This window comes from Amblyomma maculatum, chromosome 7 (genome assembly GCF_055883805.1).
Source record: "Amblyomma maculatum isolate TAMU_Amacu chromosome 7, ASM5588380v1, whole genome shotgun sequence".
Classification (NCBI taxonomy): Eukaryota; Metazoa; Arthropoda; class Arachnida; order Ixodida; family Ixodidae; genus Amblyomma; species Amblyomma maculatum.
In genome coordinates, this window is record NC_139350.1 from 118,360,616 (window position 1) to 118,504,794 (window position 144,179).

Sequence of the window (144,179 nt, forward strand, 5' to 3'; positions counted from 1 at the left end):
CCTAAGGGTTTTTGTTTCTCGACCGTGTAGTGAGGACTCTTCAGTAAATCTGAAAGTCCTAGATGTTGGAGAAGACAGGAAGAAAAATCTTACCTTCGACCATTTGGTGCACTGGAAATGAATTATCGGCCACTCATGTCCACTTCAGAAGCTAGCCCGTTCAGCATTAACAAAGGGGTTTCATCAAAACAAGGGTGATACCCAGTTATCAACAACTCGAAAGAAAGAAGGTTTTTGTCGGATTTCCTTTGCACCATCTGCTACTGCAAGTTGTTTTGATCGCTGCTAACAGTTTTTTTTTTGTTCTATGGAAAAACAATTTGCAAATCTATTACAGCAATCTTGCAGGCTACTTGTGGTCAGCTTTCGGAAATGTCATACTTCTAATTCAGCAGTCGTTCTAGGGCACAGCTGTCGAACTCATATTATATTGTAGGCCGCATTAGGGAAGTTTCATTTCTTGCAGGCCAGAAGGCGAAACTATCATACCGAAACAAAAGAAACAATATTAACAAATAACGAAAACACAATATAATAAGAAATTAAATCTGTTCATCTCCAGGCCACACCTTCTTATCCTCTCAAAAAAAAAAAAAGGGGCGCGTCCTTCGTACTACCGACATACCAGCCGGTCACCACTTAAAGATGGCTCAGAGAGAGTGACTAAAAAGGGTGCAGCTGTTAATGGCATTGTCACTCATTATGACACAAGATGATAGTTATGGCTAAATCTGGGGATGCCTCGCTCTTGAAGGCGCCGACATCAGTCTCATGTTAACACAAATATGAGGCCAGTGCCCTTTTTCATTTCCAGAAATATGGGGCCATTACCTTTTAGTTTATTTAGTTGAAAAATGATTGTTGCGGTTAGGCTGACTCATGAAACTGGCTACTCCTCTAGGAACAAAGGCGGAAATTTTCGGAGCTAGACAATCAAAGCACAAAACTACGCGGGATGGATGCGGCCCGCTGTCTCTGTGTTTATTACCCCTGTTCTGCAAGACATGAGCAAAATTAGAGATCTGAGTACGGCTAATAGGCATCATTGGAAATGGCATAACTGGCTGCTTCTATGGTGAAAAGAGAGTGGGGTATTCATTTGCATGTCGAAAATAAACTGATGCCTAATAACGGTGCATCAGTGCTTAACCAATGATATATTAGACTACAACACCTGCACTCGCTTCCTACAATATCCAACCAGCTACTGAAAAATAAACTACAAATAAGGGCATCATCTGTGGAAAGTGTCTCGGGACAACAGCAAATGCAATCGGCTTTGTAACTGAAAACCTTGGGGACGCTGAGCGTTCCTAAGACTTCATGTGATATCATTGCCATATGTATTAATTGTCGCGAAATAATGGGCATACAAGAGGTGCTAATTACTAATCCTATGTAATCCTCAGCGATCCTAATTAGTAATCTTAGGCAATAAGCTTCATTGATAAATCCAAAGCGAAATTTGAGTGATGCAGTTTTGTTGAACTCGCACAAATTTGAAACCCTTAAACTTGAAGGCTAGTGGGAAAGACGCCGTACTGATAAAGATCGAAAAGGTGACGAATACAACTTCCACAGATAACCTTAAGCGTCCAAGAACCGCGTGATTTAAGAGGAGCTCAACACGCCCAAGTAAATTGGCAGCCCACAAAGCAGCATGGCTCGCAGGCCAAGCTAATACGTTAAAAGGAACACCAAACAGTATTTGCTACGATATCTTCCGGGTCATTTACTGCTGCGTGTGCGGAACCTCCCAGTAGCTTCGATCTGCTGTCAAAGAACGCTTCACGGTGCACAGGAATTCTAGCGAACACTTCCTGTCACCATGTGGTGGTGTTAATGCACAGCGCTACCGAAGGACACGTAGACTAGCTGCGGCGCATGCTATACAAAGGCGCGAGGGCGGCCGATCTCGAACAAGTGTCTAGCATGCGCTCACGAGAGTAACGGAAGAAAATAAAAAAAAGACGCCTGAGCATGATACACAGACGTGGGTGGTGAGAATCATTGTAAACTTCGAGTCACACCTGCGCCACCCGTGCATATTAAGTTTCATCCTTGGTAAATGATTACGGAAGTTGTTTTGCAGACTTATGCTCGAGTAGGGCGGACAATAGCTCTCTACTCCTAGCATAGCAATCCTGTAATTGCTGAAAAAAAAATAGAAATTTTTAATGAACTCGTATCATTTCGACCGAAGTGAATAAACTTCGGCGAATTCAAATGGCCGATGGTTTACAACATTAACACTTCTTTTTGGGCGAGTTGGTACATTTTACAGTTGGCGCTTGTGTCTCGTCTCTTGTCCTTAGTGGTCGTGTGTGTTTGCGCTCTTTCAAAGTTTTCCAAAGATGGTTTATAAGTTGCCACACTGCACTACGCGGACCGCTAATTTTTTAATCAATCTTACTTCCCACGAATAAACTTCATCCTGCTCTCACGTCTCTCTTCCGGTCGCCGTGACGCCAGCAGGTGTGGCAGGATATTAAGGCATCAGCCTTTGATGCCTCATCGTTGTCGACCGAACGTTGTCAGCAGATGTGTCACGCTTTCAAGAGCGCGAGTTAAAATGAATAAATCTTGTCTCCACCGGGAGTCGAACCTCTATCTCTTGGATCCCCAGCCGAGCGCTTTAGCACTGCGCCACGCTCCGGAATTCTTTATTTATTGCCGGGCTTTGGCACACGACATAACACAAAAGCAAACTTCAATAAAAACATGACAAAAGTCACAGAAGGCAATTTACATGAATGAATGTCATGATCAGCCCGTTTTAGACTGGCCTTGTCGTTTTAAAACTCCCGCAGCTACAACAGAGGCTCTACCCTTGAGAGCCAATCGGGAGGTTCTGCAGCCGCTTTTTGAATGGCAGTATACCACTCCATACTCTCTCGAAAATAAATTCGAGCAGCTCTGGCATCCCTGGCACAGTGATAGCCTGCCATTCTGGAGCGCCATATACAGTGGAGGCCCATAAGCATAACTACATCTAATGGAACCCCCAACCTCATCTCTATTCTTAAACATCGAATGCTGCGCGAGTCTAGTGGAAAATCTTTCTTTGTGGTTCGTTGTAATACATCCCAAAAATACACCCCTTTCCAACAATGTAAAAAAAACATAGTCTATTATTTCCGGCTGCTTACAGATTAAATAATGTGCACACCACGGTGAAAAAACCCTTTCCTCCAAAAACTTCTTTACTGGTAATATTCCGGTATGTAATTAAAAAAAAAATGGTCTTAGCTCCTGGCGGCATAAGCTTTTTATTTACTCTCTTTAATACATCTGTGCTAGGATCTCCACAGTATGACGTCACAGCTGACGTCAGTATGCAGCCGACGCCATCTTTGCGTCGTGTTTTGACTAGTGCTAGTACGGGGCGGCGGTTAGGTTAGCTGTTCGTGTGCGTCCGTTTGCTCTGTCACTCTGCCTCATGCCAGCACCGTTGTTATGAAAACTCAATCGGTATCATGAGTGACAGTTCGATTTATCAGCAAAGTGGGCGCGATGCGGACAGAGACCTGTACGAAATAAAACTTTGGTGCCAACCCGTGTGCAGTCGATATGCGCAACTGCACGGTAAGCGTCGGCCTGTGCCCACGCATAAATATGCGCGACATTCATGAATTCCTTGTCCTACGGACGAGCTTCATCACAAGAAACCAATCGCAAGCCTACTGACCAATCGAAGAACGCAACTACGTTACAAGCGGCTGGGTTAAGAGCTGCGGTTGAAGCAGACGAACTCGCTCTTTGTGCAATTACGTGCGTGCCGTTCAATGTTTATACCACCTAAACCGCTGAGTTTTTGTAGCTGATATTCTGCATAGAAATGGCGTTTAGTAGTCAGTACCTTTTATACAAAACATGTTTGGTGTACTTGCCCCAATCGATCAGAAGAAGTCGGATGTTTGCATCGTCTGTGGCGGTAAGGAAGCAAAAGAAACCGCTGCCACACGCCACAGCGATGATACCGGTATGCCACCTCGTTGCCTTGCGGGCTCGAAATAACTTTTTGCAACAAAACTTTTGCAACACAGCGCAGTTTTGGCCAAGCTAAACTTGATGTGTTATTATGGATAAATTTGTTTCTAAAGTTCTTCAAACCTCCTGCAAAACAACTCTGCCCGCCTACGTTCCTTCGGCGAATCTGCATACAGTTTGCTTTGATTAGCAGCCGACGCAGACGATGCGAACATCCGACTTCTTCTGATCAAATAAGGCAAGTACGGCAACAGAAAGTTTAGCGAGTCTTCTTTGAAGGATTTCATTGCAACAAAACACGACGAGGACGTGTTGGCGGCGCGCTGAACGCATGCGCATGACTTCAAGCGATACATTGCCGCGCTGCTCTTTTACCGCGTGTCTTCCAAGTGCGTGAAGAACAGTCGTGCATGGATAGTGACAAGAGCTGGCTCCTAGGATACATCCGGAAGATTCCAGTCCAGCCATTTTGACATACATTTCTCATATTCCATGACAATAGTGCGATTGTGCCGTGCCAGCCATACGCGGCGTCGAATCTCGCGGAAGTGTCTCATTCGAGTGGAGTTGTTCGTGTGTACTTCCGGAACCTTAAAATGCCGAGGTCTTTCGCGCAGCTCTTCAGCTTCCGTTGTTTACACTGTGCACGCGTCTATTACAGTCCACGATAGCTCAATAAACAACATATAGACGCGGATGCCACTTCTTGTAGAACCGCACGACAGCACTTGATACGTACGTTCGCCCTGTTCGTTCCGTGGACACAAAAATGGCCGACTGCGCCTCAATTACCCACAATGCACCACGCACAGCGCATCAGTGAATACCCCCTATACAAGGGTTCTGGGAAGACAACATCACACACATCGCAGTACAACTTTTTCCTCTTTACACCAAACAAATATTCCAGAGAGAAACGCGCTTAAGTAATCTAAGACTTTCGCGGACCTCCCTGTAATATCCATATCGCACACGCTACTTCTTCGCTGGAGACAACAAATTCAGGCAACAGGCGCCGCAGCCTAACTTGGCAGACGGTGCGCAAGAATGGGTCGTAAACGTCGCGAAAAAACAAAAATCGATTGATCATCTGGCGTAAGAAGAGATGCCCGAGCCCGAAACCGCCACCTTTAACCCGCTGGAACAGATTCGTCCCACTGCAGCGTTCCCTTTCTACCGCCCAAATGAAAACGGCGAAAATCCTGTGAAGCTTTTGTAAGTTTACCCGCGAACAATCCAATATTTGCAGCCCGTACCATAGCTTGCTGATGAGAAAAAAAGATTACATACTGTAGCTCTGGCGAAAATGAATATGTTGGCGCCTTTCCACTTCTCTGCTTTCTCCTGCAGTTCTTGCGCCTTCCTTTTTCAATATTGCTCGCTTTGGCGGTAACTATTAAGCTCAAAACCCAAGTACTTGGTTGGGGTCTTCGCCCACGTCACATTGACAAAGCGGTCAGGCTTCGATGGCCACTGCCCACGTCATAGCCCAAGGCACTTGGCCCAGTTCACCCCACTACTGGTAACATGGGAAAACTCACGGACAGATTTAACAGCCTCAAGTACGCTTTTCTGGTCAACCGTGAAAACAGCAACATCGCCCGCGTACACCAACATCATCATCTCGGCTGCTTGCAACTTAAACTGCTTAAACCCATTAATGATGTAGTTTTTCATTATTTTCATATAAAAGGTCTTAATGTAAATACAAAATAAAAGAGGGCTAAGGGGGCAACCCTGTCGCACCGAACGCTGCACGCTTATGGGGGCTCCCAGACTCTTGTTTACGATCAATCTTGTCGTGCAGCTTTGGTATGCCAGGACCACGCCCTTGAAGATAATTTAACTAATGTTCACACGATCCAAAATGGACAACAAAATTTTGTGAGCAACACTGTCAAATGCGTTCTCGAAGTTGATCTGCATCATGCCTACGCGACCATTCCAGTAATCATAACACTCAAGAACACTTCGCGCCTTATGAATGTTGGAAAGAATTGAGCGTCCTTTTATATCACACGCCTGATGGGGACTAACTACGTAGCAGTTGCAAACCGCCACGCCTCGGATCGCAAAACGCTTTTCGTAATTCCTCTTGTCTATTGTGAGGATGACAGCGGGATTTCGCGAGTGACAGATATTGAGTCTTTCCTTTCCTGTGAACGAATTATAGTACGCCGGGGCGCACGATGCACCGTCAGGACAGGTCATGACGTCACCAGGCGATTCATGCATATACGAAGCTGTCCCTGCCAGGCATTCGAATCAGGCGATCGAACATCACACAGCACACAGGTGCAGACCCAGATGTCAAGGAGGAGTTAGTACAGCAGGCCTCTGAGGTGTCTGAAATTGATTTACAGGTTAGAAAGGCGCACTGTATGTCACAATTCTAAACGGACACATGTACCACGCCGTTAAAGGAAGGGAGGAATTTGGAAATGAAAAAAAGGGAGATAGAGGTGCTTTAGTGGAGGGCTACGATCCACCGCGCTTTAATGGCTTTCGCCTTATCGCACTTTAGTGGTCCAAAGCGCCCTCTAAAATTTTATTGAATGAATAAATAAGTAATAGATATGTCACGCCGGACACGTGAGAAACGTATCTTACATCCTTGTTTAGTGTTTCTGACGTCTTTATGTCAAATGACAATGTAGTTGGTGATAATGACGAGGATAATAGTAGCGATGAAATAGACGTTGCCTTTAGTCATAATGATAGTGATGGTAAGCGATGACAATGACGGTGCATTTTGTTATGATGAAAGAATAGGGATGAAAACGACGATGCAGTCAGTGAAAACAGTTCTGCAAAGTGGTTTTCGCCATATCAGCTGTTGTGTAAAATTGAGTGCATTCTTGTAATTTTGCTATTTCCATGTCCCACCTCTCTGACCAAGAAGTGTTTTGAAAAATGTTGTATGGAGACTGGGACATTCCGTTCTTTTTGGGCTCAAATGGGGATGCCCGTTTCTTGTGAGGTAATCCTTTTCCCGCTGCGATGGCTCAATGGTTAAGGCAACCGAATACTGAACCTAAGGACGCGGGATCAAATCCTCGCCGCGGCGGTCGTTTTTTGATGCATGCGAAAAGGGGCCCATTTGTGTACGGTGCCATATCAGTGAACGTTAAGGAACTCGGTGGGCTCATATAATTTCTAGGTTCTCCTTCTAGGTGTCCTGCATAACCTCAAGCAAGGGGCACACGTGCTCAATCTTGACCGGCAAGCCGCATCGATCAATTGCCGCTTGAGAACTGCCGGTCCAGCGTGATAGGAGACGCAGCGATCAGCAACCACTAGTGAGAGAATTTTCTTAAGCCCCGTCCGCTGCCAAGATACATGTACTATGGTAGCGAAGGCTCCATAGACGCCGATACGTACAAAACATGGCGGCTCATGTGCTCCAGCGACTAATGAAAATTGGGGGGCCATGACGTCAAATGAAGTCACGCATCCGTTCACTTTGGCGGGAATTATAAACAAATTAAAAATAAAAAGTCGCCGTGTTGCATTGACGAGCCTGCGTCTTTTGAAGGTTGCTGCCTTTCAGCGCGCGCCAACCCTTGCCATCTAAAACAACTCGAGTTTCTGTTGTTTATGCCCTTGCTTACAAGCAGTTCTCCAGCACAATGAAATAGGTTAGCAAAGGTGGCGCTATAGAAAGGCAGCAACACATCCAAACATATACCAAGCATGAAAATTCATAATGCAAATACTGATGCAAGTCATGAAAGTACTTTGGCCATGTACTTTGTCCATAAAGACTGGTGTAACCGGGCAGTCGTGCCCAGTTCGCAACATAGTGTGCCAAGTGAACAATTATGGTTTTCATATTGTTACCGGGAAACGCGGGACCAAAGTGATGTGCTCACTGACAAAGACGACGATCGAGGAACGCGGGAACGACGAAGCGTTGAGAAAGAGGACGACGCTGAGAGAGTGGATTCTGCACGGCTACTGAAGTCTTAGCGTTGAGTTCAGCCCATCGCAGTGCCGTCACATTAAGGACATCCCCGTAACATCTTGGTGGAGGTGCGAGGTATCGATCCCCGTACTTCTCGCAATCGGCATCGCTTCAATCGGCTCCCCAACACTGCCCCTAGCTCCACGTGCGAGGATCTGCCGACCCTAAGGCAGCCTACCAACACTGAAAATGTGACCCGCATCGTGCGTCGTGAACTGGAAGCGCTCACTCCTGCTGCATCCAACCCGCCCTCCTCCGACAGCAACCTAGCGACGATATCCCTCATTCAAGCCGTCGTTCGTCAAGAGGTTGCTAACTTGGGCGTCCCCTATAGCCACACCGTGGAACCCCACAGTTCGAGCCCCATCCCTCCCATGGTCGCCACCGCTACGCCCCGCAACACCTACACGCCACGCTACCGATACCGCAATCCTGATGACTGGCGCACCTCTGACGACAGGCTGATCTGTTTCATGTGCTCGCGTATTGGCCACATCTCTCGCCACTGCTGCAGCCGCTGGACATCACCACCTCGACGTTTTCCTTACGTTGACCGCTACTCCGATTACGGTCACCGCCGTTTCATGCCTCGTTATGAGCCGCGCCGCACCGATACCACTCGGCCTCCTCCTGTGTCCAGTCGCTCTCCTTCCCGCCAGCCCGCCGTTCCCGTTCACCTCTTCCTAGCCGCAGTTCCTCGCCGTCCTCTGCCGGCCGCTTCACGGGAAACTAGCCAATGCAGCTCCCGGAGGTGACGCTGCATTGGTACCCCGACCTGGAAATCCTCTACCGCCCATTTCTTCGCCCTGTAACCTCCTCTCCCTGCTCGTGGATGGTGTTCCCGTCTCTGCCCTCATTGACACTGGTGCCAAAGTCTTGATCATGAGCTCATCGTTTTGCCGCGGCCTCAATAAAGTACAGACCCCCGCCGCTTCGCCCACCGTTTGTGTTGCCGATGGCAGTACTGCTGCTGTCACTGGGCTGTGCACTGCCCGAGTCACCCTTGCCGGTCATCACATCCCTGTTTTGTTCACCGTCCTCAACCAGTGCCCTCACAATGTAATCCTCGGCCTTGACTTTTTAACGGCCGACTCCGCCCTTATCGACTGCTCCAGCGGCCTTCTTCGTTTGGACCTACATGTCTGCTCAGAACATCCTCCATCTACACCCCTCCTTCGCTCCACCGAGTTCGCTCGCCTGCTCCCTGAATCTGCTGTTTACCTACCTTTGTCACCTTTCCCGTCTGTGCCTGACGGTGACTATCTTGCTTGCCCTATCACCGAGGTCTTTCTTGACCGCAACGTCGTTCTTCCTCATCTCATCGTACGCGTTACACAGAACAGCACCTACCTTCCTATCCTGAACTTCAGTTTGTCACCCCAAGTTCTCCCCGAAGGAATATTCCTTGCTACCTTGTCCCCTCTCACAGACTGCACCATTTGTGCACTCACTCCTGGCCCACATTCAAGCGTCCTTCCAACACCCGTACTCCCCACCACAATTACCGACCCTATTTCCGCAACGATTGCCTCTGGCCTCAGCCCCGAACACGCCTAGTACTTGCACAACCTTTTGTTATCCTTCTCCGACATTTTTGATTTTGCTGCCGGTTCTCTGGGCCAAACATCAGTTATGACTCACCGCATTGACACCGGCGATGCAAAACCTGTATATCGGAGGCCTTATCGTGTGTCCATTTCTGAGCGCCAAGTAATCCAGCAGGAGGTCGACAAGATGTTGGCCAACGATATCATCGAACCTTCGAACAGCCCCTGGGCATCTCCTGTCGTGCTCGTTAGAAAAAACGACAACAGTTGGCGCTTTGCGTCGACTATCGACATCTGAACAGGATTACAAGGAAAGATGTTTAACCGCTGCCGCGAATAGACGATGCCTTCCGCTACTTTTCCTCCATCGACCTTCGTAGCGGCTACTGGCAGAATTCTGTTGACGAACAAGACCGCGAGAAGACAGCTTTTGTCACACCCGATGGACTTTATAAATTTAAGGTTATGCCTTTTGAACTTTGCAACGCCCCTGCTACGTTTGAACGAATGATGGACTCCTTACTCCGCGGCTTCAAATGGACGACTTGTCTATGTTACTTGGATGACGTGATTGTCTTCTCGCCCTCGTTCGAAAGCCATCTTCGTCGCCTTTCTTCCATCTTCACACTTTTCCACCATGCCGGACTTCAACTGAACTCAAAGAAGTGCAGTTTTGGTCGCCGCGAACTTAAAGTGCTTGGCCATTTAGTGAATGCCACCGGCGTGCAACCCGATCCCGACAAAGTTCGCGCTGTCAGTGCTTTTCCATCTCCCCGTTCACACCGTGATGTCCGCAGCTTTATAGGACTGTGCTCTTATTTTCGCTGGTTCGTCCCAAACTTTGCCGCTGTTGCTCGTCCTCTCACCAATCTCCTGAAGAAAGGCATTCCTTTCTCATGGGGACCAGAGCAGGCTAACGCATTCTCCACCCTCATCGCTGTTCTCACCAATCCTCCAGTGTTGGCCCATTTCAACCCGTCTGCCCCGACGGAACTTCGCACCGATGCCAGTGGCCACGGGATTGGTGCCATTCTTGGACAGCGACAACGCGTGCAACACTGCGTGATTGCCTACGCCAGTCGTCTCCTGTCATCAGCGGAACAGAACTATTCTATTACGGAACGGGAGTGACTGGCTGTCGTCTGGGCCGTTGGAAAATTCAGACACTACTTGTTTGGCCGACCATACTGTAATTACTGATCACCACGCCTTATGTTGGCTCTCTTCCCTCAAGGATCCTGCTGGCCGCCTCGGCCGCTGGGCACTGCGCTTGCAGAAGTATACCTTTTCCGTCGTATAGAAATCAGGTGGGCTCCACCAGGATGCAGTCTGTCTGTCCCGTTATCCCGTCGATCCCCCTTCCTCTACTCACCACGAGTCGGACCCCTGTGTCTTCTCTATATCGGACTTTTCCCACATAGCCGAAGAACAGCGCTTGGACCCAACCCTCACTTCTCTTATCGACCGCCTCCGCACACACAGCCGTGACTCTTCCCTCGCCCTGTTCTTCCTTCATGGGAATACGCTATACCGCCGCAACGTGCGACCTGATGGCGCTGAGCACATGCTGGTCGTTCCCCAACACCTACGCTCTGCCGTTCTAGAACAAATGCACGACGCCCCTACAGCTGGTCATCTTGGCCTCTCACGCACATACGACCGCGTGCGCCGGCGTTTCTTCTGGCCTGTACTCTACCGCTCTGTCCAACGTTATGTAGCCGCTTGCGACCTCTGTCAACGCCGGAAGAAACCCCCTGTGCTACCACCTGGACACCTGCAGCCTATTGCTATACCGACTGAGCCGTTTTCTCGTGTTGGCCTTGACTTCCTAGGGCCCTTCCCCGAGTCCTTGTCAGGAAACAAATCGATCGCTGTGGCCACCGATTATGCCACGCGGTACGTGATCACTCGCGCCATTCCAACCAGCTGCGCCACAGACGTTGCTGACTTCCTTTTGTACGACGTCATACTTTACCATGGTGCTCCCCGTCAACTACTTACCGACCGTGGCCGCTGTTTCCTTTCCCGAGTGGTTGAGGAAATACTTCGTTCTTACTCCGTTCGGCACAAGTTCACCACTGCGTACCACTCTCAGACGAACGGCCTTACGGAGCGTATTAACCGCACACTCAACGACATGCTCGGAATTCACGTATCCGACAGTCATCGCGACTGGGATATTAGTTTGCCATTTGTCACCTTTGCATATAATTCTTCGCGTCATGACACTGCTGGGTACTCTCCATTCTATCTTCTCTTTGGAAGAGACCCCTTACTGCCCTTCGACACTTTGCTTCCCGCCGCTGGCCCCGTCACAACCTATGCCCGCGATACCATCGCCCGAGCCGACGCTGCTCGCCAGATTGCTCGTCACAATCTCACCGTCTCTCAAGAAGCTCAAAAACGCCGCTACGACGCTCACCACCGCGATGTGCACTACCCTCCCGGATCTCTGGTGTTGCTCTGGCTTCCGTGCCGTCGTGTGGGGTTGTGTCAAAAACTTCTGCCCCACTACACGGGTCCTTACCGTGTACTACGCCCAGTGACCGACGTGACCTATGAGATTGCACCGCTCCACCCAAAGTCACCGACTGCTACACCCACTTCCGAAATCGTACATGTCGCCCGCCTCAAGCCATATTACTCTCCTTCCACACCGCACGCCTAATACGCACCGGGACGTTGCCTTTTGCCGAAGGGGGTAGTGTTACCGGGAAACGCGGGGCCAAAGCGATGTGCTCACTGACAAAGACGACGATCGAGGAACGCGGGCACGACGAAGCGTTAATAAAGAGGACGACGCTTAGAGAGTGGATTCTGCACGGCTACTGAAGTCTTAGCGCCGAGTTCAGCCCATCGCAGTGCCGTCACATTAAGTACATCCCCGTAACAATATTCATGGTTTATTGCATCAACCAAGCAAATACAGCAATAAAGCACAACAATAAAAATGCATGTCGCAGACAGCACAAACATTAGCGCTGTGTAAGCGGGCTAATCATCCGAATGATCACAGCCGAAGCATGGAAAATGCTTCAAGAGCCTGCCACAAAACATCACCAGATAAGAAACATGAATGTACAGAAAACAAAGCTATGACTGCTGCAATTGAAACAGAAATGTCATGAAAGTAGGCGCACAGAGTACTGAGATTACTGTTCACATTAAACTCTTCGGCAGAAAGCATACAACAGTTTTCAAGGCAATTTGAAGGTTGCACCAGTCAAGACAGCTTTCGCATCAACAAACGTGCTTAACACAGGAGCATTAGAGCATACATTGAGTCTGTGTGCAACCTCTAGATCTGCTCACCGGTGAAAGTCAGCCGGGAAGCGGTATAATAAGACACCGACGGTTGAGTACACGCTGCCGCAATGTGCCACAAAGCATCGCTTCCTCACTTTGTGCGGGCTCATCTTGCGATAAAGCGCTAAGCGCAACACTATTGTCCGCACGTCTAGGGGACGAAACCAAAAAAAACCCGGCTGCAGGGGGATAATAAATCTCATCAAACGGCGACAGAGTAGCGACCAGCAAAGATGTCGAAATATTCGCAAAAGGAATACTTTGAGACTTGCGAAATAAATTTATACGCTTTCCCTGGCGCGCCAAATTCCGCACCTCAGCAGACGGCGATAAGAAGCCGTCTCGTGCTTCGTTAGTTTCGTTATCTCCGTTGCTTTGGTTACCTCTCGTTGCCTACTTCGCAAGCACCTAAGAAGGCCTGAAAAGTTTCGTCAAGACCGATGCAACATCAAGGGGGCGCGATAAGAGGGCTGCAAGATTTAGAAAAAATAAGTATGTTTTTATAAAATACCTTAGCTCATTCACAAGCAAAATTATCAAAATATCTATTCTTCTTATGTTGACTGATACTTTTTAATTTGTAGTAGTATAATTTCTTAATCTGAGTGATTCCCCCCCCCCCCCCCCCGAACTGTGGCTACGCTGCGGTACCACTAAACCGCTTTTAGGCCAGCCTTCGCCACCACTCTTATTCCGCCATGGGCCTTCGGGTGCTTCGTGCGCCCGGGTAAGCTTATAAATTTAGTTCGCAAGTCTGAAAATATTCCTTTTGCGAAGATTTCGACATCCTTGCTGATCGCTGCTCTGTCGCCATTTGTTGATATTTAATATCTCCGTGCAGGCGTGATTTTTTGGTTTCATCCCCTTCGACGTGCGGGCAGTGCGAAGTCCTTTTGCAGCATTGTATTGAGCTTGGCGCTTTATCGCAAGATAAGCCCGCACAAAGTGAGGAAGCGGTGCTGTGTGGCACATTGCGGCCGCGTGGACTCAACCTTCGATGTCTTATTACCCCGCTTCCCGGCTGACTTTCAGCGGTGAGCAGATGTGGAGGTTGCACATAGACTCAATGTATGCTCTAATGCTCCTGTGTTAAGCACGTCTGCTGATGCTAAAGCTGCCTGGACCGGTGCAATCATGAAATTGCCTTGAAAACTGCTGTATTCTTTCTACCGAAGTTATGCTCCACGTTTGTCTTGATGCACCTACTTTCATGACATTTTTATTTCAATTGCAGCAGTCATAGCTTTGTTTTCTGTACATGCATGTTTCTTATCTGGGGATGTTTTGTGGCAGGCTCATCAAGCATTTTCAATGCCTCGGCTGTGATCATTGAGATGATTAGCCCGCTTAAACAGCGCTACTGTTTGCTGTCTGCGACATGCATTTTTTATTGTTGTGCTTTATTGCTGTCTTTGCTTGGCTTATGGAATAAAACCATGAATATGAAAACCATAATTGTTCACGTGGTACACCTTTTTGCAAACTGGGCACGACTGCCCGGTTACACCAGGGTTTAGGGACAAAGTACATGGCCAAAGTACTTGCATGACTTGTAGCAGTATTTTCATTATGAATTTGCATGTTTGGTATATGTTTGGAAGTGTTGCTGCCTTTCTATGCCGCAACCTTTGCCAACTGCTTTTATTGTGCTGGAGCAACTGCTTATAAACAAGGGCGTAAATAACAGAAACTCGAGTTCTTTTAGATCACAAAGTTTGGCGCGCGCTGAAGGCAACAACCTTCAAAAGATGCAGGCTCGTCAATGCAATGCGGCGGTTATTTAAAAAAAAAAAATATTTCTTTCTAATTCGCGCCAAAATAAACGTATGCGTGACGTCATGGCCCCCCATTTTCATTGGTCGCTGGAGCCCATGTGCCGCCATGTTTAGTACGTATGGGCGTCTATGGAGCCTTTGCTACCATAGTATACAATACCTTGCCTGTTCTATGAGCAAGCGCGCCTTATATATCCCCCTTACAATTGCGCACGGCTGCGGCGAAAGATCAAACGGTGTCGAGGAGGAGAGGCGGTGGCGCACATGCGCATTAGTGCGTGGCGGCGGCGAAATGTCGGGCGGAGTCAGCGGCGGCAGCGGCGACGGCGGCCACCTGCACCGCCATGAATGACGTCACTTGGTTTCGCGAATGCGCGGAAGTGGCAAATCTTAGGCTCTGGCTCACGTGAAGTGTGGTGTTTACGAGCCTAGTGAAGCTTTTCGCTTCAAAAAGTGAGGGTCAGCTCCGCCTAGCCGAGCCGGCCGAAGGCAGGAAATCGTGACGCGAATCTGCACACTTCTTTGCTCCGCACGCCTTGTCACTGTCCCAACGTCACTGTCGCGATAATGATAATTACGATCAGATGGTGGCGCTGTACGAAGCGAGACTGCGGCCGTGTCTTCATGGCCCAGTTCCAGAGTTAGGTTAAGTTGGCGATGGCTGCAGCCCGCTCAGCCGGCTCGCTGCGTTCGCTGCAACATGCACCGTCACATGCGCCACCTGGCTCACGAGGGCGAAGAAGCCACCGCAGACATATCGACATATCGGCCTGTCGTTGCAAGCCACAGCCGCCGCTAATTTTGTTCTCTCAAGCCACCGTTTAGAGAAGGGCAATCGCGGTGCGCAAATTCGCTAGTCCCGTGAACGTTTTTGTAATTCGCCGGCTTTCTTTGGAGCTCAGAAAAAAGATACACGTACGACTTGCTGTTGGCGCAAATCAGTGGATTGGGGATTTGGGAAGGTGGCCTCAAACTTTGCAAGTCACATTTATTGTCTAAAGTCAATACTAAGTAAATTAGAAAAATTAACCTTATTAACTAAACAATTGTTTGTTAAACAAAACATCGCCCGTGGTGCGCAAGACAGCTGGCAGCTGTATGCAACTGGTTCACCTGGAATATCTCAAATATTTTATTAAGCCATGATCTAAGTTAGGTGGATATATATATATATATATATATATATATATATATATATATATATATATATATATATATATATATATATATATAGACATGGTTTGCTTGTTACTAATGGGCCAGAGTTAAATTCAAACAGGATGTCACGCAACTTTCCCGATTATCTACTTTATTCCAACAGTTTCGGACGGTGGACCGTCCTTCTTCAAGGTAGAATTGAGAATTCTACCTTGATATATATATATATATATATATATATATATATATATATATATATATATATATATATATACCAAAGAGAGCGGGGCATTGCTGACCTGCCTATTTTGTTTTCTGCAATTCTAGAAGGTTTCTTCCAAACCTCTGAGTGAAGGGTAAATCACTTCCGCAAACGCATTTTTATGAGATGTATACAGAGTATGAGGCTCTGGGTCGCGCATTCCTGACCAGCTCCAGTCTAATCAGTGAATGCCCAGCTGCAGGCGCTGAGACCATTGCAAGAATAAAAATCGTGGCCGTCTTACGCGAGGTTCAATTTTCCAAATTTGATTTAGTAACGATTTGCTTCTGTGACGTTGACCACTTGTTGGGCGACGAAGCCATGACGAAGCCGCGGATTTCAAAATGTTCGGGGGAAATGACTCGACCATTCACACACCACTGACAGCCCCTCAAAATTGGTTGCATGACGCAGCCAGCGGTATGGCCTGTGCGTGTGGCAAGATCCCATGAATATCGCCGACGGCAGGGCCCGCTATCTTGCTATTTCTGTGACTGGCAGCTTTCAACATTCACCTGATGTGATTGTGCTGACGTCTAGCCAAATAAAACGAAAAAAAAAACGGAAGCTATGGAATGCGGCTCCTGGTAACTGGCTACGTCAACCACAGACTTGCAGCTTGCCGTAGAGTATGGCGGATATACGAACTGTGACCAGCAACATCGTTCCAATCTGACACGTTAAAGGATTTGGCCGGTGCCCTTCCAGGAACGAGGCTGTCTAGGCGCGTTCATATGGGTGGGGATTCTTGCGATTAAATTGTGATTCAGTCGATACCGCAACAGCACGAAGACTCCTGAAGTGCGCGCTCATGAGCTCCATCTTTTCAGATAGAGTACCATTTCGATTCAGAAGTTCATTTCGAACAGACTGAGGCTTTGCACCAGTATTTCAGGGTACCCCAGAAGATAGGTGGCGGAAGATCATCCGTTTTTCTGTTCAAGAAATGTCACTTGGTTACATTATACTGCACACAAATTGTCAAGTTCAGATGAAAGATGAGATAAAAATTTGGGGAACCATTGGTTCATATTTGCGGGTACCCCCTTAAACTTCGAGAGCACTACTGATTTACCCATTTCCAAATCAGGTTGGACACTAAACTTGGTGAAGTTCGGATCCCTTCTAAATACATGGATCCCCATGTATTTAATAAAGTTTTACTCACTCACTCACTCGAACCATGTCAAAATTTGGGGCTACAGTTTGCACAATTTTCGGAGTAGCCACCTCATTTTGGGAGTCATCATTTTGTTGAAAACACTAATAACTGTTATGCCAAATAGTAGGCGTCAGTTGACTGATATATGCGGACACCTTCTGCGGGAATATCCTGTAGACAGGTGCCTTCCGACAAATGCATTAATGTCCAAGCATTACCATTACCTGAATTTGCGGCGGCAACTCGCGTGTTTCGAGTAAGTCGGCAGAGAAATACGAATGGCTCCCGGCGCAAACAAAAGTTCAAACACGTGGGCCATCTGCAGCGGAAATGCGGCTACCGCTTTCTTAACAAAGTGCCTGCACTTTAACGCCATAACTACGATGAGTCAAGGCAGCGGTACGCGCATCCGAAATGCCGGCTCGCTTTGAAGACCGCGACCATCCGACCATTATTATCATTATCGCGACAGTGACGCCGCACCAGTGACAAGGCATGCGGAGCAAAGGGAGGGTCACGCTGGCAGGTGGTGCGATGCACGTGGTGATTTTCTACTTTCGGCTGGCTCGTCTAGGTGGCGCTGACCTTTGTATTTGGCCTTCCTGGACATAAACGGGGCGTACGACAATGTAAACAGGGAACTCCTGTGGAACATATTAAAAGAAGAAGGTATCGGTTATGAGATAATAGAGTTCCTACAGGAAATATACCGGGATAACAAAGTAGAAATTACATGGGAAGGGATAAGAAGTACGGAAGATGTCAAAGTATGCAAAGGATTAAGACAAGGCTGTCCTCTATCACCGCTGCTGTTCATGCTTTATACGATAAATCGGAAACGGAGGATACAAGGCAGTAACTTAGGTGTTAACCTGTCATATAGATTAGGTGGAAAGGCGGTAGAGCAGCGCATCCGCAGTTTGATGTATGCAGACGATATTGTGCTGCTAGCTGAGAGTCTGGAAGAATTGCAAACTCTAGTTAAGTATTGCGGAGACGAAGGGGACGCTCTAGGCTTCAGTTTTAGCGCAGTTAAGTCAGGTCTGATGATTTTCAACGGCTCAACTGATCAGGATCTTAAAATACAAGGCCATGAAATACGCAGAGTAGCAGAATATAAATATCTGGGGGTATGAGTAAACGAAGGATTGGCATACATTGGAAAGCATGAGCAATCACTTAAGGTCAAAGGGCGAATAAATGCCGGGATAATGAAGCATAGGGCATTGTGGGGATACAACAGGTATGAGGTATTGAGGGGTATTTGGAAAGGAATTATGGTGCCCGGACTTACTTTCAGAAATGCGGTTTTGTGCATAAAATCAGAGGTACAGTCGACATTAGAAATAAATCAGAGAACCGCTGGACGACGCCTGAGGAAACTGGACAGTAACAGATGGGCAGCTAAAGTATTTAAATACCTGTGCTTAAAACGCGTTGACTCACAATGGAGGAAAAGAACTAGGAAACTAACTAGTAAGTATGCTAGTCGCAAGGACGGAGAAATAAAGAGCATTAAGCAACAGGTGAAAAACACAGAAGGTAATAATTGGATAAGTTCGATGGAAAAGAAATAGAGTGTGGAATTATACCAAAATTGGAAAATGCAGATCAGGAAGGAAACTTTCTTTGACAACTCCAGAGGCAGTGCCGTACTTTTTAAAGCCAGATCGGGGTGCCTTAGAACACGCAGCTACAAAAAGAAATTTGACTATGAAGATGGCACGTGTGCTGTATGTGGTAACTCCAGTGAAACAATTGACCATATTATACTGGAATGTAATAGTATCCATCCGGAAGTTGATGCAGGCGCAATCACTGTTCCTGAAGCTCTGGGGTTTAGAGATACCAGTGGCCGGGCGAATAAACCGGCGGTGGAAACTAGCAAAAAACGACTGGAAGATTGGTGGCTTAAAAGCAGAGAAGTGACATAATGTTAGTAATGTAGAAACAAAAATTTAATACATAAAATGGTGGTTTAGTTAACCAATTTAAATTAATAATTAAGATATTGGTTGAAAAATGAGCATGATAGCTACTGCTACCACCCCGTTTCAAAAGCGACGCTCCTATATTCCATCCATCCATCCATTCTTGGTCTGGGCGCTCTGTTTATTTTTTCCGCGCTTGTCATCATCATCCTCATCATCAGTCTAACTATGCCCGCTGCAGGGCGAAGGCCTCTCCCATATTCCTCCAATAAACCCGGTTCTGTGCTAGCTGCATCCACTTGACCCCTGCGAACTTCTTAACCTCATCTGCCCACCTAACTTTCTGCCGCCCCTGCTACACTTTCCTTCCCTTGATGGGATGAAGCGTATTTGGCAAGCACCGCCAGATGACCAGCAGCTTACCGGCATCGCTAAAAAGCAAAGTATACAACAGTTGCATCTTACCTGTACTCATCTATGGGGCTTGAACGTGGAGGCTAACCAAGAGGGTTTTACTTAAGTTGAGGACAAGGCAGAAGGCTGAGGAAAGAAAAATGGTAGGGATAACGTTAAGAGATAGGAAACGCGTAGAGTAAGCCAGAGAAATAACTCAAGTCACTGTCATTTTAGTGGAAATCAAGAAGAAGAAATGGGCGTGTGCAGGACATGTAGCGTGAAAAGAGAGGATAACCGATGGTCGGTTAGGGTCCGCCCCTGTACTTCTCGATAATTGAAGTCGTGCTTATGTGCTAGCAGAGCAATTCCTCCTAGAGGCTTCGCCACGCCGGGAGCCTTGAGCTCAATCAGTGTGTTGTAAAGCATAGAAATTGTCAAGCACTTCATATTGTCACTTGGTGATGGTTAAAATGCCCTAGGCGACAAATGAAGTGACAAGCGCTGCATGAAAGAACCTCTTTATTGGGTGCGACGTGAGAACGCAAAAGCATTAAGATACACTGCGGCGTTGATAACTGCAATCATCCTCGTCTGGTCGTGGAACTGAGAATGCCCTTTTCATTCAGCAGGGCTCAATTTAAAGCCGTTACGGAAGCATCTAGATAAGCACATAAAGGATGGCCAGAACAACAAGGCACATTGTTAATACGGCCGCGAGTCGACTGAATCGGTCGAGGTACATCTCGGGTTATCTTACGCGGCAAAGAAAACTATAAAGCAACGTCTCTGTAGCAATAAGCAAAAACAAGATCGTTCCCGGCGTTACAGCTACGGTGAGAAGGCCCCGTGATTTTGGCTGTTGAAAACATCAAATAAAGCTTTCGGTGTTTCGCGGCAATATGACAGCGCGAGGCGGTGACAGGTTGCTCAGAGAACAATTTGAGCCCGTGCCTGTAGGAATGCGGCCGGGTCTGGGAATGGGACAAGTTATTTTAGCCATCTGCGATGGGAGCCAGGTACCTTTACATTACGTCTGAAATATGAGAGGAGGCGCATAGCTATTTGAACTGTTCCTAGGTTTGAAATACCTTCTTTTTCCGACAAGGCGTTCGTAATCTTCAGGATTGCCTCGTACATGACATCCTTTTCAATTTCGTAGATGTCAATGGCCCGATCTGTTCAGTCAGTATCAGTGTTCTTGGGAGGTTTATTAAAATGAGGAGTCAATACAATGCATTTCTGAGGGCGACGGTGCCATGCAACCGCCAAAATGGTTGTTTTTTTCATTCACATTTTCAGTTCAGTCATTCAGTCGTGTCCGACTCTTCGTGACCCTATGGACCATGTCACGCCACGCTTTTGGGTCTCTCACTACCTTCCTAACATCACATAACTTTATCTGCAGCGCCTCAAGGATGCCATCTAACCATCGCGTTCGCTGCCTACCCCTTCCCCAGCGACCCTCAACCTTTCCCAACATCAAATCTTTCTCCAGCGACTCCTCTCTTCTCATCAGATGACCAAAGTAGCTGAGCTTTAACTTTAGAATTTGACGCTCGAATGAGCAGTCAGTGTTTATGGTCGACAATATCGACGGCTTTGATCTCTGGCAGTCCAAGGAACTCTCAAGAGTCTCCGCCAGCACCACAATTCAGACGCGTCAATTCTTCGGCGGTCAGCCTTCATCACAGTCCAACTCTCGCATCCACACATCATAACTGGAAATACCATAGCACGTGTTATACGGATCTTGGTTGGCAGACTAATGTCAGCTCTTTCATCATCATCATCATCAGCCTGATTATGCCCACTGCAGGGCGAAGGCCTCTCCCATATTTCTCCACTTAACCCGGCTCTGTGCTAGCTGCATCCACTTGACCCCTGCGAACTTCTTAATCTCATCCGCCCACCTAACTTTCTGCCGCCCCCTGCTACGCTTTCCTTCCCTTGGAATCCAGTTTGTTACTCTCAGCGACCATCGGTTATCCTCTCTTCGCAGTACATGTCCTGCCCATGTCCATTTCGTCTTCTTAATTTCTACTAGAATGTCAGCAACTTGAGTTATTTCTCTGACCCACTCTGCACGCTTTCTATCTCTTAATGTTACCACTACCATTTTTCGTTCCATAGCCCTCTGGGTTGTCCTCAATTTAAATAGAACTCTCTTGGTTAGCCTCCACGTTTCAGCCCCATAGGTGAGTACAGGCAAGGTGCAACTGTTGTATACTTTCCTCTTGAGCGATACCGGTAAGCTGCTAGTCATAATCTGCGAGTGCTTGCGAAATGCGCTCCATCCCAATCTTAGTCTTCTTGTTATTTCCTTTTCATGGTCCGGATCAGCTGTTACTACCTGTCCTAAGTAGACATATTCGCCTACTACTTCCAGTATTTCGCTACCTAATGTAAACTGCTGTTCCTTCCCGAGGCTGTTGAACATTACCTTAGTCTTCTGCATATTGATTTTCAAGCCTACCTTTCTATTCTTCCTGTTTAGGCCATCAATCATTATTTGCAGTTCATCCCCCGAGTTGCTTAGCAAGGCAATGTCATCAGCAAATCGCAGATTACTGAGGTCTTCTCCATCTACCCTTATCCCTAACTGCTCCCATTCCAAGTCTCTGAATACTTCCTCTGAACAAGCTGTGAATAGTACTGGGGAGATTGTGTCGCCTTGCCTAACACCTTTCTTTATGAAAATTTTGTTACTTTCTTTATGCAGAACTATGGTTGCTGTGCAGCCACTATATATATATATATATATTTTACTAGGTGACCAAGGTTAACCTTGGCTCTCTTGCCCAGAAGCAGGCGTCTCCTAAGTTCATGGCTGCAGTCTCCTTCCGGGGTAATTTTGGAGCCCAAGAAGAGAAAATCTGTCACAGCTTCCACGTCTTGTCCCTTGATGCTCCAGGACTTGATAGGGCAAGACACGATGATCTTTGTCTTTTTAATGTTCAGATTAAGCCCAAACTTCTCACTCTCTTCTTGTACGCGCATCAGAAGTCTCTTGAGTTCAACTTCCCTTTTTGCCATTAAAGTGGTATCATCCGCGTATCTAAGGTTGTTGATACGTTTTCCAGCAATCTTCACTCCATCTGAAGACTCGTCGAGACCGGCCTTCCTCATGATGCGCTCTGCATATAGGTTAAATAGGCAGGGCGACAGTATGCAGCATTGTCTCCCTCCTTTCTCAATAGGAAACCAATCAGTAAGACCATGCTCAGTTCTGACTGTGGCCTCTTGCCCTTCATACAGGCTCCGGAGGAGACAGATGAGGTGAATTGGAACTCCCATCTCTTGGAGAGCTTGTCACAATCTGCTGTGATCTACGCAGTCAAACGCTTTCGCATAATCAATAAAGCAGAAGTAGATGGGTTTCTGGAACTCTCTTCCTTTTTCCATGATTCAGCGAAGGTTGCCAATCTGGTCTCTAGTTCCTCTGCCCTTGCGAAACCCAGCTTGCACGTCAGGAAGGTCCCGATCCACATACTACTGCAGCCTACCTTGGAGGATTTTCAACATCACCTTGCTAGCATGCGAAATAAGCGCGATCGTGCGGTAGTTGGAACAATCTTTGGCACTGCCTTTCTTTGGAATGGGGATGTAAACTGACCTCCTCCAATCCTGTGGCCACTTATGAGTTGTCCAAATCTTCTGACATAATGTAGGCAGAATGGTAACAGCGTCATGGTTGAGATTTTGAAGCAACTCAGCTGGAATGCCATCAATTCCGCTAGTTTTGTTCTTAGCAAGGCTGGCTAAGGCCCATTCAACTTCACTGTTCAGGATGCCCGGCTCGAGATCAGTAATCACAATCGTCGTATGTTCGGTTTGTACATCCGGGTATTTCTTGTACAGTTCTTCTGTGTATTCCTGCCACCTCTTTATCTCTGAGGCTTCAGTGAGGTCCTTGCCTCCTTTGTCCTTTATCACGCCCAGCTTAGCACAGAAGCTTCCTTTGATATCTTTGATTGTCTTATACAGAGCTCTTGTGTTCCTTAATTGGCTGTTCTCAGCTGCTTGGCCGTGTATGTTCAGGAAAGCATTCTTATCTCTCCTTGCTATTTTCTGAAAATCCGCATTGAGAACCTTGTATCTTTCTTTTTCCCCCATAAATTTTGCCATCCTCCTTTCCTCAGCTATTTGCAAAGCCTCTTCAGATAACCAATTTGCTTTCTTGCATTTCTTTTGCTTTGGAACTACCTTAGTAGCAACTTCTTGTATTATATCATGAACATCAGTCCACATCTCTTCAGGCTCTCTGTCTTCTAGATCAACTTCTTGAAATCGATTCCTCTCTTCCACAGCATATTCAGATGAAATTTGATCCAGATCATACCTGAAAGGCCTTCTGGTTTTCTCCGTTTTCCTCAATCGAAGTTTAATTTTGGCAACAAGAAGCTGATGATCGATGCCACTTGTTTTTACTGCTTGTATAGCGCTTCTCCATGTTTGCCGACAAAGAATATAATCGATCTGATTCCTGTACAGACCGTCCGGTGAAGTCCATGTGTACAGGCTCCTTTTGTGCTTTTGAAATGAGTATTCGCTATGGTCAGGTTGTTTTCTTGACAAAACTCTACTAGCCTCTGCCCAGCTTCATTTGGCTCACCAAGACTGAACTTGCCTGTAATCCCGGATATTTCGTCCCTCCCGACCTTAGCATTCCAGTCTCCTATGAGAAAAACGACGTCTGATGATGTAGTGCGGTCTGAAAGGCATTGCAGGTCCGCCTAAAATCTCTCAACGTCAGCTTCTTCGGCAGTAGTGTTTGGTGCATAGACTTGGATAAGTGTTATGTCGAAAGGGTGACCTTGGATCCGAAGTAAAATCATTCGGTCGTTTTTGGGGTTGTACCTTAGCACTGCTTTGCCCATTCTTCTGTTTACTATGAGAGCGACCCCTTTCCTTCTCTTGGATTCGTGCCCACAATAAAAGACATAATGGTCGCCGGAGTTAAATTCTCTCATTCCGGTCCACTTGAGCTCGCTGATACTCAAGATATCAATGTTCAATCTGTCGATTTCTCGCCTGATGACATCCAGTTTACCTTGCGTCATAGATCTTGCATTCCATGTTGCTATGTGATATATCTCCTTGCAACATCGGTCTTTCCGGTCGCTCCCGACACATCCACAACTGAGCGTCCTTTTGGTTTAGCCCAGTCGCTTCATTCGTTCTGGACTACAGTACTAGGAATCGCCCTTTGTTCATCCCCAGTAACATATGGCACGCCTTCCAACCGGCGGTGCTCATCTTCCGGCGCCATATCATTATTGCTATTGTGACTGGCCATAGGGCTTTCTTGGCAGGCAATAATGGAGTGGGTTGCCATTACCTTCTCCAGTGAATCACATTTTGTCAGAACTCCCTGCCATTTTGTCAGAACTCCCTACACAGCAGAGCTCACGACTTCATCAAGTTACGCAAGCCCCTCCGCCACGACAAGGCAGTGATCCAGGAAGGGGATTCACATTTTAGTTTTATTCATAGCTGGGTTTGTTTATTCAAAGTGGTAAATAATTTTCGCAGGTCTGCCGGGCCACAAGAACGGCGCTGCGCTTTCAACTATATTTTATTACGAGGACAACCACAGAATATAAGATACAGTTGACGTTTTTTTTCTTCATATGCTACAATCTTCCAAGTGAATCAAGAAATGTGTATTTATTTTTGTGCAGCATCGGCGCAGCAGAACGCGTATCCGGACCCAGCTTTTTGCAATGTGACTAGATTCAAATTAGCTGTCGGGTGATCACATCATTGCAATTTTTTCAAGGGTTCTGTGATGTAAGGGAAGGTTGCAGTCAGTGCCAGTTCTTAAAGAGTTCTTGTGCTCCCGAAGCCTTTTTTTAGTCAGCGGGGCACATACATCCCAGTTTTCATTCTACAGAAAAACATTTCTGCGCGAATTCCCTTCGCAATCAGCTTAATGATCAAGTGCTGCCATCTGACCTAAGTCCTTATAAGCTTAAGAAAAATTGTTTTTCTGCTCTTTGGACAGATGACAGTAGTGCCATAATTCAGTTGAAATTTGCTTTGTTTTGTAAGTAGGCTCCCGGATTTCGGTCGTGCTTATTTGGAAGGAGCGGTCGCAAAAATGCCGGGTGAGTTTATATTTGTGTCGTTTTTTAGAGGCATCCTCATATCCCCGAATCATCTTGTGTTTTGATAAATTTGTACGCTAGCTCGGTCGATAAAGGTTTTGAGCCACACTCGTACGCAGAATCAACACGTGTTTAGCTAAGCCTATTTGTGGCTATGGGTGCATAGTATTTTATTTTGATTTCGTGCGCTTTGATGCATTGCAGGTAACTCGCTTAACTCGCTTACGTGCGAGGAGGCCTTGAAGTTATTCTTTAGCCTTCCTGGTGACTCGGAGTCCAGTGACGATGAGGCTGAAAGTAGTGAGTCTGACTTGGTGCCCGAGCTTGCGCCAACTGAGAGCAGCCAAGAAAGTGACGACAGGGATGCACAGCCAGCAACCAAGCGGAAACGGTTACTGACAAAAAAGACCTAAGAGACCAGCGGACACCTCGCAGCTGAGGGATGAAGATACCGGCAAGTCCGAAGACGAGGTAAGTGAGCCTAGTCAGTGGAGTACATCGGAACCTTTGAACATTGTCGGCAGCTCCAAAATATGGGATCCCCAATTTTCTTCAAAAGCACCTACAAATGCAGCTGAAGCATTTGCTCTTTATTTCACCGATGGCCTTCTCGGAGCCATATTAGAGCACACAAATCGCGAGGGTGCCCGAAAGTACGGACAGAAGTGGTGACTTCTGACCATAGAAGAACTAAAAGCGTACTTCGGCATGCTTCTGCTGGTGAGTTCGTCTCTAAGCCATCATCTCTACCACTACTGGAGCCGTGACGGTTTGTTCCATAACTCTCGAATATCGCGAGTGATAACGTTCAGGCGATTTCAGACAGTCATGAACAGCCTGCACATCAATGACAAAAGCAAGGAAAAAAACGAGGGGAAGAAGGCTTTGACAGGCTTGTCAAGATACGCCCGCTCATCGGCGCCCTCAACAAATCTTTTCAAGCTGAATATACACCTTCACCTTATCAAGACATTGATTAGTGCATAATACCCTTCAAAGGGAGATCCACCATGAAGCAATACTTGCCACTCAAGCCTATAAAAAGCGGCTACAAAGATTGGTTTAGGGCAGATTCCGAGACTGGTTACCTTGTGGAATTTCAAGTTTATGAAGGAAAAAACGCAAATCGGCAATTGGACTTGGGCCTGGGCGAACACGTAGTCATTTCGCTTTCCAACAATTTACCGCCTGGGAGCCAACTTTATTTTGATAACTATTTTGCGTTGTAGAAGTACGTCGAGGACGGCATCGAGGTCTGCAAGGAAGCTGGGCGATCAAGCCCAACACGGTCAGCGCGATGGTAGTTCCACAACTGCTTCCTCTTCGTCAGCGTCCAGCGAAGGGGTCCATCTTCTTCTTCACAATGCCCCCCAGGGAAAAAGGAGCCATCCTGGCGACTTAAGGGGACGAATACACAATGGGGTCGTAGAACGGCTTAAAGCGCTGTACATGAACAGTTTCACGGCCACGGCGTCGCAAATCGGAGGATGGCGTAAGCGGCTCAGCAACATAGTTCACTGGTGAAGTGCGCTCGACGATGTGGTAGGGCTCATGATACATGGAGATCAGTTTTGTTGATAGGCCGGGGCTACCGTATGGAACTCATAGCCACACGATGGACCCCTTCGCTGGACGCTGACGAAGGGGAAACAGTTGTGGAATGACCATTGCGCAGATCGTGTTGGGCTTGATCGCCCCGCTACCCCGCACCTCCTCCAATGTAGAAGTACGTCGAGTTTGGCAGGGAAGTGGGGCGATCAAGCCCAACACGATCTGCGCGATGGTCATTCCACTTTGCTTCCTCTTCGTCAGCGTCCAGCGAAGGGGCCTATCTTCTTCTTCACGTCTACGAAACTCATGAAGTCCCTTTCAAACAAGGGTATCCTTGCAGTAGGGACTGTGCGCGTAAACAGAAAAGATCTCCCAGAGGAAATTAAAAGGATAATAAGCTTAAGAAGGGCGAGTATATATGAAGGTCGAAAGGCGCAGTTTCAGCTTATCAGTGGCGTGACACAAAGAACGTCCATGTGCTGTCGAATTTTCCCGACCCGGAAGACACTGAGGAGGTATCACGCAAACTGCCCAATAGATCATCCATCGGTGTCACATGCCCAAATGGAATAGCTGATTACAACTGCTGGATGAATGCGGTCGACAAGTTTGAGCGAAAGAGAAATTCATACCGCACCAACAGACGCTCAAATAAATCTAGGTACAGAATTTTCTATTTTCGTTCTGATGCAGCAGTTGTGAATGCATTGATTCAGCTTGCAGCAAGGAATGATATTCCCTACATGTATTTCCGCCTCGTGTTCGGCCGTCGCATGATAAATGGAGAGATATTCAGAGAGAACAGCAGTACTCGACCCTATCGACAGCAAAAGAAAGGACACAAAAATGGGCAAAAATGGTTGGCGTATGCGATGAGATGAGATTTGCGGGAACAGAGCACAACCCTATGGCAGTTCCCAAAAGGCGAAGGTACAGGTGGCGTTATACAGTTGGGAATGGGGTGCGCACGAACTGTCTGTGCTCAACCTGTGAAGTGCCCCTCTGCGCCACGTGTTTTGGACCATTTCATGCCAGGAATACGGAGAAGCAATATTATGATGGTGCCTTCATGAGTCAGCGGGACAATGTTTTCTCACTTTTGTAAAGACATTTATGGGTCAGCGGGACATATGTGTCCCACGTTTTTGATTTCGATAAAGTTTGTTTTATACTATTTATTTTTTGTTTATAAGTATATACCGCAGCCGTTTTTTATAATATTGTGTGAAAAATATAGGTGAACCTTTAATTAGTATTTGTGCATATTTGGCCGATGTATACGTTCCGCGAGAGAGATGGACGCTATATAGACTATTCCTGTGGATGTTACAAACGGCTTACTTTTTTCCATTCTCCATTTTGCGACCGCAGAATTATTTTGCTATGGTGTTCTCACGAACCTTGCATTTTGTAACTACGTTCTTTAGGTTATGGGCGACACGGTGCGTGTATGGGGCCAGTACAACTTTGGTCCTTTGTGTAGAGCCATGCACTTGTCCCTTTATTGCTGCTTTCAATATTTGCACTATTTTTCAGAAACTGAGACAATATAGCAGTGGGAAACCAAGCAAATTTCAGTCTTATAATCGATCTGCCAAGCTGTCTTTTGCCATATGACAAAAGCAAAATATTCCTTTATCCATGCACTGCGGCGCATGCCCAGATTATACACGCGATAAGCTATTCCAGCCTTTCATTACGAGACTTTAAATACTGAAGAGGAGCCGTGACGTGGTGGCATGCGAGTCTGACCTAGGCGTTCTCTGCCAAAATGGAAGGGTGAAGATTGTGTAGCATTAAATGAAGGTAGAATTTTGAATGTGCATGTAGGTCACATGACGGTTTAAGTTTATAAAAGGTGCATGCTTTATCAAAAAAGATCTGTCGCGAATCTGCGCTTGTTGTGACCCTTCTCGAGCTGGTCTCTTTATGCTCAGTATCGTTTTACTTATCGAGATTTACCAACTCGTCCAGCAAAGCACTCTTCAAAGAAAAAAAAGAAAATTAAGTAAACTGTGTCCATGCTAGCACCTGAACCACCACCTTCCGTGCCCCCGCCGAGAGCGCTAAGCACTACTGTACGCGTTCATATATATATATATTTTTTCATTATTGCCTGCTTAGAGAGCATCGCGCAAATACAGATTTTTGTTGTACTCTGAGCCGACTCACTCAGCGCGAGTACGCAATTTTAGTCTAGCGGAAAGACTCCAGGGGGCTTTGAGGAAAAGGACAACTGTCGCGAAGGGGAGGAGGGGAAAATGTGAAAGGATGCAGCATGTTCGCAGCGCACTTGCCAGCCGTGTATGCGTCGTCGCTCGGGACCAGAGCTAATAGCAATAAATAAAACCGAAAAACAGTTTAAATTCAAACAAAAAGTATGAGCGGAAAACAAAGGTAAAAGTACAAAACTGCAGGTAAGAAAAATAATAAAATAAAGGAGGAGCGCGTGTAAAACGTACAGGAAGTATATAAAGTGATGAAAAAGTGAATTTGCATAGTTCATAAGCGCAACGAAATGCAGAGAAGATCATAATGCAACCAGGCGTGGAGCTCGCAATTGTTTCACATTTTTGCACGTAAGGAGACTTAGTTGCACACCTGTAATTCGTGGTTCCAGTCAAGAGACTGTCCCTTCACACGCCTTTGAGCGCTGACGGCTTCGGCTGAGAGTGGCGCCTGAACGCGAGCAAAGAGTCTGCTTTTGTACTTTTGTGTATTAGGATACGGAGCTTAACGACAGATTATACGTAATGTTCAACTTATATTGAAAGTCATAGGAGGTTTATGTTTTGCGGTGATCATATTTTTGCAACCTTTTTGCTCGCCCGGGAGTTCCGCATTAAATTTCGAAAAGTAAACCCTAGTTTTGTGTTTCAATAACTACTCAGGAATGCTCTGGTACATTTGCGTTCTCGGTTCTTTTGTAAAATATTGATTTACGATGTCGAGGTTGTATATAATTAGAAGCGAATGCTATTACAAAAAGGAGTCACTTTTTACCACAGTATTTATCAGAAAATATTCTCAATAGGCTCGGTTTTTGTAAGAGCGTCTTTTGTGAGAAAATATATGTTTTGCAATGAAGTACTCAGAGTTCTCTGTTTGTTCGTATTCTTATGTCGATATTACGGTGAACGGAATAAAATCATTCTTATTAAAGCAGACAAATTACTTTATATCTGGGCGTAGGTTGGCTTTATTCTTGTTTTCTGTTTGCTAGAAATGTATAGCAATTACTGATATATAGTTATTGTCATGTCACGGGTTTGCAGGAATATACCAGCTCGAGCTCTTGCACTGGCGCCACAGAACAATAAGGAGTTTTGTACTTTGACGGCATTTCCTCTATCTCCAACGTTTACTATTTGTGTCAAATACAAATCAACGTAACCGCAAATACCCAAGAAAAAAGACTGTCTTTCAGGTCGTCCAGAGCCGAACTATATACTGTACTGCTTGAATCTTGGGCATCCTGTTCAGCGCGACAGGGGAGGTGGGCGACGTCCTATCGCAGGATGTCGCCCGTACCTATCGGTGCCGCGAAACGTAACGCTATACGGCGCTGTCTCAGAAACGCCGATGCAGCCGCCACCTGATGCTTCCTGTCTTTGCTGCCTCTCTCGTATTCTTCCCTCTACCTGGCAGCCTCTACCTAGCATCTTACACTACGCGCGTCCGGTTGCTGACTGCCGTGTTCGACGTACAGGAACCGGGCGCGCATAGACGTCTAGGAATTCTTTCCGCGCCGGTGACGGGTTACAGACGCGACACCGTACACTGTGCCAGCGGAGCTATGTGAAATGGGAGGTGGTTTCAATGAATTCACAGGCAGCACAGAAAAGGCATTATCGGAAACAGTTTCAAGAACCCTAGCTGTTTTATGCAAAAAATATTGTTATCAATTCCAGAAATATTGTAATAATATATAATTGATTCACAGGAAGGGAAAGGGGCAGTATCTACTTTCAGAAATTTCTTACTGCGGTTTCTGGCAGCACTCAGGCGCAGTCATCATCTGCCAGAACTCATTTCTGGCGGAAGTCATTATCGGCTGTATTAGCAACAGGCAACCACCTTATCCTCCGTTATTTTGAGAAAGGAGCAAACTTCCAGTCACGCGTTCACGTATTTCTTGGTTTTGCTGCACGTCCGAAACCCATGCACATCTCTACCCCAGAAATAATCGAATTTGCTTCTGCTTTGAAGGCAGATGGAAGCATGATTCTGTTTTATAAACAATAGGGTCCTCCCAGCAGCGACACCTGGCTAAAAATAGCAGAAGTATTTTAAAACCAAAACGGGAGCAATTAAAACCCGCTGTTTTTGTCGCTTCTGCGGCGCAATGGATGAACGCTGCGTTTTGAAAGTCGGAATTGCGGTTCGAATCCGCATCTACATTTTTTTACTATTTTGCAATTCCAAAACATAAACTGAATTACCAACATACTACATGGGATGTGTTCCTATTAGGTTGCATTATGTGATGTCTTTGGTGGCAGTAGCCGTAAAACCAGACGTGAACAAACCGGGCGGAGACATGAAAAGCTGAGGTATGGCAGCGCACATAATATTTAATTACGTAATAATTTTCTTATTGTAGTCCCACCTTGAGTGAATGTGTGTTAACTTTAGGTTGGTCACAGTCATTTCTGCGCGACAAAAGCTGTTTAACTTGCGGACATACAACCAGTGAGAAAAAGAAGTTGCGGAACCCTACCGTTTAGATATTGAAGTTGCGCCACTTGGAGAGGGAGGACGTTTTGGAAAGTAGCCATGATCAAATATTACACTATTTAAAGGCTGGAAAATTTAAAAGAACAATGCTGCAGAGATGAAATCAGAGATATTCTCAATACAAACAACACATGTACTCTGCTTTGTGAAAAGCTGAATACAGGAACTAACATTGCTCACAGGAGGTTCGCAGATAGAAGGACAAGCGGAATACACACAGGAGGTATTAACTCCACTGTCTCCCCGATTGACGGTGAGGGTATCTTAGGCCGAATGAGAGAGAAGAGGCAAGTGCCGAATGATGACGAAGCCCCAGGTTGAAGCCTACTTCACTGCAGCCCGAAAACATAAGGAAAATAACAGATGCGGTGCAACAATATGGGGCGATAAATACAAAGAACATTTAGGATCTGCTGAAGCTGCTGCTGCGACTGCAGGGCAGCAGGCGAAAACTAGTTCCACATATGAACAGGCAACATATGTATATTTAAAATAAAACAAGGGTGAGTTTTATGTCTACGCTTTTCTCAACTCAGGTACAAATTTTGTCCCCTTTAAAAGTAGTTATTCCTGCCCACCTGCGCAGTACCCGTGTGTACCTGCGCCCCTGTGTTGCAGTTAAATGCAGTGCGCACCAACGTTGGTCGACTCTGTTGAGGTGTTCAAATTTCGCTCGTTCTCATGGCGGCACTGGCCAACGTATGCTGCTGATGAGGCCTTAACAAATGTATGATCACATTTCCTCTACCCATGCCGGCCTGTGAGAGGGGAGAGAGTGGCCCATTCCTTCTTTCGGTGCACTTCACAAGACAGAATCGACCATGGGTTCAGTTGCTGATCTTCACCCGGATAATGAGAGAAGCCAGTAATAAGCGCATGCTTCGGCGCTGAAATTTCTATGCCGCACAGCCATGCGAAGACATCTGACCATGCTCTGAGGCGACAAGCGGCCCTCCTACGCAGCTAGACTACCTGTGCGCACGCGGCCAGGGTGTTACGTGATCCTAGAAAAGACGGCAGTCTATACCTGCGCCGGCTGAGGGCGCAACGGACAATGGAATCGTAGGAAAATCCCCGCACAGCTTTTATTGGCTGCGTCTGAAAGGCCACGTGATCGCGCCTGAGGAACTGGTTGCTTAGGGAATATATACCCTCAGTCGGCACAACCGCGCTCGATAGCCAGGCGTACAGCTGCGCAGAGCAAGCCACTCCGTTCACAAGTACACACCCGGCGGTGCTCCCAAGCGGTAAGGTTTACTATTGTTATGTTTCTGCATGCTTTTAACTAGCACCGTTGGCTACCTAATTTGAACATGCTCTCTAAAAATAGTTGGCCATTGCTAAACATTACAGCACAGGGGCATTGAGCTTGTAGGCTATACAGATTATCTGATGTTGCGGCAGGATACTGTAAGCTTTCGATTGTCCATATCCAAGATAACACGAAAACTGACGGAAGTCAAGTGATATTGGCAATTTGTTTTGTGTCAGAAGGTGCTGTATTTCGGAGTTCTGGTAGCAAGGTTTGGTTACATATGCATACAAAATACTACAATGGGCTTCTGAATAGGGAAACTATTTATTGACGCTGCGAATAAATGTCAGGGTTCATGACGGGGCTTATGATATGATTTTCAGCCGATCACACACATATATGAAAATGGTGTCAGAGTGACGCAACGTCTCATTGAAGAGTACACCTAACGTGCCTAGCCTGTGCTTGTTTCCGTAAGACCTTTGAAAGTCACAAAGCTCCAGCATCTAATCCCATTTTCTTGAAGCGAAGCGTGACTTAATATCCGTCGTTATTTCTTAAATTACCTATCTCAATTTGCTAATAACTGCTGCAGCAGCATGAAGAAGGAAGAAGGAAAAGAAATTTATATTGCAAGCGTTATTATGGGCGCATATACAGTATTTAGCCTTCAGGCTAGGACTATAGCTTGGTTTTCGTCTTCATTGGTATCCGCAAGCCAGTTGGGCTAGGTGGAAATGATAATAGTTTTGAGAGGTGATGGCGACAGGGCAGGAGCAGTGGCAGGACAGGAGACAGTGTTCTGTGTCGGTCGGTGAGGTAGGACAGTGAAGGCGCTGCACAACGTTTTTGTCGGTAGAGCCTAGCTCTTCTCTTGCTAAGATTCATTTGAACCATACTCTGTGGTATACGCGCGGTTTGTGGGTAATAAATGTTTTGGAGTTCAATTGTGGTGTCTAATGGTACTCAATAACCTTCTACAGGTCCATGGTCCATGATCATAGAGTCACTGGCGCTTGGCGAGAAATTCTGCCGGCCACTTGATGGTCCAGCTTACTACCAGTCGATGAGCAAGAATCAAATGAATAATTAAAAGGCGCGGTTGCGATTGAGTGAATGTAAGGTTGTTCAGAGATTTAAAGTAAAGTTTCTTCAACAGAAAATATACTGGGTTTCCTGGGAATCCTCGAACGCTACGCTAGCACAGGATGAAGGAAGGGAACAAAAGAAAGACCGGATTGCATGTATAATAATGTGGAGCTTTTGTTGTAGGATATTCGGTTGTTCTAAATTTAGTCTAATAAACTATTAAAGCTAAGACGATTGGGGGATACGAGGGTGGTAGAGGATGGCTGCAGGCAGATCCCCCAACTTTTCTGTACCATGCGTCAATGTAGCCCACCGCTGATTTGCTTACTGGCGGAAGATGATTATATGCTCAAGCCACCCGACTGCCTTTATAGATGGTCGAGAACATGTTCTGCGGAATCCGGACGATGCGCAGGCCGGACACATGAGGGGAGGAGGGGATTTGCATGGGAATGTCGGTGGGTGTATGAGGAGTGTACATTCGTACCTACCTGCGTTGACGTGCGGTGGATATTCGAGGTGCCCGCTGATCTGTATGTAGATTTAGAAGTGCAATTTTAAAGAAATGAAGATGTCTCTCTCGAAGAGACATGGCAGAAGTGCTTGTGGATGCAAGCTTAGTGTTGATTTGTGCGGATTGTACACACCGGATCGAAGGTATCGGTATTGAGTTTTGTGTCTGATATGTAAAGAAAGCAGTAGAGGAGCGTACTCAGTGCAAGAGCTTCAGCGGATTGCGGGAAGGGATTTTCTTCGAGGTCCAAGTGTTGGAAAACCAGCCTGCGGACTATGCTCTCGCACAGGACTATCAAATAGCGCTCAGGCTCTCGTGAAACGTTAGACATCAGAGGAATGTTACTAAACATCTTAAATAATGCAATTGAAGAGTTTATCGCAGAGTGTCGCACAGGATTTAATTTTAATGAAAAGAACATGGGTACTGACGTGCAATTAGAGCCCAGTAATTTTTGTTTGCGAGCAAGGAACATTACTGACTGTCACTGAAGGCACACTTGCATTGTTGGGAGCAAGGGAGACTAGATGTGTATGTTGTCTGGTCTTTCACATAATGGGATGTTTTACGACTGTACGCTAATTAGTGTGCATGCGATTATAGTGAGCCACAATCAGCTATCACGACATATCGTTAACATGGAGCTTAAAGCTTTCACTTTTTTCCTTCGCAATACTCAGGTTTTATCACGGCGCAATTACATTCAACGTTTTCCACCAATCCATATATCGATGTAAACACAAACAACTACAACCGTTCGTCTTCATCAATCAATCAATCAATCAATCAATCAATCAATCAATAAATCAGTCAGTCAGTCAGTCAGTCCGTCCATTCATCCATGCAGCCATCCATCCATCGATCGTTCAATCAATCAATCAATCAATCAATCAATGAATCAATCAAATACTCAACCAATTAATCAATCAATCAATAAATCAAATCAATCCATCAATCAGTCAATCCGTCCGTCCGTCCGTTCATCCATCCATCCATCCATCCATCCATCCATCCATCCATCCATCCATCCATCCATCCATCCATCCATCCATCCATCCATCCATCCATCCATCCGTCCGTCCGTCCGTCCGTCCGTCCGTCCGTCCGTCCGTCCGTCCGTCCGTCCGTCCGTCCGTCCGTCCGTCCGTCCGTCCATCCATCCATCCATCCATCCATCCATCCATCCATCCATCCATCCATCCATCCATCCATCCATCCATCCATCCATCCATCCATCCATTAATCACTGATTTTCTCCTTTTCTTCTGTGCTCTTCCTTCTGTTCCCTCTTTGTTTCCTTTCTCTTTCCCATCCTCTCTTTCTTTTACGTTTTCAATTTCAAATTCTTTTTTTTTTGCTCATCCTATCCTTCAACTTTCGCCCCGTGACTTTTTTTACCGCATAACCTTTTTTTGTTTCCTTCTCAGTTCGTGTTCTTCCTCTTTGTGTTCATTCTTTTTCTTTCCTTCCCCTTCCGCTCGTATTTTTTTCCTGCATATTCCTCTCTATCCCTTTCCGTTTGGTATTGGCTCCGAATACATATGCCTTTCTGCTTCTTGCTCTCTTTCTCCTAGGTGTTCTTTTTCTCCCCTACATCATCCTCTCCATTTTTTTTCTTATGTTGTACTTCTTTCATTTTACATTGCCCTTCTTTTTTCTGTCCCCATATTTTCATTCATCCTGTTCTTTTCTTTTTCGTTGTCCTCTTCCATCAAATTTCTTTCTCCTTCTTTGTTATGCTCTCCCTCTTCCATCTCTTTTCCTTTTCTGTCCACTTTTATCCGTTCTGTTTCATTCCTTCCTATTGTTACTTCGTTTCCTATATTTATTTATACAAAACATTGTCAGACGCAATTATGTCGAGAAAACAGGATAGAAAGAATATTATCTCTGTCTGATGAGAGCCCAGTAACTCATACACTGCGCAACCAACCTAAATATGCGCAGTTTTAGAACGGATAGGCGTTTTTTGCATGAAGATAAAAAATAAGCATTCATTGCATTCATCATGCTACAACTTCCTGTTATTTTTGAATGTTCCAGGTGCTACGAGATAACAACCTACACTGCTACGAGATAACAGAAAAAAATTGGTATGCTCCGTAAGTATCTTCCTTCATTTGAATGCGCCAGTATTACTGGCCGCGATGAGCGGTTTGGGTTATATATACACTTGTGATTCCCGTTCCCTTGCGCATAGAAGCACAAGAAATTCCAGAAATAATTCCATGGCAGGTAACTTTAACTGAGGAGTTTCTCCCAGGAAGCGAGTGCGGCACTGTATTACTAGAAAAATAGCGGTGAACCTAGTTTGTGTATTTTGATGAGAGATAGGCTAAACATATTGACAGATACGGGTGTACAGATGATGACAGGATTTTAGGAGATAATGGGAAAGTATGACTTATATGATATATGTATTGTACGTTGTCCTGGAAAGGAACTATGCCTGACGAGACCCAGGCACGTTGCTACAAGTGAACAATAATGCGGCGGCAGTACCTCAGACTGAATAAAACAATCTAGGAGACACTTATGACTGCTTAGGTGCTGAAAGACGGCAATCTCGTATTTTTTATTAATTTCATTATAATTTATTTTAATTATTTATTCTTGTTATTTCTGTTTTCATATTTGTTATCTTGTTTTTTATTTTTGACATTTGTATTCATTATTTATTTTTTTAATAACCTTGCTTCTCTCTTTATTGTTACCTTTTGAACGCGTTATAGCTAATGCAGCTATGTCAATGCAGTATCAATAAGACATTATAGCCAAGCAATCATGACTGAATTCGGTATTTTTTCCTATTTTGGCTTGTTATGTGAATTGTGTTGGATTGGCTTTGTCTTTTGGTGATGCATTCCAGGGACGATCATTGTCTACGCACGCCACTAATGAGCCAAAAAAGGCGCTGGTCTTGAAAATAGTCTGTTTGCAGTTGACGGCAAAAAATGATTTTGCAGCAGAGTAAAGTTAGCCAATTAGTCGTTAGTGTGATCACGTTCTCCCTAACGAAATCAAGCCTTGTTCTTGCAAAGCACGCCATAATTCTTTTCATTCCTTTCCATTATCTCATGTTCATTTGTTTTCCCTTCATCACCATCCGCCTATCTTTCTCTTAATTTCCATTTCTCGAATTACTCTTCGTTGTTCGCTTTGCTTGTAGCGTGCTTGTGGCCTCTTTCGTTCTCTCTCTGCTCTGTTCTTTGCTCAGTGTTCTCAGCATTATCTTGTGCCTACTGTACCTGGAAGCGGATCTTTGTTTCCTAATTAAGTGCATGGATCTTCTGGGTTACACGTAGTGTCTTTGCACTCTGTTCAGTTGTTTTGTGGTAGCTAAGGGGTCGGTATAGATGTGGGCTTCTGTTATGGACTCTATTTTATTCATAGCCTTCATTGCATCGAGGATTGCATAAAAATACATCACAAGCGGGTCCGGATGTCCTCTTTCGTATTCATTAGGTACCTTTAACTCTTCGTGAGTCGAGCTGGTAGCTGCTTTTTGCGGCCATTTTCTACAATTCACACGTCCGTATATGCAATACCTGTCCCTGAGAGTACATCAACGCGAGGGCGAGACGCCCGCTTATTTTTTCAACCTAGCTTTGTTTTTTTTTTCGTCTAATAGTCGTGAAATCCCATGGAGGAGGGTCAGCCATTGTCGGTGTTTGCCTTGCCACCGCAATGGGTAAGCATGTCATGCGTATAAAGTATTTTTGTCTCATATTCCTCGTTGCTTCTCGTTGTTCAATGAGCTCTGTCAGTGCGTTGAGCTGCGCATGTTTCTGAAGAATAGAGATGGGGGTAAGTTTTGGTAAGGCAGTGATTGTACGCATTGCGTTCCTATTTATTGTTTTCAACTCTGGCCACTGTCACCTCGGGAGACTTTGGAACTGCGCCTGATAATATATCCTGAGCTGAAGCATCGATTGTATAAGGCGTCTTGCCATCTCCTTTCGGGATCCTCCTCCCCTTGACGAAATGTGTTTTATCAAGTGCAAGGAAGTCGCAGCTGCTTTTTTCATCCTATGAAGTCATTGTGTTCCTTTGCCGGATTTATGAATATCTGGCCCAAGAGTTCTCAGCTCGTCCACTTCTTGTAATGCCTAATTTGCAGTCTTTAGTGCAACTCTTTTTGTTGCCAATTGTTTTCGTCCATTCTTATTTGCAACATGAATGTAGCTGGACCTTTGGGATAACAGCTCCAGATCGGCATCGCGGACGTATTCATTTAATGTGTTTAGGGTCTCTTGTAAATAAAGATTTTGTGTCTCGAGGCGTTTATGAGTAGACCATATTGTGACATCGTCTGCATAAATAATGAACTGCACCTCTCTCTCACCTACTGAACTGTACCTTTTCGTTCATCTTAGTTTTTCATACTTCTGTTTCTCTCCCCTTCCCCTTATTTTTTCTTCTCTCTCTTCTTTCGCCTTCCTTTTGCGTCCACATTTTTTGTTCCGTGTATCATCCCCTGTTTTGCTTTGCCTTGCATTAAGTTCTTCCCTTTACCGCATTAACCGTATTAGCCTTTTTCGCAGAAGCCTCTTTCTGTCTTTGCGAAGCCTCCAATGTCCCTAGATCCTTGAAGTAAAGAGACTCGCAACCATTAAGATACTTTCCTAATTTGTCCAAGGATTTTATTCTTTCATCATCGGGTTTATTGCGCATAGTACACATTGCCTGCCAATGCGTACGTGGTACCGCGGCAGAGATGTGGCGTGATTCCGTTTCCTCAACGATAGGGTCCTCTTAGCAGCGTCACCTGCCAACAAATAGCAGAAATATTGTTAAAACGAAACAGAGCGCAATAAATGCTAGCGATCGTCTTTGATCACGCTAGCCAATGAAGAAAGAAAAGCTTCAGTGAAGCAATGGATTAACATTGCGTTTTGGAGCCGAAACACAAGTTCGAACCCACTTCTTGCGAAATTTTTTTTCGGCACTCCTTTTTAGTTCACAGCCATAAAATAAAGTATTAACATACTTTATGGGGCATGTTTCCTTTTAGGCTGCATTATGTGATGTTTTTGATTGCAAGTAACCGTAAAGTAACCGTTTACGTACAAGGACGCAACATCAAATAGTGTGTTATGGCAACACTGACGCTATTTAATTCCGTAATTAATTCGATAAATTTCTCCCGCCTTCAGTGGGTGTGTATTACCTTTACGTTGCGTTCAGAGCCACTTCTGCGCCGGAATCATCGTTTACTCCGCTGACATTGAAGAAGTGACCTGGAAGAAGTTCCTAGATCCTACCGTTGAGAGAAGGGAAATACCCAGGGTTTAAAATCTTGCACGTGTAGCGTTTATGCTGACGGTGGAAATGTCACAATAGGCGGTAGTGGTGAGTATCGCTGTTATTAACAAAGAAACGAGTGACACGCTATGAACGACTAAAATCATTGTGTGTTAGCTTCACTATTCAGCACACTGAAGCGTAGAAACAGAATACAAAACTGCAGAGAAATATTTCTCGTAATCAGCTTTAGTCATTCTCCGGAACGAGACAAAATGCATTAACTGAGGTTCTATGGTCACGTTTCAAACTTTCTGCACAAACGCGTATCGACGGTAAACTGACTTTTTTCATCATGACATTTGGTCAGTCTAAGAAAGAAAGGCGAACTTCGTTTCTTAATCGCGGTCCGCAAACCAACGCCAGTCCTAAGCGCCCACCATTGCTAACCAGGGGCAAAATAAAAAATAAGGCAATTTGTCTACAAAAAAGTATTTATATATAAAAGCTGCCAACAAGAAAGATCATTTCTATGCAGCTTCGGAGATGTTCGCCAGTCCAGCTTAAGACGCATTTGCTGTTCTCGACACTTCGTTTTCACCAACTGCCGTCTGGACCATCGGAACGAACGAAAGGCGAAATTGCCGTCATTCCCTACATTCATTCCCTTTCCCACATTCTTAAGAAAATTGGGAAGAAAGTGTATGCTCGCGTGTTTTTTCCAGCCCTTGAAAAACTTACTGCTCTATGCCAAAAAGCCTTGCCCAGCGAAAATCGTCCCTATAAGCTGCAATACTATACTAAGCGCCGAAAAAAGTTTGTCAAATGTACTGAGGGCATTGTTTACAACATCGCGTTAGTCAGTCCGGTCGTTGCTTGAATGAAAGCCTTCGCGAATACAAAAATAATATGAGTACATTAAGAGGCAGTAATCTGGCTCTACACTGCAAGGGGTGTGGTTTTGTACCGTTTTTGGACAAGTGCTTGTGGCTAAACACCGAGATCAATTGAGCCGTTAGATTATAGAGGCAGCAGAGATCTCTGCTTTGGACAATAAATGTGGCAGCAAACCGTCTGTTTCCCTGTCTAAACGTGGGCTGGCATTGCTTAGGAACGTTAATCACTGAGTGGTTTTTCGTTACTCTTATTTTTCTTTTCACCAGTTTTTGGTGCACGCATGCGCCTGTCAGTGTTTACGCGTCACGTTTCGCCTTGGTCGCCTTAGTTTCTTTCAGTCGGAAGTTAGCGCCTGTGTTGAGTACCTTTTTTGTCTTTCGTCCTTTTACGCTACACATTCATATCATGGATCACCGTTACCGACTAGACTATGTTTTCACCTTTGCGGTTATAGCGTTTTTCTGTCGCGGCGTTTCAGCCGGCGGAGTGACGAAGTACGCGAATGTGTTAGTTTGCGTAAAGGCGTTGCGATCTATGAACTGTTTATTGGCCGCCGCTGCGGCTTTGGAGCAACGACGAAAAGGTGTCGCTTGCTTGCTCCCGGGGGCCCAATGCTCGACAATTCGCCATTTTGTTCAAATGTGACGTACGCGTGACGTGTGCAGTAAGACGGTTCCAGGTTACGTAAGCACGCAATCGGGTTACGCATTCTGAAGAAAAAGAGAAATAAAGTGACAGAAAAAAGCGCGCTGTCGTCGGCTACTATATATTGGCGCCAAGTATGAAAACCTACGGTACTCCTGCAGGAACCGATATTCTGCGGTGCATTCCGTGATTCGGAAGCCTCGGGTTGCAGTAAGGCGAGTGAAGTATCTTGTGGCGTTGCGGTATTAGTGTGTCATGACATACTTGTGGTCGAACATTCGGCATCAGCTACGCACGGAAAGGCTGCGCGAGTTTCAGCTGAAGAGCAAGAACGGCAATGGAATATTCTTAGTGGGTTGGGGCAAAATGGGAGCGGAAAGTAGCATTGCTGTTCATAAGCGCCGATAACCTCTAGCATTCACTTATCAGCGGCTTTTAAATGCAGGAACTAAAGCGTTTAGGGACTTCGCCGTAAACAGAAGGAATCGAGAGATTTCCAAAGTAGCTCTAGCAGTGACGAAGAGGTGCCGGCGCAGCCGGTAATATCCATCTCTGAGGACAACGCTAGCAGTCTCAAAGTATCAATTACTGTTCGGTACTGGCTGTGCTATCTACCTTTCTCGAAAAGCCGCGTTATGGCCAGCTACTGTCAGGTCACTAAGTCTGCTTAAGTTTCTAACACATTGTGTTGGTTTGAGTTGTGTAGAGCATGGAAAGCAGTGCAGAGAGAGAGAGAGAGAGTTGGAGGGAGGGAGAGAGAGTCTTCACACACACACACACACACACACACACACACACACACACACACACACACACACACACACACACACACACACACACACACACACACACACACACACACACACACACACACACACACACACACACACACACACACACACACACACACACACACACACACACACACACACACACACACACACACACACACACACACACACACACACACACACACACACACACACACACACACACACACACACACACACACACACACACACACACACACACACACACACACACACACACACACACACACACACACACACACACACACACACACACACACACACACACACACACACACACACACACACACACACACACACACACACACACACACACACACACACACACACACACACACACACACACACACACACACACACACACACACACACACACACACACACACACACACACACACACACACACACACACACACACACACACACACACACACACACACACACACACACACACACACACACACACACACACACACACACACACACACACACACACACACACACACACACACACACACACACACACACACACACACACACACACACACACACACACACACACACACACACACACACACACACACACACACACACACACACACACACACACACACACACACACACACACACACACACACACACACACACACACACACACACACACACACACACACACACACACACACACACAAAGTGGAAGGCATACGCTGGGTCTTACACCTAGTCTGTTAAATTTTCATGCGCTGGCGTGCGAAAATCTATTGCCAAACGCAAAAGATCTCCGAGAAAGAGAACGAAACAGAGGAACAGACTAGCAGGGAAGATAGGCGATTCTCAGGCTACCGCACACGTGCAGAGGGGGATAAACGGACAATATGGAAAGAAAGCGAAAGATGACAGAGGAAATTATGGTATGAATCTAGGGCGGCGTCGCGCGCGTGTTCCGTACTGTCGAAACAGTAAAATGCAAATTAATAAAGGCAGATTAATTTTAGGTTGTATTAAAAAAGCAATCAACACAAAATGTCACTCAACTATATCATATGATTAGAGCTACCGTCATAAAGTGCGTAGTACTTATTTTGTGTTCTAAAAAATAAGCAAATGGTGAGCCCGAGTGCATATTCAATGAAAACTTCATATATGAAACACCATCACACGCGGCAAGCGAACATGTGCCATGTACACGGAACATACATTAAAATAGAAGCTGTGAGTATTTTTGCTTGCTTTGCCCATCGTGGAAATGCTGTTCAATTCATTAAAATTGCAGTGAGTCCATAGTGCAAGGCAAAACAAGCAGTGTTTAGGGCCGACGTTTAAGAAAGTGTTTGGTGATCCCTCGCTGCCTGTCGCGCGAAGTTTCTGCACAGCCATCGAATAGTATTATCCTTCAGGTTGTACTTACGAACCGATCAGACAGATAATTAAAAAGCATCGCGGTGCCTACTGAAATTCATGATTGCTTGGTGGGCGCTGTTTAACATAGAGACAAAGAGAAAAAAAAACACGGGACTGGCGCCTTTATTTCTCTTTGTTTTTGTGTTAAAGAGCGCCCACGAAACCATCATGAACAACCTACAACTCGCCCAACTTCCCTTTGTGTTGCTCTCTGAAATGCCTCGTCTCGCGCAGATCAACCGTTGAGTTAGCGGGCCGCATTGCTGCGTTTGGTAACGACGGCGCGGATCGACGGTTTCTCTATGAGAGCAAAGTATTTGCAACGGGAGGGTAGCTACGACCGTCGTGCGGCTGTAAATCTGCCTCTTTATTATTAATCCTCTAAAAGATGATGCAGCTGAAAAGTTGCCTTATGACATCGTTTTAGTGCTTTCTGCAATTACAAAGGTGTGTCAGCTTACTTCAACACCCACCAAACTCTCTACCAAACTGCGGTGAGCTAACAGCCGCCTGCACTGGACGTCGAATTCGCCATGTTTTATTCGCGGCCGCTTGGTTCAAAATGCGGCGCCCAACTTTGGTTATTTACAGAAATGCCAGAACATCCTTTGCGTAATGGGACGTCATTTTGACGTCATTTTGACGTCATCATTAAATGGTTATGCATGACGTATTTTCTGCCAATCACATTTCAGGAGTCGGCTCCTGACAGTGGGCGCTTCATTTCAGCCCATTCGTAATACAAGCGTAAGTGCTTCCCTTTCTGTCACATATACCTCTGTTTTCCCTCCACAGTTACTTATCTATACCCTCCATGCATCATGAATATCGCTGCTAAAAGTTCGTTTTCACGCTCACGTCATTTTTAAGTCACCGCAAAAAGCCTTTTCGACACGCCGAAATTTCGCGCCGTAAGACTGAAACACGTGACTGTTCTGAGAACCAATCAGATAAAAAAAATGGCGCCGAACGGCGGCCATGTGTGTCGAGAATAAGGCTCCCGTTTGAAGCCAAACTGCGACAGAGGTGATCACGCGCCATCTACCGGAAAGAGTTAGTGGCCTTTGATTTTACTGCCGAAGAGTGCGTACTTTTGAGAAATATTTCCGCGCCATGAACATATTCCCGTTCGAGAAGTTTGCAGTGAATGAAAAAGTTGTCTTTGAAAAGCTGCACAAACTGAAGCATTTAGTTTCGAAAATATTAAAAGACAGTACCACTTCCTCGGTCATCTCCAAAGTGACGCCATTTTTCATTCTTTCTGAAATGTCACCTACACTTTTTCACTCGGGTGAAAACCGATGCCGTCAGAGCGACTGTGCATGCTAAATGCTTTATTTGCGGAGAGAGAGAAGCAACTTTTAATGCCAAAGAGTAATAATTCAGCCATGTGGGCCTGGCGTGGCCCCCAGGTGGGGGCAACTCATCGTCAGCTTATATGTTGCGACTTGCCTAAATGCTTTTTGTAAAGCCAAGCATTGCACTATTTGCTCACGTACAAAATCAGCCGATACGCAGCTTTATCCCTTTACTACACCAGATGCAACGAGATTGATCTTGATGGTTTGAAGTCACGCCTCACGTCTTCCGCATGTTTTAGTTGCTTTTGGCATCTTGTCTTGATCCTTGCTAATTTTAATACGGGTGCGGCCAAGTTTTCCAGGTAATCTGTTTTACGGCAAGCGTGAGGCGCTGTGTTCCATTCCGCGCCTGTCTCTGACTGCACATTCCTCTGCAAGCACAAGTCAGCGCAGTAAAGTGTTTCATTTGAAAATCATTCACAATTTTTCTTACTTCTGAACTGCCGACTCTCATCACTGCGTGATTATGTGAATATATTTTTCATTTTGTAGAAGGAGAGCACCCTATTTATTTTATTTGTGGGAACCGCCGATGAAAGTGGAGGTTAGGTTGGCGAAATTAATTTGCCTTGCACGGTAAAGACTATGGTGTCGTCCTGCAATGCACATTACCGCAAATATCACTACTTAGAACTGCGTTTTTCTATCGTAGTCGGCAAAGTTAGCGACACAAAGCCGTAGCATTTTCACAAATAATCGAACCACGCGTGCTGGCGAAACGGTAAAACTGTACTGTCGCGATCACAATATTTAGGGCCGTCAGAGTGCATGCCAAAGCAACGTTCAGCGCCCTCTAAAGGCACCCGCCTACTCTGCACGCTATCGCAAAAATCTCTGTATCGTTACTCCTACTTTAGATGCGTTGTGGTAGATCGGAAACGGCGCCAAGTGTTGCTTCGATATATTAGGCTAGCCTGTGATACAGCCATTGTGGTGGGTAGAGCAGATTGCACGCGTCGTTTGCGGTTCCGTAACTCTGCGTGGCGGCCATGGTGCCAGCAGTTTTTTCTTTTATTCTTATTGACTTCGCACCCCTAGTGCTGGATTTGCAATGGGCGTACGCCGATAGAACATTTCTGCATTTTCCCGAATTTCATGATGACTAAATGCTCCGATAGGGAAGAAGCTCGGAATACCATTTCCTTTTCGAAACATTCAGTGACGCTAAACATAGTTGCAAAATACATTGCAATTTATTGTCACATGCAAGGCAAACTGAATATAAGAGTTCTTTCGCGTCATTTCTGTAAGATGTGTCTACATGCACACCATTTTGAAAGAGTAGTGTGCAACGTGCAGTCGGTGGCAATCTTCGGACAGGTTTGGCGTGAATCGGAGCTCTATACACATATCGGCCACAAATGGCCACTCTGGAACTTTTCGTAAGCAGCAGTGATAGTTCCCCATTCAGTGCAACGTTCATTGCTCTCGCTTATCTTACAATTTCAACTAGCAGCCGATTTTTTCGTACTGGGCATCTGTAGAGTAACGGCCGCGTATTGCAGTGATTAGTACAGTACATGCAGGTGTTCTGGAAGTAGAAACGGGGGGGGGGGGGGGGGGGGTGTCGACGCTTTTAGAGTATAACGGTGAAAGAAGAGGTATCCAGAAAAAACCAGCAACCTATCTAGCGGGGCAGACGCAGCACTTCTGGAAGGTTACGGTGGGTAACGAGTCGATATATGGAGGCGGCATCCTGTCTCTATAGAGGAATTTGGGGTCAATCTTCTGGGAATGGACAGTCGTTAGGACGGACGTATAGGGTACAGTACCGTATCTAGGCGAGGGGGAGCCGGGGTGACCTTTAGGGAAGGGACGGTGGGTGGAGTGGTAGGTGGAAGGGAATGCACCCCATGCACGGAGGGTGGCGGTTGTTGGAAGGTGGCGCTTCTGGAGGGGGCCGATGAGTGGGCAGGTGGGTAGAAGGAAATATACATAAACAAACTTACGTAAAGAGCGGACACTTCCGTAGGGCCATGCGGCTGAGCTGCTGCACTGTCGCCAGCGCCCCGAGCGGCTGTTCATACTACTAATTTCGTCCTCCCAGATTTTAGTAGCGCACTTTTGCTCTGTTTCAGTTTCGGTTTGGATAACAATGCTTTAGATTCTTGTTTACCTTTGGCTGTTAAAATATTCAACTACATCTCCTGCAGTGGCGCGCAAGTGCTTTAATAATGGCATGCATACAGACGTATTAAAGTCGCGTATTGCAACCATTTTATTGAAATTACCACCAAGCTTTTCGAAGAACCTAAGCACAGCTGATTTTGTTCATACAGGTTAGAATAATGCGGTTGGAGCCGCTTTTATTGTAATTTTCTGATCTCATTACCGCTTTTCTCAGTTGAGCATATAGGAGCCATGCGTTCCACACAAATAGTTTATTTCTCGTGTTTTCATTTTGAATTGGACAAAAAATTCTGAATTGCACAATTCTTAAAATGCGGCATATTACAGAGCAACAATAACGAAGGTATTATGAAGCACGCAGCACAGTGTCACGAAGAAAAAGTGCGCATACCCGCTTTGTGCTTTTGTTCTAAAGCATCACCCGTGAGAGCACCACAAAAGGAGTTGTGAACGGCTGGACAAAATTAAAAAGGAAAAAATGCAGACACAGCCCGTGCAAAATTTCTATAAATCAGCCTTCACCAATAGGCTATTAAGAAATATAAACACAACACACTGAACACCCGGCGGCACATGAGCGGCGGAGCCAAACGTGTATATGGAAAGATAAGGAAAGGGTACGCTTAGATGCAAACTGGTGCATGTATGATCTGTCTACCTTTGAAGTGATGTGGAAGCGAACATCGCTACGTCGCCTTGCGGGTTGTCAGACCGTTACTCGCTCGGCCGCGAAACGGCTCGAGTGTCCGCTGTTCGCCTAAGTATGTTTCTCTGTGCCATATATTTTGAGAAGCTGGGATGAGGCGGAGGGACGCTGTTGGAAGGCGAAGGTTTCATTCTCTGGGACGCATATGCAGGAGGGTGAAGCCTTGACGTGCCTCTGGTTTCGGCGAATGTCTCTCATAACACAAATGCAGTGAATCATAGAAAGCAATATTTCCGGCCACTCCCTTGATCCAGTCTCTACGCCGCCGGCACACAATGTGCTTCAAGCCTTCAGCCATCGCAGTGCCCGGGGCACAGATATAGGCGGCACTTCGTGCCGCTTTCGATCTCGTACGATGCGCGTAAAATAGCAGTGGCGATAAAGAGATGCTTACCATAGTCGATAGAGCTGGCTGGTGGCGTTAGGTGGCGCAAAAAGCAGTTATTCCACTCTCTCGGACGTCCCGCAATATTGCGATCACTACAGTAGCTTCCGAAATTCACAATAATTGACTAAAAAGAAGCAAAAATGAAAATGCTACCTGCTGTGTAGGCGTAGCAAGCAAGAAGGAATGCACTGTGCTTCGTCAATGGTGGTGGTTTGTGGGGTTTACGTCCCAAAGCGATTCAGGCTATGAGAGACACCGTAGTGGAGGACTCCGGAAATTTCGACTACCTGGGATTCTTTAACGTGCGCTGACATCGCACAGCACACTGGCGCCTTGCTTTTCGCCTCCATCGAAAAGCGGCCGCCGAGGCCGGAATTCGATCCTGCATCCTTGGGAACAGTAGTCGAGCCCCGTAACCACTGCGCCACCCAGGCGGGGCCGATGCTTCGGCAATGTCAGCGTCTGAATGCCGAGCACAGCAGCAACAAGCGCGAGATATCTGTGCGTTCGTTGGCTGCAGGTATCAGATACTTAGTCGTGCATTAAATCCTGCGCTGAAAGCCGACTGCGACTAGAGCTCGGCTGGCTGCAGCATGAAGTGACGTACTGATAAACAAGCGTTCATGTTGGACGACGACACGAGCAAGCCGGCAAGCGTAGTGAATCCAGTAAGCGTCATCTACTAGCAAAGCCTTCGCCTCATGCTTTGTGCTGCTGTGCAGTAAGTTGTATGCCGTAGGTTGACACATTTAGTTGACACATTGCTGACTGCGTTGCGCGCGCTGCAAGCGTTGCGAACACACCTTTAGTTGCAGTGCCATAGAGTACGCCGCAAGTGGTGTGCAAGGTGGCATCATCTATATAGTGACAATAATAACAAAGCCTATACGTACTGGTTTAAAAAGAAAACATCAGCAGCTGTATTACTGATGAGAAGAAAAGTCGTACTATCCATCTTTTTATTAGGAGAAAAACTACGCGAGGTGAACGCGCCGCCATGTTGTCAACGCATCTCGCAGCGCACGCAGCAACGGGCGTACGCCGGGATTTGAGGCGTGCGTGTGCCCGCAAGGCAGGCCGCGTTATGTACGGATCTGCGCATGCGCATCGTTACCCGCATCGTAGCTGTGTACCGATCCTAACTGCGTACGCCTGACTAAAAGTGTCCAGTGAGCACACCATATCTTTCAGCAATGTTTTCGTGTCTGAATAGTGGACCGAATAGGCCACTATTTTTGTGTATATATATATATATATATATATATATATATATATATATATATATATATATATATATATATATATATAATTAGGCTCCTTTTTTGCTCCTTTACGAGAAACCTACTTGACTTTTTACTTTTGCTTTGTTACTGTTTTGAAAGCTAATTGATTGAAATTCGTTTTACTAGTTTGCATGTTTAGAAAAATTCCTTCAGTTAGTTCTTTTATTGGCGACACCGAGTGTTGTATTACATTAAACTACCTGCTGTCTTGAAGGGGTCTCCTGGGCCGTAGTCAAGCTGCTTGAGCAGCTTTTAGCCCAAGAGACCATCTAGGGTTTCTGAACAAAAATAATAAAAAAAGTATGAAAACTTCCGCGCAGAAGCCAGACGATATCGCAGCTAAGGAGCCAGCTATGCCAAAACTCTGCTGCTGAGCTGGGCCCCAGTGCCAGTCGGCGTCTTGGTGGAGCAAGTCTCTGAGAGGCTTCATAAAGTCTGCTAGCTCTGGAAGAAATTTCGCTAGGTGGTTTGCGGAGCCAAACAAAGACCTGACTTCCGACACATCTCATGGTGGGTGGAGCTGGACTATGGCCCTGACTTTTTCTGGGTCGGCGCTGACTCCTGTTGAGTTTACGACGTGTCCTAAGAATGTTACTTCTGTTTGGCGAAAGGAGCACCTGTCGATGTTGAGGGTAACACCTGCATCTTCCAGCTTCCTCAGCACCAACAGTAGGTGTGTGTCGTGTTCCTCAGTTGTCTTCCTTGAGGCAATGATGTCATCTTGTAGACAACTCACACCATCTAGTCCTTCGAGCACACGGAGCATTTCTCATTGGTAGAACTCTGGCGCTGCGGAGATTCCGAAGGGAAGTCTCAGGAACTGGAACCTACCAACTGGTGTGATGAAGGTTGTGTATTCGCGAGAGTCCTTGGACAGTGGCACCTGCCAGTACCCTGCTCGTGCATCTAGGCAGCTGAAAACTGTTGCACCTGCTAATTTTGCAAGACACTCGTCCACCGCAGGCATGAACACACGTTCGCGTATTATTTGTTGGTTGAGTTGACCATAATCCACGCAGATGCGCAGCTCATTGTTTTTTTTTCGTGCGACAACCATTGGAAAACACCACTCGGTTGCTCGCTCGATCTTCTGGACGACTCCAAAGTCTTCCATCCTTTTTAGTTCTTTCTTCACAAGTGGAAGCAGTGGAAAAGGCACGCGCCTAGGATAACTGACTGCGTATGGCTCAGCATCCTTCTTGACTTTGATGCGGTACTCAGTCTTCATGACTCGAAGTCAAGACATTAGCTTTGGGTATGATGCCATTTGATTGTGCGAGGGTTTCGTCTAGCTCAAGAGGGCGCTGTAGAATTCCAAGTGATTCTATAGCTGGTCGACTGAGCAGCAGTTCTTTTGATCCTTTGATGATGAAGACTGCTTCTTGAACTTCAGTGTTGCGCCACGTGACTGTTTCATCGATGTAGCCAACAGTGGCTATCGCTTTCTGGACTGGGCCTATGAACAGTTGTTGCGTTGACTTGATGGGTCCCATGACGGTTCTGTCGTACTGGTCGAGTGCGATTGCAGTCACATCCGCGCCGGTGTCGACCTTGAAGGTAAAAGGCAAGTTGTTCACGGTAGCAGTAATCCTCCACGGCGTGTTCACTCCCACTTTGATTTAGCCTAGATATAGCTCTCCTAGATAGTTTGGTCGTTGTCGGATACTCGAGCTCTCGTCCTTCGGCTTAGACATGCGGACGAGGGCGTAGTGGCCTTTTTCCCACACTGGTTGCACGTCTTGTCTATCGCGGGACACTGTGTCTTCGTGTGGTCACGCACACCACCACACCACTTGCAGCGCTCGTCTCCCGTCTTGTGTGTACGTTGAGGGCGCGACTTGAAAGGCACCTTCGCTTCGTTCCGGCGAGTTTTGACATTTGTCTGGCCGCGAACTTCTCCCATGTCGAGAGCTGGCTGTTCGATGGAGCGAATTTCTTTGTGTTGAAGTTTCACGCTCTCTGAATTGCGGGCAGCTGTGATTGCTTTTTCGAGAGTGAGTTCTGCGTCAAGCTGCAGGCTCTCGCTGAGTTTTACGTCTCGCAAGCCGACCACGAGCCTGTCCAGAATCAGTTCGTCTTTGAGAGTTCCGTAATCGCATCTTTCGGCCATATTGAACAGTTCAGTCGCAAATGCGTCGACGTTTTCATGCTGCTCTTGTTTCCGAGAGTTAAATCGCGCTCTCTCATAGATGAAATTCGTTCGAGGTAGGAAATGCTTTTCAAAAGCACTCGCTACGGCGGAGTATGATGCCATCTGTTCGTCTGTCAGTTTCAAAGCAGCGAGCACGTCCTCCGCTTCTTCGCCGATGGCGTAGAGTAATGTGTTAATTTGCGTCGTCTCATCCTGTCCTGTCAGACCGGAGATGAGTCGGTAGCGTTCCCACCTACGGTGCCATCGTGTCCAAACTTCGGGCTTGCGGAAATCGAGCTTTGTCGGCAGTTCCACGGCGAACCGGTTGAACGTCATTCTCGGAGTGCCGCTCGCGCGCTTTTCGTTCGAGCCGCGCGTGTCTGGCATGACGCTGCGGCCGCTTATGTTGGGCTCGCTGTCCTTCTGGGTGTCACGCTGCGTTGGTTATCCCTGCGCAGGCCACCATGTAGTAGACGTAGCCAGTATAACAAGCAAAACTGTTTATTTATGCATCAGGTAATGGCGCCCGTTTTCGCTCGGCTTGGCGCGGTCGCCCATGCCGGGGTCTCCCGGCGGTCCTCCTGGTTAGCTTGCCGCTTGGGGCGCGGTCGTCAGTGGCGCCCAGAACGTTTTAGTTGTTAGCAGGTATCAGCCGCTTAACCCAATAATTTGTATTCATGAGTTGCGCACTCCCTGCGGTCGAAATTGAGCAAAATAAATATAAATGAGCAAACAGCACAGGTGCCAATGTTAAAAGTCCCAAATGTGGCGGCACATGCGGGAGTTGCCTTCTCCCTTCTGCGGACTTTCTGCAGCGTTCCGCAGTTCCTAGAAGAGAACTGCGGAACGCTGGTAACTTGAGGGCTACGTCAAAGCATGTCTTCATGTCCGGCATCAAAGTAGAGGGTAGAGAAACAATTAAACTGCTATGGATTGGGTCTAGCTGGAGATTAAGGTAACGCGCCGTGCTAAACGATTCTGTGGACAAGAACGGATACGTATTCTGCGTTTTGTCACCGCTCTTGTTCGTAAAACCTGAGCGTAAAAAGGTCAGCCCATGAGGAGGAGGGCTTTGTGTGATCAAAGTTGCTGAGAAGATACAGATTATATAACTAGGTTTAGGAAGGTGGGCTGTTTGTTACTATACCCTAGTGAAAAAAGCCATATGAGTCACAATAACCTCATACAAATTTCTCATACTAAACTCATACAAATGTCATACAATCTCATATATTTCTCATACGTTGAATGAAATTTGTATGATATGATATGAGATTTTTACGAGTTTAGTATGCGTTTAGTATGAAAATATTTATGAGGTTATTGGGACTCATAGAGGTTTTTTTCAGTAGGGTAGTACAACTATGAGACATTATTCCAGCGCACAAAAAACACACAGGGACGAAGTTAAAGGAGCCACCACGAACGCCGGACTTGAACGGAGGTTTATTGCACTACCAGGTATTTAAGTACAGAGGAAGCATGAGGGCGTAAAAGCATTTCGCGACCAGACAACGATAACAGAAACACACATAGCAGGCATGAGTACCAAACCGCTCACTTTCACCACATTGGCGCACCTTATATTGCCTACCTGACTGAACCAACACATTGGCCTTGAGAGAATTCATTTTTCCCGTAGCGCAAAAGAAGGGCCGCTGACGCACCTCTCGTTTTTAATAAATATACTGATAGATTTTAAGATTTCTCGGCACTTTTGAGCTTCAAGCTTGCGCATCACAGGTGGCGTTTTCATAAACGCCTTGCATGCTGGCATGTGTCAGCAACGGCGAATGTGGGCAGATAGGTGACCTCCACAAGGTAACGAGTGAGCTTTCCTGTGATACTCGAATAAGCGATCTTTAATGCCGCCTCCCGTCTATGTAATGTTCCATTTGCGAGGGCGAGGGAGACGCTGGGGGATTTATGGAGGTACTTCGGCCCCATAGAAAGACCTTCAACTGATCGGGTAACTCAACTACGAATTCATCCCCGACAGCGCGACAACATCCCAGCAGCGCCTTGCGTCACCTGCTGTTATGCGCGCTAAACGTCGAACAATTTTGTCTTAGGGATATGCTTTCCTAGCTGCTGCTCCCTGCGGGGCCTTTTTTTTTGTGGAAGGAATGTTTTGAGGTTCCGGATCTTCCAGGGGAATTTTTACCTCATTCGTGGTCACGGATTTCTTTAACGCCATTGTGCCCTTCTGGGCATAAATGCCTATTAGTGGACAAAACCTCTGTGCAAGTCCTGCGTTCGGGGTATCGCCTCTACTTTCGTCCGTGTGTACTTTTCATGCGGTATGCTAATGTATCATAATTGTACTAGAAACCAACTAGTCCAGCTTTCTACGCTTAGAGATATACATTCTACTACACTGGACCCTGTAATTACTTCTCTTATGCGTGCGAATATTTCTTCGACGCCCGTCAACCTTCTAGCCGTCATCACATGTCATGGAAGAGAACTCACCTTTGCTCTCGCCCACTACCTCGTCCTACCTATAAAGGCTATGCCCTCTTCACACTGTGCTTTACATCCGCGTGGCCTGCCACACGGACGATGAAGATCTTGTGCTCCGATCTGTGAAACAGAGTAGTCATTTGCAGAACCACGTGCGCAGCTTCACCGCATCGCCCACAAACGTGGACCGCTTTTCCGAACGCTTGTTCATGGGACCACAAGTACTACAGAATTACTGCTAAATGTATGTCTAGCAAATTTGTGCGCCATATTAAAGAAATCATAAGTGCGGCAGAAGGCTGCACATAACAAAGTCACCTACATCGGTGAGTGTACTTTGCCTAAAAAAGTCGAAGCAATGCTAAGTCAGGGCCCAAAGCTTTGCATTAAGCCTGAGGAAGAGGCCGTACGGTTCCTGTCCATTGTCAGAAATGTGGAGGCAGCAGTTAGGCCAGAGGACAAGGAAAGCTAAATTGCACGAGTAGATTGTTTGTGACATAGGGGCCCTTGCCTGCGCACAGGGTCTACGCTAGATCCACTCCCCATTACCTTTAAAGCAAAGATCATTTCCTTCTAGCTCTGAGCCAAGAGAATAGGTTTGTGATGCTAAAAACATTGTTTTGAGAAATATTTGATGAGGCAATGAGTAAAAAACTTCATTACTAGGACAGTGTCGCTATCTAAGGAGAAGATTAAAGCTATCGCATTGCTTGAGCAGCTCAACCTGTAACCGCTAAGAAAGAGCATTGCCGCGGATGATGAAAATTCACTGTGTGTTTTCTGCACGGTAAAACATACAAAGGATATGAGGCGTTTAGGGCTATGTGACAAAAAAAAAAAAAGGATCTCGCAAGGCACTTTGTACCGGTTCTTACAGACACACCTTAGAGCTGTTAAGCTTGAAGCTCCGTTTCTGGCTAGCGTTTCTAATGATGCTATTGAATATTTTCTCATTTCGTTGCTTCGTGTCAAGAAATTCTCGTGTTTTCGATTGATGTGAAAGATACTTTTTATTCTATACCTCATCCTGAGCTTTCTGTGCAGTAAGGAATTTCATTGAAGACTTGGGGCCGGTGGCCTTCAACAGCAAGAGAGGGTTATCAACCGACAACTTTTCAGAGCTTTCCAGGTTTTATCTGTCATCCACGTTTGTCATCTTTTATTAGCGCCATTTCATCCAAAAAGAAGGAAGTGGACTCCTGCTTAGGGCCCCACTTAAGTGATACACTTTTATCAATTATTTATAACCATTTTCTAACATCGCGGGCAAAATGATTTGAAGTTGCAGATGATTTTCTCGGGGTAGTGAATGTCACTGATGCTCAGAACAGGATAAAGGTGTTAATGTGAATAACATTCTTAAAATGTTGGCTGTTAAAGCGTTCGGCGTTAAGTTTATTCAGAAATTACCGGAAAAAGGTCGCATCCAGTTCCTTGATGTGTACTTTATACATGAAGAAAAGCGTGTATGCGGGCAGTTCAAGCCACAGTCGTAGAAGCGTATTCCTAACTAGTAATCGGCCCTTTCTAACCTTGTAAAAAGAGCAATAGCAAAAAAAGTGCGCGCGGTCTACTCTTTCCAAGTCGTGCGAGCATCAAGTGTTTGGCAGCCTCAATACCCAACAAAAGCGACTGGACAAGGTTGGGTTTCGAGAAGGAATTGTGGCCTCTGTTGTGGAGAGCCAGATCTGCAAAGTAAAATCTGGTGGCCGGCGCAAGCTAGAAGAAAACGCATCTTCGCTACAATGACATGTCCTTGTGCCATACTGGCATCAGGTGTCACAGCGTCTCCAGACGGCTCGCGGCAAGTGTTGCGTGCGTGTTGCATTTTTAGCCGCGGAAAAGCTGAGACTCTTGTTCCATCTGGTAAGTGATGTTCAAAAAGAGGTCTATGTGCAAAATTAGGCACACCGAACCTCTCGATAAATGTTAGGGTGGCGTGGTGTTCAACATCCCCCTCGCCTGTGCAAACGATGCATTGGACAGATGGGACGCTACATTAAAGGACGCTCGCTCGAGCATCGCAGGAAATCTAATTTGTTCACTGGTCGAGGTCACTTAGCTGTCCATATGGGCCGTTGCTCACGCAAGAATGCAAGATATTTTTAGAAAAAAGACACTGGCAATGCGCATGTTTAACACTTAAAAGAGCTATAAATGTTTGCTGCTTTGAGTGCATTTAATGAAATAGAGAACCATATCGGCGACCCTTCTATGGGGCTAAGGAAAAAATAAATTGTTGTTTCAAAGAAAATGTGTTTGGTAAGCCAGGTAGGCGATAGAAGGTGCGCTGATGTATTGAAAGTGAATGGTATGGTTCTCGTGCTTTCCCCGTGTGCTTCTGATTTTATCTGGCCGCGGGAAGCCCTTTCGCCCTTTTTGTACATAAATTACTTGCGTTGCAATTAACGCAAGTTGAAGCACGTCGTTCGCTGTGTCTCTACTACCTTTGTGCGTGTGTGTTTTTTTTTGCGCTAGAATAATGTATCACGATTGTAAGATGCAGTTTCGTCGCTTTCTTCACATAGACAGGCGTTATACACCTCTTATCCTGCTTATCAATTGTCGAAGTGTAAAGAATAAAAGTGATGAACTAGCTGCTTTAATATCTTCTTCGAACACGGATGTTGATATCGCCTGCGAGTCATGGTTAGATGAAACCATTTCCAGCGCTGAAGTGTTTCCTTCTGAATATTGATGCCAGCCCTATTCACAGAAGGCCTTATCGAGTCTTTCTTGCTGAGCGCCACGTGATACAGAAGGAGGTCGACAAGATGTTGACAAATAATATTATTGAGCCTTCCTGCAGTCCCTGGGCGTCTCCTGTCGTTTTAGTCAAAAAGAAAGATCAAACTTGGAGATTCTGTGTAGATTACCGCCACCTCAATCAGATCACTAAAAAAGACGTTTATCCGCTCCCGAGAATTGACGACGCCCTCGACTGCTTGCATGGTGCCAGCTATTTTTCCTCGATCGACATGCGTTCCGGCTACTGGCAAATAACTGTCGACGAACGGGATCGAGAGAAAACCGCATTTGTCACCCCTGACGGACTATACCAATTCAAGGTCATGCCATTTGGCCTCTGTAACGCTCCTGAAACCATTTCCAGCGCTAAAGGGTTTCCTTCTGAATACTGATGGAAGCCCTATTCACAGAAGGCCTTATCGAGCCTTTCTTGCTGAGCACCACGTGATACAGAAGGAGGTCGACAAGATGTTGACAAATAATATTATTGAGCCTTCCTGCAGTCCCTGGGCGTCTCCTGTCGTTTTAGTCAAAAAGAAAGATCAAACTTGGAGATTCTCTGTAGATTACCGCCACCTCAATCAGATCACTAAAAAAGACGTTTATCTGCTCCCGAGAGTTGACGACGCCCTCGACTGCTTGCATTGTGCCAGCTATATTTCCTCGATCGACATGCGTTCCGGCTACTGGCAAATAACTGTCGACAAACGGGATCGAGAGAAAACCGCATTTGTCACCCCTGACGGACTATACCAATTGAAGGTCATGCCATTTGGCCTCTGTAACGCTCCTGAAACCATTTCCAGCGCTAAAGTGTTTCCTTCTGAATACTGATGGAAGCCCTATTCACAGAAGGCCTTATCGAGCCTTTCTTGCTGAGCACCACGTGATACAGAAGGAGGTCGACAAGATGTTGACAAATAATATTATTGAGCCTTCCTGCAGTCCCTGGGCGTCTCCTGTCGTTTTAGTCAAAAAGAAAGATCAAACTTGGAGATTCTGTGTAGATTACCGCCACCTCAATCAGATCACTAAAAAAGACGTTTATCTGCTCCCGAGAGTTGACGACGCCCTCGACTGCTTGCATTGTGCCAGCTATATTTCCTCGATCGACATGCGTTCCGGCTACTGGCAACTGTCGACAAACGGGATCGAGAGAAAACCGCATTTGTCACCCCTGACGGACTATACCAATTCAAGGTCATGCCATTTGGCCTCTGTAACGCTCCTGAAACCATTTCCAGCGCTAAAGTGTTTCCTTCTGAATACTGATGGAAGCCCTATTCACAGAAGGCCTTATCGAGCCTTTCTTGCTGAGCACCACGTGATACAGAAGGAGGTCGACAAGATGTTGACAAATAATATTATTGAGCCTTCCTGCAGTCCCTGGGCGTCTCCTGTCGTTTTAGTCAAAAAGAAAGATCAAACTTGGAGATTCTGTGTAGATTACCGCCACCTCAATCAGATCACTAAAAAAGACGTTTATCTGCTCCCGAGAGTTGACGACGCCCTCGACTGCTTGCATTGTGCCAGCTATATTTCCTCGATTGACATGCGTTCCGGCTACTGGCAAATAACTGTCGACAAACGGGATCGAGAGAAAACCGCATTTGTCACCCCTGACGGACTATACTAATTCAAGGTCATGCCATTTGGCCTCTGTAACGCTCCTGCGACCTTCGAGCGCACGATGGACTCGCTTCTCCGTGGCTTCAAGTGGACAACGTGCTTATGCTACTTAGATGACGTTGTCGTTTTCTCTCCCACGTTCACAAGCCACCTTGAACGGCTTTCTACGATACTGGCAGTCTTTCGCCGCGCCGGTCTTCAACTCAACGCAAAAATTGCAGCTTCGGCCGCCGCCAGATCAAAATCCTGGGACATTTGGTTGACGAAAATGGTTTGCAGCCCGACCCTGATAAAGTTCGTGCAGTCTGCGAGTTCCCTACACCACGTAATACGAGTGATGTGCTAAGTTTTCTCGGGCTCTGCTCCTACTTCCGTCGCTTCATTGGGAACTTCGCTGACCTAGCACGTCCCCTTACCTCCCTTTTGCAGAAAAACGTGAATTTCTCGTGGAGCCGTGAACAAGCTCAGGCCTTCACAACGCTCATTTCCGCGCTCACCGCTCCTCCTCTACTGGCGCACTTCGACCCGTCTGCGCCTACAGAACTGCGCACCGACGCTAGCGGACATGGTATTGGCGCCATCCTTGCCCAGTACGAGCACGGCCACTCTCGTGTGATGCTTATGCCAGCCGCCTTCTATCTCAGTGCGAGCGCAATCATTCCATTACGGAGCGCGAATGCCTTGCACTTGTTTGGGCGTTGACCAAATTTCGCCCTTATTTGTTTGGGCGGCCCTTCAGCGTAGTGACGGACCATCATGCCTTGTGTTGGTTGTCATCACTTAAGGACCCTACTTGCCGCTTAGGTCGCTGGGCCTTGCGATTACAAGAATACACGTTTACTGTTGTGTACAAGCCAGGCCGCCTACATCAAGACGCCGACTGCTTGTCCCGCCACCCCGTTGACCCTCCTGAACTTCCTGACAATACTGCTGAAGACTGCGTTTTGTCCATTTCGAACTTTCTCCACATCGGCGTCGAACAGAGTCGTGATCCTTCCCTGCGCCCCATTATTGATCACCTGCGCAACGACAGCACCGATCCGCCCATCAGTATGTTTGTGCTGCTTAATAACACATTATACCGACGCAATATGCGCCCAGATGGTGTAGACCTTTTGCTTGTTGTCCCGACACATCTACGCTCTGCTGTTCTTGCCCACCTTCATGATGCTCCTACAGCAGGGCACCTAGGAGTGTCCCGCACATACGACAATGTTCGACGGCGATTCTACTGGCCTGGCCTCTACCGCTCTGTTCGTCGCTACGTCGCCGCCTGTGAGCTGTGCCAGCGCAGGAAGACCCCATCTCTTCACCCTAGTGGGCCCCTGCAACCACTCGCAGTTCCAACTGAGCCCTTTTCTCGAGTTGGTCTCGACCTACTTGGGCCATTTCCCACATCCACTTCAGGGAACAAATGGATTGCCGTAGCGACCGATTACGCCACCCGGTATGCCATAACCAGAGCTATCCCCACCAGCTGTGCCTCCGACGTTGCAGACTTTCTTTTGCATGACGTCATCTTGCTTCATGGTGCTCCTCGTCAACTACTCACCAATCGCGGTCGCTGCTTCCTTTCTAAAGTTGTTAATGACCTTTTGCGCTCATGCGCTACGCGCCACAACTTCACAACGGCCTACCATCCACAAACGAACGGTCTTACTGAGCGCCTTAATCGTACCCTGACCGATATGATGTCAATGTATGTTTCTGACCATCACCGGGACTGGGACATCTCTTTACCTTTCATAACATTCGCTTATAACTCCTCACGGCATGATACCGCCGGATACTCTCCCTTTTATCTACTCTTCGGCCGCGACCCTCTACTTCCCTTCGACACCTTACTGCCTCTTGACGATTCCTCCTGCAGTTACGCTTCTGATGCCATCGCCCGCGCTGATGCCGCCCGTCATATTGCTCGAGACCGGCTTCGTGCGTCCCAGCGTTCTCAAAAGCACCGTTACGATCTCCAGCACCGTGACGCCTACTACCCTCCTGGCTCCCTCGTACTCCTCTGGCTGCCTGCTCGACGTGTAGGCATGTGCGAGAAACTTCTGCCCCGCTACGTGGGCCCTTACCAGATCTTGCGGCAACTTACCGATGTGACGTACGAGATTATCCCTGTGAGCCGCCACTCTCCTGCAAACCATCATCCAGAAGTCGTGCATGTCGCTCGTCTCAAACTTTATATCTCGCGCTCACCTGTGTAATCTACGCACCGGGACTGTGCTTCTTCCCCAGGGGGGGGGGGGGGGGGGTATTGTTACGGTACGCAGTGAAAGAGACGATGACGAAGTGCTGGGCTAGTGGAGAAAGACGACGCTGCAGCTACGTCTGGTTCTCCTGTGAGTGTGTCCCTGACGGTGAACTGTTGCGGCTACGACGTACCATCGCCTCCTAACATCTCGACGAGCCTCGTAACAATATGTATCTTACCGGAAAGATAGAAAAACACACGGAGGAGGCGTGTTCTTGCTCGTAAGGCAAAATATAGCAAGCTTTGCGGTCACTACTGGTGATATCAAATGTGAATCGGTGTGGTGTAAACTGGTGCTTGAAAATCATTAATACCTTACTATCGTCCGCCTAATAACGACTTCCATTCCCTCGATGCCCTTTCGAATGTTTTGCTGAAAGTTAAAACTGATTATTTCCTGATCGGAGGAGACTAACATGCCTGATGTTCTGTGGCAGAATAAATTACCAGTGATCTCCTCCCACTCGTCTTTGTCCTACGCCTTTAATGATCTTATCTCAACACATGGTCTTTTTCAATTTGTGGCAACTCCGACCAGACGACAAAGAGGGACAAGTTCTATTTTTGACCTCTTGTTTTCAAACTCCCCTTCATTGCTCGATCCTCTCACCGTTGTGCCTAGAATAAGCGATCATGACGTTGCAGTAACCCACGTTGTAAGTCCAAAACTGATCATTCCTGTGTCGCGGCCTCGAAAAGTCTACAACTTTGAAAGAGGATATTATGATAGTATTATCTTTGCCCTACAATGTGAACTTGACAGCTTTGTTCAGATTAGCGCTAGCCGAAATGTAGATGAATTGTGGTCCGACTTCAAAGATAAGGTTCTGAGCTTAATTGATACTAATATAGGTACCTTACCAAATACTTTCGGTAAAACGCAGGTCTAAGCCATGGTTCACGAAAGAAATAAAGACACTTATTAACAAAAGAAATCGTATGTTTAGCCCTACAGAGACCAGACTAACTCTCCTGCTTTTCTGAGACATGAGCAGTTGAGTGAGGAAATAAAGTCTAAAATCAAAATAACAAAAAAAAAGAGTTCTTTGTTTCACTTGGACCGAAAATTGTAAGTAATCCAAAAAATATGTGGCATTTAGTTAAGGCCATTAACAAAGACGAGTTCGGAACCCATCCGATAACAGATGAAGGTAAGATTCTTACTACTGATGTAGATAAGGCAACCTGTTTTAACCAATATTTCACTTCTGTTTTTTCGGACTTAGCACCAAGGCTTATTCCAGTTAATACGAGTACCACTTCTGAGACCATACCTGACATTATGATTAGTAGGTCTGGTATTTTTAATCTTCTGCGAAAACTAAAACACAATTCTGCTCCTGGCCCTGATGGAATATCTAACTTTGTTCTTAAATCTTGTGCAGACATCATATCTTATTATTTATCCATATTGTTCACAAAATCTCTGGCCACAACTAAACTACCCCATGAATGGAAAATAGGGAATGTAGTTCCAATTCATAAGAAAGGACTGAGGGACTGCGTCTCAAATTACAGACGAATTTCTTTAACTAGCGTTTCCTGTCAGGCACTTGAACACATAATTTACACTAAGATTTGTTCCCATCTTGATAATAACAATTTTTTTTGTAGATTATCAGCATGGGTTTATATCAGCGAGGTTGTGTGTTACACAACTAACTGAATTTTCCGAAGACATATTTAGCTCATACGATAATGGTTTCCAAACTGACTGCATTCTTCTTGATTTTCAGAAAGCATTCGACCAAGTTGGTCACGCTCTTCTCTTTCACAAACTATCCGCTCTCGGTTTACCTCGACATATTCTTTTCTGGCTGCAAAATTGCCTTACTGACCGTTCGCAGAAAGTAATCGTAAATGGAGCTGAATTTGCTGCCGCTTCTGTGACATACGGGGTACCTCAGGGCTCTGTACTAGGGCCTCTTCTTTTTTTAATTTACGTTAATGACATTAGTACCGGAATAACGCCAAAAATCAGGCTCTACGCTGATGATTGTGTTTTATGCAGGGAAATTAAAAATGATTCAGACCGATTGGTTTTACAGCCCGACCTTCATAAAATATCCCATTGGTGTCAAAACTGGCTTATGTCTCTAAAAGTTTCCAAGTGCTGTTATATCCGTTTCACCAGAAAGCGTAACTTCATGCAGTAAAATTATTTCATTGATGGTCAGCCCTTCGCGATAGTTACCGAAGCTATAAATACCTAGGTGTCACATTTTCTTCAGACTTAACATGGAATCGTCACGTTCAATGTATAACCCAGAAGGCAGGCCGCGTTATGAACTTTATTGAAAGAAATTTCAAACAAGCCCCACAGAACGTTAGGGAAACACTTTGTTACCAATGTTCGGCCTATTCTTTAATATGCCTGTATTGTGTGGGACCCTCCCACACAGCATCTCATTAATGGTATAGAAGCCATTCAGAATCGTGTCGCCTGCTTTGTAACTAGTTGTTACCGATTTCCTAGCACCATCTCTGATATAAAACGTCAAAATTAACTGGGAGGACCTTTCCCTGCGCTGTGAACGATTTCGCTTTTTATTCTTGCGGGACGTACTGTACAACGAAACACCGTTAGTTAAAAGCACATACACAGACATATATTTACAGACACCGAGTTATGTATCTGAGCAGCGAGATCACAGCTGAAAGATTAAAGAAATTTTTGCCCGAACACCTGTTTATAAGAAGTTGTTTTTTCCGTACACTATCAGTAAATGGAACCGGCTGCGTCCTGACATATTGTTGAAACTGCTGATCGTGGAAAGTTTGTCGATGCACTTAGTCATTGCGCGTAGCTTTCGCCATTTTCCCCCTTTCGTGTCCACTGATTGATTACCCGTGTTTGTTGCGTCTGTTTATGTGTTACTTTGGAGCAATTATTGATTGCCCGCGTTTGTTTCGTGTATTTGTTATTACTCTGATGCTTTTAAATGGGTTTCTATCGTTCCACACTTCTGCAATGCCCATCAGGACCATGTATGTGATGCCTGTACTGTTTTCACTTTAGAACTCTGGCGCTGACAAGTGTTCCAGTTTTTTGCCTCGTCCGCCCTACTGTAATGCCCACCAGGGCGATATGTAGGTACTTGAATAAATAAATAAATAAATAAAGAAATAAATAAATATAGATAGATAGATAGATAGATAGATAGATAGATAGATAGATAGATAGATAGATAGATAGATAGATAGATAGATAGATAGATAGATAGATAGATAGATAGATAGATAGATAGATGGATAGATGGATAGATGGATAGATGGATAGATAGATAGATAGATAGATAGATAGATAGATAGATAGATAGATAGATAGATAGATAGATAGATAGATAGATAGATAGATAGATAGATAGATAGATAGATAGATAGATAGATAGATAGATAGATAGATAAATAAATATATAATCCTCGTCATTAGCCCGACTTCACCCACTGCAGCGTAAAGGCCTCTCCAACTTGCCTTCTAATCCGCTCTCACTTTAGCTGCAGACACCTAATGCTCGCAAGCTTCCTACTGTTGATGATCTGCAAGTACTTTGCAATGATTTCCTCCGCAGTCTTACTTTACTTGCTTCAGGGTAATGACCCGGGTCTGTACTTACCATCTGTCCTCAGTAGACGTTTTCTCTAAATACTTATGTATTTAGAGAAAATGTTTGCTCAGGACAGGTAGTGAGATTAGCCCGTTTCGTTACTTAAAATGCTGCTCCTATCAATGGTTGTTGAAATTTAGTTCCTTGCATATAATTATTTAGACCCGCTGCTATGCTTTGACGGTCTAGGTCATTTATGATCCTTTCCATTTCGTCCCGTAGTTACTACGCAAGCAAAGGTCACAATTGAATAGCATTGTATTGAGGTATATCCTCCGAACTCTTATCTCTTACTGTTCACAATCAGGTTTCGGATACTTCCGTAAAGACGCGGTGAATGACACTGCGAGGTCATGTCTTCACAGGAGTGGATGAATGAAACGCTGAGCACAAGCGTGATTTCGTCATTCCTGAGGTTGGTACTAACAATTCCCGCTTGTAGCCAGCTGTTTTCGTCTCACCTTTGTGCACACGTGCACTCTTCGAGATTGACGATTTATTTTCGTTCGAGGCTAGTGTTTGACATTTCCAGACACTGCTCTCCTTAGGTATTACCAGAAGTCTTTGACGCTGAGAGAAAGCTACTGCTCAGAAAACCATTTTGACTGCGGGTGTATTTAGGGCTCTGGCCTCAACGTTTTCTGTTAAGAGCTATCGAGCAAAAGGATATTCGGATTATCAAACTACCTGTAATGCATTATATCCAGTATCGCTGTTCAGGTGCTTGGGATTTCTGCGAGCCGTGATTTTAATATTTGTTTTTGCGCTTTATGAATTTTTGGCTGTCGAAAGAAACAAAATGCTTTGCAGCCAAAGGCCATGAACTATATCGATGTGTAGCTTACACCATCTATGAGTCGCCCGAAGGGCGCTACACCTTTTCTAAGCTGATTTCAATGAGTGGACCCACGTTTGACGAAGACATAGCAAGGAGTTCTTCATTCGGCAGTTGTGTAGCCCCGTGCGTAGCTTGTACATCACAATTAATCACATGGCGGTCATATCCTTGGCTCCGAGAGGCTAGACTACGTGGAGAACACAGAGGAGAGAACAAAAATATGAAATTTGAAAGCGACATCAGGTCTTTACATGCGACACACTTTCTTAGTTTATGCACCCTGAAGGACAGTTTTGCTCGCAGAGATCACTGGTAAGGTGTTACAGCCGAGAGATAACCGCAGGAGTGTTACATGTGCCCATGCTCGATGAAAATTAAAGTTGAGGAATATTGGAAGCGCATTTCTTTGCCTGCATCGTTCCTGAATCGCATATTCCTGAATCGTGTTCACATCTGATGTTATCCGTTTTGCAAGACGGTCGGTCGCGGCCGGTAGAAGGAGAGAACGTGGCTCATGAATGTGTTTTCAGTAGTGGCACTCTCATTGACTGCACTCCCAATTCACTTCCACCTGCCTTCTGCATTCTGCCTTTTTCTAGTGTCATACCTTGCGCACGCAGGTTGCTATGCCTTCATAACTAATTTGTTAATACACTATAGAATTGCTGACATTAACCTTAGAACTATGCCTACCATCTTTTATAAACAGGGGAACTTTATTCGCTACCTTTTTCTTCAGGTTTGTGAGGGCATTGCACAAATCAGGGAGCACTGTGTGGAACTTACTGTAATTACAGTATCAAAATGCAGTGATGCAGAATTTAGCGAAATTAATTGAAATTTCATACCTCTCTGCTGTCATTTCATTCTGGTATTCAAGCATACATATGTGTAATGCTTCATGTCCACCACTGGCAACGCCAGAGAAGTTATACACGTGAGCATGTCTTGTATCCTGGCTCGATTCTTGCGGATGGTAGTATGCGCTTATGCGAAAATGTTAATTTTTTATAATGATTTCACCTCTCCTCAGGTGTAGTTGCTGCGTAATGCATACCAGTTGCTGAGACCTGTGTGGCTATGGTGCGAGCCACAGCTCTTTGTGGTGCGCGGGATAATTGTTCTGTCGTTCTGAAAAATACAAAGAAGTCAGCCCCCAGATTCCGCGATGCTAGTAGGGATCTCAGCAGCAGCACCAGAGCAAGCGGCAAACTATAAAGCTGGAGCTGCGCACACCTTTGCATCTCGTAGAGCAGCTCAGGAATCATGTAAAAGCGTGGGCACATCATGGGGATCAACTACGGGACCATGTAAGAGTGTGGGCACATGCCCACGCTATTACGTGATCCCACAGTTAATCCCCCATGATCCATCCCTGCCCAGTTTCTCCAACAAACAAGTTGCACAAGGAAGGTACAGCAGCGCAGACAGAAGCTGACACGAAGGAGAAGAACACAGCGCAGTTGTCCGCGTATGTCTTCGCTACGATACCTTTCTAAATCGATTGTCAAACCGACAAACAAATATCAGGTTGCACAAGTTTATTACGGGTTATATTCGACAACAGTGAATACTGCGAGCACGAAGAATCAGCAGTAAAATATGACGTCAAGTAGGCTACAACACAGTGACTTACTGTCCACCTAGCGTAAACTTGCTGCCATTACTGTCTATGAAGAAATGAGTAAGCAGGTTTGTCATAGAACACAGCAGCCACGTCACATTGTGCGCATTATTGTTATCTGATGCAGCATAGACACTAATGAAAAACTCTCAGTCAAGCAGGACTGACACCTCAAAGCAATAATGCTAACTGTAAACAATATATATTTTATAAACTTCAGAAATTGCCGAAGTACTGTCGCCAGACCCTCCGTCTAGAGCTCTTAAACATCTCACTATCGTGCAAAAATGTAACAACGTTAGGCAGGTGCCCGATTTTAGAAATAATGATAGTGCTAGAAAGAAGGCACTTAGGCATACTGTATTACTATGGGTCGACGCATCGAAGATGAGACAGACGAAGGGTATGTGCGCTTGGCGCGTGCTCGGGGCCCGAATCCCTTGCAACGGTCTATGTTTTGACGTCCGGTACACACCGTGTTTGTGTCCCGTTCTGTGTGAGTGTAAAGTGAACATGGGGTGAACGCCTTCTGCCAGGTAACATCTTGGTGGGGGTGTGGACTTTTCCATCCTCCGCGTCCTGGCTTATTGCGCCACGGAGCTTCACAGCGGGTGCTACACCGGCACAGCCACCATGGCTCAACCCGGCGACTCGCGAAGCCCCACCCAGTCGAAAAAAAACTGCAGAAATTTTTCTGATGTTACGAAAGAATTTCTGTGCGGTTTTTGACGGGAAACCTGTTGTGACAACAGAACGTTCTGTAGTAACATCAGAAATTTCTGTAGTTACCACAGAAAAGTGCCACAGAACTACAGACAACAGAAATATACTGCAGAAAAACTACAGAACTACAGGAACGTACTAGAGAACTACAGAAAAGTCTGATGGTTACGACAGAACTACAGGATATTTTGTCGTGTTTTTGACAAAGTTCTGTAGTTTTTTTCGCCTGGGCACTGCCCCTACATTCATGATCATGGCTCGTACCCATAACGCCGACATCTTTTCCCGTGCCTCAGGTGATAATGCCGAGAAATGGCCCTAGATAAACGAATGTGACAGCACACATAACAGATGGGACCCCACCATAATGCTGGGAAACGTAATTTCTATTTGCCTGCCACAGGAGGGCAATGGTAAGACACCCAGGAGGACGAATTAGCGACTTGGTACATCTTCAAGGAAAATCTTCACGCTCTCTTCGGACCACCAGATGCTTTGAAGTTCGAAGCCACAAAGCACCTTGAGTCGCATGTGCAGTCTCCAACTGAAAGCTACTTCACCTACATTCAAGATGGCCTCGCCTTATATTACCAGGACGGCACCGCCATGACGGAATCTGCAAATGTGGGCCACATCTTGAAATGCATCGCGGACGACGTTTTGCATTTCCTCCACAGCAAGGGCTCTGATACCGTGGATGCCCTAATCAAGGAGGGCCGTCTCTTCGAGCAGGTAAAGAGCCAGCGCATATTTTCAGTTTTAACGACTTCCCCATACCGCCGCCACATCGTGTGTTGCGCAGCAGCCAGATTCTAATTCGCCCCTTACCATCATAAACGCCAGCACTCGGGTCATTCGCCTCGAAATGGAGGCCAGTGCACCTGCACCACCTCAACCCATTGTCCCTGGACACCCCTTGCCTGATGTCTCTCTTATTCAGGCCGTTGTGCGCGAAGAACTTGCGAACTTGAACCTCTTGCCTGCTGTTTGTTTCATCGCACAACCCAGCGTCCGGCCACCACGAACGAATATTTTCCGTCCCCGATCCCCGTATTTTTGTCGCTACCGAAACTCAGCAGAAGGCGGACACCTGGTAATTGCCCCCTATGCTTCAACTGTTTATGTATCGGCCACATTTCCCGGCATTGCCGCAACACCTGTTCTCCGACTCAGCGCACAGAGTTTTCCTATGGCTATGCCCCGACCACATTCTGACCAGTCAAATTCGGCCAACGATTTTGCCAGCTCTCGACCTCGTCGCTCTTCCCGCTTCCTTTCCCAACGAGCCCCCCCCCATTTTCGATCCCTGCAACCCCCTCGATCCTCGGCTGCTGCCTGATACGGTCTATCTGACTTGGAAAATTATATGATGCAGCTCTTGGAGGTGACGCTGCATCCACGACCAGGCCCTAAATTCTCTACAGAACTCCCGTTTGAACCAGCTAAACATTTATGTTGATGGTGCTCCCATGCGTGCGTTTGTAGACACTGGAGCGTATATATCAGGTATGAGTGCGAACTTTCGTCGTCGTTTACGTAAAGTTCTCATGCCGGCTCGGTCTCGGGTGCATGTCGCGGACGATGAACGTTTTGTGTTGACGGAATCTGCCGGTCGCGTTGGTGTTGCTGGTGATGAGCTTCCGGGGTAGTTCACTGTTTTGAACCCTTGTGGCCAATACCTAATCCTCGGCCTCGACTTCCTACAGAACACTCTCCCCTGATCGACTGCTCGCAAGACGTCCTGCGCATATATCTTCCAGTCATCGATCCTGTACCTTACATTTTTCTCCCGGCCTGTATTCGCCCTGCCAAGATTCTCTGCCCTCTCTAGCCACCTCATTCGTTACCTTGCGTCCTATCGCATCTGTCCCCTATGCTGACTACTTCGTTGCGCCTATTATCGATCTCTTGTTGCGCCACAGCGTTGCGCTTTCCCATACCGTCGTTAGTCAAGGGGAATACTGTGTCACTGCCGCTGATTAACATCAGCTATTTGGTCCAAGTACTTCCACCTGGCATGTGCTTGGCGGCATTCTCACCTCTTTGCTGCTGCCAAGTTTCCCCATTGGACACTGAGTAAGCCCCAGCTTTTGCAGACTATGCTTATGCTGCTACTCCGACTAATGTGATCATAGCATTGATGCCTTCCGATTTGCTCCCTGCCAAATCTTGTCAGCTGCGCGCGCTTTTCGAGTTCTTCGACCTTCATAACAGCAGCCTCGGCCAAGCTCTTACTGTCACGCACCGCATCGACACCGGCGGCGCTCATCATATCCGCCGCAGACCATACTGGGTCTCCCATACAGAACGACAGGTAATCCAGGCGGCAGTGACACAGATGTCGAAGAGAACAATACCTGGGCTTCGCCCGTTGTCCTGGTCAACAAAAGAGATGCCTCGTGGCGCTTCTGTGTAGATTACCGTCGCCTGATTAGGATCACTAAAAGATGTCTATCCTCTGCCTCGAATCGACGATGCCCTGGATTGCCTGTACGGAGCGAAATTCTTCTTCTCCATCGACCCACGATCTGGCTATTGACAAATTGCAGTGGATGACCAGTACCGTATTAAGACTGCGTTTGTCACTCCGGATGTTCTATATCAATTTAAGGTTATGTTTTTCGGTTTACGTAACGCCCCAGCCACATTCGAGCACATGATGGATTCCTTGCTGCAAGTATTTTATTGGCCCACTTGTCTGTGCTACTTAGACGACGTAATTGGGTTTTCACCCACCTTTTCATACCACATGGCCGATCTATCTAAAGTTCTGCCACACTTCCGCCGTTACGGGCTACACCTCAACTCTTCAAAATGACAATTCGCCTGTTGTCAGCTTGCTATACTAGGGCATGCCGTCGATGATACGGGGGCTCGTCCCGATGCAGACAAGATCCGAGCTGTGAGGGACTTCCCGGCGCCCTGTTCGGGCAATTATGTCCGCAGTTGTTTGGGATTTGTTCTCACTGCCGTAGGTTCACTCAAGATTCTGCGAACCTTCCCAAGTAGCACACATTACGTGGCCCACCTGGTGTCACCCGTTAATAATTATGGGGGTATTATTAACGATGCGCCCTTAACGGTGCGCACACTCCCAGACACCCTTTGAGTGAGTGGGGGTAGCTGTTCCGGTCGCAAAGGAGATGCCCTCGACCTGCGTGGCAAGTTCAGCCGGAATTAAACTACCTTGTAGTGACAGAAGGGGGTGGTCGTTTGGTGCCCAGTGGTCGCCGGTTCAAACCAGAGTAAGGATCGGAGTCAGAAGTAACAAACAAAACACAATTTATGCACAGCAAGAGACGATACAAAGGAATACACAAGGTCACTTGAAATACAACAGACGAGAGGTTTACAGAATACAAACGCTAAGCATGCAACTACAGAATGATTCAATAACACAGGCTTTACAACAGATCAAACACGAGAGAGTTACATAAACAAACACCAAATTGTTCACCGGGCACTGTTGCAGTCCGACGCCTCAAGAGTCACGATGTGGCCGCCATACGAGACGAGCGCCGCTCCCTTGAAAGTCCGTGGGCTTGCCAGCAGCGGGTGATCCCCGGGAGTCCAGCCGAAGCACAGGCGAGCACGCCGCAACCACTGACGAACTGACTGACTGACTAACTCACAAGCGGCGCGGTCGCTTTAAATAGGGCGCGCCGCGTCTGTTTGTTAACACGCGTCAAAGCTAGCGCACACACACACATAGCTTCGCTGGTTATAGCTTCCTCTTCTCCTCCCGTCGAGCCGCGCGTCGTCATTGGCTAGGTCCCATAGAAGATGCTGGAATTTTCTGGCTGATTCCAGTCCGATGAATCACCGTCCTCCCCAGGCAATGGGAAAGAGGGTGACGGCAACGCGTACAAAGCTACGCGCTCTCCCGCGCGGGGAAGGGGGCTTTTCTCTACATGCTTTCCACGTAACGCAAGCGCGGGCCTCGCGCCGTACCGGCTTGATGAAAATGTGCGCCGATTTCGTGACACTGCCCCTCCCTTTAAGAATATTGTCCCACAATATTCACAACAACCACGAACATCGCGCGCACATGCATGCGCTCACAAGTATATGGGGCAATTGATGTCCACATCACACACATTGCACAAATTTCACAAACTGTAATATCACATTACACAATTCATACATCAATGCCATGAAATTCACCAACGTGACAACACACTGCCGTCGAATACACAGGAATCAACAACAGAAGCACACAGTTATTCGAATGTGAAGAGCACAAACCTAGGGCATGCTTCCGCCTATATTTCCAAAAACGGCTTGTGGCTGTTCCTTCGAACAGGTGAGCCCCTCTTAAACTACCTAGCGCGCCAGTTCTTTTTCTTACGAAGCACTGGTACTTCTTTCTCACGCGTGTCCTGCTTTTCTTCCTCATTCGCGCTTTGATCTTCCTTATATTGTCTGTTTGCCGATCAGAAGTAGTTTGGCCCTTGTATCTGAGGCCCCCAACAGTACGCTCGCGGAGAGAAATGTTGCCTGCAGGCCTAATATTATTCCGTGCCGGCCGCCCAGTTTCTTCTCTGTTTGAGCTGTTCTCCTTGCGCTTCAAGTCCTTCAGTAAGTTCTTCCTTTTCTTTCTTCTTGACTTTTCCGGCTCCAATTCACCTGACTTGGCAGGTTTGAAGTTGTTTCTTTTCATTTTCACTTTTATTCGCACCTTTGGCCGAGAAACGTTTGATCCGGTTTTACCCGCATAATCAGAACATTGCTGTCTGAAAGGAGCGTCCTTTTGAGAACTTTGTTCTCCCTTAATCCTTTTCATTTTCTTTCTTTTCTTCACGACCTCCAGTCGTACTTTCTCAAAGCAGGACTCATTTTCAACTGGGAGTTCTTTCTCTTCACATTTTTTTACTTCTTGTTCCTCAAAATTTTCTTTGAATTCTTTCATCGCAGTGCAGTCTTCGCTTTCTTCCATTTCTGAATCCTCAAGGTTAGGATCTGCACTGTCACTCCCAACGGAGGAGACTATTTCGTCCTCCTGAATGAGTAAAGCCTCCTGGTGAGTCGAACCATTCCTGGAAACCGGTTCTTGCATTTCGGCAAGAATGCTGTCCTCAGCATCAGCTCCATCTAAGCTTTCGGCATCGCTGTTGTTCGACAGCTCTTCCTTTCCGTCAGTCATGCGACCAGACGTGGAGCTAGAATATTGCGCTTCCTCTTGAAGTGAAGAGTACATGCATGAGCCTTCTGGCTCGACAGCTGCCGTTGCAGCTTCTCTGCAACCTGTCGTCTCGGAGGGCACAATCTCATTTTTCTGAGAATTCTGAGCTCCAGTTAGGTCATCTGAAGTTTCTGTTGCATGAACACGCTGTTCCACAACCTCATTCTGGCTGTTGGAGCCAGTTTCTACAGTACCTGTGGCTGTCAATGTATCGCTTGGTTCGCTGAACTTTCTAATATAAGGAAAGGTAACCTCCGGAGGCTCGGTAATACCTTTCAAACGCCGAACTTCAGCCAGCTTTTTGAGAAGGATATCTCTCTCTTTTAAGAATTCTTTTTCTTTTTCTGCCTGCTTCCTCAGCCATTCTTTTTCTCTTTCGGCTCTCTTCCTGAGCCATTCTTTTCCTCGTTCTTCTCTTTGCCTCTCTCTTTCTTTCTCAGCTTCTTCTAGAACCTCCCTTTCTTTTCGGTCCACCCATTCTCACAGTTCAGCTCCTTTAAGACCTTCCTCTAGGCCCAACGCAATAATCTCTTTCAGATTCATCTTCGATCTGAACTGCTTAATGCTAATACATAGCACTATCAATGGACCTTACACAACCGCTTCAGCGCGGTACCTCACGCTATCGCTCTGCTGTTACACTGTTTACGACCTCTTCGTAAACTCTTCCAACTCGTTCACCGTCCTCTGAGCTTGAGTGCACCAAACGTCCTGTCGCGGACGCCAGAATAATTGTCGCCCGTTAATAATGATGAGGGGTTATAATTAACGATGCGCCCTTAACGGTGCGCACACTCCCAGACACCCTTAGAGTGAGTGGGGGTAGCTGTTCCGGTCGCAAAGGAGATGCCCTCGACTTGCGTGGCAAGCTCAGCCGGAATTAAACTACCTTGTAGTGACAGAAGGGGGTGGTCGTTTGGTGCCCAGTGGTCGCCGGTTCAAACCAGAGTAAGGATCGGAGTCAGAAGTAACAAACAAAACACAATTTATGCACAGCAAGAGACGATACAAAGGAATACACAAGGTCACTTGAAATACAACAGACGAGAGGTTTACAGAATACAAACGCTAAGCATGCAACTACAGAATGATTCAATAACACAGGCTTTACAACAGATCAAACACGAGAGAGTTACATAAACAAACACCAAATTGTTCACCGGGCACTGTTGAAGTCCGACGCCTCAAGAGTCACGATGTGGCCGCCATACGAGACGAGCGCCGCTCCCTTGAAAGTCCGTGGGCTTGCCAGCAGCGGGTGATCCCCGGGAGTCCAGCCGAAGCACAGGCGAGCACACCGCAACCACTGACGAACTGACTGACTGACTAACTCACAAGCGGCGCGGTCGCTTTAAATAGGGCGCGCCGCGTCTGTTTGTTAACACGCGTCAAAGCTAGCGCGCACACACACATAGCTTCGCTGGTTATAGCTTCCTCTTCTCCTCCCGTCGAGCCGCGCGTCGTCATTGGCTAGGTCCCATAGAAGATGCTGGAATTTTCTGGCTGATTCCAGTCCGATGAATCACCGTCCTCCCCGGGCAATGGGAAAGAGGGTGACGGCAACGCGTACAAAGCTACGCGCTCTCCCGCGCGGGGAAGGGGGCTTTTCTCTACATGCTTTCCACGTAACGCAAGCGCGGGCCTCGCGCCGTACCGGCTTGATGAAAATGTGCGCCGATTTCGTGACACTGAACCACCGTCCTCCCCGGGCAATGGGAAAGAGGGTGACGGCAACGCGTACAAAGCTACGCGCTCTCCCGCGCGGGGAAGGGGGCTTTTCTCTACATGCTTTCGACGCGACGCCGCGCGGGCCTCGCGCCGTGCCGGCTTGATGATTATGTGCGCCGATTTCGTGACACCTGGGGCCCGTATGAGCATGTTGGGCTTGGGCAACCACAATAACACCCATGAGGGCCCCATTTAAGGATCAAGCGGGCAAGCCCAAATTGGGTATCATATAGGGTAAATTAGCTATCATCTGGGTATCATACAGGCGTGAAAAGGGCTAACGGAGTACATATTCCCACATCTGGCCCTCAAGGGTCCCGCTTGGGAAATTTTAGGGCCAATGCAAATAAATTTTGGGCTTTTTGTAGGAAAGGCCTGGGCTAATCTAATTAGGGCTGCCCACTCAAAAGCCGATAGGTCCCGCATGGAGCGCGGCTGGGCTAAATACGGGTATGTCCGCACATTGCCTTCATGGGACCCTTGAGGGGTACTTGAGGGAAGGTCAGCTGAAAATGTGGAATCATGCAAAAAATTTCTAGGGCTACCCACGAAAAATCTAGATTATTTCCACGTGGCCATTAGCGGGCAGGCAAGTACTCCTTCCCATTTCTGCCCACATCGGTCTCTTCCGGGGCAATTTAGGGCAGATGCTATGCAAATGTAGGCCTAAAGCAAATAGAAGACGGGCTAGTCCGATTGGTGCTGCCCAAGCAAAAGCCAAATAGGTCGCGCATGGTTTGCGGCCGGGCTGAAAAGCGAGCACACCCCCACGCTGCCGACACAGGTATTTCTTGGGGCACTTGCGGAAAAATGCAACATATATTTGTAGTCCATGCGGTAAAACTAAGATCAGCCCAATTGGGGCGGCCCATAAACGGCCGCAGTGGGCCCCAAATTGGCCTAGGCGGGTTTACCGCTCTGAAACGTCTCCACCCAATCTTTAAGGCACCATTTTATTTATGTAAATCATGTTATACCGGCCACTAATTGCCTCTTCTGGTGGTTTCACATAACTGTCCTAAGCATATATATGCCATGAATAAAGACTATTTTTACTCTAAATACTACAATAATTATGCAGTATCGACAGAAAATAGGCAACAGTAACTCTTCCGCTTTACGAGTATGTAGTGAACGACCTCCAAATGTTTCTTGTGGTATTACTATTCTACACGCACCACCGAGATAAATATTCAGACAAACATGGGGTGATGTGGACCAGCCCACATTATTGTAGTGTTGGGAATAAATTTCTCTCATGTTACTGAGTGTCGCATACAAGCAAAAAAGTAGTGCTTAATGTTTCACACTTGATGATTATTGTAACTTGGGCAGCCCCGAAAATGCCAGATTCAAACCATGAGGGCAGCACGTGGGTCAGCTCGAAATGGACTGGCTTTCGCAAATCCCGCGCCTGTACAATTCAGGTAGTGGAGGGATTAATCGATTTAAAAATTAAACCTTTGATCAATGGGATGGCACTGCCTGCACAAACGTGGGACCCATTAATGATTCTGATGTGCTGCCCACACCCGTCTACCTGGGCTGAATGCGGGCAGCCCTATTCGGGCTGCCCACGCGGGGTCCCTCTAGGTACGTGTTGCAAATCCCGCATGGGGCCCGTATGGGCTGCTCTCGCGGGCCCAACGCGGGCCCCCATGTCGTAGCCCACTTTGTGCTACTTGGGTTACTCACGCGCTCAAAGATATTCTTAAAGAGTATAAGTTTTTACTGGGGGCCCTCCCAGAGTCAAGCTTTTGCCCAGCTTACAAGAAAGCTTACACTGCACCGGTCGTGGCTCACTTTGATGTCTCAGCTCCTACAGAAGTCCGTTCTGATGTCAGTGGCCATGGCATCTGAGCCTTCCTTTCCAAGTGCCAATCCGGAACTTACCGTATAATTGCCTGTGCCAGCCGCCTCCTGTCGCAATCAAATAAAAACTACTCCATTACAGAATGAAACTGCTTGGCCCTGGTCTGGGCTGTGGAAAAATTAGACCCTACCTATATGGCAGGCCATTCACAATTGTAACCATACGTTACATTTACATATAAATCACCCTGGCAAGGCACTGCCGGCTACTCTCTGTTTTACCTCTTCTACGGCCGTGAGCCTGAACTGCCGCTTGACACATTGTTTCTAACATCTGGTTCCCCACATTCTCAATATGCCCATGAAGCCATTGCCCATACCGACCATGCTCGACAAGTCGCCCTTTCCCATTTGCAAGCCTTTCAACTTCTCAGCAAGAGCACTAGAACAGCCTCCACCTCGACAGCTCCTTCTTACCTGGGAACCTTATATTGATCTGTGTACCTTCTCGCGGTATTGGCCTCTCGGAAAAGCTTCTTTCTCAACATGTAGGCCCTTATTGTGTACTGCGCAAGTAACAGCAATCCCCTACGTCATTGAACCTGCCCTCCCTGATTGCACTTCCCGTACCGTACACTCCAATATTGTTCACGTCTCGCGCCTTAATCGCTACAACCTACCATATCCCGACACTCGCTAGCCAGCACCGCAACGGTGCTTGTGCACCTGGGGGCCATGCTACAGGTTGACTCATCGAAGATGAGACAGAGAAGTGTATGTGCGCTTGGCGCGGGCTCGGTTCCCGAATCCGTGGAAGCGGTCTGTGCTTTGACGTCCGGTACGCCATGTGCTTGTGCCCCGTTCTGTGCGAGCATAAGTGTGTACGTGGTGTAACGACTCCTGCCACATAACAATATGTACTAACAACTGTACTGTACCATTTATTGAGAAGCCGAGCCGAGATTGCACTTTGCTCCGCTGCACGCTGCTCCTACACTCTAGAATCGGGTGCTAACAGCTGTACCTTTGGCTCGAGCACTTCCGGATTCGTGCTCCTCCCTTCCTCCCTTCACAGCCAGGAAAAATAAATAAAAAAATTACGAAGGTTCAACGCTGCTGAACCAAATATTGAGCGAAAGCATTAGCTGCGGGTGAACGAGCGTTCTTCTTCTTCTGTTTCTCTTCTTCCTCAGCCCACATATAAAGCCCCGCTTTAACCAACCCATATGAACGTGCCTTAGTGGCCTATAGGGGTAACCTGAATGCTGGAGTCCTAGCCGGGTGATTCTGACACAACCATCCCATGTGAAACGAGAGACCCAAGTTGGCAGCTCCTGCCAGCCCGTGTGTCACGTGGGGTGTGACGTCACAGCATCATGTGGGTAAGACGTAACTACGGCCGAGTCACACGAAGGCTTTGCAGTGCGAGTATTGCTTTCGCAATAAACACAAGTCATGCGTCAAGCCTAGGCCGCCGCCGGAAGCCAACTGATTCCGGCCGACGTCTAGGGGGAAGATAGACGGTGAAAGGGGGAGCTGCGTCTCACCCGATCCTCCATACTCTCTGACGGGTGCAAATAAAGTGCTTCCTCTCTCTCGAGGAACGCATTTTCAATGTCTCAGTGGGCAACTACCATCGGACACAACGAATGCAGCTCGGCGACCCTATTCAATAATGCGAAGTCTCAAAGTAAAAAAACCGCAAAACAGGAGATGAAGAGAAAGGCTAGGCTCAGACAAGATCACCGATTTACTCTGTGTGGTCCCGGTGTGTTCTGCAAGATCAAAACCGCAAGCTTTCTACAACATTCATGTCGTGTTGTCAGGCACGATCTGAGCGCTTTGTACTGATCTTGTTTTTACGCAGTGGAATTAAGAAAGGCTCTTAGATATGGTATATAATATCTGAAAAATCTGAGAAGTACCACATGCAGAAATTTTCGCGTATTAATTGACTCAGTAAGGAAAAAATTATCAACGCGGGTCATTATGCTAGCCGTGCGCGAGGACTAGCATAAAAGGCAGGATCATCAGCAAGAAAAGACTTCAACCAGCTGATGTGTGTTCGTCAAGCTGATGCGTGTATTAGATGATGAGACTTCTACAGCCGGCAGGCAGGAGGATCCGGACTACAGTTGACAGGCACGTCCCCGGATTAGCTTCAGTTTTCAGATCACAGGAAGCTGTTTAGCAACATGGAAATCGCAATGAGAGGGTCAATTACTGGCGTGCGCTCATGTTTACTGAGTAGTTAGTGAGCAAGGACGCCATGCCGACAGTGCAATGTGCCGTTTGATGAGCAATGCAAGTGCAGTTTCCCCACTGAGATGTGACGTTGACTGAAATACGACAGAAGGGAATATTCATGTGCTTTAATGGCGCTTCAAAGCTTCTGTGTACACTTGAAGACAACACACAGAGAAATGAAGGCCGCTCGATTGGCTGGTGACGGCCAATACGTGCTTGAGCTCGATCAGCAACTAGTTGTGCAGTTTCTGGCTGCCCTTGGCAAATGCACGTGATTTTTTCGCACCCGTGGAGACTGTTTCTCCATACACGTGTGTTGCAACGAGGCGCAGTCGTACGTGATCCAGCAGGGGGCATCTACCGACCGATAGAGTGTAATGATTAGCGAGGCGACGAGGACGCGTGCGCTTGCAACTTGCCATCGTAACCGCATACACGGACGGTCACAGTAAAGGCGGGTTACATTGTTTCTTACCGCATTTTTAGCGTCTGAATACAGCCCCTCTGTGCGATCACTGTGCAGACATCATTCAAAGCCATCATCGCTGTTCAATTTAAGGAAAGCCCTTAATAGCACCTACTCTCGACGCCCGTCCGGTCACACTGTAGTTTTCAATCAAACGACGTTGTGATGACGTCATGAGAAAAATTAAAATCTTGTCTTCACCGGTAATCGAATCTCCATCCCTTTGCTGCCGAGCCGAGCACTTTAACCAACTGTTCCACGGCCGGGATGTTATTTTCTTTATTGCATGGATGTACTTCAAGCCCAATTTACGAGGTCGCATCACGCAGCCTGTCATGCACAGTCGCACCAGCATCGACCTCTCATTTTGCCCATACATTAAAATTATGGTATACATAAGCATGCATGAGTTAAGGTAACCAGGTGGGATGTCGATCCTGCGTAGGCTATACCCCACGCACATAGCACACTGTCCTCTGAACAGAGACATCGAAGAACGTGGTAGCTCGGCGTTCGGCGTGGAGATCTGTCATGCGGCTCTTCAAGAGGCAAAAGAGTGCCATGAGCACAAAAACTCCCATGAAATCTCCAAAGCTTCTATTGTACACTATTAAAAGAAGTCGGACAATGGGAATAAACTACAATTTCACTCCTTTCTGCCACTTAGGGACTCTTTTTTGCTTAAATGGAGTCATACAAGGAAGCAGTGGATGCAACCCTCTTCGCTGCGGGCGTCTAACTCCCCATGTGGCCAGTACAGGGTCATGGCCAAAGACGGCAGGGGGGAATTAATACGGCAGCTAAAACATAATCGGAAAGCAGTCTTTCGAAGGCGTTTAGAAAAAGTCAAATAAAAAACACTTCATATGTGTCATACTTCTAACAACACAATGTATTGCTCTGATTCTTAAGCTCATTTTTTCATAAATATTGACTCATCGAACTTTTATTACGCCCATTACGGTTCAACACAAACCAAAATCACGTAATAACGGGCGCTTGTTAGATTTGGCGGTGCTTTGAAATCAAGCAATGACGCTAATCATACGTTCACGCATATCCGTTGCTGTAGCCTTAGGAGCATGAACAGAGGTTTTATTTTAATCAAGCAAAGAAATGTCGGAAGGCTTGATCTCTCTATGAAGCCACAGTCAAGAGGAAAAAAAATTGCCGACGGTTACGTTACTTCCTAATGCAAAATTTCAGCGCAGCTCATCAGCTGTTTAACCTTTTCGATAGATTGAGGCAAAGATTTTGAGCAAGACATGTATGTACAATTACAGACAACGTTTTTATTTTTCACACATATTCCTTCAAGAAACACTCCACTAACGGTTCTTGACTGTCATGAAGGAAGCTTTGAGGTCGGAGAAATGAAGAGAGCAAATAAGTTATCCGGAGGTTGCGGAAAGCAGCGCATGGGCCCATAAGAACGTTGTACGGCGAAGAGATTGCAGTGACTTACTGATGCCGCCAGCGAGTCAAGTCAACGTGGTTCTGCGTTTCGGCTTGGGATGCGCGCACTGTGATCCGCTGATAGGTGCTTCGGGAACCTGAGAACACCATCGCTCCACGCAGGAAGAGGGGAGGGAGGTACATGCACGGCGAACGTTGGCGGCAGGAGCGCGCGCAGCAATCAGAGAACATGCGCTGTCGCCGCCACGATGGAAGAGGGAAGGGGGAAGGAGAGCGCGCCGCCCCGGCTGCAAAGCTGGTTACGAGGGACAACGCTGACGACGCCGCGAAACGCAGGAACAGGTGTCAAAGAACTGCGATCTAAAAGACAGCTCATGGCTTCCCACAGCACGCGCACAGACGGAGCCAACGGGCCCGCGTGCGCTCTCGGCATGTCCGGACTCGAGCGGCTGGGGAGAGGGGGAGCCTGCTCACGGGTAGTGTGCGCAAAAAGTAATGAAATAAGTGCATGGCACCATCCTAGGCGGCGCCCAAGAAGCGGGCGAGGGGGGATGAAGGATTGGAGAGCTGTAGTTTTGCAGGATGCTCCTGGGCTGCAGCGTATCCATGTAACGCTGGGTCATAGAAGGATTAATCGCATTGTTAGCTGACCTTTCTGTCTCGCGAAAGGCACGAAAGCGTATTGTTGGCGGAGTGTTACTGGTTCGCATATCTCGGTGGAGGTATCTCGGCGCACCTTCTTTCGCAAAGAAGCCGTTGTTCGCCGTTGTCTACGCACTGAGAGCGATTGTCTATGACGTATCGGCTCTTTCCTCGCGCGATTCTGGCAGGAGCTTCCCAGGCTGGATTATCCTGCGTAGGCCTACGTCTTTTGTTTACCACTCTACCTTAGTGTGGCTCGCACGCTTCATGACGGAAGCATTATTACATCCGCTTGTATTTCTGCAGCTCTGGGTATCGATGGAGTCCACAAGCAGAACTTTCTTCACAGCCTGAACTCGTCCTTCGCAAGAATGCAACCCTACAAGAATCGCAAGTATGTAGCCCGCTGGCTTGTGTGTGCGCGCTCTGCGAACCTCCCTCAACCGTACCCCTTGTGCGCGGAGTTTATTCCACCCGCATGGCCATCTTGTGAATGTTCTCTCTATGGTGGGCCACTTTGGGAACGTTCAACTGCGGTCTCCTCACGTCACCGCTCCTTCGGTTAATTGCGAAGAGCTGCATGGCGTGAAGTCAAGAAAATTAATCCAAATTTAAGGCACGCAGATGACTTGTGCGCAAGCCTTCTAATCAGCGAATTCGATCACTTTGGAAGACCGCCTGCTTATTCAGGTGAGTGCTTGCGTTTCGTGTACAGACACATATCTTGGTTTGCTACAGCGTGAGCATATGCGGCAGGCATATGGAGCCTTGTGCATATTTGAAATGTATGGAAAAAGCGCAGAACAGGTGCTCTGCTGAACAAAGGAAAAATTTCATATAGTGAGGCATGTTCGCTTGTTAAATCGTGAGCACATGTGGGAGACACATGCAGCCATGAGCATATTTGGCACTAGCGCTGGAAAGATGCCGTGCGGAAAAAATAAAATTAACAGGCGGCTGTGTTTTACCGACAGCAAGATAACTGCTTGTGTAGGAGCGGAAATTGCAATCTAGGCATGCTGTAGGCAACTAGGACATTCAGTAAACACTGAGCGCGTAACACAGCTGCTGTTGGTTGATTTTGGTTTTCGATCGTTCCGAACATTACCACAACCGTTCCTGACTAAAACGCTGCTGATAACTCTAGTGCAGTTCTGCCTGAATGAAACGCGTTAATTGAGCAGTGTGGCCATGCGGGTTCCTTATGCCTGCGTTTGAGCGTTAGATCTGCGCTACGCCTAATATAGTAAAGACAGTTTAAGCATACATGTTTTTGTTAATACAAAAAAAGTCTGTTACTACAGAAATTTATCTTGTCACACAGGCTCACGGCCTAAAAAACACCCAAATATTATGTTGTGAGAGCAAAAGATATTTTCTGCAGATTTTTTTGAGTGGGTGGGATTTGTGTAAGGAATGTTAAGGGGAATGTTGGGAGGACACTTGCTTCACATTCGTGCTAACTTAAAAGAAAAGGCCTGCCTTTTTCTCTGGTAGTGCTTCGTGGTTTGGTGTCATTGCTTCTGTGGTGGCTTGCTTGAGCACGGTCACACGAGCATTGTTCTTTTAAGTTTGAGGGGAACTGTCTAAAAGTTCTAAGTAACTCGGGGGATTAACTGCAAATAATGATTGATGACCTAGACAGGAAAAGTAGAAAGGTAGGCTTGAAAATCGATATTCAGAAGTCTAAGGTAATGTTAAACAGCCTCTGTAAGGAACAGCAGTTTACGTTACGTAGCGAAGCACTGGAAGTAGTAGGCAAATGTCTACCTAGGACAGGTAGTAATCTCAGATCCGGACCATGAAAAGGAAATAACAAGGAGAATAAGATTGCAATGGAGCGCATTTGGCAAGCACTCGCAGATTATGACTAGCAGCTTACCGGTATCGCTCAAGAGGAAAGTATACAACAGTGGCATCTTACCTGTACTCACCTATGGGGCTGAAACATGGAGGCTAACAGAGGGTTCTACTTAAGTTGAGGACAACGAAAATGGTCGGGGTAACAATAAGAGATAGGAAGCGTGCAGAGTGGGTGAGAGAAATAACTCAAGTTACTGACATTCTAGTGGAAATCAAGAAGAAGAAAGGGGCATGGGCAGGATATGTAGTGTGAAGAGAGAATAACCGATGTTCGCTTTGGGTAACAAACTGGATTTCAAGGGAAGGAAAGCGTAGCAGGGGGCGACAGAAAGTTAGGTGGGCGGATGAGGTTAAGAAGTTCGCAGGGGTCAAGTGGATGCAGCTAGCACAGAACCGCGTTAATTGGAGAAATATGGGAGAGGCCTTCGCCCTCTAGTACGTATAGTCAGGCTGGTGATGATGATGGTGTCGAAAATCAGAGCTGTTTGAACTTTGTTTTTTATGTTCACAATTAGTGAACTGATCTTGTTTTGCTGTCATGATTCAGGTCTTTCAGCAGGCTGCTGCAAGTGCTGCCGTAAGAAATGAATTAGACGAGATGACTGTAAGAAAATTTGGTTCAATACGCAGTGCCACAAATATCTTTACATACCGCTGTGAAGGTGAGAGGTGCAAAAGGATGGTGATATATGCCTCTAAACATAGAAAGCAGCTAGTTGTCTGGTTCCTATCCGACATGACATCTAACCTGAAGTAAGTAGTTAATCTTTGCTGGCCATGTGATATTTTAAACTTACAAAGAATCACAGAAATCGTTTTTATTTGCTTAAGCCCGTTGGTGTTCCCATGTTTCCAATTAATGCTAGGACCATATTTTGCTGTTATGTTTCACATATTCCAGGTCTGTGAATAGTGGCCTAATGTGCTGCCTCAGGCAAAGAATTATATAAGAAGGTATATGAAATTTGGTTGAATTTATGTTGGCACAAACATGTTTTCATTTATATATGAATCAGAAAGATGACGTTATCTGGTTTTATTCGATGTGACATCACATCTCAAATAAGTAGTGAATCTATGCTGACCAGATTATATATTTCGCTGCCCTAGAACGCCCTCTGTTACAAACCCAGATAAATGAGTATCTTTTCCCATTACCCATATTCGGCAAAAAGTTAATTTCCTCTTCAAGTATATGAGCTGAAATGTACTTTTGAGCAGAACTAGATGAAATAAATTGCTAGAACCAGACAATTGTGCAGTGTTTCGCTACACAGCGAATGTTAGCCTATCCTTTGATAAGGTTCAAATGACTGCTGTGTACTTGGTTTTTTTTTTTGGACTTTTTGGACTTGGTTTATTGAATAAATTGTCAAACTCGGTGTCATTATTAAGGCGAAGACAAATTAATCAGATAATAAAAATAGAATCATTGGCAATATGAAGCATTGCAGAAAGCAGTGAGGGCTAATGAAAGCAAAATTCAGGCCTTAGGCACGCAGTTGACAGATTTAGTATAACCTATGTCACCTACACCATACAACTATCTTAAATTTAAGAGTGCCCGTTGTCGGGTAGGTCGGTCATGCATGCCTAAGCAAAGCAAATGCGCAATGAAGACATGGACGAGAATAGTACAAAAACGGGCGACCGTCCTTGTGCTATTCTGGTAATTTTGGCTGTAAAATATCTTGTATTTAAAATGGGAGTGCAAGTCTGTTGGTTTTTGAGTAGGCTTCCTGGTATTTATTTGTAAGGAACAAGATTAGGAAACTTAGAAAAAAAAAGCCTCAGGCTTCACAGAAGTTGATGCATAGAAGAAAAGGGGTAAATCGCACGGTATGCACGGTATCTCCGATGGTTGCATTATGATCCTGTGACGTCGCCATTTTTGGTACAGCTCGTTATCACCCTCGCGCTATGCTTCTTCTGGTGCGCTTTCTTGCTTTTAGGTTGCAGAGATGTTAAAAATAAAAGTTGGCACTGCTTCTACGGGCTTATGCGATAAACTGCGCTTGCAGAATAAGCTTTTAGGGTTATGTCTCTCCCTTTAGTCCTTTTCTTTCATGTAGCATCTCATTACCTTAAAGTTGCGTCAATTACTGACGCTTCACTTTAACTTGCTGTGATGACCCTCTAAGAATATATGCTCTAGAGTTGCTACAATAAGATGCATTCCCGCTGGCGTTTTGGCTGGGTAATTATTTTGGCATAGTTTTGAATTTGTCATAATCTTCACATACTTCACCTTACCTGGCCCAAGGCGATGACGCGTGTTTGCTTTCCGCGCCATTTTCCTCTCTCGACGACCTCCGTTCTTTGGAGAAATGGGGTACGTTGAGTTTTCAGTCGTGGCCAGTCCCGAACTACTTGATGACATGAGTGCGGCATTCAATATTTCTCGGGCGGCCCAGGAACGCCGCCTATACCGGTACAGCGCCCCAGAAAGTAGCGCCGTACCGGCTACCGTATTGAGCTAGACGCTCCCTTTCGTGCGCTCTAAGATGATATCGTGCAATTAACCATGAAATTAGCTCTGTAGGTGGCCTCGAAGAAGCTGCAAGACATTTGAATCTTGCATCTAAGCTTTCTTGTTTTGAATTTCACCAGATACGGACTCTTCCAGTGCCCCGAGCCCGTAATGGTTGCTCGTGCTGTTCAGAATTCTTTCACACGTTTCCCACTCTTCAGCGCGTAGGCCTGGAAGCGTCACCAGTGAAGCGCTGTGCGCTGGAGCAGCTAACACTCGCTTTCGTCTGCTTTTGAGCGCAGTGAATAAATTTAGCCTTCACTGTCCATTTGTTAAAAGCGTCTCTTGACAAATGAATTGCACATTTGCGAAAATACATTTTTAATTCATTGCCATTTTGCTAACACAAATGCGCTTTTGAGCACTGCTCTTCGAAGACAGCTTTAATTGTGCTGCAAATATATTTTCAAAGGCTATTCATTTATTACACTTGAAGTGTACTTCAGATAAATTTATTTCATATTTACAACAGTACACATTTATTTTACTGTAAATATGTTAAAAATACATATGTATTTTTTCACGTATTCGAACTGTATTTGAAGTGTACTTTCAGATGTGGTATTTTTCACGCATTTTAAAACTATATTTCGAATATTCACCAAGACATTTAGTGAACATATTTCAAACATATATTGGGGAGCACATTCGTGAATACGTATTACATTTAAAATACATGAATATATGCTGATGTGTATTCCAAACGTAATTCTTTTTGATAAAGGTTCTGTACGCCTAAGCAGCGTATCTATTCAAATTATAAATCCACTATTAAAAGGCGTTCTACTTTAAGCACTAAAAATGGCACCCAGCTGGAATAACCGGAAATTGAAACATAATTTTGCACACTCCGAGATTTCAGCAATGCGGATTAAGCTCTCTGGAAATATTACCACACACTTGAATAAGCTGCAGCTCCAGGATGTGCAGGTGACGTTTGTAGGCCGGGTGCAGCTGTCCTCTGTCAGGAGTTTCTGAGAACCTGGCAGCACTCCATATTCTTTTGAGCGCCGTCATCACCTTTATCCTATTTACGTTATCACCGTTGCGCAGTTGTGATAAAGAGACATGTGGGAGCAGTTGAAATGGATGGAATAGGTTATAAACTACCTGAGTATACTATGTGCGTATCCATTTTATTGTGTTTTTTCTCTTGTTAACGAAGCACGTTGCTGTTGCAAAAAAGTATATGTCACTGCAATTCCTGGGCTTAGATACTTCATATCTTCCAAAGAATAGCGCAGATGCCTTGCCATTGTCTTACCGGAATTAAATATACTCTTTTTTTCGAGAGCGAAAACAAATAATAAAAAACCTCAATAAGAATGTTTTGCTTGTGCTGGCAAGGAAGATGAAAAGCATTGCATAACGTGAAACGCGAAAGCAATGACACCTTATCGGATTATTTCGCTTATCCGTTCACGCATTCTTCTCCTACAGGTTAAAAGGCGACCGACCGCTTTCTCCCTTAATTAGTCTTTTCTCAGTGGCATGCGGAAAGCTGAAGAAACTCTGATAACTAACAAGAAAGGAAGTAAGGTTGGGTCCGGTGCCCGTAACAGCCTGGCCGAGGACAGCTGCACTGAACAGTTTGTAGCGCGCATGAAGTTATTCTTGCCAATTTCGCCACTGTGCTCCGTTCTAGGGCGCTTGTTCACTCCGCGGTAAGGGCTCGTCCGTTCATGTAAAAAAACGTGGGATAGCGTACACAACAAAATGCGCAGTCATGTGATGAGAAGTTTTGGAAGAACATCAGAATGCATGTTGCAAGACAGCGAAAAACATGCCAGTGGCTGCTTATCCCGTTTAGCGGTTGTCTGAGGCACTGTGCTACGCTTTAAGCAAATGGACTGCCAACTAAATGACACAAAATGAACACAGTGAAGTACAACGTAACAACTAAAGTATAAAGGTGAGCGGAGATCAAGGATTTCCAGGCATTTTTCACTCAAAACTTGAATATGCATTCAGAAGAAAACGTGAATAGTTGAAGGTGATTGCCATATTAAAATATCATTAATCATCCATCCTGAATCTTCAGTTGTCGTCAAGGGCGCCATGAGCATGACGAATCACGTGCCAAAAGAATGAATTTTGTTTCAGGAAAAGGCAGAGGAAAGTTTCCCGAAATCATGTTTGCAGAGGTTCTTGCAGCACCTGCTTGAAAAGCAAAGGATTGCTGCCCCATCGATCAGCGTCTGTGGCCCAGTTGAGTTTTATGAGCACCAGGAGTCAACCACGTGCTTGGTTGTCGACGCCAGAGGAGGATCGACTTTCCTGCAGTCCTTTTGCCCACGACAGCAGGTCAACGAGGTGACGTCGTTGCGATTGCTACACCCGCGCCATCCTTGCAGTGCATAAATTTCTTGCCTTGAACGTCTCTACCGCCATCTTCTAATCTATCGAAGCATCCTTATTCCTCGTCCCTGTTGGTACACAGTTACCCACTGCATCGCCATGTAGCGTTCTCTGCCGCATCAGCAGCAGTGTGGGGCAATGTTTAGGGATCAAACGTTTGAACAAAAAGAAACCTGGCGAGGTCTAAGGAACACACTCTTAGCCTATTAATCTGCGGTAGATGAAACGACAAGGAATAAGAAGAAAGCGGTGAAGGATGTGATCACGTCATGGCGAAATAAAGAAAAGGTAGGGCAGAAATAATGCACATCTTCAGGTACACAATGGTTGCAAAGCTTGTACATCAACGGCGTTAAATTGCTGTGCTAGCAAAATTTTGACTCCACATTTATGGGGAAGTAGAAGATAAAAAATTGATGCTGTCAGGATTTCCCCTTTCGCCATTGACAGCTATTCTGCTTTGAGAATGGCCCCATCCTCTCTGGCGCTTGGGGGCATGAAACAAACCTGGAGGTACCAACGCATGACGCCATACAATTCTGATGTAACTTGGAACGTTCTTTCCAAAGTGAAACAAAGCTATAAGTAGAGCACATTTTGCTTCATTCAGATATAGTGTAAAGAGTATTACAATAGTATTAACCACCCAGGTATCATGCGGAGCCACTGCACAGTACGGGAGCTCCGCAACGCAGCTGGTCAACTTCCTGTTTTTTTATTTTGTACGTGCCGTTGTTTTCCAGCTGACATATTCAGGCGCCTGCTGAACGTGGTTTATTGATAAAAATCGCAATAATAACGACTGGCCGGTCGTGAAGCACCTATGGCTCTAGTGGTGGGGTGGGGCCGTCGTAAAAAAATATCTGCTGCAGGTGGCGCATTCCGTAGGAGAGAGCATGTGTCGCATGGCCCGGCGCATTGTTTGAAGAAAGTTGTACGACCATTTGAGCCACCACCCTGAAAGGTCTCAAGTACGCTCTAGAGCATAGCGAACCTAGCGGCACCGTCACTGACGCATACCGGAAGCACGCGCGAACGGGGTTTGCCGATAAGGAGGGAAGAAGGAAATAATGGTAAATGGCGGATAACAAAATCGGAAAAAGAAACCGGTTTGTAGTCCGCCACTGCGGGAAAAAAGAGGAATGTGTATAGAAGAAGAAAGGGGAGTAAAAGGGTAAAAAAAGTCATTAGGCGTAATCTTAGGAAACTGAGTAGCTGCACATTCCTCCACAGACTGAGAACATCTTTTTCCGTCAAGGGCGAAGGTCTAGATTCTATACCACAGTGATTTAGAGATTGGCTTTCGGCACTGGATTCAGAACCCTCGCAGAGAATGTGCAATGATTTTCTCACTACCGTAGATGTCGCATGCTGGGTTATCGACCCTACCGATAACAGGTTTGTTAAAGTAATACTACGCAACAGGAGATGCATCAACGTTTCTTCACGTCGTCTGTTCAGATCTCCGCAAGAACATCTTTCTTCTAGGCAAGTTCAGTCTACTTGTACGTGACGCGAAGAAATATTCACTGGGAGAGGGTTTACCGGCATAGGACCAGATGCTATGCCTCTCACATCGCAAGCGACCTTGTTCTCTTGAACGGGTTGTTCCATGACTTAGTGGCTTGAGGCATCAAATGTTCGCTAATAATGATTTTGCTATGTTCGAAGACGGAAGTACGCGCGAAGGTACCGTAGCAGCGCTTGCTGTTGACTGGCGCGCGGTCGAACACGGTTAATTCCTATAAATACAAGAATGATTTTAACAGCTACATTTACAACTTTCTTTGCCAGTCACGCTTCCGTCCACAAAACTATAAAAGACAATTATAGGTGCCCTAGTGAGGCTGAGAGATTTATAAATTTCTCGTTGTAAGTTTTCTAAATATCACTTCAAATATATTATGATGTATAGAGCACTAACTGCGGACGTATAATTTAATTAAGGCCTACAAAAGTGACAATGTCAAAGACAGAGCATAGTCTCAGAGTATACCTATCGCATATGTCCCGAAAAGTAAATGTAAGGTGGTATTTAAGAAAGGAATGGCGCAGTATTTGTCGCACATAATGGACACTTAAACCGATCTGTATGGAAAAGGAAGAAAGTGCAATTCAAAGAAGAGAGAAAAAAGGGCCCCAAGGAGGAGCTCTGTAACAATTTAGACTGTCCGGGCCCCGCCGTGGTTGCGCAGGGGTGAACATGCCCGACTACTGTTCCAAAGTACCTGAGTTCGCTCCCGGCTTTCGGCGACCGCATTTCGATGGTGGCAAAACGTAAAGGCTTCCGTGTGATGCGATATCAACGTACGTTAAAGATCCGCAGGTGGTCGAAATTACTCGTAGCTCTCGACTACGACACCTCTTTCTCTTTCTGTTTTCACTCCCACCTTCCTCCCTTGCCTTAGAGCACGTTTCAGGTGTCCAGAGGAAAAATGAGATACTGCCCCTTTCCTTTCCGGTAAACCAATTATTATTGTAATTATTGTCTTTAATGTATGCTGAAATCGCACAGCCCACGGACACATTTGCGTTTCGCCGCCATCAAAATGAGGCCTATACATTGAGCGGGCACTGGATGCACCCCTCATCACCTGCGGCCACTCTAAGCCGACGCTAATCATAGTGGTTGCTAGTGTTTATGTACGAACTACTCGGGATCACATTGTTTAACCACCCACAACAACCCCATGCCAGAAGTCCCTCTTGTATCGGTTACATCTTGCAAGACACGCAGATGTAACCAGGATGAACTGTTTTCAGTTACCACGTAGAGAGATTTAGTATACTGTGATCCGCGATCCGTCACCGTGACCCTATAATGCGGACAGGAGGCGCGCACGCTCTGATTTGTACCGACGTGGCAGGTCTATGTGCCATCTACTGGTATGTGGTACCATCTATCGTCGTAAAGAGGATCGGGGCATGCGTAGTGGAACGCACGATGACGGATCACGGTAACGGATCGCGGTAAACTAAATATCTCTATTATTGGCTGTCTTGGCCGACAGGAAGCCTTACTCGAGATTAAACTAAACTTTTTCACAGTCTATATTTTGTGTATGCCAAAAGAACAAGGACCAGCACGTGTGCCTTAAGTCGAATAATTTAGACGTTGCACGGATTACACCACCACACTTTTCTTCCGACTTGCTTAGAGCGAACGGAGCCCAGACGCCAGCATTGTGCGTCTGTTGTGAACCACGGCTGGTGGAAGGGGCGCTTGTGTGTGTTCTGTCATTTTTGCATGCCTCATGTGGAGAGAAAATGTTTGCGCAGTTGCCAAAGTTAGCGAGTACCGCTTTTTGGGCACGGTGACAACAAAATGATATATATATATATATATATATATATATATATATATATATATATATATATATATAGCAACACGGAACCAGTCCCACTTCGTCGCCATCTCCTTGCCCCTTCCGCAAGGCAAGAGACGGAAACACTTCGTCGTCGTCATCTCATAACAACTGTATATGTAAGCATAGATAGTAAAACCAGTGTTAAGGATTCTTTCTCTCGGGTTCGTGTCTGACGGCTTGCTCGAAGGAAAACAGTACAGCCTTTCCCGAAACACGCTTCACATTCAATTTACACGAGCTCACTTACGAAATTAACGCTTACGACCTGATTATATAAGAACTTGAAAAACCGCAGCTTACATATGGCAATCCCTGAAACAGGAGGGCACAGGAAACATGTATACAAGCAAAACGAATACCCTTTATGCGTTAACATGGTCACGCGACACACATTGCCCCTTTCCTCACCGCCTTTTTGTCAGGCTCTCGCCCTCTGTTGTTTTGGCTTTGTTTGAGTTGCACACTTGGAGGGCAGTACTGAACTTACCGCCAGCACTAGCTGTAGGTATCGCCGAGTGGTGGTTAATAGTCAAAGGCACGTAGCCCAACATTTCCTCTTCCCCTTTCAAGACAATCGCAAAATTGCGCGTGAGTAAAAAGAAGTGAACGCGAAAACAAGTATTCGTTGACATTTTGTTCTTGTGCGACGTATTAATTCAAGTCTGTTCGATCTAGATCTTGCTCGAGAGTCGAATGCTGAGCATGATGGGGGTTATGCGTGGTTAGCACCGGAATGCCGGCAGCTAAGGATATATTTAATGTGGGCGCTTGCAACAGTGTGACTGTGGTCATAAACCACTACGTGAACATATTAAGAGGGTCTGGAGTAAAGACCTGGCTCAAGGCCTCTGACGACTATCGTGACACCATCCGCGTGTTCATGTGCAGGATCAGCGACAGAACCCTGGCCGTAGTGCTGATTGAGGTCCCCCATGTGAAGAGAAGGAGGACGAAAATAGCCCCAAGAAGGAAGCCATGAGCAATCACGCTGCAACGTGGACTGATCAGCGCTGCCGGCCTAATCGCCGCAGCAATCCCAAGGACAAAGACAGTGGCAGTGGCGGGGAGGACGGCGACCCATTCCGGTTCGAGGGGGAAGGACTCATGTTCCGTGCCAAGATTATCGGCAGCCAGGTGGTACCCGAGTCCCGTGGGGATCGCATGTGCCAAGAAACTATGACCCAACTGAAGATGGCTGTCAGAGTGTCCGGCAAGCATAAGCAGAAGGTACAGCTGACCGTCTCGCTCCAAGGGATCAAAATACGCGATGAAAAGACCGGGGTGCTGGTCTATCAACACCCAGTGCATCGCATTTCGTTCGTTTCTCATGCTGCGGGAGATGCGCGGGCATTCGGTTACGTCTGTACGACCCAGGACGGCTGCCATCGCTATATCGCCATCAAAACTGAGAAAGCGGCCTCCGAGCCGGTGTTGGCCTTGCGCGATCTCTTCCAAGTGGTGCAGGAGATGATGAAGCAAAAGATGCGCATGATCCAGCAGAAGCAGCAGCATACGCTGGAGGTCTACACACCATTCAATGACTTCTTCGACCACGAAGAGGTGCAGGAGGGGATCTGCACAACCCCCGCGGCGGATGACCTCGACTTTCTGTCGAAGCCGGACAGCTTCCTAAAAAAGTTCCAGCAGATGGAGACGAGGATAAATACTTTGACCACAGTGGCATCACCCGACCGATGCGACGCATCATATGTGTTTGAGCCCAGGCCGCAGCACTGTCCCAGCTTCCCTCCATTCATGTCCAAACCGGCAACACCTGTGCAGCCTACTCCATCTCTGCTGCCATCGCCGTATCTGGTTACCTGTGCTTCCTCACAATCTTACTCTTTCGGAAGAGCAGCGCAGCAGAGACATCGTGCCATACCGCCGACAAGGACCCCGCTGTTTGACACCTTGGAAGACTGGAGGGCATCCCTGCCCTCAAAGCCTTTGCCCGACCTTTCTGATCACCTCGACTCCCTTAGCGAAGGCAGCAGCGGAAAAGGGAACACTGACCCTGAAGTAATCATCAGTCCATCAAGGCTACTCAGCGAGCTGCTCAAGCCGACCAGAGGTTGGCAGACATTTGGGGAGCAGGAGGAAGAAGAGGATGATGGTCCCCCGCCACCCGCCTTTCCGCCCCCACTGCTGACCGCTCTAGAAGAAGGTGTCTGTCGTGGAAGTAGCACGTCCGACGTGCCCTCATCCATGTGCCTGGTGAATACCGCCACGACAACTACGACGGCGGCCACATGCTCGTCCGACAGCACCATCTTTACCCGCTGCAGAGAAGTACGGGATCCCTTTGCGGACGAGTTCTTCGCGGCCCCATCCACCGTTGGCAGCAAGAGCATCAAAGAAAACGAGAGCGGAGGCTTTCCTGCCCTGTTGCCAGGAGTGTGAACAAACAAGTTGCCATGGCCAGTGTCGCAACAGATAACGGCACCCCTCCGCCTTTGAGTAAACCGCCACCCAACTAATTGGCTGCAACAGCTTGCATGACTAACGCTAACACAACGGTCCAAAACGGTTCGATGACCAAAACAACACTGACCACTTGGCACCGCGTGTTGGGCGCAAATAAAAAGCTCGTCTTATTTTCTCGGGTTTTTTCATTCGGGTTTAAAAGGTGCAAAGGAGCCTTTTCCAAAACAACAAAACGCTGTCTCTTCAATCAACACGAGCTCATGCTGGAAAACTCTTGCCACCTGAATATAAAAAGCACCTAAAAAGACCCGCTTTAACCAAGCCGTATGATCGTGCATGCGTGGCCTAGGAGTAACGTAAATACAAGGGTTCTGGCAGGATGGTTCTGATTTCACACTTCAATGTGGAAGGAGAGACCAGCTACCGCCTTCCAGAGCAATGTTCCTTATATTTTGCTCGCAATTACAACGCCAGCGGGCGGCTGTTGACACGGGATTATTGGTAAATTGGATCTTTACGATATCGCGCTAAAACGCGAAGCGCACTTAAAGCCACTTCGGAAGGAGGAGGACCCAGGGCACACGCCTACAGGTAAGAAATGTCTGCTTTCTCCGATAGCGCCGGGTGCCGCCGGAAATATTCCCCACCTCTATTGTTTCACTGCCTTTTTATCCGGTCGTTCTTTTAATCGCACTATTCACTCATGGAGGGCACTAGTGAAGGTGGTGCCGACTGCTAGTCAAGAGGCATGTGGCGCTGTACATGCTGTAGCGAGTCAAATTTCAATTAAAAATGATGAGACTGGGAAATCCGTGAGTGACACCTTGGGCAGTGAAATTTGTTTCGAACTACGCTGAACCTGCCAGAAAAAGGCAACACGAATGAAGAAAGAAGATGCATCCTGGGGTAACTTGTGCAGAATATTAATCTAAGTATGAACTCTGGATTCTGAGCTACCTTTGAGAGATTCCCATACGCCTCGAAGCAATTTTATGTAGCGTATCGTTTAGCAGGAATGCAGGTGGAGCGCTTGCGTTAAGAGTAAATTAACGTTTCTAGGGTCTCCAAGGTATGCTCGGTACCTGCGCAGCTGTGCATGTTGGTTTGACCGAGCATACTTACAGCTTCTTGCTTCCTAAACTCGTATCAAGATTAGAAACCCCACCTCTTTGCATGCCTGTATATGTGGAAAAGCCTTCCACAAGCGCGCCATAAAGGCACATACATAATTTGCAGAATTGCAGAGATGTTGCAGGCGCCATACTTGGCATCTTCATACAGCGTCAAGCGAGGTCCGGTGGTCTAGTAAGGAAAATCAAGTCACTCCACGCCAAACGTTCCAGACATGGTGCTCGTTCATTTCCATTTTTCTTAAAAACATTATTGAAAAATTATCGCAACGTTCTTAGCCGGATCTTAAAATAATGTTGACGAAAAAAATTTATTCGTGAGGTGGGTGCCGTTTTATTTTTCGAAAGGCACGAAAAACAAGGCGGAGCTCAATAACATAAAAAAAAATTTACGAAGTTGTATACAATTGTTTTATTAAAATTTGGATAAGGTCTGGCCTTCATTGTGATTCTGGTGATAAGTTTTATGCTGTAAAGTATTTTCAGAATGTAAATAAATGTGTGAAATTTATACTGCTTCGTTGATATAAGAAAATAAATTTCCTCTGAGGAGTACGAAAATGGCCATTTTGCTTTTATAGACGTGTACCACCTTTCAAAAATGCTACTTCTAAAGAAAGCGAATACATTAAAGCAAAAAAATGGTACTGCAGTCACAAAATATCTTTCCTGAACTATAAACATACGTTTATTTCACCCTTGGGTGATCCAAGTAGAGAAACCAGTAATGACGGTTTAGTATACGCCAATTTATTGCTTTTGTTTATAATATTCCAATTGAGGTGGTTGTTCATTAAAGAGACAAAAAATTTTGAAGTTCAGCTCTTGCACCACAAGTTGCTTCATCTCTTAACTTTCCTTCATCACATAGCATGGTGCCTCGCTAGGCATGTAATTTATCGACATTTAACCAATTTGGTTTGACGTCTCTGGCGTCGCATATCTTAAACGATACAGCTAAAGAAATCACTAGTATCGCATGACTTTCGGTGGATGGCATCAACTTACAGGAGTCTGTCTCAAAGGATGGAATGAGAGTTGTCTGCTTTGATGATTGAAGGAATCAATTTGGGAGACAGAAGCCGCGAGCGGGAAGGCCAGGGTATTCAACGAGCCGCCTAGTGTGGTCCATCAGGAAGGACCGACTACCTGGCATTACAACCATATTGCAAGTTTAGTGCGAAGAAGAACGCTCAGGTCGAGACTTTGCCCATATCCAGCCATCCCACCCCCATATTTTTGCCATGATTATGCCTATATCCAACCATCCTACCCCCACATTTCTGCCATGATTACGCCCATAATCAGCCACCCTGTTCCCGCTTTTGCACCACGACTACACCCATTATCAGCCGGAATATTGACAACCCGAGATTCATGCAAAGGCTAGGCATATGTGCAGCCAGTTGCGCCCTGGCTCAGAAAGCTACAATTTCAAAGTGGCCGTTGAATTTTTAAAGGCCCACTGTCCACCCTCCGGTCGAAAATATTTTCTTCCCCGGTGACTGTGAGACATCGCCCCTAGAACGCAAGGCCGCAAAATGCTTTTGAAAAGAGTAACTAATAACGCAGTTACAGCCACCGCAATCACCCGATTCTGTCATGCCTCTCTCCTTCCATTCCCTCGCAAAGGTTTTTCACTCTCCTGCCCGAGGTCGTCTAGCCTCCGCAATACAAATTCCCCTTCCTCCTCCGCGTTTGGCGGGAGGTGGGGCGTGGCTCTCCGCGAGCGCGAAAAAAAAAAGAAACAGTCGAGGGAGCGCGCGCCGCTGGATTCAGCCTGGCCGTGGCGAGGGAAAAGCGCGCTGCGAGCGGTAGACACCCATCTTTCTCCCGTCAGTCAGCGAGACGGACCAATTGACGTCGTTCCCGGTACGTACGTCATTATCGTGGCCCGTCGGGCCAGCGCAGGGAGCGGTGAAGCTGGCTTCTCAAAGGTGAGCATGAGGGAGCTTTGAATTGTATTTTCGATGCTTTGCGGCGCGCGTGTCGCTGTAGAATTTTGCACAGACTATCTCCGGTACCTGATCGAAACACTGGGCTCCTTTTCTTAAAAGGGCCTTCTCTGGACAGTGGCCCTTTAAGCCGGTGGGAAATCCAACCAAGGGCGCCCCACTTAGTTCCACACCGTATCCTCTTGTATATTCTGCAATTTGTTTTTTGTCTAATCGACAAGGGAAGCTGTAGGCGATAGTTCAATACACAATGCAGACTTTAAAAAATTCGGACTTACACCGCTTGTCCTGGTTTGGTTTGGTTTGATTTGGGGGGTTTAACTCCCTAAAGCGACTCAGGCTATGAGAGACGCTGTAGTGGAGGACTCCGGAAATTTCTACCACCTGGGGTTCGTTAACGTGCACTGACATCACACAGCACACGGGTGCCTTACTTTTCGCCTCCATCGGAAAGCGCCGCCGAGGCCGGGATTCGATCCCGAATCCTTGGGAACAGTAGTCAAGCGCCGTAACCACTGCGCCACCCCGGCGGGGCACCGCTTGTCCTCCCACAGAAGGGGACTTCTTATGAAACCTTTTATATATGAGCGACGAGTGGTCATGCAAAAAAGGAAACCAAATGATCGAAGAAACAAGCTTTATTTTGTTTGAAATGTCACGAGAACTCGTGGAAAGTCAAGGCTTAGCTAGGGACGAACAGGGCAGGCTTGCAGAAGATGGTTGGGATGATCGTGGGGGCTCTTTGCAGGCCCAAGGGGTGGCAGAGACAGCAGACAGGTGGAACAGAAGGAAGGGGGTGCGAGCCATGGATGCGGGGTTCTGCGCAGCGGGCTGACCCATCACAAAGATTCGGTGGTAGCGCCGAGAAGCGAGAAGAACGGCAGGCTGGAACAACGTATCGTATTCAGTGAGCCCTGGTTAGCAGGCTCCTGGCAGCTACCATTGCATAACTCGTTACCGCCAAGTCTACCGCTGGCTTTTCGCATATAGCATCTGCACAAGGTAATTGTGCACTGAAGGCCAAGAAATTATTTCACAGCCGCACACTCTGCAGACAAAATAAATCAAGTTCATTATTTGGCAAAAAGAAAAAGAGAGGCCCGCATGTTCTCAAACATAGGGGGTCACGTAGTCATAGATTGCATACAATATTTACCCCTTCACGGACATAGCGTTCTGAAAGACTTTTGAAATATTTTCAAGACATTGTCGTAAACTATACTTTGTGAAAGGTCGCCTACTATTACTTGTGATTGACATCTGCAACGAGTAACTATCATCAAGAAGCGGAAACCACTGACGCGAGGCTTCTTCCGCCGACGTGCGCTTTCTTGAGCTTAACCAACTGGAAGACCCTAAACTAAACGCATAAACAATTAGACCAACAACATAATCATCAAAATGTGCTCGGTCTGACAAACTATGCCCAAAACAGTGTCGAAAAGTATGTTACGTGGCTAGAGTTAATATTTTGATGATATACTGAAATCAAATATTAGGGAAGTTCAGATTGATATTTGCCTGGTGTGCTCTGCACAGCTTCAAAACATAATTTCCTAACCTTACATAAACACGGTGAAGCTACTCACCACCACCTCTCATTCTCTGCAATGTCCTTCAATTCCTGCCCCCCCCCCTCCCTCTCCCCAGGTGTAAAAGCTGTATATCAACTTTGAACAATGCTTTATTTTTACATGGGATAAAATTTTCTATCCTAAGTTCCAGCAGAACTAAGTGAAATACGCTAAATACAAGAATCGGAGACTACTTTTATGTAAAAAAAATCTTTAATTGTATGCCTATGTCGCTCCGGGTGCACGCAACTGTAGGTACGATTGGGATATTCGAAACCCTTACAAAACGCCCACCGGACAAATAAGAGTTATAGCATTTTCACTGAGTAAACTCTGCAAAATTAAAATTTTCTTTGCATCGCCACCTCCTTGTGGCTGCGTTACCCCAATCGCTTGCATGTGAATAAGCCTCAAGTCTCACTGAACTGCAAAAGCGAGCGTGTAAGATTCTTGTCTTGCACAAATGATAGCTGACCTATATTTCCACGATCGCATAAAATTGCTTTACCACATTGCGCGTAATCCCGCATATTAACAAAGTTGTCAGCGTCCCCTGGATGCATCTTAACAAAAAGCAAATGATAATAATGCTCTTACCATTCCAGAAGTATTACTTCCTGCAACGGTTCCCCGTTTCACCTCATTGTGAACAAGGCTCCCGTGTGGGAGCCGAAACGTCATTCCATCATTCTTCTTTTGGTCGGTGTCGTTTATTTTTCGTCATGTTCCATCCCGACCAGACGGGCTTCCGTCAAACTCTTGACTTCAAATACTTTGCATCTGTTGCCCAATATTGGGACTTTCATTTGTGATGCGTGGGTTCGTGGCATTGTTACCATCTATGCTTATGAGTCGTGTCTTATCAGGCTACAATTGTAGCCCAGTGCTTCTAAGCTGTGAGTAAGGCTGAAGCTTGCTGCTTGCAGCTCGGTATGCATGTAGCAGTAGTATAAAAATTCATTCCGCAAAATGGGAAGGGGTTCAGAGGTTGTGGTCTTGAGATGCATGCTCTCGTTATTTTGGTAATCCAGTGCTCCTGTCCATATGGTGACATCATCTGCGTAGATGGTGAAGCGAGCCGGTGTCTCTCTAGAGTGCTTCAACTATGCGGGCAATGGCCAAGTTAAATAGTGAAAGGCCGAGGACAGAGCTGCGGGGCACACCCTATCCATGTAACAGGTTCTGAGGCTCCATTCCGAAGCTTTGCAATGAAGACTGATAATTCTGCTTTGAAGGAAACTGCATATCCAATTGTATGCTTTTTGCCTGGGATATCTCTGATAATTCCTGTAGAATTCCCTATTGTTTTACATTGTCGAATGCTTTGCGCATATCAACTGCGGGGATGTAAACTGGCGTCTGGTTGCGAGACCTGTGGTTGATTACTTTGCAAAGCAGCCGAAGGCAATCATGCATGCCCCTATTCGGCCGGAATCCTGCCTGAGCAGGATGCAACCAAGGCTGTACGTATTAGATGTAATGCATTATCATTGTGGATATCATTAGCAGAATAAGTTTCAGATGGTTGACGTGAGAGCTACTGGCTGTAGGTTCACTGTTTTTTTTGGTCCTTCGCTTATTTCGATATGCGGTAGATCAATGATAGTTTGAGTGCATCTCTCACCAGTCCCGACTTCCATGAATCGTTTATGATAGTTAAGAGCTGATCCTGGGCTTTGTTGGTAAGGGTTTTGAGCTCCTGCTATGTTACTACGTCGTGTCCTGGGGCCGAGTTCGGTTTTCTGTGGGCTAGTGCTTTCAATAACTTGCCAAATGTAAATGGTTTTCAAAGTTTCATCATTGTGTTATTAGTCGTGATTGTCGGGAATGGTGGCATGGGTATCTCAGAAGCATGCCGAGAGAACATGTGAATCACCTTTTCCTCGAGTGCGGCTGCGTTCTCGCGCAGGAGCAGCTCTGCCAGCGGTGGTGCGCTTTCCTCTTCCCCCAGCAAGCTTCGTAGAATTCCCCACAGCTTTTTAAGGCCGGGTTCGCGCCCGAATGTCGTACAAGTGCCATGCCATGCATCTGTTTTGAGTTGTTTTGGCACTCCTTGATGGGTCGATACTGGCACATAAGGCTCATGATAGCCGGTGGCGCTTTCCTTTATATCTGTATTTGTGGGTAAGGATATTGACCTTTCGCCACAAGTTGGCAAGGTGCCTATCCATATGTGGAGTAATGTCAGGTATTATTGGGTCTCGGGCCCATAGCTGTGCTTCCGCAACCATGGTACCGAATTGCGCGAAGTCCATGACGTTGCTGCCAGTGGCTGTCTGAAACGTTTTCTAGTCATGACAACCATTTGTCCTTTCTCTTGAATCTTTTCTTTTGGTTAAGAGCGATCAAAATGGGTAAATGATCGCTTTTCCATGCTTTCTCTTCGACTTCCCATTGCCTGATAAATCCGGGTGGGGCCAAAGTGTTATGTACAGACCAGACATTTCTACGGCGTCGTGCAGCATGCGTCCCCTCCCTCGGAACTGTTGCCTGATCCCTCTAAAGAAGCCTGGGACGAGCTAAGGTCCAGAGATGACCCTGATATTCAGTTCAAGGCCGTCGAATGGGACGGCGTTGCCGAAAGTCTCCACGGCCAGCGGTATGCTAACTGACTTCCCCTATTCCTCCCACTTACGAATGAAGTTTTATCATCCTCAGCCTCTTGGGTCAGCTCTGGTGTAGCCCTGTTGGGGTGCTTAGCATTGAAGTCTCCTCCCATCAGGAGGCGGGCTTCCTGCCAGGTGGTAGGACCTGGCCGAGCTACTCGTATGAGTCGGTATTATGACTGCCAGTGAGGGACCTATAATACTAGGAGACTGCCACCATAGGCCGCTGGCCAGGGGTACACAGCCTAACTGCGACTACTTCTCTGAACTCAATTTTTAGGTCAGGAATTTGTAATTCGGTTGCTGTACATTCGTTTGTGACAAGGAGAGCAGCTTGGCCCTGCGCATGCTGGTTTCCTCCATTCTTGTGCAATATGGTAGGCTGCTAAAATGTATGGTAACCCTGAATAGTTCAAGGTCCTCTTGTTTCTTGCAAAAGGAAAACCAGAGGCTTCAATTTTCTGACTTGTTCTGCGTCAAACTCCTGCAGTTCTATTGAAGGCATATTAGTCTCTTATTGCGTTTACTCTTATTGCACTTATTGCGTGAACACGCAAATAGAAAACTACAACTATTCTTGATTCGTGGCTGCTAGGAAATAAAAACATGCTCCTATTAAACTTCGATGCAGAGCAGCTACCTAAAAGGTTTAATTTAGATTACGAAATCACAAGGATCTGCGAGAACAGACCGAAAATTATTGCCTGCTATAAGCCTATAACTGCCACGGACTGGGACATATTGTAACAATATTGCTAGTGGCAGGATACAAAAACAATTGCTGTACTCTGTGGCCTGCATTTGGTTAAATAAGAAGCGTCACGATGGGGAAACCGATCAAAGAGATAACAATGAAAAGACCGTCATCATTTCGTTCATGCAGTGTTAGCCACAACCTGCAAAAGGTTGCGAGAAAGGCTGGCGGGGAAGTTGAGTTTTCTGTGCCAGTTAAATGGCCAGGACAACAACCAAAATATGTAATGTGATTATGGTGGAAATGAAAAGATCTGGACTCGTATGGTATAAACTGAGCGCTACAATATCCAAGAAACGAAGGTTTGATATTTAAATTTGGAACTGAAAATTGCTTGTATATGACTGGTGTGGCCTCTTGCGGCGAAACAATTTAATTATCACTGTAGTTACCCACGTGGTCACATATTGGGAAAATGTCAGCAGTTATCGCAAGTGCCCAGCGTTCTCGGTTCTTTTAAGAGTGCTCGCATTGTTTTCGCAGTGCACGTCAGCAAAACCCAGCCTGCTTTCGCACCGCGTATGATGTGATTTTAGCGTTTATCACTCGATGGCGCCACAGTGTTTTGAATTTTTTGGATGAAGTTGTGACCGCGGCCCACTGCCGATGCTCCGTACATCCTATGCCGTACACCTTTGGGTGTAGTCATTAAACTTGATGCTACTGAGTACAAAAGATGTCTAATTAGTGTCTGGTGGGTCGAATTATATTAGCTTGCGGTAAATTACTATTGACAATGCGCAATCGTCATCGCATCTGCTACTCATGGTTTCCAGCATCGGATTACATAAAACCTGGCCCATGCACTAATATCAAAATTGTCGGTAAAATTTTTCTGCGGCATTTTTGGCGGACCGTTAAGTAATTGCCCACTCGGGACAGGAATCTCTGCACTGTGCCGAGACAAATGAACGCTTAGTGTGCAGCGTTCTGTCCTTTTAAGCGCGGTAGAAAGCGCGAAGGTAAATTCCAAGATACCACCAAAGGGGTGTACCATAAAACTCCGTGACCCATTTGTAGCGTTCGATTTAGCAGTTTACGTCATTCCATACCTTGCGGCAAGAAATAGATTGAACAAACAGGAAGACGTTCTAATTAGCGGTTGCTTGAGCATCATAACGATGCGGGGAGAGTTGCCATAAAAAGGCACCTCGCTGCGAATTGCATAGGGTGCAAAGAGAGCGTTCCAATCTTTTTCTGATGTACGTATCATAGGGAATAATAAAGGAAAAGACACCAGGGAAATTATTGAAGCATCTGTTTTAAATAAGCAGGTGACGTTTAGCAGCACCCCTGTGTATTTCTTGCGGAAAAAGAACTTGTGCAGTTAGCCGAATGTGCGCGTTTAGGCCTGAAGGTTATTGTCACAAACTCATGCGAATTGTTTTTCTTCGTGTTCTCGGCTACGATACTTGTACATAGCTATAAAAGGCGAGGTCGTACAACAAACCTTCAGTTGCAGCAGCACCATCACCGTGTCTATTCTGTGTTCGTCCAGTCCATTCGCGTGGTTTGTATCCACTGGTCGTGTACCAACTAGATCAACAATCGATTCGTTTTAACTCCAGTTGTGTCTGTAGTCCCTCCGCTCCTGCGCTAACCTTCCGGAAAGCTTCAAGGTAGCACTGAGAGGCAAAAAAACGCTGTTATGTCTGGAGGAAAGAGAGCAAAAATTAGAATCGTACCGACAAAAGAAACCGGTTGTACAGGCCCTTGACGAAAGCCTTATAAAGGAGTTTCCTGATCGCTGGATGGCTAAAATCCACAGCAGAATTAACGGGAAAAGCAAGAAAATCCGGGAAAAATGTAAGTTTGATAGACGAGAAGAATAAATAGTCAGGAATGAATTTAATGTAACGCTGAAAATTGTGTAGCGAGAGACGATGCTTTGGAACTACATGACATCAGCTATAGCTACATCGTTCAGAATCGATGATAGGGGGCAATACCCAATATGAAGGCGCAAGACAGGAGAGCGGGATAAAAACTTGGAACTTGTCAGTCTGAACTGGAAACGGTGGAAATGAATATTCCTAAATGCACATCCACAGGCATAGACGAAATGCCGATCAAGCTAATTAATGGACTAGGTCCAAGAAGCAAGGAAACGTTAAAACTTTTCAAACCATTATGACGAATAAGCAAATTCCGGACAGCTGGCGACAGAACAAAATGAATTTGATTTGTAATGAGAAAAGAGATAGGATGCAAAGAAAATCCGAAAGGCCGATTACTGTAACATTTGTTACTACAAACTGGCAATGCTTCCTTCCCGTAAGGGAAGGTAGCAAGGTGGAAGTGAAAGTGAAAAAGAAAGAAAGAGGAGCCATTGTGGAGGGCTACGGAGTAGTTTTGATTACCTGGATATCTTTTACGTGTGCTGACATCGCCCGGTACACGGACGCTTCTTCGTTTCGCCTCCATCAAAACCCAGCCACCGGCGGTCGGAACTTAAGGCAAAGCAAGTGGAGAAATTAAGAATTCAGTCATAGGGAGAAAGTAATTATATACTCTAAGGACTTGATAACGGGTTTAGAAAAGGTGAGGCACTTGTTCGTGCTTAGCCAATGCATAGAAGCAGCTATGGCGGAAAACAAACCTTCGTATCTAACCTTCCTGGACATAGACAAGGCATACAATAACATAAACAGGCAATACCTGTGAAACGTCCTAAAGGATGAAGGAATAATTCACGAGGCAACGAATTTACAACATAAAATGTACAAGGATAACAATGTAGAAATTACATATGAAGAGACAATAAGTACGAGTATTGTTGACGTTAGCAAACAATTAAGGTTCTCTATCTCTACAACTGTTAACGTGAAAAGAGGCTACAAGGGAATAATTTGGATTCTTATCTGTCATAAATAAGGCGGAAAAGTCGAAGAGCAGCGCCTACACAGTTTAATGTATGCTGACTCTATTGTATTGGCAATAGATATTCAGGGAGACTTGCAACCTCTAGTTTATTCTTGTGGAAACAAAGGAGACACTACACTTCATCTTTAGTGCAATTAAATTGGGTCTGATGACCTGCAATTATTCAACCAGTCAGATGCTTCAAATACAAGGCCATGTAATACCTAGAGTGAGAGAATATATACACCCATGGGTATAGATAAACGGCCTGACATACACGGAAAAGTACACAGAGTATGCCGTCAGGCAAGTGTAGCGGCCACACCCTATTGCACGTCTGTTCCCGCAGCCAGGGACGAGGCATTGCGGGAGCTTGTGAGGAGCATTGTCCGCGAAGAGCTGCAGAACCTCCACATGGATGCTCCACCTGCAATCAATTCTACCCGGGACGTCATCCGTGATAAAGTCCGGCGAGCGGTGCAGCCACCACCAGCACCACTACCGGAGCCATGCATCATGACTTATAGTGATGTCCTACGTTGGCCTGCCCCTGAGCCACACCCAGTCCGCCCCGATGCTAGACCACCGCCTCGCTACCTGCGCCCCGTCGAGCCGCAGCAAGACCAGCTTCCCGCTATCGGCAAGGAGCACTTGTGGCGCACGCCCAACAGACGGCCGCTCTGTTATAACGGCGGCGAGCCTGGCCATATTCTTCGCAACTGCCATACCGGGGTATAGATTTAAGAGGATTTCCACCAAACGCACCTCGACCCCGCTTTGGCGAAAGACCACAGGAGATTGAGGAATTCCTGGCTGCTAACAAAATGCACCCGACGTCACCACAACGGCAGTCGCGATCGTCATATCCGAGGCATTTTGATTCACCTAGTCGATACCCCTCCTCTGGGCAATTCACAGGCACGTCCCCTCACCGGAAAAACTAAACAGAGAGACCTCCGGGGGTGAGGCCGCCGATACAGCTCAGCTTAAACAGCCTCCGCCCGATGTTTGACGCGACGGCCCGAGCGGCGACGACTCGACCCGACAAACTTACCGACGTGCTGCGAACGCACAGTTTTCGGGGAAATTTTTGTAACCACAGACAGTTGTGATGGGACTGCACTCGTGGGTACCAGCGCCGATTTTTTCGTCATGAGCAGCCAGCTAGCCACGGCACTCCGTAAGGTTCTGACGCCATGGTCTGGGCCAATGATGCGCACCACCGGTGGCCATGTGATGATGCCGATTGGAATGTGCACTTGTCGCATAGAGATCTGCGGTTTTACTTTCACCAGTACCTTTGCCATATTGCAAGAGTGCTGCAAAGATGTGATTCTCGGAATGGATTTTCTTCAAGAGTATGGTGCTCTTATAGAACTTTGGGAGCAGCTATGGTATCGTTTTCAATCAAGCGAGCCGTTGATCACAACACGGACTTCCGGAAAATAAAGTTGCGCGTCTGTGACGACCACACAACGATCCCTCCGCGTGCGAGCAAGTTCGTCACAGTCTAATGTGATCAAAGCACCGGCCCTCGTGGCATTGCTGAAGTTGACATGTTACTGCTTCTCAATCGACAAGTTGATATAGCTTGGGGCTTGTCAATTTTGTCTGTTGGCAAGTCGAAGTGCTAGTGACAAACTTCACGTGTGAACCCTAACCTTTGACGGCGAACATGACGGTGGCTTATTTTGAAGATCATGAAGATTGTACAGGCCAGTGTGCTTTATCCAAAACGCCAGACCTCGACAATGCGACGTCTACAGCCATTCAGAGCGATTTGAACCCGCACCTCATGCCAAGTGAGAAACGCTGTATAGAGAATATTGTCAATTCGTTCCGCGATTGTTTTGCAACAACCACCAAAGTCCGACAGACACCACTAACGAAGCACCGAATTATAGTTGCCGACGACCAACGTCCACTGTGCCAGCGTCCTTACTGGGTGTCTTCAAATGAACGCGACGTCATCCGCCGCCAAGTAGCAGAAATGCTCCAGGGTGACATTATCCAACCGTCAACGAGCCCCTGTGCTTCGCTTGTTGTCCTCGTCGCGAAGAAGGATGGAACTTTGAGGTTCTGCGTGGATTACAGACGCCTCAACAATGTTACAAAAAAGGATGTGTACCCCCTGCCGCGCATTGACGACTCCCTCGATCGCCTTCGCCATGCCACTTACTTTTCGTCACTTGACCTCCGCAGTGGATACTGGCATATAGAGGTTGATGAGCAAGACCGTGAGAAGACCGCGTATATTGCACCGGACGGTTTGTATGAGTTTAAAGTGCTCCCGTTAGGCCTGTTCTCGGCCCCTGCCACATTTCAGCAAATGATGAATACCGTACTCTCTAGCCTGAAGTGGCAGTCATGCCTCGTATATCTAGACGACATTGTGATTTTCTCGGACGCGTTCAACGAGCACCTGGAACGTTCCCGCGCTGTTTTAGAGGCCATTCCATCTGCTGGTCTCTCTCTAAAATCCGAAAAATACCACTTTACTTATAATGAGCTGAAATTGCTCCCCCACATTGTCAGCGCTCGAGGTGTTAGCCCAGACCCAGAAAAGATGGCCGCTGTAGCTTCATTCCACAAACCAGCGGATAAACGGAGCTTGCGTCAATTTCTCGGCCTCTGCACGTACCATCGTAGCTTTGTCCACACTTTTTCCAACATAGCGGAGCCTCTGACCCGCCTGACAAAAGACGCTGAACCATTCTTTTGGGGCCCCGACCAGAAAAAAGCCTTCACGGAACTCAAGTCCCGCCTCCAATGTACACCTATACTTGGCCACTTCGACGAAGAGGCCGACACGGAACTGCCCACGGATGCCAGTAACGTTGGCCTCGCTGCTGTCCTCTTTCAGCAGCAGGACGGTGCGGAACGCGTCATTGCTTACGCCAGTCGCACTTTGTCCTGTTCTGAAATTAATTATTCAACTACGGAGAAGGAGCGCCTCGCTGTTGTGTGGGCAGTCATGAAATTTCGTCCGTAGCAGTACGGCCGCCCGTTTCGCTTCCTGCGCGACCATCACTCGCTGTGTTGGCTGGAAAACCTGAAAGATCCATCGGGTCGGCTTGCTCGATGGAGCCGCCGGTTGCAAGAATTTGACATTACAATCATGCACAAGTCCGGCCAGAAACACGATGATGCTGACTGTCGGTCCCGTGCCCCTATTTTCTGCCACACAGACGGCTCCGACGACGATTCCGCTTTCTTCAGTGTTATCACGACGCCCACCTTAGTCCGAAAGCAGCGGGCCGACTCCGAACTTCTACTCCTCATCGAATACCTCGAAGGAACCGTTTTATCTCCTCCTCAGCTCTTCAGTCGCGAACTGTCGTCATTTTGCTTCCGCAATGGTGTGCTCTACAAGAAGAACTACGGTCCAACAGAAACTGCTTATCTGCTCGTAGTACCCTCAACGCTTCATGACGAAGTTCTTCGTGCGTGCCACGACGACCTTTCTTTCGGCCATCTCAATTTTTCTCGCACATTGGCACGGATACGCCGAAAGTACTATTGACCCGGGCTAGCAGCTGTTGTGCACCGCTACGTCCGTACTTGCCGTGATATATATATATTTGTCAGCATACTGTTCTATACATCTTATGAAAGTATATCAGCTTGGCACATTCGATACGGCGAACTTGTAACAGTTTCCGCCATAATTAGTTAACAGTTGATGCCCAAAATGGCCTTGGAATTCAGGCATGCGTTTCATTTTTTAATGCCTAGTGCAAGTCAAACCAGGCACATACATCCTTGCAGTGCGAACGACGCCCAATTTATTTTACGCATAGCGGCAACTCAACTTCACTTCCTGTCCCGCCACATCTCCATACGTCGCCACAATTAGCGAAGCTTCACATGAGAGCCACCTACGTAACCGGAACACAAGCTTCATCCTGACCGAACCTCAGTTACTTTTTTGTTCTCAACTGGCCTGTCGTGCGTTGTCAGTCTCTCCGACAACAACCAAAAATTACATGGCATCCAAAAAGACGCAGCGCCGAGGAAAACATATTTCCGTAAAGGCGACATCATACTGGAAAAACTAATAAAATGATGCAAACAGCAGAAATTCTTTCGAAGCACGCAAAGACGTTTAAAAGCCCAAGCTTGAAGTGCAAGCTATCAACAATCAGAAAACAAGGACCTCCACAAAGCAATGATCGTCAAGCAAATAGCAAATTATTAAAAAGCAGAAGCAGGAATGCGAATGCTCGCCCTGTGGAACAATGGGCGAGCGGCGCTCGCGAACCACCAACGATCGCAACTAACCATCCACCAAAGGTGGCAACTGCTGCGCCTGTGGCAAATACGGAGATTTTCAATGCTTGTATAAAAAGCAACAGGAAAGCATCTCCTCAAGTAACGAATCAGGCATATTGAAGGTCCTCAGCAGCAGGATCAGAGCAATTAGCAGCTGCGAATTCTTGCAGCGAAATAAATTGGATATGGTTCCGTGAGAGCTACAACCTCCTCAGAGCGCGCTGTATGAAATGACTCGATACAGTGTGCATGATTAGTCGTTTTCAATTTAAGCTACTGCTCTTTCCTCATTGCCATACCTAATACCAGTAATCGTAATGTGCAATCAGACAGGGCAGTATCGCCCTATCAATTCCGAGTGGAAAGGGGGCGAAAACGCCTTCATCTGAAAGTTCCCTGTCGTTGGCGAGCCACTAAAGTTAATCTTAGCATTGACCCATTCAAGGCATTGAATGGGCTCAATGCTGTAAAGCTACAGCGAATGGATATCTCCGAATGCACTGCAGAACAAACCATACAATAGCGAAGTCCATAGGAACCTGCTTAAACTATTTGATGGAGTATTTCAATGCTTTCAGTAAGTGTTTTGGGGTGAGCTGCGTACAACTCAAAGGAGTAGTTCTTGCTGCGTCAGCTCCCCTCCGATTACCCAGCCTAATGAGTACACGATGAAGCCCGAACTGCAATGCGAGGAAGAAAGGGCATTTTAATGAAGTGGACAGGATCTTCCGTAAAGGTAAACCCAGCTCTCATTATTCACAAAAATATGACAGTGTAGACTGTGCACGGACCATCGCAACCAGACCACATCAGTGAAGAGATGACACACACACAGGTTCCATTTCCTGGAGAGCTGTTCAAAAAGCTGAATGACGCCGAAAGTTTCTGTTCTCAATGCCAAACATTAATTTTATCAGCTGGTCCTACTGGAGGCAAAGGATGCCCTTGAGCACACAGACATTGCCCTTGTGACTCGCTTAGTTTTCTTGCCCATTTGATCTTGCAGCGCATCCTGATCTCTTTCAGCAAGTGATAGGAATAGATTTGAGGGGAACAGTGAAGGCCTATTTTGATTACACCCCTTTTTCATCACATCTGACTAAAGCACGAGCCAAAAGGCAAAGCTAAACAAGGGAAAGCTGCAGCTATCTTTAACGTAAATAGAAAACATTGAACACAAGCTCTGATGCCATGCGATTGCTCCAGACGCATGAAAAATGATAGCCACTGAATATATCTGACTGCCTTCAAAGAAGCCTGAACTGCAGAGATTCCTCTGATTGATCCTTTAATTTAAATAATTCATTGCTAGTTTCTCGGAACACCCAAGGACGCTTTTTTGGGATCTAGTAAACTAGGATGTCCCTTGGCATTGGAATGAGCGACACACTGGCACCGTCAATATCGTGAAGTCGAGGTTGATTGAGAAACCTAGCTTCACTATTTTGATTCATTAAACGCCTGAAACCTTTCTATGAACGGCAGCTCCTATTGAATGGAATCACTGTTACTTTAAGGGAGGCATGTGGTCTATACTTCAGCATCGCTGAGCTATCCATCAGCCATACACACATATTGAGAAAGAACTTGTAGCCATCGTGTCTGCATGCGAAAGTTTTATTGCTACAGCTCCGCACCAGTTATGACTCCATAGTCGGATCACAAACGACCGGTCGATCTTCTAAGGAGCTGAAAAAAATGCCACCTCAAATGCCACGAACAAACCTGGCATTTGGGCCTCACCAATATCCTAATTTCCAACTTAGCAGTATACAAAAGCTTTGCCCTGAAGCCGTTTTTCGATACCGTTTCTAGAAAACGAACATAGTAACTCAAAACTAGCATCAACAGTGCACCAACAGAGTGCTTATTCAGGTCCTAAATAGCAAGCCGTTTTTCGGTCTTTTAATATGCACATCGCCTATTATCTCAACTCAGTTGCAAACGGTAGCCTTGTCGCTCTCTTTCTTCTACCGTGCTTATAATTATTTTTGCGGAGAACATGCGCAGTACCTCTTGATAGCTTTTCATCAACGTCGCTCGGCGCACATTGTATTTGAATCTCTCACACGCTATCTCAATATTGAAATTTTCGCGCTGACCACGCTGGCGAATGCAGGCACTCCCTAAAGCATCAATGTGGCTCCGTTTTATGCTACCGCCCTCAAAGGATACGCATAGCAAACCTGCTCGCCCACAATGAATCTGCTGAAGCGGTCACCGCCACCGCACTGGCAACAGCATCGGCAGCACCAAGGACGGACCTCGTAATGCAGGCGGCGGAACTGCAACTCTCGACAAGCAACTACACGTGTTACTGAAGCGGCTTACCAAGGAAGAAATTTCTGCCACAAAACATACAGCGACCCACAATGCAACCTGGCAGCCTCCACGCATGAGTATGAGGCGAAAGATGTTTGCGGCGATGAATACAAGACATTGGTCGCATTTCCTCTGCTGTGCCATTGATGGCATCAACGGCTGCGACGGCTCAGGGACACTGCTCTAAAAGACCAGCCGCGAGTATTTTTTCCGCTCTGAGCAAAAATAACCACATAGAATTGCTTTCCAGCCCACAAATATTCATCAGTATATGGGGGCTACGGAAATCTGAAATATGAGCCGGCAGTGACAAGCTACTGGTAACTGTGCTATGCTAACTTCCTGCATGTCGATTAGATATGAATATAATCACGTATCTTGCGTAATGGTGTAGATAAAAATTCCGTGGTGGTAATATATACATGTGCCATAGTGTTATGGGGACACAGCACGAAATGTGTAACCGGCTAAATGAAATTGAAACCGAGCTCTTGAATCGCACGAAGTTTTGCGTGATTTTATTCCCTGTTGTGTTATTGACACTGTACAGTTGGTTATGTCTTTCTTACGGCTAGAATTAAGCCAGAAGTTATTTTCCGCAAGCTATGCTTTTGTTTTGGTGTAAGTTCTATATGCTTTTGTTTTTCAAACATTATTCCATATCATGTCATAACAGTATAGTTTTCATCTTGTTGGTGAACTTGCAAATATTGCGAATGATGCATAACTTTCTATTAAATATAACCTGATTCTACGTCATTAATATTTATATATTTTCATCCGGATTGTTGTGAACCTTTATTGGACTCACAATTAGCGACTGGTTATGAATTAGCAAAAGTTATTTGTACGAAAAGAAATGATAAATGAAAAAAAGATAAAACAAACCTCCCAGGTTTGTTCTACCTTACTGCATTTGCAGTCTGTGTTCGTGTAGCTCTTCACCTTTTCAATACGTAGTCAGTGCAGATAGCTGTCGATGTGTGCGCTAACGAAGCGCGACATAACGGAGAATCTGTTGCTGAGTCTTAGGCGTGAACGCCTGGCCCGTCGGCTGCGCTGCATAAGCAATTGAGCCGCTAAAGTATTCTGGGCGTTATTTTGGAGAGCGGGAATTGTTATTCCCGGATTACCGACAATTAATATTGCTGCTAGTGTGAAGAAGACAAGGAAGAGATATGGCTTACCAAGATACTTTGTTGGGCGAGTTGTTTTCGTGTTCGCGCTGTTTATATCAATAATGAACAAGGAAGAGAAGCAGAAGACGACGAAGTTCCCGTTTCGCGATCGGACCGCTCGCCCCTGGACTTCGCCACCGCCGAACGATTCCTCCAGTCAAGCCAGCCGGCTTCCTAAAACCCATAGAGAATCCTTCCCAGCCGTTTAAACAAATCGGGATATATTTGTTAGGACCATTCTCTACTTCAAGCTGCGGACAAAAGTGGATAATAGTGGCCACCGACTACCTGACACGTCATGCGGAGACAGCGGCTGTTCCGGATGGAACCGCTATAGAAGTTGCAGAATTCTTTGTACTGCAAATCGACCTACGCCACGGTGCTCCCCGGGTTGTGATCACGGACCGATTTGCTGCCTTTTTTGCTGAGCTTATGCAGCATATTCTTGACTTACCTCACACAAGTCACCGCAGGACTAGTTCATACCATCCACAAGCAAACTGATTAACCGAACGTTTAAAAAGAACGCTTGCCAACATGCTTTCAATGTATGTGGACGTTCAGCACAAATCGTGGGATGCACGTGGAGCTTACGTAACGTTCGCGTATAATACAGTAATCCAAAAAACGACCAACATGACGCCGTTTAGCCTTGTTTATGGCCGCCAAATCATCACAACACTGGACGCAACGTTGCCTCATGTCGACGACCACCCCAATGATGACGTGGCGTACTTTTTGCAACATGCCGAAGAAGCCCGCCAGCTCGCTAAGCTGCGAATCCGTGAGCAGCAGGTGCAGGATGCGTGACACTACAACCTGCGGTGCCCTGCGATTGAGGATGATCTCGTCTGGGTTTGGTCTCCAATTCGACGACGCGGACTTAGCGAAAAGCTCTTGCGTCGCTACTTTAGTCCTTACAGAATTCTGCGCCGCGTTGGCGCTCTCAACTACGAAGTTGCTCTTCACGAGGCTCCACGATCAATTTGTGCCGTACGCACAGAGATAGTCCACGTCGTTCGCCTCAAACCTTATCACCCAAGGACGCCCTCCCTGTCAGTCCGTGACTTGCCTCGAGCATCGGGTCGAACCTCCGTCACCGGGGGAGCTAATGCTGCCAGTGTGAAGAAGAAAAAGAAGAGAATCAGAAGACGATAAAGTTCCTGTTCCGCGCTCGGACCGTTCGCTTCGCCAACACCGGGCTCTCTGTTTTACCAGCTCTGCGACCTTCACACGCCTTTTTGCCAACGTGATAATATCACGTACTAAAACTGCTGTGATGGCAGGACAAGGGTGGGAGCCTATCATGTTTTTGGCGCAGAATTAGAAGGCGCAGTTCTCTGCACATTGAACCAGGCCCATTCATGACACGTGCATGGGGGCATTAACTTTCTAGAGCGCGAGCAGATTTTTTCACCTCATTATCACTGGAGCTGTGCACATGAAAGGCTAGCGAAGTGATGACAAGAGGACGAGGACGAATCATGAAATGAGGATTTGTGCTTTTCAGATGAGGAGAAGGAGGATCAAGATAATGATCAGTGCATGTTAGACTGCTCAGCCCAGAAGCCATTAAAGCGTAACAAAAAGCACAACCACACAATCCTTCCAGCCTTCAGTGATGAGGACAGTGAAGGCGAGTCTGACAATAAATTGATGCAGACCAGTTTGAAGATGAATCGGAAGAAGACAAAAATGGTGCAGATGAGGAGCGTCAAAGAAAAGAAGCAGACATTTTTTCACTTGGTCAGTAAAAGCGCCCGCACAAATACCATACCATGCGCGAATTGTTTGGCAACGCTTCCTGATCAGGTGGAAAGCGTGATATTATGGTTCCCCAAACTTCCCTTAAAAAGCTTTCGGTGATAAAGCAATGCAAAAAACACGAATGAGCACAAAAAACTTCGACTGCAGGTTAAGAGAACTTGCAGACTCAATCATCGGCCTAATGCACTCTTGGAAGCAAAAACGAAGTTACAAGAAAGTATACTCAGTTTGGTATGTGCGCTTACTAACGGGTCAGCAGTGGCCTTGTGACCAAACATGGCCATATTGTAAGTATATGTGTGTAAAGCGTCACTTGGCCAATCCATGGGTAGACGGTACTGGCACTATTGTGTTAAAGAGGAACTCATCTCTTGTTATGCTACCGAAATATGTATATATCAAACTATAAGCGATCCGTTTATTTCGACATAGCCTTGATCATAGTACTACGAGACATTGCCACTAGCAATTGCTGGCATCTCAGTGGCCAGTTTCTTCTGCCATGGACACCTCGCTCACTGTGCTTTGCTCGGACGAAACCTGTTGAGATAACTCACATTGTGCAATAAGACATTTTGAATGACTATGTATTTCATTTGTCTGTATACAGCACGCGAAAGCACCAGCGGAATTATCTGGCGCAGCTTGACTCTACGCGCCGCCCCACGGATATGTCGGACAGATTAGCTGATAACAGCAGAAGTTGCGCAGCAGGCGAAGATTCGGGCAAGGACATCTGTGTACACACGTAAGCTCACGAACTTCATTAAGGACCTTGTCAACCTCTATTCTGGGTGTGCATATATTGTCAAATGAACCTCTGTTAAAAACAGCAGGCAATGCTTGAAAGCCCACGCACACACTGTGACCATACATACAGAATCGCAGCATCATGCTAACTGCAGCAATGCTGTAGCATTGCTGTAGTTACACTACAGCGGGCAAGACTTGGGGTGTGTGAGAACTACATTGGCTCTACGTGCTCATGACAACCTCTCACGCCTATATTCTAGACAGAATGTAGAATTTGATGGGTGTGATCCGGGCTTATACAAGGACCTATTAGAGTTACTGTGTTTCACTTCTCGGCATGCTCAATGAGCAACAATCAAATGCGCACTCCTGATCCCAAGTTCTTTGATATTCACAGGTTAGATTTCAGTCAGCACGTATACTCCGCCAATAATCCTAGATGTTCCAGCACAAGTCGTAGCCTTGTACTGGTGCATTTTCTATACCAAAGCCTTAATATTCCCTTGCTCACAACTGTTTAAATGCTGAGTGCAGTTCGTTGCGGTTACTCCAATCCGGCACCTTCTGTAGCCTTGCAGGAAGGATATCCTACCTAGTATCATGACAACTGCCAGCTATATGAGGAGTCAGCCATTTTGTACCACCTTGCCTGAGGCTCACTGGCCAAAACATTTGGTCGACCACCGTCACCTAGTCCCCTAGGCTGGTGGGGCCAAGAAGGTTAATGACATCATTAAATAAGAAGATCCTCGCCGCCCATGTTGTGAACCTTCCCGCTCATTATCCAGATAACGCGTGGCATAGAGTTCATCAACATGAGCTGAAGTGTGTGCGGCGCGAACGGAACACGTTCGATTGACTGGGCGACGAATAACATGAACGATTTCTACTCTTAGATTGAAATCCTCCCTATGAAAGACATGGAGACACTCTTCAAAATCCTCCAGTAAATCGACGTCTCGTTCAACTTTTCGCACAGTTCACTCACTGTTCAGAATGTCGCTGACGTGTGCAGCGAAACCCGCTTCAGTGTAGCTGAGTCTTATGCTTGCCAATGAATATTAGTAGTGAAAAGTTTGTTTTCGCCATTATTAAGAAAACGAGTTAAAATACATTTTAAGTATAAGCGGTACTGCATCGCCGTAAAAAAGAAGGCATAATTTTGTCGGAATAATCAAGAATCAGCATCAAGGTAATAAAGGGAAAGAGAATCACTCTTCACAATTTATTCGGTTTTTCGAATAAAAGCGACGCATTCTCTCAAAGGCCTAAATGCACCTCGCTTGATTCATGGTATTCTGGTAGAACTTGCAACGTGCCAAGGAAACTAACGCGAAGGTGATATAAGAAGCATTAGGAAAGCTATACCTTTCCGGACTTGCTTCACCTCACCGAAGCATGTCCATAACCAGACCATTCCCATTAGAATATCACATCTCGCCTAACTTCTTATTTGGAGGCTGCGTGCACCGCGTGAAGAAAAAAGCCCATTGGACCGTTCCGTCATCGCAGTTAACTTCCGCTTCAAGTCCAAGTTGTGAACTGCAGAAACTGTATCAACAACCAGAAGGGATATTAGCGCGGGTGACCACGTGCTACAGTAATAATTTGAAATTTGAAGGAACGTAAAGCAACCGAGAAATTACTTCAAATATCTCCTCAGGCTCTAGGCTCATGCCGAGCACCACCTATAACATAACTTTCTAACAGTGTAGTGAAGGTACGCAGTGACACTTGGCGGATTCCTCTCCGCATGCCTAAAGCCGGACAAGGTAGGAGGAGAGGCACATGCAGCACTGCTCTATGGCAGTAGGTAACGACGTATCTGACAACGGTTACATTCTTTGCAGATTTAAATGGTGATGGTAACCAACGCTGTATCTGACTAATTGCATGACATCTCATCAATTTTTGCTGGCGGAATGGTGGGTGGCGGTCGTGTCCGTAAGGAAGGCAGTACCGCAGAGGCTCCGGCACGGGCCAATTGAGCGCTGCAGGAGAAGCACAGTAGGTGACACTGGTCAGGGTGAATACTTCAGGGAAATCTTTCCTGCCGCTTGTGACATTCATAAGAAGCCCAGGAAAAGGTGTTTTCCATAGAGGCATCTACGGGCTATACTTGAGCGCCTCTCCATGTAAGCGGCGCGACCGCAAGCAGATTCTGATGAGAGCGGGACCTTTTTCACTTGATCAGCAAAAGTCATGCCCCAAAAGCGCCCTACAGACAAACCATTTGGCAACAATTAACCATCAGGAGATAAGTGCCTCCTTGGTGCCTTTAACTTTCTCAGAAAAGGCTCCGGCTTAAAAGAAACCGAAGAAAAACTCGAAGGAGTGACGCAAAAAATTTCGACTGCGCACTTAGAGGACTTTAAGACTCGCCCAGCTCCACATAATGAACAGATGCAAGGAAACAAGGTGCTAAGGATTGAAGCCTGCTGGTATTCTCAGCACAGACTAGCGGGTGAGCAGAGTCCCTGTACTCAAAATATCGCATATCAAACTATTATCCTATCCTTTTAAAATTCGATATAGGCTCGACCTGTGTACTAAGAAATAGCATTTCCGCCTGCAATTGTGGGCATATTGGTGGCCAGTTTTTTGTTTGTCGTGGACTCTTCGCACACTGTGCTATGCTGAAATGGAACCTATAGAGATAAGGCACATTTTACACCAAGCCGTTCTGGATGACATCGTATTTTATTTATCTGAATGCTCCACCAGGTGCAGCTCGACTCTCTGCGCGCACCCTCTGTTATGTCGGGTGGCTTCGGCCGATCGCAGCAGGGGTGCCTAAGCAGGCGACCACACCAGCAATTTCAACTTGTTTCAACGTTAGTACAGATGTCGATCAATGCGTGTGCCAACAAAGCTCAACAAATGTGTACCTGGGTCGTTGGTGTGAACTATTGGTCCGTCCGCAGCGTGCCATTAGCAATAGGGTGGGAAAATGTTTTGAGTGTCACTCTGGAAAGCGGGAAGTGTTATTCCCATATGATCGATACATTAAATGACATACCCATTACTTCTTTGGATGCATGACAAGGATGGCGCCCTTTCATACTCATGCTGAAGCATGCGAAATACAATTTATTCTCTGCACATTGGACCATGTCGATGCATGACATGTGTGTCAGGACCACAGCTTTTTTTTTTACCCCGCCGGGTTGCCGCAGTGGTTACGGCGCTCGACTACTGTTCCCAATGACGCAGGGTCGAATCCCGGCCTCGGCGGCAGCTTTTCGATGGCGGCGAAAAGCAAGGCACCCGTGTGCTGTACGATGTCAGTGAACGTTAAAGAACCCCAGGTGATCGATATTTCCCGGAGTCCTCCACTACGGCGTCTCTCATAGCCTAAGCCGCTTTGGAACGTTAAACCCCACAAACCAACCGACCTCGGCTTTTTCCAGGAAGAGGGGGTGAATGTTTCCTCAATATGAAAGGAACTGTGCACACAGCGGGCCACCGAACTGACGGATAGAGAAGGAGGATGAATCTTTAGACGAGGAAGAGTCCTTATCTGATGACGAGTATAGTGATAAACTTGTTTGCATGAGTGACAGCTCCCTCCAGAATCCATCAAAGCGCCACAAGAAGCAAACCAGTGGAATCAAGATTGAAGATGAGTCTGAATATAGTTATGATGTAGGTTGGGTCGAAGATGCAATGGAAGGTGAACAGGATGCAGATGAGGACGCGTCAGAAAAAAATCCCCAACATTTGTTTCTTAATCAACAAAAGTGCCTGCCTCAAAATTGTCCTACAAACATATCCCTTTGGCATCGCTTCAACATCTGACGAAAAGTGCGGTTCCTCGGTGCCTTCATCTTCAACCGAAAAGCCTTCTGCTAAAACGAAACTCAAGATAAGCACAAAAAATGCACCAAAACATTGACTGCACTAAGATAATTGGCAGGCTCAGTCATCGCCCCATAATATGCACGAGCAAGGAAAAAAAAGTTACAGGAAAGAAGCCTGAGGGTATTATCTGCACTGACTAACGGCTCAGCAGAGGTACAGTAGTCATACCTGGTAATATTGTGTGAATGTGGATGGGATGCGTCGCCTCGTAAAACCTGACGTACACCGTATATACACTTCTGTGTCTCAGAGGAACTCTTCTTTTGGAATGTAGATTGAAACATCTACATATTGAACTATTTACCGATCCGTTTCAAATTCTAAATAGCCAGCATCGTTGTACGACGCAACAGAACTACCGCCTGTCATTGCTGGCATGTCAATGGCCAGTTTTTTCATCGTCGTTGACTCATCAGAAATTGTGCTTTGCTTAGATGCAGTCCTTCGTGATGTAAGTCACATTACGATGTGCCGTTCTGGATGACTATTTATTTTAATTACCTAGATACGCCGCCTGTGCGTGGAAGCAAAATCAGAACTTCTGGGTTTAGCTGGACTTATGTCGAGCGCCTCGGTTGATATCTGCCGCAGGAGAAGCTCAGCTGGTGAAAGAGCGAGCCATAAGAACCTGTGTACAGACATGAGCTTACCCACTTGGCTTCAAAGCTGCTAAACCTCTACTCTTATTATGAAATCAACGACACAAGAGCCTGTGTTAAAACAACACGCAGCGCTTGAAGGCCCGCACACATAAACTAAATATGCGATATCGGAGCGTAATGTCGACTGCGGATGTGTTGGTAATCAACAAGGTCAAAAGCAAACGTCATTAAGTATGAAACGAGGGCGGCTGGAGGGTTTAGGAGGGCAAAGTGCTGGGATAAAATGTTATGGAGGTGGCCGACACAACACACGGCATGATTCTCAACCTCTAAAAGTGCACTAAAGGGCCTTCCAAAATGGTGTATGAATGAAAAACTTTTCGGGCAAGAAGAAAGCTTGTGCATGTGGGCAGGTATATTACCCAATTCGTGGCGACACTCTGGGTATTGTAGGCTTGGGGCTTGTGAGAACGACGGTGGTTCTCCGTGCTCCGTAGGGCGGAATCGAAACATATACTTTCACACCGACCTGCAGACGGCATCGATAATTTGATACGGCTGAGCCATATGTATATAGTGCAGGAAATGTTCCAAGAGTGAGGGTACGGTGGTTCTCTGTGCGATAAAGGAGCACGACCACTCTACCTGATAACGAGCACACAATGAGCCGGATACAACAGGAAGCATTCCTTGTGAACACCACCAGGGGAAGACTCGTGGAAGTAGCACTGGGTGTTGATCTGAAGTGTACCCGCGATACCAGCAATGCGCTTCTCTAGTAGAAGGCGGACTTATGGATGTTGGAAGAAGTCCCTGGCCCATCAATGCGAAGCAGTAGCTTTGTTGTGGAGTATCCGTCATACATTGAGAGGTGACAGTTCCGATCCAGTTTTCGACGGGGTGCGCACCAATTTTGAATGTCTACAAGATTTCCCAGGGCCCGGCTATATGCACACTTCTGAGCTTAAATGATTAAGAAATGGGTCATTTAACAAAAAATGCCCAAGGTGGGATTCTACCGCTCAAGGAACATTATGATTCTCCAAAATTGAAACAAACAACTGCCCCAAATGTTCAGGGATTGAATTTGGTTCATTTTGGACAAGAGGTCGAGGACGACTCTTGACATGAGGATTTGTTCTTGCCAGATGAGGAGGATGAGGTTCAAGATAAGGAGCAATGCATGTTCGACCCAGAAGCCATTAAAGCGTATCACAAAGCACAACCAGACAACCCAACAGCCCTCAATGATAAAGACAGTGAAGATGAGTCTGACAATAATTTGATGCGACCAGGTTGAATTTTAATCGGAAGAAGACATATAAGGAGGCAGATGAGGACGCGTCAGAAGAAGAAAAGCGGAACATTCTTCTCTTGGTCCGCAAAAGTGCCCGCACAAACACCATTACATGCGCAAATTATTTGGCAACGCTTCCCTATCAGGTAAAAAGCGTGATATAATGGTGCCTTAAACTTCCCTTAAAAAGCCGTCTGCGAAAAAGAAATGCAAAAAAACACTAAGGAGCGCACGAAATTTCAACTGCAGATTCATAGAGCTAGCAGACTCAGCCATCGTCCTTTAATACACACTTGCAAGCGAAAACGAGGTTACAGGAAAGTACGCTCCGGTTATTATGTGCGCTGACAAACGGGTCAGCAGTGGCCTTGTGGCCAAACATGGCCATATTGTATGAATGTGAGTGTAAAGTGTCGCTTGGTCAATCCATCGGTACACGGTATACTGACACTTTTGTGTTACAGAGAAACTCATTACGTGTTATTGTAGCAGATCTGAGTAAGGCTGACGTCGCTCGCTCTAGCCTAATCTACGGGTGACCCAATACGTCAGCACAGTGTATATATACGCCTTCTTATCGAGAATAAAAGTTGTTGGTCATCCAACGCGGGGCCGTGCACATGGTGGCAGCGGTGGCCATTCACTATGTCCGCCCCGGCCCCGAAACCATTCGATACCTCGGAAGACGCATGACTGCATGAAAAACATGGAAAAGTGAGTTCATGCTATTTTCTACGGCCACCCAGTTAAGGAAACAGCCTAAGGAAGTGCAAACAGCAACGTTATTTGTAACAATCGGAGAAGACGGAAGGAAAACTTGTAGCACTTTCAAATTCGACAACGAAGACGACAAGAACAGCGTCGAAATTTTGCTTAAAAAGTTTGACTCTACAAACCATCGATGAATTTGACATTCATGAGTTCCGCTTCGGATCGAGAGACCAAAAGCAAGGGGAACCGTTTAACGACTGGCTGACAGACCTGAGGCTGCTAGCAAAGAACTGCGAGTTCGGAGACTTGGAAGACCGCTTGCTCCGCAGCCGCATTATCCTGGGAGTGCAGGGCAAGTGTTTACAGCAAAAGCTTGTAGCCGAAAACCCGTCTTATGAGAAGACAGTCGCAATATGCCGAGTCCAGGAGCAAGGAAAGGCACAATTTAAGGAAATCAGCGAAGGCACCGAAACAGCAGGCGACGCAGTAGTCCATGCAGTCGGCCCGCGAAAGCGACCTTGTAGTCGTTGAGGTTATTTCACCCATCGTAGCGTAACATTCCCGGCCCAAGGAAAGGTCAGCACAAAGTGCGGTGGGCGTAATCACTTCGCCCAAGCATGCAAAGCCTCTGCGCCTCGTCATAACAGAGGTTCGAAAACGGAACTGCGCGAACTTCAAGGCGAGGGTAACGGTGATTTCATTTTACACACTTTGACCGTCGGCGCTGTAACCTCAGACCATTGGAGCGTGACAGTTGGCATTGATGGACGCCCATTCACATGCAAGCTGGACACAGGAGCGAACTGCTGTGTAATCTCAGGTAAGGATATCGGCAAGCTGCCGAACAAGCCTTACCAAGAATGTCGCGTAACTTTAACTGCGTTCTTCGGCCACAAAACTCTGGCCAAAACAAATTCCGCTGCATTTGCACGCTAACAACAAAGTTCACAAAGAGACGTTTTTCGTGGTTGACCAAAATGTGCCCGTGACTCTCAGTGGTTCAGTAGCTGAACGCCTTGGGTTTATTTGTCGCGTAGAAACTGTTCATGTCGACCAGTTGTACCCAGCAGCGCAATCGTTTTCAGATGTTTTCACTGGACTGGGACAGTTAAAAGGCGTTGAGTACACGATGAAGTTAAAGCCCGAAGCCGTGGGAGTGGTCGTCCCGGCGAGGAGAGTTCCAGTGGCCCTCCAAGAAAAAGTCAAGGAGGAGCTCCAGCGCATGGAAGAACAAGGCGTCATATCCAAGGTAAATGAGCCTACAGAATGGTCCAGTCACGTGGCACTGTAGTGAAGAAAGAAAAGTACGCATCTGCCTAGATCCTACAGCACTAAACAAAGCTTTGCTACGGGAGCATTACTCCATGCCGACTCTTGAAGATGTAGTGCCTAAGCTTGGCGGAACCAACTGCTTTACAACTCTAGACGCGGCATCAGGATTCTGGCAAATAAAACTAGCTGACGCAAGCTCCAAGCTCTGCACAATGAGCACACCTTACGGACGCTATCACTTTCTGCGCATGCCTTTTGGAATTGCCTCAGCCCCGGAAGTGTTTCAAGCAGCAATGAATCGCGTGCTAGAAGGATTGCCAAATGTCGCAGTAGTAATGGATTACATCCTCTTATGGGGCAAGACTAAAAAGAACACGACTACCATTTGCAGCATCTTTTAACACGCTGTCGCGAACATAATCTGAAACTGAACTTGAAAAAATGTTCGTTGTTCCAGCACGAGGTACGTTACCTGGGACACGTGCGCACTGCAGAAGGCCTGCGAGTTGACCCACAAGGCGTACAAAATATTTTGGATATGCCAGCACCAAAGAATAGTAAGGAACTGAAGTTTTTCTGGGCAGGATAAATTTTGTGCAACGTTATATTCCTAACATGTCTTTGGTGACCGCCCCTCTAAGATCTTTGCTACGCAAAGAAGTCGCATGGGTATGGACAAAAAAGCAGCAAGAAATCTTCGAAAAGTTGCGCAAGGCTCTGATAACAGCCCCGATTCTCTGTTATTTTGACCCCAAGTCAGTTCGGAGTAGACGCCGTTCTGATGCAGGATGCGCCCCCCGTTGCGTTTTCATCGCGGTCACTCACAGATGCGCAAAAAAGATAAGCTCAGATAGAAAAGGAAACTCTCGCGATAGTGCACGGCTGCACCAAATTTCATGACTATATATTTGGACAGCATGCAGTAACAGTGAAGACAGATCATCGTCCATTGGACGCCCTTTTCAAAAAACCACTGCACCAGTGCCCGCTATGCTTGCAATGCATGCGGCTGACGTAACGTTATCCCATCATCGTTAGGTATAAACCTGGCAAAGAATTGTTCCTCGCAGATACTTTAACTTGCTTTCCCAGTAAGGCATACATGGAAGAACATCAGGAATTTCAAGTCAATGTTCTTGATTGCGTTCCAGCCTCGGAGCACTGCCTGGAAGACCTGCTTGCAGCAACCAGTGACGGCAGCAACCTGACAAAGCTGCACGAATACGCCGAGGCAGCGTGGCCTCTTCACAAGCACAGAGTCCCCGAGCAACTTCGGACCTACGGGGGTACCGAGACGAGATACACGCTCAGGATGGCCTCGTATTTCGCATCAACAAGGTAATTATACCAGAGTTAAATAGATATGAAATGATCCGCCTCCTTCACGCGACGCACGCTGGCGCGGATAAAATGAAGGCGAGGGCTAGGAACGTGATGCACTGCCCGAACATGGCGAGCGACATCGAGCAGTTCTGCAAAGGGTGCAAGGTGTGTATGAAGCATCAGCCTCGAAGCGCCAAAATGCCCTTTTTCTGTCACGATGTCCCAACCCCACCCTGGCAAGTTGTTGGTATTGACTTTTTCTTTTACGAAGGTCGTGAATTGGCCGTCAGCGTTGATTTTTACTCATTTTTTCGAGATTCAGGAACTTCGATCCGCCACAGCAACCTCGTTGAAGACCTGGTGTTCTGAAATCTTTTCTGTCCATGGCTTGCTCTTGAAGTTGTGCAGTGACAAAAGGTAAGATGGAGTCCAAAGTCAGACTCCGCCCGCACCACTAATGTATCGCGGAGAACTGTGCAGTGACAATGGGCTGCCCTTTAACAGCCGGGAATTTAAGGACTTTCGGAACATCGTAGGTATCGCCCACGTCACGTCAAGCCCCTACCACCCACGGTCTAAGGCATGACAGAAAAAGCGGTGCAGGAAGCAAAGAAGCTTCTAAAAATGATCCTTTAAATGCCTGCATTTCAGATGGCTTTGCTTGAATGGCGCAACACTCCGCGTGATGATGTGCTAAAGTCTCGTTTGCAGAGGATGAAGGGACGCCAAACTGGGACACTTCTCCTGGTGCCTACAAGCCACTTGGAGCCATAGGCAATACCCAGCAACGTGGTTTGCAGCCGGCTTCGTGAGATACGCCAACGCCAAAGGACTTACAACCACGGCAGCAGGTACCTGCCACCTGCGAATCCAGGACAGCAGCGGAGCTGGCCTCCAGCTGTCTTTCTCAGGTCAGCTAACGAACCTCGCTCAGCGATCGTCAAAACTGAGGACGGCAGGGAAATTCGACGAGCATGAGAACATCTGTGACTGATAGGACCACAACCTGAAAGAAGTCCCGCCCCTCAAGAAGGCCTTCGCACAGAGCCCGCCCAAGAACTACGCCGAAGCACAAGGCAACGACGCGAACCATGTCGATACCTTCTACCCGAGCAACGCTAAACCTTGTTTTTCCGTAAAAAGAAAGATGTAGCCGATCTGAGTAAGGCTGACGTTGCTCGCTCTAGCCTAATATGCGAGTGACCCAATACGTCAGCACCATGGAGGAATAAAAAATCTAGGAGGGAGCGAGCGCAGCCTCCGCAAGCCAACTTCCTCTGACACCGCTCCCTCCTCTCTCTTGCGCGCAATGATTCTTGGGAATTTAGCCAACATTGTTGCCAGACTCTAAAACAGCAGGGTACATGGTATTTTTTAGTGACTTTGGATAGTTCCAGCGGAAAGCCTACCACAGTGGTCTGCCGAAAGTTGCGCGTCTCGTCGTAACACATAAGTTACTTTGTTTACAGTTATTGCATTGTACTCCGTGTTTATAGGCACACTAGTGAGAACTTCGTCAGGGAGACTACGAATGCGACATAACATTGCATGCATGTTGAACTGGCTTCAGCGTAACAATGTGTATTTGAGGTCTGCATTTCCTAAATGAATAAAACGATTTTCGTCTTGAACAATACATGCACCTGCCCTGACAAACAAACGTTTCGTTTCTCGAGGAGTGCGCATAACAGGATACTCACCGTTGGAGCGACAGCACCGAGAGGTATATCCGTGTAGTTCTTGCATCCCGGCACGCAGCATTTCATATGACAGTACTTTTTGTTGGGCTAGTTGGCTTGATTCCGTGCTTGCGGGACTCAGTGCATAAAGACAGAGGACAAGAACACAGCGGACGACAAGACGAAGTGATTGTCAGAGCTTTGTCCCCTCGTCCTTCTTGTTCTCGCGTGCTTCGTCTGATCGCCGAGCCCCGCAAGCATTTCATTTGGCGCAGCTGAGAGAACCCAGCCATACTTCGCGAAATACACGGGTGCACTGCGCGGCGGCGGTAGCCCCCACGGGATCAACCCGTCTAAAAGTCCAAAGTTCCATCTACCGCTTGTTCGCAGCGCGCGCCTCAAGTTTCTAGTGCAGGCGTCGCGTAGCGAAGGCCACGCGAAGGCATTTCTTCAGAGCGAAGCGTGCGAAACCGCAACCGAAACCAGCTACCGACTACCGCTTGCCGTATCACGTGACGGTTAATTTCCCATGATTCTTTCCATTATATTTCTTATGACTAGGCTTCACTTTTCCGCTGCGGCGCTCCCTCCTAGTTTTTTTCTTCCTCCATGGTCAGCACACTGTATATATACGCCTTCTTATCGGGAATTAAAGTTGTTCATCACCCGATGCGAGGCCGTGCACAGTAATGATACTGAAATGTCTCTATATCGAACGATAAGCGATCCTTTTCAATTTCGACATAGCCTTGATCATTGTACTACGAGTCATTTCCATCGGCAATTGTTGGCATGTCAGTGGCCTGTTGTTTCTTTTGCCGTGGACACCTCGCTCCCTGCGCTTTGCTTAGACGCAATCTATTCAGGTAACTCACACTATGTGCAATCTATTAAGGTAACTCGCAATAAGACAATTTGGATGACTATGTATTTTACTTGTCCGCATACAGCACGCAAAAGCACCAGCGGAACCATCTGGCGCAGGTTGACTCTCCGCGTCGCCCCAATGCTGTGTCGGACAGCTTGGCTGATATGAGCGGCAGGGGTGGCTCAGCATGCGAACATGCGGGCAAGAACAACCTGTGTACACACGTAAGCTGACGAACCTCATTAAGGACCTGGCCAACCTGTACTCTAGTTATGATGTATTGTAAAACGATCCTCTGTTAAAAACAGCAGGCGATTCTCGAATGCCCACGCACACGATGTAACTAAACATACAGAATCGCAGCATCATGTTTACTGCAGCAGTGCTGGACATACCAAGCATGAAATGAAAGTGGCTGGAGGTCTGGGCAGTGCAATGAGCCGGACTGTGGTGTTGAAGGGGTGATCGCATCATCACACTGATTCTGAACCCCTACTGGTGCACCTGATGGCTGGAAAAAATGGGGCATGAAGGAAAGAATTCTCAGGGCCCGAGATAGTTTCGGATGCTACCCAGGTCTGTGGTGTGATGCGTGGTGATACTTTGGCCATTGTAGACTTGGGGCGTGTGAGAACCGAACTGGCTTTACGTGCTCGTGAAATGGATTCATCCCTCCTGTCACCCCTACATTCTAGACGGAATGTAGAAATTGGTGGGTCTGATCCGCCCCTATATAATGCAGGACTTATTAGACTGTGTGTCACTTCACTGCACGCTCAATGAGCAACAATCAAATGCGCACTACTGAACCCTGGTTCTTTGATACTAGTTGGTTACATTTCTGTCAGCGTTTATACTCCGCCTCTAACCATAGATGCAGTCGTATCCTAGTACTGGTGCAGGTTTGATCCCAAAGCCGGTAATACTCCATTGCTCACAACTGTTTAAATGCCGAGTTCAGACCGTTTTGTAGCAGTTACTCCGATCCGGCACCTTCTGTAGCCTTGCAGGAAAGATATCCTACCTAGAATAGTGAGAGCTCACAGCTATATGACCAGTCTGCCATTTTGTACCATATTGCCTGAGCCTCACAGGCCAAAATATTTGGTCGACCCCCATCACCTAGTCCCCTCGGCTGCTAGAGCCAAGAAGGTTGATGACACAATTACCTAAGAAGATCCTTGCCGCCAATGTTGTGAACCATGACGCTCACTCTCCAGATAACGCGTGGCATACATTTCAACTCGAGCTGAAGCGCGTCGGCCCGAGCTTGATATACTCGATTGGCTGGGCGACGAATAACTCTAGCGATTTCCACTCCTAGATTGAAATCCTCCCTATGAAGGACACGGAGACACTCTTCAACACCCCACAGTAAATCGACATCTCGTTCAACGTTTCGCACACTTCACGCCGTTCAAGACGTCACCGAAGTGTTCTGTGAAACCCGTTTCACTGTAGTTATGTGTTATGCTTGCCAATGAATATTTGTAGTAAAAAGCTCTGCACTTTTGCCATTATTGAAAAAACGAGTTGAAATACATCGTAAATATTAGCGGTACTGCATCGCCCTACAAAACAAGGCATCATTTTGTCTGAATAAATATGAATAAGGATCATGATAAAAAAGGGAAGGAGAATCACTCTTCACATTCTATTCTTTCTTTGAAATACAGGAAACGCATTCTCACTAAGGTGTCAATGCACCTCGCTTGATTAATGTTATTCTTCTGGTAGAAACGCAAGGTACCAAGAAATTTAATGCGTAGCAGATATATGTTCGTTATTCAGTGACATTAGGGAGAACGTTTGAAACAACAGCATGACTTTTAATTGTCCAAACTGCACTTGCAGAGACACTGGCCGGAGAGCGTCTCAAAGAACCATCGCGTTGTTCCAGATACGTTGAGTGTCTGTCTTCCCCTTGAAGGGAGTGCTGCTCCCGCGCGCCACCTACCGACAACACAGCACAAGCGCAAACAGCCGTTCCCCGCACGGGAGAAAGGGCGATTCCAGTACGTATACGTCCCTCCCGGAGTCAGTGGGATGGCCCAGATGCCGCGCCGTGATGACCGCAACAGCGGAGGCGACACACGGAATATTCAACAATATAAGAATCATTAAGAAAGCTATACCTTTCCGGACTTGCTTCGCCTTACCGAAGCATGCCCATAACCAGACCATTCCCATTAGAATATCACATCTCGCCTGCCTTCCTATTTGCAGGCTGCATGTACCGAATAGAATAAAAGCCCATTGGACCATTCTGTCATCGCAGTTAACATCCGCTTCAAGTCCGTGCTAATAACTTGAGAACCTGCATCAATGACCACACGGGCTACTGTAGGACATGTGATCACGTGCTACTGTAAGTATTTGAAGGAACGTAAGACAACCGAGAAATTATTTCAAATTTATCCTCAGGCTCTGGGCTCATACTGAGCACCATCTATAACGAAACTTTCTAACAGTTTAGGGAAGGTATGCAGAGAAGCATGGCGGATTCCTCACCACATGCCTAGAGCTGGACACTTTAGGAGGACAGGCACATGCAGCACTGCTTTATAGCAGAATGTAATGGCATAGCCGGCGACGGTTGCAACTCTTGCCAGAATTAAAAGGGGATGGTAACCAACTCTGTATCTGAGTATTTTCTTGACCTCTCATTATTTTATTGTGCGAATTGGAGGGTGGCTGTCATGCCCCCAAGGAATTCAGTACCGCAGTTTCCCGGGTACTGACGAAATGAGTGCTGCAGGATAAGCACTGCCGGTGACACTGGTCAGGGTGAATACTGCAGGGAAGGTTTCCTGCCGCTTGTGACATTCGCAAGAAGCAAAAGAAAAGGTTCTTCCATAAAATCACCTATGGGCTGTACCTAAGCGCCCCTCGGCGGAAGCGGCACGACCGCAAGGCAGGCTCAAAGGAGAACGGGATCTTTTTCACATGATCAGCAAGAGCCATATCCCAAAAGCGCCCTACAGATAAATCATTTGCAACGATTAACCATCAGGAGAAACGTGCGCTTCGTTGGTGCCTTCAATTTCCCCCGCGAAAAGGCTCCGGCTCAACAGAAACCGAACAAAAACACAAAGGGGTGCAGGCACAAATTTCATAATGAACACATGCAATAAAGAATGTGCTAAGGACTGGAGGTATTCTCAGCAAAAACGAGCGGGTAAGCAGTGGCCCTGCGGTCAAAACTAACCGTGATATAGGAATGTGAGCGGTAAGTTTCGTTTGGTAAACCGTGCGCACCATATAGACACATCTTGTTTACAGAAAAACTCATCTCTCGTAATGTAGACAATCTATCGCATATCGAACTATTTCCCTATCCTTTTAACATTCGATATAGGCTACGTCTTTGTACTAAGCAATAGCATTTCCACCTGAAATTGCGGGCATGTTGGTGGCCAGTTATTTGTTCGTCATGGACTCATCGCACACTGTGCTAGGTTGAGATGCAATCTATTGAGATAAGGAACCTTGTGAACTAAATTTGTCTGGTTGGCTGCGTAATTTATTCATCTGAATGCTCCACCAGTGTGTAAAAGCACCAGTGAATGCTCCCAGTGCAGCTCGACTCTCTGCGCTTTCTCTCTGCTATGTCGGGCGGCTTCGGCCGATAGCAGCAGTGGCGCCTATAAGCAGGCGACCGCATGAGCGATTTCAACCTGTGTACACACATGAGCTAACCCATTTCGATAGGGACCTGCTCGAACTGTAATTTTAGAAAGAAGTCATCGATCGACAAAAAAGCCTGTGTTAAAAACATCACAGAATTCTTGAAGGCGCGCGCGAAAAGTAACATATATGCAAAATCACAGCATCTTTTCGACTACTGATGCATTGTTCATCAACAAGGACAAAGGTATGATTGTCAACAAGTATGAAAAGAGGACAGCTGGAGAGTTGGACACTGCAACGTGCCGACCTATAGAGTTGAGGTGGAGGAGGCTGGCCCAGTATTATAAGGCTGAGAACCTTAAGGCTCCGCGCCAAACAAACCTTCAAAACTTACAATAAATGTTTTCACCACCACCACCAACAACGCTTTGCCTGATTCTAAACCCACGGAACATCCCGCCTTATCTCCATTATAAACGCCCGCCACTGTTGTCGGACTTTCTGGATGATATCAGCAGCAGGGGTGACTCAGCAAGCACCACGCAAGCGAGAACAACCTATGTACACCTGTGAGCTCATCCACTTCATTAGTGACCTGGTCTACATCTAATCCTGGTCTACTTCACCTGGTCTACTTCATTTTGGACCTGGCCTTTCCGCCTTGGACTTCGCGGAGTCTTCAATCGACGTCAGTAACATGCCCACCGATCTACGAAATGATCCATGGATCTCATATCTTATTGACTACCTTTCCAAACATTCAGCGATTATCCCTTCACGCGCCCTTCGCCGTCAAGCTTTCCACTAAGTTTAAGAATAACCTCATTTACCGGCGCAACTACAACTAAAGTTAACGGAAATTGCTCCTTGCGATTCCGCGCCATCTACGGACTCAAATATGTACAGCTTTTAATGCCGGTCCGCAGTGCGGTCATGCAGGAGTTTTGAAGAAGCACACTCGAATTTGTTTTCGGCACAATTTGCGCGGCACGTACAACTCGGTTCTTAGGGACGTTCGATCGTGCCTGACTTGCCAATGCCGCAAACCTGCCTTTCATCGTTCGGCTGGTGAGTTACATCCTCTCACATGCCCGCTTAGACCCTTAGACAGCATTGGAATTGACTTCTATAGCCTTCTTCTATACACAGCTGATGGCAATCGCTAGACCATTGTCGCCGTCCACCACCTACGCGATATGCCGAAACCGCCGCGATCCCAGGTGCAACAGCCCGCGATGTGGACGGTTTCTTATTGAAAAACTTCCTTCTCCACCACGGTGCTCATCGTGAATTGCTCAGCGACAGAGGCCATGCTTTCTTATCTGACGTCGTTCATGCCCTGCTCGCTGAGCGCAAAATCAATCACCGGACTTGCCCCGCCTACCACACCCAGACAAAAGGCCTTAATGAATAATTTAATCGCACTCTCGGTGACATGCTCGCGAAGTACGTCGGATCCAACTACACGAACTGGGACATTGTGCTTATATCATACTTCCTTCCTTATATCTCCTACGCGTACTACAGTACTACTCAATCCAGCACGGGTTTCTCTCCGTTCATTGTGCTTTACGGTCGACATCCATCTGCTCCCCTTGATACTGTCCTCTTCTACAACTCTAGCGCATCAGAATGTACTACAGTGACCGAAACTGCACAGTACGCCGAAGAATGCCGCCAGATAGCCCGGACGTTCACGACCGACTCTGTGGCACCAAAAATATCGCCAATACACCAATCAGAAGAACGCACCACACTTCGAGCCCGGCTCACTTGGTGGCTATGGGTTCTATCTGACAGCCCCGGCGTCTCAACAAAACTGATCTCCAAGTATCATAGGCCCTACCTTGTCGTCGAGCGCAGTTCACTAGTGAAGTACATTGTTGAGTCGCTTATGCCATCTTCCGATTTGCGACGCCGTGGCCGTGAGACTGTACATGTATAGCGCCTTAAGCCGTTCGACGACCCCGTTGTACCTTCGTCCCCTTAAGTCGCTAGGATAGCTCCCTTTCCTCTGCGGGGTGTTGTGAAGAAGAAGATGGACCCCTTCGCTGGACGCTTACAAAGAAGGAGTCGGTGGAATCGTTATCACGCAGATCCTCGTGCTGGTCTGAATCGCACTGCTTCCTCGCAGACCACGACGCCGTCCTCGACGTGCAAATTAGGCCTTTATCTACAGAGCGCGCTGTTGCTGCACGAGCAGCATGGCACTCCAGACACTGTGTTATGTCTATTGCAAATGCAGCTTCGTTCTACCGATCATGCATTTCGTTTGCTGTACCTAGATATCATTAGTTGAAATAGCCGAGAACGGCGGCGAGCTGTGCAACAACAGTGACCCGTAAATCGCAGTTTAAATTCGGCATCCTAGGTTAAGTGTAACGACGGTGAAGGCAGCTGTGCAATAACGGTATTAACCTAATTAAATACGGGAGCAATGACAGCACGGCACCGGACTTCAGTAGCGCTAATTTAATTGGAATCCCAAGTGGCCGCCATCGCTAGCAAGTTTCGATTATCGTCATTGGCACGAAAATCATCAGTGCAAAACACAACTGATTCCAAAGGCAAGAATTTTTTCCCTTTTTGTGACAGATGTCCACAGCGCCAAACGTTTCTTATCCTCTGGGAGACTATAAAGCATCATGTCAGCTGGACAGCAGATATTCGCACAACGGAAAGCCGTGCGGGTAGCCACCAGTTCCTTCACACACTCACAAGAACGTTTGTTTTCTAATGACCCGAGAAAAACAGTTTTTGAACAACGAACGACGTTTATTTTACAATTGAACAAAAGAAGCTCATAAGTCGGAGGGCGTCGAAGCGCGCGGCGCCACTCGGTAACAGCTGCATATCTTCTGGTTTACCTCATGGGATAATTGAATACGCGGAACCATCCGAACAGAACGATAGAAGTGGCAAAAACAAATGGCACCAGCACCAGATTACGCTGATTGCGTCGATCACCAAAGCGCGGGATGGAGCGAAGCAAGCCTGTAAAACACGCTGCCGGCCTAGTCAGCCGGCCGGCATTCTGAGATTGACGCCACATCCGCCTGTTCCTTTGTTTCGTCGCTCTGCCCCACCGCTCACTGCAGCGACGAGTGCGTGACCGCGACGCTTTTTTTGACAAGATATTTCTATTCTTATCGAGAGAAAGGAAAAAAAATTGACACACATGATTAAAAAAATACCTTCGTTGAAAGCGCTGAATTTCACGCAATTTGAAAACCATTTCAGCCTCTTTTTAAGTCTATGACAGGACAGCTGACTGTGGTCTTCTCTTACTGCACGCTGAGCAATTAGCGTACTGCCTTAAGATGTCACTTTAAGTGAAAGACTGCACGGCATACATATCAGCACCCATTTTTTCACAAGCAATTCATGTTCGCGTTGTGTGAGCTGGCAGGCACCGTCTCTAGTTTGCGAACCGAACGAATAGAAAGGGACTTTAACTTCGGCTTAACGCTCAAATTCTTGGCATCAATAAATGATATCATGGGAGACATGCGACAAGCTTTAAATTACATTAAAGAAGATGGTTTAGCCACTTTCCTTCCACGCGTAAAGTTTGACGAGACCCTAAGAGCTGTTGGGAATTCCGGCGAAGTAATGGGTTCTAACGTCATGATCCTGTCTTCCAATGAGCTTGTTTCGACGACCGCCGGACGCCGACTGCACAATGCTAATCCGACCACCCAGCGAGAGCCTGAAAGCAATCACTTTTAATGCCCTATTCAGTCTGTATATTTTGTAACACCGAGCTGTCAAAATTTTAAATTTTGCGGATTGTCAAACGCTTATAACCACAGTGTAGAAGTATGATGGCGCCGAAATAGGGGTCCGCTAACCAGAGAAGGGTCAGAAAGGAGAGAGAGAGGGAGGAGGCTATGGGAATTGCGGCCATCGGTGGAATTCTATAGGTTTTTTTCTGATCTGTGGTGCTTGTGGCTAATCGTGGGATGCGACCACCATGGCGTATTGCAAGGCTCTGCAGCCATGAAATAGGCAATTCCGAAACCACTTAGCTATTACTCCATGTGATTACATTCACCCAACTAGATAAATCTTGGAATCTTCATAAGAGCTTTCACGCATCAACGTCGTCAGAATAATTGTGTTTCGCCCACACTGAATAACAATCCTAATCGCGTAAATAAGTACTCCAAAGTCCTTGTTATGATCATGAGTTTCTGGCCAGCAGCGCTAGCTGTTAATCAGACAGCTTTCACCTGCCACTCAGTTACTCACTTTTACTCCGCTTTACGAGTTGCTTGCACACCACTAAATGCAACGGTAATCTGGACATTCGTGATGGTGCGCACTATGCGATTATGTTCCTAAGCGCCTACAGACCGGGGTGTAGCATTGTAGTAGGACTACAATTACGCAATGTGTGCCATGTGGATTAGCCCTGGTCTGCCTTACCTTTGGAATGGCTAGAAACTGCTTGTGAAACGTAGGGTAGTCCGATGGAAGGTTTGCAAGCACTTGGACTGTGAAAAAATTTACGTCTGGAAACTCGCTCAGGCTCTCAGTCTGAGTATTACTACTTTCAGTATATACTAGTCACCTAAACCCAACACCACTAACTCCGCTTCTCTCTACACACTAGGCACAAAGCGACCCTAAAGCTCTCTTTATAAGCATATACCTCACTCCTTTTGACACCTTGTATCTTTCATTCTTTAAGAATATTTCTAAATCTGCATACAGGACGGCAGAGTCCTCGACAGCACCGCAAGCTAGCGAAGGAGGCTAATGTCGTGCACCCCTCATAAATCCGTCGTCAGTCCCACATAAGTTGCCCATTCTGATATGTGTTCAACATTCACCTCACCGCGGTTCCAAAGAACATGTCCTCGACCATCCATAATGGCAGGGGGGTGGCTTGCGCATACAGTCATCGACCGCTTTTCAATATAGCAGTGGTTGTGTGCATTGATATACACCATGTAAAAGCCAGCAGATCTGCAGCAGCAATCCCAAACCATCCATCATCATCTGTACCTATTCAATAATTCCAAGAATTAAATTTCACGAATCCTTCCTATATCATCCAGCTATAATTCCTGGTTATTATGCATACAATATGATTATTTTTCCACTTCCTCCTTCGTAGTTTTGCGTAACCTACTGTACAGGGATTTTCCGGACGCACTCGGCGTTTTCCATTGTAGAACCTTTAATTTAAATCTCCGGACAACCCTACACTAATTTAGTTGAAACCACAACCCGGAGCCTTTTGGTTGGTTCCTGGTCGCACGGGGACAATTGGTAATGAGGTGGCCCATCAGCTTTCCCACAAAGTGTCTTGTCGGGTGCCAATGATTGCATGGGCACGCCCACCCATAATAGAGCACCCTCACTCCCCTAAGTGCATTTCCTCCTACACTGACATATACTGATGACTATCTCGTGTCCTCGCCTTAGCTCTAACTTAACACTGTCCAAAACCCCTCTACCCCCTTGCCCCATCTGTTAAGCAGATACCAACAAGGACCTACAGAGAGCCATAGTCCCGGCCTGGTTGTTATTACATTCTGCCTTTAAATCAAGGCTTCCTGTAAATGTCAAGGAGGTTATAAAAAAAAACTTCTGGAGAGGATGTGGGGCTCGTCAAAGTGAAGCCTGCATCATCCATCGTGGGAGGGACAGAATAGGCGGAGTGCGGGCGGTACGCTCGATCTAAAACGCCCCTATGTGTTGCTCTCAACTTTTTCGCATTTGTCTAGAATTTTTCACACTGTTTTATCCGGTAGAAAAAGTGAGTTTGCCGGTAAGTTTCTCTAAAGGTTATTTTTTTGTAATGTTAGACGTAATTAGAGATTGCGGTTGGGTGCTAAGCAATCGAGGCTTTGGGAAACAAAATTATTAAAAATTGGGTGTTTAGCGAACTTCTTTCCCGGTTCTTTTTTCATCCAAACAAGCCTAAAAATATGTGACGAACTACGAAATGAAATTTATTTTTCTAGATTTTTTAAAATTCTTTTCGCAAGATCCTCAAATTCTTCTTTTTTTCAGGATTTCTTAAAAAAAAGTTATTTTTTACCTTCAGGTGCTAGTATAAAAATTGGAAAAGATCTTCTACCTATATAGAACAGTGAAATGAAGACCTAAATTTTATATCAATTATAAAAATTCTGATTAATCTTGTTTCATTCATCTAAAACTCTGGATAATTTCGACCAAGTGTCATTGTAAGTGCACCAACGGATCAACAAATCTTTCATTCAAAATATATACACTCGGGGGAAAAAAAAACTTAAAATATTACTACAATCACCTGAAATAGAGTTCATTTAGTCCTAGGAATAGTAAAGAGGGCATAGCTTATGAGTAGGATTAAATGACATACATTGAATGTTTTTAATATTTACCAAATCACTTTAGTCGTGGGAAGAGTTTGTCGTAAAGAGATTACCCGGTTATTTACTGACAAAAAAAAAAGCTAGCTAAAAACAATTTGCGTTAAAAAGAAACTAATAAATCAACCCCAAATGCTATCAGAACCGTGCTAATAAATCCCGCACCGTCTAGAGGAAGCACAAACTGAAATACTCACACAATCAGCTGAGCATAACTATATAGTAGATTTAAAAAATTATAATGATATTGACACTTCCAATAGAGTAGGAACCTGAGGAGTTGTATTTGTACACGATAAACACAGCAGAATAGCTAGCTGCAGTAGCGCATTAACATATCGGAAGTTGCGGATTAATTAACTGCATTCTCGTTACGCCAATGTTGTGGAAATTGCAAATTAGATTACTTAAATGAACCTCCATTCCACGGTAAAGTAGACCACAAAGGTCGGTGACTTCCACTCTAAAATGCCTGCCGTCATTGCTTCATAGAGCGCAATGCGAGCACGTGTATGCGTCGCTAATGAGCGCACATTATTCGGTCTGTTTACTAGTTTTATATCCAGTTTAAGGCAGTATTATACCCGCTATGCAAATGTTTAAGCTTTAACGCCGCTTTTATCAGTGTGATGATTGAGTTTATAACTTAGAGCAGTATGTGTTTTTTGTGGAGCATCAGAAACTACGTTTTTCTTTTTTTTTTCAAAATATTGAATTAGGTTGTTACTGAGGTTTGTTGCATGCATTGCTATTTCTCATGCTTTGAATCACAGTACTTTGAAAACTTAGACGACTTTCTTTCTACATTTCGAGAGAGTGCATTGAAGAAGACAAAGAAAGGCTAATCACTGTACATATCTTCCACTGCTGGCCGGGGCGAGGATATATGTGGATCTTGAGAGGCAGCTTGCAAATCGAGCTGCAGTGGGCCTTGGCAAAGGCATTCATCTTCCAATCCTCAGGTAGTAGTCCCTCCCAATCAAGGAAGCTGCATACTGGTGTCACCGAAATGGGAAAAGAATTCTCCTCTGACTCAGTTGAACAGAGTTAGACTAGCATAAGGTTATTTGTACATGGATTTGGCGATTGATTTTTTTATTATATTTGTCGAAACCATTTCAATGATATATCACTTAAATTTCAAGCATAAAGTTTAATAATAATTAGTTCATTATTATTCAAATTAAAAATTGAAGGTAAAGTTTAACTGATATTCACATGTTACGACTTAGTGTCGTACAATAACATTAGTTTAGTACAACCGTATTCGATATAGAGAATGCAACAATACATGACTATAAATTATAGCATACATCTGATTCTTACTCACAATTAGCTTACTACTAGTAATTATTTAGGACTTGCAGTTATTCTAGTTCAATTATAGTACGCATAAGCTATCCAACGATATATGACTTGGAGCTATACCATAATTATTGCTCTAGAGCAATACATTAGGCCCTATATGAGCTCAGTGCCATTATACTCGACATAAACTATCTAACGATATATTACTCGGTGATGTCGCATAAAATCCAAAGTTTAATGGTAGTTAACTAACTAGAAATATGTAATTAGCATACAATTAGTGCAGTGCACTATTGTCGCAGTGGTTACGGTACTCGACTACTTCGCCCAAGGACGCGGGATAGAATCCCGGCTTCGGCGGCCGCTTCTCGGTGAAGGCGAAAAGCAAGGCGCCCGTGTGCTGTGCGATGTCAGTGCACGTTAAAGAACCCCAGGTGGTCGAAATTTCCGGAGTCATCCACTACGGCGTCTCTCATAGCCTGAGTCACTTTGGGACTTAACACCCCACAAACCTATACTCGATTTAAGGTACACAACTATATGCCACTTGCGTTTTTATGGCTTTTGACACTGAGGTTGACATTGAGGTTGACAACTTTTGACATTGAAGTTGATCTGCGACTTTTGCACATAGTAGACCTAAAACCACACCACTATACTGGGATGTCGTCAAGGTTTTCACAAATCCAAATGGTTCAAGTTGGTTCGTAATCGTATAGTAGGAAGGACCTCACAGCCCACAGTGTTACTTCTGAAGAGGTTGAATCTTGCCACTTTCCAATGGCTCACGCAAGCATGCACATGCTGTGAATCATTGCTTGAACCTTCAGTGGGAAGTTGCGACGCCATTCTGTCATATATATATATATATATATATATATATATATATATATATATATATATATATATATATACTGCCAGGGGGCGCTCGGAGCGAAAGACGCAGTGAATCGGCTCCGCACTTGCAGGAGATACCTAGAATTAGGACCGTGGAATTTCGCCTGCACCGGCTCAGTTAAGATAGCCCCAGTGACCGACATCGTGACAAATCTGGTGGAGGTGAGGTCTGATGTCCCATACCCCTCCGCTAAGCAGGAGTGCTGGTCATGTATTCGAGGAAACACCTGTCCACCGCACCAGCCGCAGGCAACGAGGCCTACCAGCTGGGTTTTCTCCATCGGCCATGACTATACCGGCAGCCACGACGTCGTCGCAATGCCTGGAGCGGGCCCTACTTACGTGACGTTTCAGAATCCCCGCGTCCCAAAGACCTTTCACGGGGACACCTATGAAGACGTCGACGACTGGTTGCAGCACTGCGAAAGGGTAGCTACCTTCAACCTCTGGGATGACGCCGCCCGGCTTCGCAACATCTACTTCAGCATTGAGGATGGCGCTCGGACATGGTTCGAGAACCATGAAGAGCAGCTGTCTTCCTAGAGTGAGTTCAAGCGTCACCTTGCGGCTACTTACGGTAGCTCAGATCGCCGCGAACGGACCGAACGCGCTCTCCAATCTCGGGTTCAAATGCCTAACGAAACCGTCACGGCATATATCGAAGACATGACACACCTCTTCAAGCGGGCAGACTCTACAATGTCCGAGGACAAAAAGCTGCGCTACCTCATGCTTGGCGTCAAAGAGCAGCTTTTTGCTGGCCTGGTGCGCAGCCCACCGAAAACTGTCGCAGAATTCCTTGCGGAAACATCCACGATAGAAAAAGTGCTTCAGCAGCAAGCTTCGGCACAGAATCGTACCGTCCACCCCACTTCCGTCTCTGCCGAGTTACTATCGCATGGCATGGACGCATCGGCGCTACGGGAGCTCGTACGTTAGATTGTGCGCGACGAACTCAGACTGCTGTATGGCGCACCTCAACCAGCTACTATCTCCTTTGCGAGCGTTGCCCGCGACGAAGTGCAGCAAGCGCTCCGTCCTCCGTTTCCAAGCGGTGGACCTCACCCTGCTCCTCCTCTTACGCCACCCGAGTGTCCCCGCCCCACATACGCCGAGGCGCTACAATACTCTCCACCCTAGTCCCCGACCCTCATTCCTGCTAACGTAACTGCCCCGACAACAGCAGCCTCCGTGATCCAGTACGTAATGGATTCCCGACCGTGACGAAAAGCAGACGAGTAGCGTACCCCCGACCGACGGCCTTTATGCTTTCACTGCGGCGCACCGAATCATGTCTATCGGCGCAGTCCCTACCGTCGACTGGGCCTCGGAGGTTTTTCCGCCGATTCTCCGCGGCCTCGCTACAGCAAACGGCCCCGCGCCGTTGAAGGTTTCGTCAATGACCAGCGCCGTGGTGTTCCGTCTCGTCCGCGGCAATCTCGATCACTGTCGCCCAGGGCTCGCCTTTCGCCATCTGTTGCGAGGTCCTCATGGACAGCGCAGGGCCGATCGCCCAGCCCCCAGCGGGAAAACTGAAACTAGCGACCTTTGGGGGCAGGCTCGCTGGACACTGCTGCGCGGGAGACCCCCCCATCGACGCGGACACGGAAAGACTATGCATCGACATTGCAAAAGTCCGCGGTTGCCAATTATAACGCTACCTCGACGCCACCACGATGCACCCACCACGACGACGAATTACCGGTGGAATTGACGACACACCAACGCACCCGCAACAACGATGAAGTGCCGGTGAAACAGACGACGCATCAACGCACCCGCAACAACGACGTATTGCTGGTGGAACAGATGACGCGACAATGCACCCGCAACGACGACGAATTGCCAGTGGAACGGAAGCCGTAATAACGCGTCTGTAACAACGCGCCTGTAACAACGACGAATTGCAGGTGAAGCATACCGCGTACACCGACGCAGAGCACTCAAACACTCAGAAGCCTGATATTCGCGAGCAGCTTTCGTTGGACATACCAGTAATACTGGATGGTCGCCATGTTCAAGCTTTGTTGGATGCTGGCGCCGAATATTGTATTTTTAGCAGCCAGTTTGCCCCAATTCTCAAGAAGGTTTTGACTCCGTGGGCTGGCACACACGTTCGCATTGCGGGTGGTCATCTGGTTACTCCTCTAGTCATGTGCACGCCCGAGTTCAAATTCAAGAGTCGACATTTGTGGTAAGCTGCCTCGTTCTGAAAAGCTGCTCACGTGACCTAATTCTGGGCGTAGATTTTCTTCGTGAATATGGCGCAATTATTGAACTCCGGGATTTTAAGGCCTCGTTTTCTACTGAGAAAGCAGTAGCCCTCAGCAGCACACAGCGACCACTCAATGTGCTTCGAGTTTATGCGGCCAGTGTCACGCTGCCACCCCGAACCAGCACCTTCGTTAATGTCAAATGCAATGCACTTCCCGATGGTGACGCAATAGACGAAACTAACGTCTCGTTAGTGTTGACGCAGGGAGTCTGCGTGGCTCGCAGTTTGATCCATCTTAACTGTGGTCAGTCCAAGGTACTTATTACTAATTTTTCGCACGAGTATCGACGCCTTTTTCGGAACACTTCCGTAGCTTTCGCGGAACGCATATCTGAAGTCTCCGAGTGCTTGTCCACAGAAACCGTGCCACCGACCACATCCCTCGACAACCTCGATATTAGCTCAGAGCTATCGGTGAGCCAGAGTGAACAGCTGTTTTCATTGTTACTGGAATTCAGAGAGTGTTTTGCATCATCGTCAAAAGTGCATCAGACTCCCATTGCCCAGCACCAGATCGTGACGTTCGATGATGTGCGACCAATCCACCAACACCCCTACCGCGTCTCTTCGACCGAGCGAGAAGTTATTAAGTCACAAGTTAAACAAATGCTAGAAGATGATGTTATCCAGCCTTCAAATAGCCCATGGTCCTCCCCGGTCGTTCTAGTTAAAAAGAAAGATGGCACGTTACGTTTTTGCGTCGATTACCGCAAGCTGAACGCCGTAACCAAGAAGGATGTTTACCCCTTGCCGCGGATTGATGACTCTCGACCGCCTTCGGCGTGCGAAGTACTTTTCGTCAATCGATCTAAAAAGTGGCTACTGGCAGATTGAGGTAGATGAACGAGATCATGAGAAGATGGCCTTTGTCGCACCCGACGGCCTTTACGAATTTAAAATTCTACCTTTCGGACTTTGTTCCACGCCAGCCACATTTCAGCGGATGATGGATACTGTCCTCGCAGGGCTTAAATGGCAGTGTTGCCTAGTCTACCTAGATGACGTGGTGGTCTTCGCAGAATCGTTTGCACAACATCTTAAGCGCCTGCGGTCAGTACTCGAAGCCCTTCGATCCGCTAACTTGACACTTAATCCACAGAAATGTCACTTTGGTTACCGTGAGCTTGAATTGCTCGGTCATGTCGTAAGCGCTGCCGGCGTGAAGCCCGACCCTAACCAGCTTACTGCTGTTGCGGAATTTTAGATTCCACGTGACAAGAAAGCTGTTCGCACATTTCTCGACTTGTGCAGTTATTACCACCGTTTTATCGATAACTTCGCTGATCTTGCTGAACCGCTGACTCGGCTCACCCGGGGAGACACCCCTTTTGTTTGGAGTCAGGAGCAAGAAGCTGCTTTTGCCGAGCTGCGTCTTCGTCTCCAATCGCCGCCTGTTCTAGCCCATTTCAATAAGCACGGTGACACAGAAATCCACACCGACGCCAGTAACATTGGCCTTGGGGCGGTTCTTGTGCAGCGTCAAGAGGGTGTGGAACGAGTCGTCGCCTATGCCAGCCGTACTTTATCCCGCGCCGAGATGAGCTATTCAACTACTGAGAAGGAATACCACACCATTATTTGGGCTGCTGCAAAATTTCGGCCCTACCTTTATGGTCGTTAATTTAACGTGGTAAATGACCACCATTCCTTGTGTTGGCTGGCCAACCTGCGTGACCCATGCGGCCGCCTGGCGCAATGGAGCTTTCGCCTACAGGAGGTCGACCTCACTATAGTCTATAAGTCCGGACATGAGCATGAAGATGCTGACGCGCTCTCTCGTGCGCCCGTCGAGCTCGCTTCACCACACACGGGTGACTCTTGCAGTTTTCTCGGAGCTGTTGATGCTTCAGATCCTAGTCGAGAACCTACCTCCTCGTGGTACCCGCAGCTCTGCGAGAGGAAATCCTTTCCACGTGCCACGATGAACAAACTTCTGGCCACTTGGGCTATTCTCGCACACTTGCTAGAATACGAAAGGTATTCTACTAGCCCAACCTTGCCACTGTTGTTAAGCGCTATGTCAAGAGCTGTTGGCAATGTCAGCGTCGGAAGGTTCCGCAATCCCACCATCGGATGTAATCGGATGCCACCATCGGCACGTTGTTTTGTCTTCTTCTTTGCGTTTAATTATGTTTCCCCTGAACAGATTACATTACCAATTTATGCGATTATAGAAGTAAAAATTAAAAAAAAGGAAAGTCATAAATTACAATCTCCAATGCTTTCCTTGGCCTCGCCGACTGTTGGCTCTTTCCTTCATGTATTCAACGAGCACCCTCATTTTCCCTTCATTTATCTGCTTGTAGCTTGCGGGGGTCTCGGTTCTGGCAGTATTTAAGCCATAGGTAGCGTAAGAGGGTTCTAGGACAGTTTTCGCCCTCGCTCTTGATCACGTTCTACGTCACGCTGGCGGTAACACACGTTCCACGTCCGCCGCTATGGTAGAGGGTGCCGCTGGTGAACACCCTCGAGGTTCGTATACAGACAACATTAATACCCAAGAAAATAGCAGGGGGGACAGCGGTCGATGTAGCTCAGTTGGAAGAGCACAGGACGCGATATTCAGAGATCGTGGGTTCGGATCCCACCATCGGCACGTTGTTTTTTCTTCTACTTTGCGTTTATTTATATTTCCTCTGAACAGATTACATTACCAATTTATGCGATTATAGAAGTAAAAATTAAAAAAAAAAAAGAAAGAAAAGACAAATTACAATCTCCAATGCTTTCCTTGGCCTCGCCGGCTGTTGGCTTCTTTCCTTCATGTATTAAACGAGCACCATTATTTCCCCTTCATTTATCTGTATGTATATATATATATATATATATATATATATATATATATATATATATATATATATATATATATATATATATATATATATATATATATATATATATATATATAACTGAAGATGGTCACGGCGAAAAACACTTTAATGCTGACGTTTCTTCCGGGGACCGGCCTTCGTCGGAGTGCATAAATCTGAAGTTGGTAAGTGGCTTTTAAGTTAGCATCAAGGAATGGGACTAGTAACAGAGCACAGAAGACACTTGGCTATTTTTATACAATCCGAAATGATAATAAAAGCCAGAATCCATCAAGAAATATGATTCGTAACAGAGCACAAAACACACTTCGCTGTTTAGATACAATCAGTCATGATAATGAAAGGTACAAATGAAAGACTCGAAAGATCGCAAATGCGAATACACATGTCAAAAGCCA

General features: G+C 46.5%; 1 protein-coding gene and 1 pseudogene across 1 annotated transcript; both read left to right on the forward strand.

Annotated features, from left to right (window-relative positions):
- The first annotated feature begins 33,043 nt into the window (after positions 1 to 33,043).
- On the forward strand, positions 33,044 to 93,848 carry LOC146184545 (uncharacterized). Its single transcript, XM_084608808.1, has 3 exons — positions 33,044 to 33,133; positions 36,788 to 36,846; positions 92,151 to 93,848. The coding sequence occupies exon 3, from the start codon at positions 92,238 to 92,240 to the stop codon at positions 93,660 to 93,662; it is 1,425 nt and encodes a 474-aa protein (XP_084464934.1). The 5' UTR covers positions 33,044 to 33,133; positions 36,788 to 36,846; positions 92,151 to 92,237; the 3' UTR covers positions 93,663 to 93,848.
- Positions 93,849 to 122,356: 28,508 nt separating this feature from the next.
- LOC146184546 (uncharacterized) lies at positions 122,357 to 126,705 on the forward strand (annotated as a pseudogene).
- The last annotated feature ends 17,474 nt before the right edge of the window (positions 126,706 to 144,179 follow it).

Excerpts from the sequence above, each read along its gene's own strand:
- LOC146184545 (XM_084608808.1), top strand. The coding sequence starts at position 92,238 with ATGAGCAATCACGCTGCAACGTGGACTGATCAGCGCTGCCGGCCTAAT.